This window comes from Dermacentor andersoni, chromosome 1 (assembly GCF_023375885.2).
Source record: "Dermacentor andersoni chromosome 1, qqDerAnde1_hic_scaffold, whole genome shotgun sequence".
In the NCBI taxonomy this organism is placed as follows: Eukaryota; Metazoa; Arthropoda; class Arachnida; order Ixodida; family Ixodidae; genus Dermacentor; species Dermacentor andersoni.
Genome location: NC_092814.1, coordinates 158,664,265 through 158,808,443, shown reverse-complemented (window position 1 = coordinate 158,808,443; position 144,179 = coordinate 158,664,265). Strand labels below are relative to the sequence as shown.

Sequence of the window (144,179 nt, the reverse complement as noted above, 5' to 3'; positions counted from 1 at the left end):
CCACTATATGCGGTCCTACACAGTGGCTGCTCTACGGCCGGCACACGGGACGTATATGAGCACGACCTCGTTCCGAGGCTTTCGCACGACAAAGCATAGCTAACGTTTCCTTTAACCCCATGGTAAATAAGTATGTTGTACAGATCGTGATTGGAGCATCGGCAGATTTCAGTTACTTCATCATCTCAGCGACACAGAATACCGCACTTAAGTTTCTCCTTACTGAATAACTACTTACTACACGACATAATTAGCCCTTGGTTCTAAAGTTTTGACAACCTGCGGAACTCAAGTTGTAACCCTCACATTGTCGATCACACTCCGACCAGTACGCATTCGATTAAAGTACGGCACATACGACCGGAACAACGATAAGACAGCATGTTCCCAGCCATAAAACTGCCATAGTCACCATGCACGATCCCACCCTGGTAATCATGACAAGCACTCGCGGAAAAAAAATTCATGCAAATTAAAACATTTTGGGCTGATACGTGATCCCACTGAACAAAAGCTAAAAGCGACGGCTCACAGCCCCTGGCGTGAGCGTAGATTACCCATGTGTCCAATTCGTACTGATCCTGCTTCACTAGACAGCAAACAAGAAAAGCCTCAGCCTGGAGCCCACGTTTCGATAAAGGGACTTGTCTTCGTCGAGGCGACAACTGATTTTCTTAGCAATGCTTATACATAGCGATATTGCTTCTATCTTGTGTTAATTCCAGTGTTAAGCTTTATATTTGACAGCTTGTTCGAGGTTGCCGAAGTAACTGCAGCCTTGTAGCCGCGATTGAACAGCTGCACGTTCCTGCAGCCCTGTTCTATCTCTCTTTATTTGAGGCGCTACCCAACCGTCGACATTTGAGACTCTATAGGTAGTGTAGTACAACATTTCCTTGTTCCACGCTACATTGTGAGAGCTGCACTATAAAAAAGAACATCGTTGCGGGACGCGCTGGCCACCGTGGCACCGACGGGCTCGCTCTGCTGCGCCCACCATGCATCGGCGCTCGCCCGCGGCCTGCCCAAGTTAGCAGGCCCGCGCGTGAACCGGCCTCTCCCATCCGCTTTTTTGCTCCTGCCTGGCGAGCCGTCAGTTCCGCGCCGATCTCTCCTGGAATAGTTGCTCCGAGGCCACGCGGCGGTGCGAACAGTGGAGGCCTCTCCTTAATTTAGTTAGCCACTTTGCCCCGTCTTTTGCTCGCGTATGTCGAACAACAAACATCCGGTGCCGGGCAAGCTTTCACACAGCCTCGATTCTCGTGGTCGACCAGCAGCGATGACGCAAGCCCAAGGCACAACGAAGCCACGCGGATGATGCCGCCCTAGATCTACATCCGACCTCCACATACGGGGAAGCCGCGATAATTACGAAACTAACACGAAACTAAAACTGCACTCTTTTCTCACGAGCGAGGGATCGAGCGAGGGTTTTTTTCTTGAGCAATGAACACACACACAGCAGCGGCGCTCCTGTGCAGTCTCGAGAAATATGAAAGGAGACACTCAACCAGTATTCTACCAACATTTAGTTCCCCGGCTTGAGCTCCAACCTCCCATTTCAATAGCCACCGATAATATTTCTGTTAAACAGCCGCCTTTGTGGAGCGTAATTATGTTGAACATAGACGCGTTCTTGAATGCAAGTGAACGGTCACTCGTCGTGTTGGAGTGATCGTACGTTCCTGCATTGCATTCTGCTCAATGTCGCTTCCAAAAATAACCTTTTATTTAATATATCAGCAGTGTAGCACTCCAATGTGAAATTAATGATGTGAACGCAAGAACACTGAACGTTCGATTTACAGCGTCAAGGGCAGCTTTAGAGCTTTCTTTAAACCTCCATCGCGGGGCACGCCCTAAACTACAATACCTTCTCGGAAAGTGGACAAGCGCTGCTTCTGTTATGGGCAATACGCATGCTAGCGACGAAGGGTAGACAGAATGTATAATCAAAAGAATATTTATAATATACATCCACAGTAAAATACTATGAAACAACGTTTTCAACTTCTTAAAAGCTTCCTGCAGTCAACGTTCATGTGGCCGGTATATCCTTAATGGCACCAGTAAAAGAATGTGATAATACCTGTGTCCTTATGTTCATGGTCATTATTTGATCTTGCCGTTGCGTGCGAGAGTTGGCCGACGTTGAGGAGGACATAGAGGAACGACAATTTATTTATATTATGTAGAGGAATAGATACAAAGCAATATAACAGTAAAAAGTAATCTACCACCAGCAGCAAATCGTAAGCTGCGGCGCGCGGCAAGAAGAACGTCTCTCTTTTTCCGATGGTCTCGGGCTTATAACCCCTTCAGTCCGTCGTGGCCACGTCATTTTCAGCCAATCGTCGAGTCCGTGCAGGTGTCGTCATTTTCATCCAATCGTAGGGCCCGTGCCAGTGGCATCATGTTCGGCCTGTGGGGACACTCCATAGGCTGTATTCTCCGATGGCTGCCGCCGTCCGGCGTTGCCCCCTTGCCTAGTAGGCGCTCAGCAGGAAGGGACTGGTCGTCCTTGAACGACCTTCCAGTCCTGCAAAGCAGCTTTTCTGGGGACTAGGGTCAGCTACCTCGAACCGTGCCGGCCTCCAGTTGCACTTTCGGGAAGCACCACACAGGGGGGAGACAAAAACTCTACGCGCGGCACACGATGGCGGAATAGCCAACTTGTCTGACGGCTGCGGTAGCATGGTTCACGCGCACCTTCGCACCACAATTGGAATGCGGCGGCGAGTGGTAGCGTTCTGAGAACTTTACTGATGGTCTGTTAATGGTCTGTATCTAACAACTCCTCGCGCCCAGAAGTTCAGAATGGCCGGTGAACTCAATTCGGTTGCCAAGAAGAACGCTGATGAAGCCTGTAGTGCACGCCGCGACTTCGCCCACCTAACTTACGATGACTTCCATGCCTCGGTCACTAGCATCGCACTGCACGATGAATTCTTTAGAATAATCGGGGGTCCGAAGCACTGATCCTGAGCTCACAAGCCTTTTCAGACCCTGAAATCCGCTTTCTTTTGCCTGATTCCATCGAACCTTTTCGGGCTCTCCAATCGGATGGTGTCTGTCAGGGGGCTTGCTACCTGTGAGAAACTTGAAATATACTACTGGTAATATCCCACGAGCCCCAGAAAGGCCCTAACATCCGCCTTAGTTCGCCGTTGAGGAAAGTTAGTGATAGGTCCTATCTTTAGTTCGGAGGGCCACCGCGTCCCTTGTCCTACGACGTACCCTAGATAGGTAACTTGCGAACACCCGAAATTGCACTTTTCGGCCTTTACCGTGAGACCCGCGTCGTGTAGACGGGCCAGCGCTTTCCTTAGGTGCTCCATTTGTTCGTTCCAGTTGTCGGAGAAGATGGCACATCATCTAAGTAGGGGATCGCAAAATCTTGTATGTCTTCCAAAACAATATCCATCAGCTTGGAAAAGCTAAACGACACGTTCTCTACCCCGAAACTCAACGTGAGCGGTCGAAATGCGCTAAATGGAGAAGAGAATGCTGCGTAGCGACTTCAGCTTTCCGAACTGGGCACCTGTCAATACCCCCTAATTCGAGTGTTGAAATATACTGGAGCAATAACAACTTGATTTTGGCGAGTTGGTTCATACTAAACAACGTAGGTACAGCGCAACAACTTTTGGGACAGAAAAACAAAGAGACAGGAAAGAACGCTGACTTTCAGCTGAGTTTATTGAAGAAATTCCGGCCGCTTTCATACGTGGAAGAAGCGAGCGCATGCGCAACAACACGTATGCGATTATACATGATAACAGTGTCTAACGAGGAATGAAAACTTCCTATCAGATAGGTGAAGTAAACCTGTACTAATGCATCAATCCACGGCCTTCCTAGTAAAAAAAGCTTTTAAATTTCTCTTTCTTTTTTTCGTTTTTGCTTTTTTCAGAAACCTTGCCTTGTGGAATAATGGCTTGCATATGCACTCTTTGCAATGCACAGCCATATGGCTGCCACACCCATTTGTTTACATTATAGGCATGCTGCCTGGCTCGGTCATCCATGCCGCCGGCTACTGAAAAGAGTTTGCAAACGTCGCTTACTTGATTGGCATCGAGAGCCAGTCGGTTTACAGACAGATTCAGGTTGTCCTCTATGGAGCGTTCCGCATCTGTCACTGTCGCTAAAACTGGAAGTTTGATCGCTACTTCTTCCGACGCGTTTACCACCTTGTTGACAACCTCTTCCCTTCCAAAATCAGCTTTTATTAAATTGCAGTCCTAATTGATTCCTTTATCCCTTTTTCCGGGATATTCTAGGGTGTAGTTGGTCTCCGATATCTTCTGGGTAACCTTTACGGGTCCGTCCCACTGTACCTCAAGTTTGCTTTTCTCGCGAAGGCCTTAGGATCATGACCTTGTCGCCTACGTTAAATGATCGCCTTCACGCATTTCTGTCATAGTACACCTTCGCGTTTTCCTAAGCCTCTTTTAGGTTTTCTTTCACTAGTTCTTGCGCAGCACTTGAGCGATGTAGCAATTTTAAAACGTAACTCACCACCGTCTGGCTTTCACCTGTTCCTTCCCACATTTCTCTTAACATTCTGAGGCGGTAACGGATTGTCCGACCATACACCAGCTCGGAAGGAGTGAACCCCGTTGCTTTTTGTGGGACCGTTCTCAACGCGAGCAGTGTTGCGTGTAAACAGTCCTCCCAGTCTGCTTTGTGTTCATAGCCCAATGGACGTAACACTGTCTTAAGCACCGAGTGCACCTTCTCAATGCTGTTTGACTGTGGATGATACACGGAGCTGTGTATCAGCCGCACCCCACACCTTTCTCGGAACGTCGTGGCTAAGGCTCTCGTAAATACCGTCCCCTGCTCAGCCTGAATCTCTGCAGGAAAACCGATACGAGCAAAAGTGGACAGCAGGGCGTCGACTATCTCGGTGGAGCTCATTTCCTTCAAAGGAATCGCCTCAGGAAACTTTGTCGCGGCACAGAGCATGGCCATAAGGTATTTGCATCCTGATCGGCTCGGCGGCAAAGGCCCCACTGTGTTGATTACCAGCCGATGAAATGGCTCCGTGATTAAAGGAACCAACTTTAAAGGTGCCTTGCGTTTATCTCCCGGCTTTCCAACTTGCTGACACGCGTCACAGGACCCTACATAATTTTCCACATCCTTAAAGCATCCTGGCCAGTAATATCCTAAAAAAAGCCCCTCCGTTTTGTTGATTCCTAGATGACCCGACCAGCAATTTACGTGACACAGAGTCAGGAGATCAGCCCGATACTTCTCCGGAAAGATTAACTTATCTAGGAGCCGGCCCGTACGATCTCGGTAGTGTTTATACAGCATTCCTCCCTTTTCGTGGATGGCCACGTTGCGCGTAGTTATGCCCTCCCACGCTTTGTAGTGTAAACGTGTCAGAGTAGGGTCCTTCTGCTGCTCCGCGCTGAGTGATTCTCGGTCTATCGGGAGAAGCCTGTCAAAGCTCGCAGATGTAGGTGAAAGTACAACGCCGTTCTCCCTTTCTCCTACTTCAACTAACGTCCTTTCCTCGCGCGCGAGTTTTCTACGGGGATTATTTTAGCTGGCCCCTCTGCTGTCACGCTGTTTTCTTTTTCCCGCGTTGTTTTGGGTTTTACTTGGGGATGCGTTTCCTCGCGTTTCGCCACCGCTGCGCTTGGGTCCTCTGTTAGCTGAGCGGCGATATCGCGTGCTCGCGAGCGGGTCTGCACCCTTCCCTCTTCGAACTCCTGACCGTGCCCCTGTAACAAACTCTCCGAATGGTTTGACAAGAGAGCCGTGTAGTTTATTGGTAGCGCCTTCGAAACGCCTGCTTCTGTCTCTAGTTCACTGAAAGGACCGGAAATTGTCACTCGTGCTATTGGCAGAAACACGCTGTGTTGTTCCAGCACTGACTTAATCTAAGTTACCTTCCATGTATAATGTTCGACGTTCACAATAAGTGTGAACTAGGTCCATGGTTCCTCCGCTGTCCCTGAAGACCCTAGCGATTTTTCCACTAATTTGTTACTCCAAGCTTTCTTCGCTTCCGCCCACGTAGGAAAGCATAACCGTTCTTTTTTTTTCTTTTTTTTTTTGCAATTCGCGGCAAAGGGATTTAGGCCCTGGCACTGCTAACATCGGATCAGTCGCCTCGTCTCGAACTCTCTCGTATTATCCTACTTTGTCCTTTCCCCCGGAGGGCTGCTAGCTCCCTTATCCTTGTTCCCTTCCTGGTTCTCTATCCTGCACCCTAAACCTCACTGACTGTAGAATGCTGCGGTAGGATTGTTCGAGACAGATACACTCTACAATCTTGTCTCTACTTTCGTAGATTTCGGCACCTTTAAGCCACTCCACAAGGTTTGCTTTCAAACTGTACGCGAACTCTGAGTAGCTCTCATCGCAATTTTTGCTCGCTTCTTTTAATCACTGCCTAAATGCTTCCGGGGAAATTCGGTACCTGCTCAAGAGTATTGCCTTTATTTTCCCGTAGTCTTCCCTGTCACTCGCCGCTAATCTTGCGTCTACGTTCGAGCCTCACAAGGCAACAAAGTCACCAACTGTTGTGGCCAGGTTACGGAGAGAAAATACACCTCTCACAAGTTCTCTCGAAATGCACCAAGAATAACGCAATGTCCTCTCCCACCTTGTATGGTTTCATCCACTGGTCCAAGCGACATGGCTCGACCTCACTTGGTCTCCTATAAGGTGATCCTCTTCGCTACCCACCGCTGGACGCGAATTCTGAAGTTCGACCTGTATCGCTCCCATCTCTTTATAATGTTTTTTCCGTTCTCGCTCACGCTAACTCTCGCGCTCTGGACGTTGTCACTCGCGCTTCTGTGTTTCCTGCAACACCTCCCTCGCAATCACAATGATTTCGTCGTTCTTGCCGCTATCTTAAATTGCCTTTTGAATAGCTGGCTTTCTCACTCTTTGCGTCCGCCTCAACTACCAACTCTTCGCACGACAAGTTTGACCTCGTCAACCTTCTAAGATCCATTGCAGCTACCCCAAATGGTGGTTAGAACTGTTCCCTGAAATAATTTGTGCAAACCCAAAATATGCTACAATTGCCCGATTCCCAGAACAATCATAATAAACACACATTTGAAGTCTGGCGAATCAAAAGGAAGAAACCACGCCCTCAACCACGGATGCAGCCCCACGCCATCCGGTTCATCAGTACGCTGCTCCCAGTTCTGCATGGCTCCCTGGGTCGAAGGCTCATTCTTCTTCGCTGTTCCCAGTTTATCCGGACTCTGATCGAAGGTTCATCCCTATCGCTGCCACCAATTATTTGATCTTGCCGTTGCGTGTGGTAGTTGGCCGACGTTGAGGAGGGCTTAGAGAAACGAAGATTTATTTACATTATGTACAGGAATAGATCCAATGCATGAAGAAGAAGTAGTTTAATGATTGGAAAATGTGGAGAGGTCGGCCGGAATATGGAGCATCTGGCCTGCTACTCTTCGTAAGGGACGGGGAAGAGGGGAAGAAAAAGGTTCACAATGGGGGATGATAATGGGAGGAACGAGGTGAAGGACACATAGCATAAATGTTATCACAAGCGTGAGTCCAGGCCCGTGTCGCCTAAGAAACGTGAAAGAGCGCGCATTTTCTCTATCGTCTGCCAACTCTGTGGCCATGCTCCTAGCAAGACGTCCTCCGACAGTGGTCTATTGTATAAATGTCTCAAGGTAGCCGCCATTGTCAGTCTTTCGCGCGCATACTCAGGGCACACCACAAGCACACGGTCTATAGTCTCTACAACGCCACGCACTGAACAGTCCGGGGAGTCTGTCCGTCCAATGATGTGCAAGTATTTGCGCGTGAAGGCGACGCCTAATCGCAGTCTGTGTATCAGGCATGTATGAGGGCGTGGAATTCCACGCAGAACAGGAAATTGCATATCGGGATCCAGCCTTTTAAGGCGGACGTGACGAGCGTCTGGCTGGGCCCAGTATCTTCTCGTCGCACTTTTCATTAAGTCCGACAGGAGGCATGTGATGTCCGGTCTGGTGAATGGCACTACAGTTCGCAGGCCATTGCTGAGGGCACGCCTTGCTGTGGCATCGGCCATCTCATTACCATCTAGCCCACAGTGTCCCGGGATCCATTGGAACACTATGCGGTGGTGTTTTTCTTGAGCGCATGAAAGTAGCTCGGTGATCTGCAGTGCCAGAACCTGATATGCGGTGTGGCGCAGGAAGCATCCCAAAATTTGCAGCGTGGGTTTTGAGCCCATGGAAATGCACCACTCTTGAGGTCTTTCCCCGCATATGTGGCGAATCGCTTCCAGAATAGCCACAAGCTCTGCAGCGGTTGATGTAGAATTATGATCTAGAATGAAACCTCTTGTCATCTGTTGGGCTGGTATCACCACAGCTGCTGTCGATGCCTTTGGTGACGTGGAGCCATCTGTGTAAACATGAACATATGTCTGGTATTCTGACCAGATGTATGCCTGAGCAAGTTGTTGTAGGCCGCTAACGGGAACCAATGATTTCTTTAGTATGCCGGGGACATGCACGCATATGGAAGGTTGAACCATCCCCCAAGGTGGTTTGACGGGGTGATATGGAAGGGCATAGCCAGATGTTATGTGGGGTAGATGGCAGCGGAGTGCACTTGTGAAACTGCTGTCCGGCCGCTCATGCAGAACCGACGTCAATGGATGGCAATGGTGTGTCAGTAAGCGTAAATATACACGAAGTGGTTCGTGGGACAGGTATACCGATAATGGGTATACGCGGGCTTCCTCAATTGTGCCTTTGTTGGAGGCACGCCGTGGCAAGCGGAGGCATATTTTCAGTGCCTGCGCTTGAACGCTCTCTAATGTCCGTAAGCAGGAAATGCTCAAGTTTGAGAGTATCGGGAGGCTGTATCGAATGTAGCCTACGAATAGGGACTGATAAAGTCGTAGTAATGAGCCTTCCGTGGGGCCCCATTTCATACCTGCTACGAAGCGAAGAACATGGCAAAACAGATTAAGTTTTTGCTTCAACATATCAACATGCCTCGACCATGACAAACTGCGGTCTATGATAATGCCCAAGCATCTGTGGTGGGAGACATAAGGTATTATAACACCGTTAATAGAGATCGGGTAGCGGCAGACGGATTTGCGCGTGAATGCAACCACAGCACATTTTTCAGCAGCTAAAAGCAAACCCTGACGCCGTATGTATCGTGAAGTAGATGACACAGCGCGTTGTAGTTTCGCACGTAGTTGTGGGCGTGTTCTACCAGAAGCCCAGATGCAGATGTCATCTGCATATGCACTGATGTGGATGTGAGCTGGAAGTTCGCTCACCAGGCCAATCAGTGCCACATTGAATAATGTTGGGCTGAGAACTTCTCCCTGAGGAACTCCATGGCATACCTGATGAGGATTAGTCTCTCCGTCAGGCGTGGACATGTAAACGAAACGGCCGCTGAGGTAGTTCACAATCCACAGGTAGAGCCGGCCACCAATACCCAAGTCACCTAGGGCATCGAAAATGGCTTCATGAAGGATGTTGTCGTAGGCCCCTTTGATGTCTAAGAAAACAGCGGCGACGAGTCGACGTCGACGTTTTTCATGTTCCACTGTCATAACGAGGTCAATGACGCTGTCAATCGAAGAACGACCCCGCCGAAAACCGGTCATCATGTTCCGATAACGATCATTTCTCTCCAGAAACCATTCGAGCCTCGTCAGGACCATTCGTTCCATAACTTTTCCAAACACAGCTGGCTAATGCAACAGGTCGGTATGAGGTAAGCTCATAAGAAGTCTTTCCAGGCTTCAAGAGAGCAATCAGACGGCTGATCTTCCACTGCTCCGGAACAATACCGGAGACCCATGTGTCATTGTAATAATTGAGAAGCGCAGTGCGACCAGCCCTGCCAAGGTGAGAGAGAGACGAGTACGAGATCCCGTCAGGGCCAGGGGCAGATGAATGCCGACACGACACAAGAGCAGCCTCTAATTCAGGCATCGTAAAGAGCAAGTCGTAGTGGTCACTTGGGGAAGGTGGCGCAAAAACTTCTAATTGGATTGAGGCTGGCTGAGTTGTGCCCACAATCATTTTGCAGAAGTCGTCCGCTACCTCTACATCAGTGCGGCGTTGGTAAATGGCCAGAGCACTGAAAGGGTACCTTTCTTGTGGGGGAAAAGGTAGGCTCCTGACTACATGCCCAACGTGACAGCGGCTTGCGAGGATCCAGAGATGAGCAGAACTTTCTCCGGCGCTTCCTTCCTAATTTCTCGAGATGGCGCTTTATTTTTCGTTGAGCTCGGCGACAAAGGGTGAGATCGTACATGGATTTCGTCCTTCTGTATTTTCTTTCAGCGCGCCGTCGGACTGCGCGTAACCTCTCGAATTCCACGTCGATTGGAGAGCCCGGTGTAGGTGCACATATGTTCCGCGTGGCCTCGCTGAGGGCGGACATGATCAATTCTTCTATTTGGGTTGGTGACTCGAGATCCGCACAGGAATTCTTCACGAATGTCCTAAAAGTGGACCAGTCTGTTCACCGCAAGTGAGACGAAGTGGTAGGTGCGAACCACTTCACGCAGATATACGTCGGTATGTGATCACTGCCATGTGTATCCACATCACTGAACCAGCTAATAGAAGATTGTAGTCGTGAGGAAACAAACGTCAGGTCCAAGCAGCTACTATACGACGTGCCACGCAGAAACGTGGGAGAGCCAGCGTTAATATTGACGAAATCCTGTGAGCGCATAAAGTCGGACAGAGCTTTGCCTCGGTTATCCAAAGCAAAATAACAGTAAAAAGTCATCGACAAATGACAGCAAATCGTACGCTGCGGCACGCGGCAAGAAGAACGTCTCTCTCTTTCCGATGGTCTCGGGCTTATAACCCCTTCAGTCCGTCGGGGTCACGTCATTTTCAGCCAATCGCCGAGCCCGTGCAGATGTCGTCCTTTTCATCCAATCGTAGGGCCCGTGCAAGTGGCATCATGTTCGGCCTGTGGGGACACTCCATAGGCTGTATTCTCCGATGGCTGCCGCCGTCCGGCGTTGCCCCCTCGCCTAGTAGGCGCTCAGCAGGAAGGGACTGGTCGTCCTTGAACGACCTTCCAGTCCTGCAAAGCAGCTTTTCTGGGGACTAGGGTCAGCTACCTCGAACCGTGCCGGCCTCCAGTTGCACTTTCGGGAAGCACCACACAGGGGGGAGACAAAAGCTCCACGCGCGGCACACGATGGCGGAATAGCCAACTTGTCTGACGGCTGCGGTAGCATGGTTCACGCGCACCTGCGCACCACAATTGGAATGCGGCGGCGAGTGGTTGCGTTCTGAGAACTTTCCTGATGGTCTGTTAATGGTCTGTAGCTAACATCATGCAGAAACCTGCCCTCTTAGTGTGCGATATGAACTTCAGAGCAAAAGAGTGCATTGTCTTGACATTTCGATAATGATAACTTTAGCCACTATGGGTGATTGGTAGGGACTCTATTGGGTGCATCACTCCGGCCCATGCTCTCACAGTCATCCTCATGCATAAACAAGAATACAACCCCACCTCCAGTAAGCTGAAATGAACACACATAAGACAGGACTTCAAAAACCGTTATGTGAAAAAGGCAACTTGTCGACGCTAAAATTTCATAAGCTCATGGCTGCCAGTGGCTACTGAAATTAATAAATTGACATGATTCAAGAAATTGGCAGGTGCAAGACAGGTGTAACACCACTGGGGGATGCCTTCATCCTGCAGTGGATATAAAGATAAGCAGATTATTATGATATATATATATATATATATATATATATATATATATATATATAAATAACGAAATTTTTCGCCACAACCGCAACGCGGTAGTTCAAGATATAACGAGTCCATGCAATTTGCGCGCATAATAATGAAGGCGATCGCATGGTTACGTGATTTGAATCGCAACGTCAAGGCAAGGTCTGGTCATTGTGAAGACACGAAAGCTTAGAAACCATAGTCTGCAATATTGCCATATAATGATAAACCTCATTTATTTGCCTTTTTATAGTTTCGTCTACGATAAAAACGATGTCTGTATATGTATCCTCACTTTCGTCTTGATTTTTTGTTCGCCAAGCTTACGCAATACTCCGCCGCTATACAAAACTACCAGTGTTATACTCCTTTAAATGCACCAGCCGAAACTTGATCATTTTATGGAACTCGTGAAGTCCAAGAATCGAAGACACAAACCGACAATAGAACGTCTCTTGGCTAGATCCAAAAACGAGGTTGCATGAACGCCGAGTGATTGATTTTAACTTCACATCAGCACAGTGGCAATGAGAGACGCTGTAGTAGAGGACTGCGGCTTAATTTTGGCCGCTTCGAATTGCCTAACGTGCTGCCAAAGCGCAGTTACATGAGCGTATTCGCTTTCCGCTTCCGTCGAAATGGGGCCACGACGGCCGGGGACTGAATTCGTGCTCAGCAGCACAACGCTATAGGCACTGATTAAAGGCACTGTTGCGGCAAGGAAATAATAATGATACAAGTAGTGCGTGTGTACGTGTGTGCGTGTGTGTGTGTGTGTGTGTGTGTGTGTGTGTGTGTGTGTGTGTGTGTGTGTGTGTGTGTGTGTGTGTGTGTGTGTGTGTGTGTGTGTGTGTGTGTGTGTGTGTGTGTGTGTGTGTGTGTGTGTGTGTGTGTGTGTGTGTGTGTGTGTGTGTGTGTGTGTGTGTGTGTGTGTGTACGTGTGTGTGTGTGCGTGCGTGTGTGTGTGTGCGTGTGTGTGTGTGTGTGTGTGTGTGTGTGTGTGTGTGTGTGTGCGTGTGTGTGTGTGTGCGCGCGCGTGCGTGCGCGTGCGTGCGTGCGTGTGTGTGTGTGTGTGTACTGGTTGTACGGTGTGCGTGGATGTGAATTATTCTTCGCATGAATAATTTTTTCATGTAAAGCCGCAATAACTTCACAGGTGTGGATCTACCTAGGTGGTGGTCTTATAAACCATGGCCACTTTACGTGCAAACAGAAGTGTTCTTCATAACAACAGAGAATCAACAGGACATTAACCGTATCCGCGGCATCTACCCGGAAACTGGGTGAACCAGTTGGAGTGCGAGTATGAGGGATGACCGCCTCATACTTGAAGGCCATCTCGTGCCGCAATGCCGCGCGCCCCCTGTCACACCGCTTGGTGTGCTCCCAGTACACTAGCGGCATCTCTACAAGATATTCAAGACGAATGTCAGCAAACGATGGCACGCGCTATTAAGCGGTATTTTTGAATGTCGTTCTACATTTGGTGGCGCGAATAATCATCGTGTTACGCTGTTCACCACTTGCTCAATAATACGTGCGCAGAGCTGCAGAGTAGTGCAGTTATGTACAGGGTGATCATTTTTTTTAAGTTTTACGGAATTTTTAAAAATCGCCTGTTACAGATAACATAATTCTAGTCCTTGATTCGGATTATTCAGGGAGGCAGACATTATGCCCAAGAAGTCGAAACAAACGCTCAAATAATTAACAAAGATTCACTATCTTTTGAATTAATTACTTTCCGGCACATATTGCAATTTACGAATTGTAGCCGGTGAGCTTTCAAGACTTGGAATTAATTTCCACAATGACACCTGTTTCGAGAGAGAAAGAAACAAAAGGGAAGGAAAGACAGGGAGGTTAGCCAGTGTAAGTACCGGCTGGCTGCCCTGTGCTGGATAAAGGGGTAAAGGAAATAAAAGGAGAAAGAAGAAGAAAAAACCTGAGAAATATTCACACAGTAGCGTGATGCTACGCGCAGCAACATTCAAGGACGGTCGCACGATTCGCAAGCCCTTAAAAACTTGCGCAGAGCCCCTAAGGCCTTGAGTGACGAAACCCGTCTGGCCCAGTATCTGTGAAGGGGCGATCGTCCAGTTTTTCGAGCGCGGTCGCGAGCACTTTTCTTGACACATTGTAACGGGGACAGTCACAAAGGAGGTGCTCGATCGTCTCTTCCCAGCGGCAGCTGTCGCAAGCAGGGCTGTCGGTCATTCCAATGCGGAAGAACGATGCGTCCGTGAATGCCCTGCCAAGCCACAGGCGGCACAGAAGTGTTGCTTCCGCTCGTGGTAACCCTGGTGGTAGACGGAGTTGCAGACGTGGATCCAATCTGTGGAGACGTGCGTTTGTGAATTCACTGGTGTTCCTCAAAGTCTGGGTAAGCTCCCGTGCGAGGGAGCAACGATTTGTGGCTGCATCTGTTCTCGGGCAGTGGTATTGGTTTAATATGGGCACCATCGTGGGCCGATCGGGCAGCGTCATCGGCACTGTGATTTCCCGAAATTGCGCAGTGACCCGATATCGACTGTTTGTGCCCTTTGTCGATTGCGTGACGGTGGAGTAGTCGGATGTCTGTTTTGAGAGATGGGCCACCAAACTTGCCGTAAAAATGCACTGTTGTTGCACTTACTTTTTTTAAGAAAAACACTCTTATGCATTGAAGCAGAAAAATAAGTGGAACGCCCATGTATTTAGTCCCGAATTTTGGGAAATAATATTTTGAAACTGGTGTCATCCTGGAAATTCCTTTCAAGTGGGTACGTTTTGCAAGCTCTCCGGCTACAATTCGCGAATTGCAATATGTGCCGTAAAGTAATTGAGAAGTTAATTATGCATTTGTGTTAATTATTTGAATATGTGTATCGATTTCTCATGCTAGTAATGTCCGCCTCTTCGAATAATTTAGCTCAAGGACAAAAATTGTACTGTCTGCAACGGGCGATTTTTAAAAATTCCGTAAAGCTTAAAAATTATCACCCTGTATATTTTATCAATAAGTGTTGGGGTGGCTTAGTTCAATGACTGATGTCGCTTTAAAAATACCGAAAACATATGTTCCAGTGCACATCCTTTATACTTATATTGTGACGCAGCAGTTATCACGACGTTTATTACGCGTCAGAGATGCGGCGAACCGACCACGCCCAAAGCACGGATCACACAAGAGCGAGCCCCACAAGCGATGAAGAAGAACCCCATATGAACCCCACATGATGATGATCATGTACAGATGACAAAGTATAAGAAGAAAACCCGGTGCACGATACGATTATAAGTCACGATTTCTGACGACCGAACACCCGTAGTGCTTGTAATGGTATCTTGTACTGCGCTGGGTTCTCTTTTTTTATTTTTTTTCTTGTGTGTGTTGTTTGTTCTCTCTCTCTCTCTCCTTGTCTTTTTTTTTTCTTTCTTTTTGACGGTAAGGCTAACTTTAGCTGGGACATCCTATTTAGTGCAACAAAAAGCATATCATTTATGGAATTATATTTCAGTGGCTACTTAGACATGCTGGCATTGCTGGTAATGACCTCGCCGAGGAAGCCGCCCGATCTGCCCATCTGAAAGCCCGACCAGTTCCAATCCCCTTATCCAGAACCGACGCTGCAAGAAAGCTTCATTTCGTGGCTAAAGCTATGACACAGAAATACTGGCCTTCTCCCTACCTCCCACAATGTCATCTTCATAGACTTGATCCATCTCTAAAGCTACAAGTGTCATCAAAAGCTTTCCGCTCTGAGGCGACAGTGTTGTGCCGCCTCTGGCTCTGGGTGGCCTACTCGTTGCGCATTGGAAGAAGGAACACGCCCTTGTGCGACTCTTGTGGAACCACATAAACGATTGAACGCATCCTATGTATCTGTCCCCAATACGACGTCGAGCGTGAAGCTCTCCAAACAGCATTGAATAGGCTGGACTGTAGACCATTTTCGGAAACGAAAATTCTTGGACCATGGCCGTATGCGTCGATGGCACAGAAAGCCACGAAAGCGTTGTTGCAGTACTTCAAGTTGACAGCTCTTGGCGACTGTGTGTAGACTCGCTGCGAACCTTCATCTGTGCGTGAAACTGTGTTTTCACTATTCACTATTTCCTCTATCTCTCTCTTTTTATCCTCCCTATACCTCTTCCCCCAGAGCAGTGTAGTGAACCGGACGTGCGTTTGGTTAACCTCCCTGCTCTCTCTCTCTCTGAACGGATATATATATATATGTGTGTGTGTGTGTGTGTGACCTTTCAGAGTGCCTAATCCGGCAACATATTACGTGGAAATCGCAATGAAAACATTAGATAAACATATGTCTATCTACGGTCCCGTTCGTTTAATGTAGTTCTGTGATAGTTATAGTGACAAGTGAGCGTGATAACGATATGCCCGCATAAGGGAGAAGCCAAAAGCAAGTGCGGCCCCGGCCGTAAGAAATTCTTATTTCGTTTATCGAGAAAACGATTGTAGCACGATTAACGCCTTCAGAACTGTTGCTTTATTTTTGCGATACTAAATCCACACTCATCTTAGGTCCTGTTGAACAGCCTTACGTTCTGATCATTTTACAATGCCAGATAAGTATTCGAAATCGAAACGGTGCTTTGACACGAAACTGCGCTGTTCCTCCTCTGGCAGTGCAGACACACCTGCACGGTGCAACGAGTAGACGGCATCTTGCAGGACGCCGGGAGACTCCGCACGCGTCCAAAACCAATGAGGCAAACACTGCGCAGTGACCCATCATGCGAACTACGTTAACGGCCGCAGCTCTTCTGCCATTCCACGGTGGCTAGCCGTTTCGCTTGACCTTCAAAGCGCCGACAACTGACCAAAGCATGTTATGCGGTTATGGTGCAGACAAAAATAAAAAACGTGCGTGATGCTGATAATCGACCATGAGACTAGTGGTTCAACAAGATATTCCAATTTTAAATCGAGGCCTAAAGTCGCGCAGAATCTCATGAAGCGACGACTTACTGTCGAACCTTGCCAGTAACGTAGCAACATGGAAATCACAGAATTTCCTGCAATAATTACTAGAGGGAACTTTCGCTCTGCAATCGTACAGCCACCATGGGAATGACGGGAAGCGCATGGATTTGTCTGATCTTCGTGCTTGTGGATTCAGACGTTCTTATGGCTTTGTTCATTGCGTTTTATATGCCTTCCCTGTCCTAAATTTTAGAGCTATATATATTCTTTTAAGTGCAGAAGACTGTGAAGTTGCACAATCGATATTAATTGTAGTGGTTCAGCATGTCCAGATGGCCAAATCGAAACGCCCCAAACGTCTCAACGCGCTCGCTTGCCCGCAAGAAATTCATAGAGCGTTCTATGCCGCTTGTCGATGCATGCGTACGTGTCGTAATGGTTTCAATATCGGGCTTCATTCTAGCGGTCCTGTGTTCGAATCCGGCCATCGTACAATCTTAATAACCTGTGTTTAATTATTTGTTAGACAGTACTGTGTTTACAAGTACCGTGTAACAAATAAAGAAACGAAAAGACGAGCTTACAAAGTCACGAAGCCGCTTGAACTGAGAAGGACGAAGATTAGACAAATCCATGTGCTACCCATCATTCTCATATCGGCCGAACCACTCCGTTTGCAGCGCCCGTAGACACTATAGTTCCAGAGTTCCCTCTAGTAATAAGTGTATGAAGCTCTACTGTCGAAACACCAATGTGATATCATCATTAAGTACATTTAACACAGCTGCGATTAAATACACCATGCTTTCTGTTTAAAAACTAGCGTTCGTTGTTCTATCAGTGCTTCGGCTGTTTTCAGTGCGTGTTACTACGCAAAGGAAATCGTTCATAATCTAGAATGGCTACGGTTGTGGCTAGTTCGTTGTACATGTTGAAATTAACGGCGCTACTGAGATACAAGAATGGACGACAAGAAATACAAGAACAATGATACGCAGGACGCTCGTACAAGCGTAAACGGACAGCTGTTTATTCTATACGGTCAGTAGGTATATAAATGTGCTGATATCAGCAAGTCAAGCAAGACACGTAGTACAACACAAAGCAAGCAGATTAAAAAAGCAAGCTATCGAGGGCCAATTTCAGAAGGCATCCATTCGGCTAACGCGATCACCGCTCAACGAAGTCCCTTATCCTCTTTATCCCAAAGAATAAATGTTACCTCATCTTCAGAGAGGGAAATCGATGGCGCACTGACGCACAAATCAGCACCAATCTTCCGCATGGTGATAGCTTCAATTATTTATCTTTCCTTTGTATCTTTGGGGGGCAATATCGTGCCCACGCTTACTAACTTCGGATGATACCTGCACCTGCTACAATGCGAACTCCCGCAGTGGCGTGTCTCTTTGCCATTGTCAATTCTCTGTGCATCATTTTCTTTCTTTCTCTCTCTCTATCTCTCTCTCTCTCTCTGGATGTGAAAGTGGAGCGGAGGTTACGAGCTGAAGTTTCTAAGAAAAAAAACAATTTCGGTTGTCGTTTTCACTATAATAGGAAACCTATGCCTACAACATGAATTAAAATTGGATTTTGGTAGAATACTCTTCTAACTGATTTCAAACGGATGGCAGGACAGAATGCACTTACGCGTGCTGCCATTTTGCCACCATTCCATATACGTCTAAGGGCACCCAGATGTATGACTCAGCTTTCTCCGTGGTAAAACGTGAAGTTGACCACTTAGTAGACCCACTGCATCCGCAATAACTGCTTGCAAGCCGCGCACCAGCCTTCTTTCCCTAAGAGAGGGAAACTGTAGCTTTCACGATGGCCAGACGAGAATAGCGAAAGCTATACCAAGAGTCTCTGAACGAAGAAAAAAAAACTGGTTCACTTGTTATATATTGTGTCAACATTTCGTCATAGGTTTCTGAAATCTCTCATTGCATGAATCATCGTCTGTAGAAGTCCTGTAGAAAGTCTCTACGCTGAAGCTAATGAGTGGTCCCTTCATCTTCAGAGGTCATACTCCAGTTTCATGTACTTCCTAAAAGTGAACGCAAACCGCGACCATCCTTCTTATGTAAGCATAAACGACGTGGCATCTGCAATGCTCTTTAATAATCGACCTGCAGCTACAGAACCATTCTCTCTGCGGATTAGAAAGCTTGCCGAGAATATGCAAGCCCCAATTCTACAGCAAAACCTGATGGCCCCAGCTAAGCCATTGCCGCCATGGCAGTGGAAGCCCATAGAATGCGATATATCATTCGTAGAGGTGACCAAACACGCCCCAGAGGCACATATCCGAATGCATTTCTTGGAACTTCAATCTAAGTACTCGTGCATAGAATTTCACACTGACGCTTCTAAGTCGCATGCCGGCGTGTTTTATGCTGCAATCGGACCATCCTTCTCCCAGTCCGACGGACTGCATCCGGAAACAAGCATATTCAGTGCGGAGGCTTATGCAATTCTATGTGCTGTTAAACAAATAAAGAAAGCAAAGTTGCACAAAGCCATTATATACACGGACTCTCTAAGTGTAGTAAAAGCCCTAATGTTCCTCCGCAATCATCGAAACCCTGTACTTACCGAGCTTTATTCAGTCATTTGCACATCGTACATGTCTCAACAGCAAGTCATAATATGTTGGGTACCTGGACATAGGGGCATTGAAGGTAATATGCTGGCTGACCAAATAGCCACATCAATTGCATCACAAAATATCCATGCCGCCACTGCACTACCTGCCTTAGATCTAAAGCCTTTCATCCGAAACAAACTCAGAAGCCATTGGCAGCGCTTATGGGATGCTGAGACAAATAATAAGCTTCACTTGATCAAACCGAAACTGGGTTATTGGCCCTCCGCAACAAAAACACGACGAACAGATGTCCTATTCTGTCGTCTTAGAATAGGACACACATATGCCACACACAGTTTTCTGCTAACTGGAAATGAACCACCATCCTGCGGTAGATGCGGTGAAAGGCTCACCGTCCTCCACGCCCTCCTGGAATGTCGGGAAGCCGAAACAGAGAGAAAGAAACACTTTCCGCTAGTATACCGGCAGCACATCTCCCTTCATCCTGTAATGTATTTTGGTAAAGAACCGTTGTTTGACACCAGAGCAGTCCTGAATTTCCTAAACGATGTTGTCTTACATGTTGTTAGCCCTACGAATTTGTAGCACATCATCTCTCCAAAGGATGCCGCTGCGATATATTTTTTTATAGCACATGCCTTCAGACCCTTTTGTTCCAAGGGCTCTCTTAGGCAGTAGTGCTTCTTGTAAACGTTTACCTTCATGTATTTTTAAATATCATCATTCTATCACAATGTTTCTTTTGTGCTCTTAGTTCTCCCTAGTCATAGCCATAATTTTTATTACATATAGCTTTTATGCGCCTTACCGAGATTGCTTTTAGGCCCTTTACAGCTACGTCACTATCACTCACGGAATCCATCTACCCACTGCAAACCCATCAACACTGACCTGCAGCTCTTTGGTCATAATTGGCCCTTGCGCCATAAAACAACAAATTCATCATCAAAGTTTCTGTCAGTCGCTTGATCCCCGAAAGTCGCTCTCACACATATGGAGAACGGTTAGGGGTCTTCGCTCATCTCCGCATCAAAGGAAGCCCTTCGCTGCTCTGGCCCTCTACCAACTCCGCTCGGAACTTCAAGTGGCTGAAGAGTTCTGTGCACGGGTTGCTGGGTCCGTGGCCATCATTACTGACGCAGCATTGAATGACATCCCTGAGGCACGTTTACCAGAAATGAACGTGCTATTTTCACTCGAAGAGCTCGACGCTGCGTTGGCGACCTGCAAGCGTTCTTCGTCACCAGGACCTGATGGCATCACGTATGCTGCCCTATGCCACCTTGGACATGACGCACGTGATGAGCTGCTCAACTACTACAATGAGTCTTGGCAGAACGGCGTCGTTCCTAAACAATGGAAATCGAGCCGCTTGATCCCCATTCTGAAACCTGGAAAGTCTCCGCTTGAGCTCTTATCATATCGTCCGATTGCGCTTTCGAACTGCGTTGGCAAAGTGATAGAAAGAATGATTCTTGCTCGCTTGGAATGGGCCTAGAACGATTCGACATCTATCCGGACGCCATGACAGGCTTTCGTCGAGGCCGCACGTCCATCGACGTCATTGACATCGTAACATGGGTCCAAAATCAAAAAAGCCTCAAGCGCCTACCTGCGGCACTTTTTCTAGATATAAAAGGAGCATACGACAACGTCGCCCATGAGGCCATACTGAACTCACTTGAGGCTGTTGGAGTTGGTGGCCGGATATATAAATGGATTCGGGACTATTTGACTGAGAGGCGTTTTTTCTTACAGACCGAAGACGGCCCAACTTCAGATCATTACATCTACCGTGGTGTGCCGCAGGGTGGGGTGTTGAGCCCTATTTTGTTCAACCTCGTCCTGGTAGGACTAGCGGATTACCTACCGCAGACAGTTCATGTCTCAATATACGCCGACGACATTTGCATCTGGACCTCTGCGGTGACGCGCCCTCAACTAAGAGCCAGGCTTCAGCGGGCGGCAACCATGACGGCGTCTTATCTCCGAGAACAAGGCCTGAGTGTGTCTACTGAAAAGTGCGCATTACTTGGTTTTACGCACAAACAAATGTCATTGTATCCTGTTTCCATCAATGGTCAAGCTGTATCCTATGTTAAGACGCATCGCTTTCTGGGCGTCATCATTGACTGCAACCTCTCGTGGAGCTCTCACTGCGTCTATCTGAAGAAGAAGTTAGTCGCCATTGCTCAGGTCTTCAAATTTCTCTGCGGGAAAAACTGGGGTACACCAGTCCATTCTATGTTGCAGCTGTACAGGGTTTTGTTTCTCGGATTCCTACGTTACAGCCTACCAGTGTTGTCAAATGCGTGCAAGACGAACTTTCGCGCCTTGGAGAGCATACAAGGTCAAGCCCTACGCACGTGTTTGGGGCTGCCTCGGTGCACCTCAACAGCAGCAACAATCGCCATCGCGGGAGATCATATAATCCAGACACATGTAGCTGTCGACTCTCTCAGAGCGCACATTCGCCATCTGTCAAGGATCCCCGACCATCATTTGGCCTTCCTACCAGCCTAGAGACCTCAAGCGACCTTTTCACGAGTGATTAGCGCTCATCAAGAGTGCATACCGGCATCTTTTACACCGGTGGCGAAGCCTTCCTCTCCCCTGTGGTGCCTGCGACAGCCTCAAGTGAATTTTGCTATTCCTAGAATTACAAAAAAGTCTAATCATCGAGCGCCGGCTCTGAAGCAATTTACGCTCCTATTACTGCACCAGACGTATCATGACCACATTCATATATATACCGATGGTTCGACCTCACCTACCAGCTCAACTGCCGCATTCGTCGTTCCAACCAAGAACGTTACAGTTAAATTCAAATTGTCGCACACGACTACATCTACATCGGCAGAATTTCAGCTCTCCATGTCGCTATGATGTACATCACCGAAGAGCCAACAGAGAAATGGGTCGTATATTGTGGCTCTAAGGCAGCCCTGCACAGCATCAAGTCTGCATTACGTCAAAGAACTTACGAGCAGATTATATCTGACATCAGGGAAGTGCACCACCATGCTCTGGAAAGAGGACACCAAATTATATTTCAATGGATCCCTGCTCACTGTGGCATCGTCGGCAACAACCTAGCTGACAAGGCTGCCCGGTGTGCCCACGAAGATACCAAGACGCGTCCAACACCTTTGGTGAGGTCGGACGCTGCCAGACAACTTCGCCTATTTGCACGCAAGAAGTCACAAGACCTCTGGATTTCAAGTGCCTTCTATTGCAGATTACGTAAACTGGACCCCACGCTACGGCTACAACTACCATCTAGCCTTTCCCGCGGCGAAACAACATTACTGTACCGCTTGTGGCTGGGAGTGGCGTTCACGAACGCATACTCCTACCGTATGGGAATGGCCGAGAGCCCGATGTGCGACTCCTGCTGGTGCGAGGAGACCATCGAGCACCTATTGTGTACCTGCCCTCGCTACGATGTCCAACGCCTCTCTCTGCGGGCAACTTTACGCCAACTGGACTTGAGACCGTTCACCGAGTCAAAGATACTCGGACCGTGGCCACACCCGTCACTGGCTCGAAAAGCGGTTCGTGCACTAGTGCAGTACTTGAAGTGCACCGGCTTAAGAGACCGTTTATAGTGTCCTTGTGTATGGTGTCCCTCCCACACGTACTCAGTGCTTACTCACTCCCTTTCTTCCTCTTTCTAGTCCCCGTTCCGCCACCCCCAGTGTAAGTAAGGTAGCAAACCGGATGCTGTTCTGGTTGACCTCCCTGCCTTTCCTATCCTTGTTTTCTCTCTCTCTCTCTCTTTCGTTACGACTTCGACGCGGCGACGTCACTAGCTTGCTTTTTTAAGGCTACCAGTCATCTACTATTCAACTATTGTCACATCTACCAATCAGCCCATTCTATCATTTTTTATACTCCTCAATGTCAAAGCACCAACTAACCCAACAACGTGTTTTACTTTACTCAAAGCAGGCTTCTTTGCATGCACAACAGTAATGCGGGAAGTAAGATTTCAAGGGGGCATGACGAGAATGGTTATCTTTTTTTATTTTAAATGCGTAAGCATTTCTACGCCTACACAACGAAGAAAAACGTCCCGCCGTCCGTCCGTCCGTGACGTAAGACGTCCGTAACGTAAGCGAACGAATTGACATTCGTGCTGTCTCTCGCTTCAACGCCAAATAAGCGGCGAGAACACAGGGCGCACGAAGCTATTAGCGCTCGCTGTACTGTGTCCCCATTGCAGATCGCTTTCAAGATAGAGGCCTGCGCGGCCATGACATGCACAGCCACCGGCGGAGCACTGTTTGTCGTGGTTGATAATGCTTCGACGCAGGTAGATGAGGTGCTAAAGGGCGATAACGGCTTATAATGATCGGAACGTCAGTAGCGCACCTGGCACCGCCACCTGCAGCAGTTTGCTTGCGTCATCAATTCACGTTGCGCCGCCGTCCTCAACAGTTCGTGTCTCCGCAGCGCTGTCGTTTAGACTGGTTGGATCACGTTTCATCACATTCATGACACCGGGCTGCGTGGAGATTCGGAAATGGCTCAATGCTTGCGCATACTTAGGTAAATTCAAGAAGAGTTTAAGCGTGCATTTTCTTTATTTTCATTTTGCACTCCTTCCTTATCGATTCTAAGGCTACCAATCATCTACATTTACACAATTATAACGATTAAATGTCGTAACTTCTCCAATTATGCATTTATTTTGCAGATACAGGGTGCGACGCTTTTCGCGTTACGTTTTGCGAAATGCAATAAACGCCCATGTACCATGCATTAGGTGCACTTTAAAGAACCCTAGGTGGTCAAAATTAATCCGGAGGAGTTCCCCTCATAATCATATCGTGGTTTTGGCACGTAAAACTGTGGAATTTCAAAATGTAACGATTCTACTCCAATTCTATTCTTTTATGTTGCTTCGTCAGCGATTCAAGAGGTGCTCCGTCTACGTTGCGACCACGATCGGCCATTCGTGAACGGTGGATGATAAGAAAGGAGTAGAATTAGGCGACAGAGTTCCTTGCACTACTATCCTGTACTGGCCCAGCTCCCAGTGTTGGTGGGTGTGTGTTTACCTAAAACACAAAGCGTATAATTGGGCCCATAAATGCATTCAGTAATCCCGCTTCTGAGATAAATCTGCGTTGTGATGCTGTTCTTGCGTAACAGTCAATCAAATGTTCCATTGGTAATGAATTGTCTTGTGTGTTAATACGGTGCGCTGCGAGCCACTGTGCGGTTATCGTGCAGCAGCACCATTTGCGGAAACATACTTTGCATTGAGGAGAAAAAAAAAACATCGTGAGAATAAGCGATATACTGGCGATAATTACTGTCACACACTTTGATCAATAATTTGGCCTATGATTTTTTTTTATATTTCTCCCCATCGTTTGGTTAAACATTACTTCTATTTTTCTTCTGTATTTCGACCGTGTTTCATGTTGATTTGTTTATTTTTCAGAAAATGACACGCCCTGGATCTCATCGAGCCGCAATCTCGCCATTGAGCGAGACGGGACACTCTCCTTTAGAGGTCGCCAAAGTTCTAAAATTTCACCGCAAGATTGTCCATTAGGCTCTCAAACGTGGCACTATTAAGGACATTACCCACACTGATCGTCTTGTTTCTGTGGCCACTTCTCACCTTTAAAAAATTGTGAGGGAGAGAATCGAATGCCAGCCACGGAGAAGCATCAGAAGGCTAGCCTTGTTGCTGAATGTGTTGGCTACAACAATGAAAAGAGCCGTGCGAAGGGACCTCGATTTCATATATAGACAAGTTCCAGAGAATACAACATGGACTTACTGACGGAGGTAGAGAGAAAGGAAAGATGGGGAAAATGCCGGCTGCTGTTGGCACGGGTGGCGAATGGGGAAGCCTTGGCGACTGTCTTCACCGATGAGAAAATATTCGTGGAGGAGGTCCGTCGCAACATTCAGAACTCTTGTGTGCCTGTTTCGACGTCAGAGAGTGCCGATGCAGCCAGTTGGACAGCTTTTCGAAACTCCCATGCGGTATCTGTCATGGTTTGATTTGGGGTAATCACCACTGGCCGCATTCCTCTTGTTTTTGTGACAAAAAGCGCAAATATCGACACCTACATGACGTACCTTAAAGATATGCTAGAGCTGCATTCGCTGCCCTCATCGATTTCCCACTTCGGCGAGTAGTATTGGACTTTGCAGCAGGGCGGCGTCCCAGCGCAACAGTCGAAGATCCAATCAACACAGAAGCAGTGGTGTCGCGCTGTCGCGCCCGACTTCATTCCAGCTGAAGAGTGGCCGGCGACCTACCCTGATCCAAACCCTCACATATTAAATGTTTTTTTTTTTTTTTTTTTTTTTTGTCATTGAAGAGCGGTACATAATAATTGGTGCATATTTACCCAAGCTCGCGTCAAAGAGGGTCATTTCATTTTCATTTTCAGTGTGATGAGCATTCTTAGCCTACTTCCACCAATTTACAGTTTGCATCGTATTTCTAGCCTATTTACTCTTAAGGTCTTTCTAACAAAAAAAACTTGAAAAACTTAAGTACCGGTTAGGTATTGGACCTGCGTTCCCGATCCCGCTATTCCGATGCTGCATCCGCTCGGCAACGATCACGGGCTGTACAACTAGGGCTTAATCTGCATCGTTAGCACGCACTGGCACTTCACTGGTGCAATCTCGAAGGCCACGCAGAAGGAGGAGGACTTCGCGCTCGCGCCGCTAGATGGCTGCTCAATTCTCTCTATTCACCTTTATACCGGTTCACGGGATAAGAAAACAATGGCGATACGTTAACAAGTGGCATTTCTGAAGACGCAACCGCACTTGCACTCATACAACATCCAACAACTTGCGCCACCTCTTACCACACACACCTCTCACCATTCTTACAATATACACAAGTTTCAACATTAAATAGCATTAAGGAAATCTTTACCAATCCATTAAATAATGAATTTTCCTCCAACAAATTACATGCGCGCCATCGCTTGAATGCTAATCGCATTAACGGCGATAAACATACCCGAAGGATGGGTTCTGAATGAATATTTTTACGTTTGCTGTTGCCAGCCTCTTGTGCGCTTTCGTTTTGACATAAGCAAGGACTGAGAAAATTTCCCTAGCGGAGACGTTCGAGTGTAGCGGTTAGCTCAAGTTGCGTTATTGTAGTAATGTTCCAGAGTTCTTGGTTGTTACCGGTTTTCACGACTTCAATACCGGCCCAGAATTTCGCAAATAATTTGTTTGTTAAAAGCACTGATAATACCGAAAATTAATTAGTACTTTTCGACTATCTGTGTTGTTATAAATATGAAGCGACCGAAAATTTTTTGTACATCATCACGAAACGACCGGATGTACGATTACACGAAACTTGCACGAAGCGTACACAAAGGCGAAAAATCCCTAGTTACAAATCCCTGTGACATAGTTCTGCCTGACATGCGAGCTGTCTGTTACATTGCCAGAGAACAGTTACGTGTGCTGATTTTGTCGTATGGGCTATGATAGAAGTCTTTGTTGAAAGTCCTCCTTTTTTTCTCTCTAATTCCCCGTCATTCCTCTTATAACACTCTCCTCTAGACTACGTCGCATTTTCTTAGCTGTGATGGCAAAGTCAATCGCCATATCTCACTAAAATAGCGACTTCTACACAGCCGCCGTTTCGGTCCTTCTGTACACTGCAGAAGCACACCCTGCTGTGCATCGTGCACGCCAGACTTTTGCGAATGGTACACGCGGCATCCCTCCTCTAAGCCGTCTTGAACGACACGTCAACAGCAAGAACTCCGCTTGTTTCAGCACTCCCGTCTGTAGGGCACATGAACGCGTCCTCGTCGCAACCGCGGTGCAGCTCCCAGCGCAAAGCAACGGGGAGCACGCTAGCTCTCCTGACGCCCCGGGCCGTCGCGAGCGCGGCGGCTCTAGACCTGCTGGAATGCCGGTTTAATTTTGGCCGCCCCGCCAACAGGCTCGCAGATAAGCGCGGGGACCACTGTGACGGTGCGCACCGATGGGACCCGCTGGCTGTAGCACTCGGCCGATTGCTCTCTACGATTTCACAAGTCAAAAACTTCTGCGCGCGAGCCCGACCTTTGCGCGACCTCGCGATCGGAAAGCTTGTTCTTGACACGCGAACACGCACGCACGCACATACGCACGTACAAGTACACGCACACACGCACAGGCACACACACACGCATATGCGCGCTCACGCTCGCAAGCGCACACGTGATCATACACATGCGCGCCTCGGCAGGCACGCACGCACGCACGAACATTCACACATGTGCTTGCGCATGCATGAGGGTGCGCAAGCGACATGCACCAAAGCGAATTTACGCACACGTTAAAGATGCAGTGTCGCATAATTGCGTGAAATTTTTGCATTATTTGCATTATATTTTCTTCATTCCATTCTCATACCTTATATTTCTTTTCCGAACCCTATGTTTCTTTTATTCACATCGAGTTCTTTTTTTTTTCATTTGCTTTCTTTTTACGCGCATGCACGTTGACATTGTCTTCTTTCACGTTAACGTTGGTTGACAAGCCTTTTTTTCTCCTTTTTTTTGACCAGGAGGCCAGGTGGGCGGACGCCGAATATGGTAAAGCTTATGGTGCAATGTGGTTAAATTACGACTATATTGGCGCTAATTACCTCTGTGCCACCAATTTATCAATTGTGGGACTCATTCTCACTTCTCATTTTGTTGAGACCTACATTTTGATACTTTTTGAAACTCGCTACAACGCTCTAGAGGGTCGCGAGGGCCATTTTTTTACCAAGAAGTCAAGTAGATAACCAGACCTCACGAACGTCAAACCTGTGTGAAGTTGCAAAAGAATACGTTGTCTTCGAAACATTGTTGTGCGGGTCGGATATTCGGTTGTACAAAACGCCTGTATAACAAAGTGCTGGGGAGCTACAAGATCCTTTGTTATAAAAGTCACTTCGTTGTAGATGTCGCGCCCCGTGCCTATCAGAATAAAGCAGGCTAAGCACCTTCAACAAAATAACATCTTTATTTAACCTGGATTCACCATAAACATAGTGAAATAAGTCGCTAAATTTTGCGTGCACACATTGTCTCTCAGAACGTGTGACTGTAGCAAATTATTGCACCGAAGTTCACAGCATGCGCCGCGGCGAAACGCAGAAAGTACGCGAGGTGAACCTGCATATCGACGAATGCCGCTACACCTCCGTTTCCGTCAAAGTTATTGATTAGTTTGCAGAATCTTAATGACTATTGCATTCGTTGACATTCTCGTCCTTTTCGCCCTAGGTGACATCAAAGACGTCGTCGGTCGCCAGTTTCGATTACATCATCACGTCATCAATTGCGACGTATTCATCAGCCATCGCACCCGCTGATGCGTTACAACAAGCACCGTGCGAGTTGAGCGATTCCTGAAGCAGTGCGGCAGGGCTGTCTACTTATGACACAGGCCCGCTCGACAAGTGCGTCTCTAGTGCTGCCGTTAGCGCTAGCGCAGAGCGCACCTCGGGGACGTCTGCGGAGGGCAGTGGCGGCACCGCTACCTGGCGTTTGTTGTAACGCAACAAATCGGCCACAGAGGACGCCTAAATTTAATCACTGTATTTATTTGCTATAAGATCTGTTGCACTGGTTTTTGTTGTAGAGGCGTTCACAGTACATATGAAAGGTAGAAATTCGGCCTGAGCATGATCAATCCTTCATTATACAAGTCAATTTGTAGTAGAGGCGTTCTTCCTCTCTTATAAGTTTGCTGTAGCGTATTTCTCTTTGTGGTTTTGTCTTCTTTTATGGTTCTACTCGATTTGTGAGTTACGTCTTATAATATTTCTTTTAAATATTGTAAATGTAGTAAAAAAGCTAATTTGTTATCTAAAACGATACTTAATGTTTTCATTTCCTGAACCAGACTGTACAACATAAGCGCACGCAAGCGCCCTGGTGCTATATATACACTGCCGTTGCAGTTAGCGAGGATAATAAAGTTTCCTTTCAGTGGGGGGTACCCAACGTTTTCTTAATTTAAAAAAAAAACTCACATGACGATTATGAATGTTTAAGCGTTAGCTGTGGCGCGGGCTAAGCGTTTTCACTAACGATCTACAGCACACCGAATCGCTAAGGGGTTTGAAGGTCCGGCTTCCTCCATGACAATTCAGTGTAATAAAGGCTGCTTTATAGCATTCTGGCTTAAACTACGAAGCTCTTCTCCAACGTTCGAGTGGTCATCGGCTTTCTAAGCATACACTGGCACAGCCGGGCGCGCAGCAAGGCGCCGAGAAGGCCACTGCCGCCGACGCTCCCGTAAACACCATCTCGTTAAGCGACGCGGTGGCAAGCCCACTCCGCTACCGACTCACAAAGGGAAATGCAAGGCGTCATCGCGCCTCGGCACGCGGGTTCCTCCGTTACGCGTAGGCTGCTTCGATGCCAAGCAGCGTCCTAGTGATGCGCGGAAGGCAACGCCATCTAGTGATGTTGCAGGCAACCGATCTTTGCATCACGTGACCAAACTGTCGTCTATTAATGGTCGAAGCGCGCGCTACCCCCAATGGAAACATCTTCTGGTGCTCTGTTAAGGTCTGCACTGCGGACGGCGATGGACAACACGAGAATGAGAAAACCCGCCGTGGTTGCTTAGTGGCTATGAGGTTGCGCTGCTAAGCACGAGGTCGCGGGGTCAAACCCAGCCGCGTCGGCCGCGTTTCGATGGGGGCGAAATGCAGAAACGCCCGTGTACTGTGTTTTGGACGCACGTTAAAGAACCCCAGGTGGTCAAAATCAATCCAGGGTCACCCACTGCGGCGTATCCCATAATCATGTTGTAGTTCTGGCACGTAAAACATAATATTTTCAATGATTCATTATAATGAGAAATGAGCTAAATATTTCTAACACTTTATAAATGGAAAGTGGCAGTAGAGACGACTTATGACAATCTCTCAAGAAGTCATTTGAGTAGTGCACAGGCGCACTGCTGAAACTTGGACTCGACAAAAAGAAAGAGATTCTTAATTCTTGAACGTTGACTTGGAAAACCAGGTCACTTTGCGCGCGTCGATTACACGCGCGCGTTCAGTGGTCCACCTGCACATTCAAACGATCATAATCACCAGACAAAATAAACAGAAATAAAGCGTGCTGCTTCCTCCAACGCGGATAACCCGGAATCCTATGAAGGTAGACTATTCATCCGAAGCCTTCAATGAAAGAAGGGTGATACTGAACACATGAGTGGATTTAGAGTGAAGGAGTGCACTAAGTAACCTGGAGTTGCTTTCCAACTTTTTTTATAGAGGAACGCCTGTCTATTATTTATTGAGAAAAGTAGATAGCATGCATATCATATTGACCGCAAATAAAGACGGGGACAGCGGAAGAGAACACATAAACGACACGGGCTGTCTGTTCCGCTGTCCCCGTCTCTATTTGCGGTCAACATGATATGCAGTAAACCCCAACTAGGCCAAACTGAAGTTCTCCAGATAGCATGCTGTACAGGATATATTAAATTTCTCATCTACTCAAATATTTTTCAACACGTCATGAGAAATACACGCACCGCATGCTCAGCGAAGAAAACAAAATGTCTTCGTAATTTGAATTGTACAACCTAAAACCAACAATTTCCTTGCGGAGCCCGCAGTGCCAATTTTGGAGTGTATTCTCATTTCCGGAGTACATATCTCGCAATTTTTTTTTGCCACCTTTTATCAACATGCTTTTGCTTTGGTTGTCCATAAAGTCAGAAATATTTGAACCTAGCAACTGACGAGCCACAAGAACGAGCATTTTGCATGATAGAGTGCAAAACGAAATAGAACAAGGTAAAAAAAGCACAATTCTATCGCATACTCTAGCCCATTCTTTTATTTTATTTTATTTCTTTTCCGAATACACTGACTCTACTAAATGTCCGGTTATATCGCTTTGGTGCTGCAAGCCAACGGAAAGTAAAAAGTTGTTGCTCTTGTGCAAAATAACACGCAAATTAAGTGAGCCAATAAGTCATTTCTTTCGCGTTTTGTGCGTTCTGGAGTAAAGCCTGCAGAGAGACTGCTGCCAGCTTTTAGCCGCAAATTGTCCCCTATTAAAGTGAAGCTTTCTTTGCGAACCCTCCCGGACTTTCCTGACCATATCTGCTGTCTTGCCGAATAGCTCACAACTTGGGTCACAAGGTAGTCCATGGCCGAATGGATAGAGCATTGTTCTGCTGTGCTGAGGGAGTCGGTTTCGAAACCAACTGCGGGACCAGCTTGGGTCACTGGGTGTATGAAACGAAAGAAACGGGAGAGAGAGAGAAGGAAGGAAGGAAGGAAAAAGTAGAGAAGGAAAGGCAGGGAGGTTAACCAGTTTAGCGTAACCGGCTTGCTACCCTACACATGGGAGAGGGATGGGGGCGATGAAAGATGGGGAAGGGGGAGAGAGAGAGAGAGAGCACATAGCACAGCACACAAACATCGTCCGGTAGAGTCCATCAATCTGGCATTGTACGTGATAACACTGTCAGAGCCGCTTGTCCAATCCCGTCTCTTTCAAAAACTGAAGTAGTCCCTTCGTCGCCTTCACCTGCGATGTCTTCTGTCGGCGGCATGTGAAAATCGTGTCGAGGGACAATGGTCTAGTGTCAAGGTGCGCGAGAACGGATGCCAGGGACTGTCGCTGAACATTATATTCAGGACAGTCGCACAGAATGTGTTGCAGCGTCTCCTCGCAAAGACAGGCATTGCAGAGAGCGTTGTCGGCCATTCCAATGCGGAATGAGTAAGATTTCGTGAAAGCCACCCCTAACCATAAGCGATAAAGCAGAGTCGCCTCGCTTCGGCGGAGTCCAGTTGGCATATAGAGATGCATCAAAGAGGGCAGGTGGTATTGACGGTTGCTCTGGTTGGTCTGGCTGTTTGGTGTGCACCATGAAGAGAGCGTCATCTCCTGTGCAAGCACTCGAAGTCTGCTAGCTGCGTCGGATCGTGAAAGCGGTATGGCCTCTTCTTGTGCGTCTTCAAGAGCTGCCCGAGCGGCATTATCGGCGTCTTCGTTTCCAGTGACGCCGCAGTGACTTGGCAGCCACTGAAACGTCACGTGGTGTCCTTTCTCCTGTGATGTATGGAGTAGGCATCTAATATCGAATACGAGCTGTTCGAATGGCCCGCGACGCAGAGCTGATAGTACAGATTGTAGGGCTGCCTTTGAGTCGCTGAAGATGGACCATTGTCGAGGTGGCTCCCGACTGACGAAACGGAGTGCAGCGCGAAGAGCAGCTAGTTCAGCAGATGTCGACGTTGTCGGGTGGTCAGTCCTGAAGCTGATGGTAATAGCTTTTGCTGGGACAACCACAGCACCGGACGAACACTGGGTGTTTGTGGAACCATCAGTATAAATGTGTTCACTGTCCGCGTACCTCTCGTGCAGAAGAAGCAGAGACAGTTGTTTGAGGACAGGCGACGACAGTTCAGACTTTTTTCCGATTCCTGGTACACTGAGATGTACTGTGGGGCTGATAAGACACCAAGGGGGTATCGATGGTTTAGATGCAGCGGTGAAGCCCGAGGGAAGTTTGTCGTTGTACTTGTTGATAGTTTTAGAGAATGATGATTGGTGCCTGTCCGAAGGTAGTGCTGCAAGGTGGTGATAGGGGGCACGTGCAAAATGTCTGATGTGCGTTCTCAGGGCTTCCACCGTAATGTGAGTTCGCATTGGATGGTCCCGAGCAATCGCAAGAGTCGCCTCTGTTGACGTACATCTGGGCAAACCAAGGCAGACTCTGAGTGCTTGAGCTTGTACTGCCTGCAGAACACGAATATTTGTCTTGCAGGTGTTGTTCAGTACAGGTAGACTGTATCTTAAAAAACCGAGAAAGAGAGCTCTGTAGAGTTTAAGCATTGCGTCTACTGACATCCCCCACGTTTTCCCTGTCAAGTATTTGAACAACTGGGAAGTAGCTGTCAGGCGCCGTTTCATGTAGGCGAGAGAGAGAAAATGATAAATTAAAGGTAGGGAGGTTAACCAGGACTGAGCCCAGTTGTACACTGGGGAAAGGGAAAGGGGGACGGAAAGATTAAAAGAAGAGAAAGTCCACTAGAGATATCAGTCGGTCACTCAGTCTGGATCACAGACGCTGACTCGATCTGGTCGCTTTCAAATATCGCAGCAGCGCTTTTGTGGCCTTTTGTAGCTGCGATATGCGAGGCCATGATCCCAAGATCTTGTTCAAGGTGAACGGCTTTCCATCTAGCTGATTGAGAGCTGTGCAGAGGTCTTGCCTTTCATTTTCAAAAGATGGGCAGTAGCACAGTAGGTGTTCTATGGTTTCCTCGACACCGCAGGCATTGCACTCGGCGCAATGCCTGCGGTGAATAAGCATTGGTGAAAGCGACGCCCAAACGTAAGCGGCACAGCACTGTTTCCTCATTTCGCGGAAGACCTGGTAACAGCCGCAGTTGCATAGAGGTATCGAGGGAATGCAAGCGATGTTGAGTGAATTCAGGTGTGTGCCACTTCTCCAATGTCAAAGAGTGCGCTAGCTTGCCTAAGTGTTGGGCTGCGTCGATCCGCGATAAAGGTGTTGAAACAAGGGTTGCTCCTTCGTGTGCTTTTCTAGCAGCTTCGTCAGCGAGGTCGTTGCCGGAGATACCGCAATGACCAGGCAGCCACTGAAACACGACGTCGTGTCCTTTCGCGATCATGTGATGGTGCATTTCTCGTATCTCCGACACGAGTTGTTCACATGAACCGCGACGAAGAGATGCCAGAAGACATTGTAAGGCCGCCTTCGAATCGCAGAATATAGCCCACCGATTAGCCGGTTGGTTAATAATATAATCAACAGCACCTCGGAGGGCAACAAGCTCCGAACCGGTCGATGTTGTCAAGTGAGAAATCTTGTATTGGATGCTTAGTGATCGTGATGGTATAACCACTGCGCTGGTGGAGCTGGTCTGAGTGGAAGAGCCATCCGTATATATGTGGACTCGATCAAAGTAGAAAGCGTGCAAACAATCCAGAGCTGCTTGCTTCAAGGCCAAGGTAGGCAGGTCGGTCTTCTTTCTTATCCCTGGAACCGTAAGACGCACTTGAGCTTGTTTTAAACACCACAAAGCTGTGGTTGAACGTGCAGAGGGTGTGAAACCCGATGGTAAGGAGGCACGATGGATGCTGACCTTGTTGGAGAAGGACGCCTGTGATCGTCGTTCTGGCAGGCACGCAAGAGAGCTTCACTGCATGCGTGAAACATGACGAACATGGGCTCTAAGCGTTTCGGTGCTAATGTAAGTCGTGATCGGATGGTCTTGAGCCATTATAGTGGTTCCAGCTGTTGAGGCGCTGCGCGAAAGGCCTAGGCAAACACGTAGTGCCTGCGCCTGCACGCTCTGAAGTTCTCGAAGATTTGACTTGCATGTTTTAGCAAGCACGGGGGAGCTATAGCGTAGGAATCCGATGAACAGTGTTCGATATAACTGTAGCATGGAGCCCACTGACGATCCCCATGTTTTGCCGGCGATTAACTTGAAGACGTGAACAATAGATGTGAGCTGCTTCTGTAAGTGGGCAAAATGTGGCTCCAAGTGAGGTCCTGGTCTACAATGACGCCCAAAAACCGGTGATTTCTCTTGTAGGAGATAGGCTGACCATTGATGCATACTGGATAAGGAGTTATCGGTTTTCGCGTAAAAGCGACTAACGCACATTTTTCTGTTGAGATGGTAAGGCCTTGTGTGTGAAGGTAGTCAGATGCTTGTGTTGCTGCTTTCTGTAGCCGTGCGCGAACCTGCAGGCGAGTGACCACTGATGTCCAGATGCAGATGTCGTCGGCGTAGATTGAAACACTCACTGTTTCCAATAGGGATTCGGCCAGCCCAAGAAGCGCGAGGTTGAAAAGAATAGGGCTTAGAACACCGCCTTGGGGAACGCCTCGGCATGTGTAGTGGTCGGTAGTCGCACCATCTTCCGTACGTACGAACACGGACCTTTGTGTCAAGTAGTTACTGACCCATCGATATACTCGCCCTCCTAGTTCAATTGTCAAAAGTGCGTCTAGAATGGTTTGATGGGAAACGTTGTCGTAAGCGCCTTTCACATCAAGAAAGAGTGCTACTGATAATCGCTTCCGAGATTTTTGTTGTTCCACAGATGATACTAGATCGATGACACTGTCAATCGATGAACGACCGCGTCGAAATCCCGCCATAGAGTCAGGGTAAATTTTGTGGTGTTCAAGGTACCATTCGAGACGCATGAGGATCATACGTTCCATGAGCTTCCCGACGCAGCTGGCAAGAGCTATAGCCCGATAGGATGCCAGTTCGAGCGGTGACTTTCCTGCTTTTAGAAGCGGTACCAGGCGGCTGCGTTTCCATTCCTGAGGGACGACACCATCTTGCCATGAACTATTAAAAAGGCTGAGGAGTTCTCTTCGTGCTTCTCTGCCTAGGTGGCGCAAAGCAGTATATGTTATGCCATCGGGCCCTGGTGAAGACGAACACCTGCATAGCGGCATAGCAGCTTCTAACTCTTCCATAGAGAATGGAGCGTCCATACTTGCATCTCGTGAGCCGGGGATGTTGCCTAGAGCCATGTCAGGGACTAAAACTGTGCCGCCGGCGACGTTCGCACAAAATGCCTCTGCAACGTCTATCTCACGGTGGTTTTGATAGAGAGCAAGGGCGTTGAATGGGTGTCGTTGCTGGGGACTTGAGCAAAGACCCCGTAGGGTACGCCACACACAGGACAATGGCTTGCGGGGGTTTAGTGAGTCGCAAAAACATTTCCATCTTTGATCCGCTAGCTTATCCATTCGGCGTTTGATCTTCTTTTGCATGCGCCGAGCTTCTCTGAGGTCAAGAATTGACTTCGTGCGCCTGTACCTCCTTTCAGCTCGGCGACGTAGTGCACGAAGCCTTTCCAATTCAATGTCATTCTCTGTACGCTTTGATGGATGTGTGAAGCAGCGTGTACAATCTTGCATAGCGTCTGCAATTATGTCTTCTAATCTGCGTGCAATATGTGTCTTGCATGTGTCTTCTACGCGATCTTGAAAGGCTGACCAGTCGATTTGGCGAGAGACAACCGGTAATGCGGCGTCTAGTCCATCGATTCTCACATAGGTCGGAATATGATCACTTCCATGGGTTTCAATATCAGTGAACCACTGCACGCTCGAAGTCAGGCAACGTGACACCAAAGTCAAGTCAAGGCAGCTGCTATACGTAGTTCCTCGCAGAAATGTCGGGCTTCCATCATTTGGAAGACACAGGTTGTGGCCTGATGCAAAGGATATTAGTGACCTTCCCCTCGAATTTATCCTGGAGCTTCCCCATATATGGTGGTGAGCGTTGAAGTCCCCTGTTATTATCCAAGGACCGGGAGTAGCAGCCATAATATCTTCCAGTATTTTTCTATCAAACTGACTTCTTGGGTAAAGGTAGACGCCAATAAGAGTAAAAGACAGCTTCTTCTTTTTCACAGTAACACAGACGTATTGGTTACCGTCGTGTGGCGCTACGTGTTGGGAAAAATACGTGGGTGGTAATATACGTGTGTGGCGTTCTGCAGAGGCTTTGGAGGCTCTTGGTCGACGTCGGCGACGTGATCGTCGTCGCTTAATAGATGCTGCTGCTTCTCGGTGAGACGAGTGGTCTCTAACCATTTTCTTCAATATTTGCATTTCCTTTCGAATCAAAGGGGCATTCCTTCGAAGATGCATCGTGAGGGCCGCTGCAGTTTGTGCACTTCAGCACACTAGCCTCGCACGTGTTTGTGGTGTGGGGCCCAGTGCAGCGAGAACAGACGATAGTGTTATTGCACACACTACTCACATGGCCAAGCTTCATTGACTTCCAGCACTGCAGTGGTTTTTGTATAAAGGGGCGAACTGCGTGTCGGAAGTGGCCCACTTTTACATGCGATGGGAGGGATTCGCCCTTAAATATGATCTTCACACACCGTGACGTGCCGAGACGAAACGCGTTTGTGATGATGGTGTTTTCCGTAGCTGGCTTGATTAAGATTGACAGATCGGAGTCGACAATGGTCTCAACATCGTAAATTACGCCAGTACGGACTTGTTTGCCCAGCGGAATATAAGGGCGGACTTTCATCCCGCCAAGTTCCGTGACCTTGCGCAAAGAATCCAACGCAGCCGCGTGTTCTACGTCAATCGCTAGCACGTTCTTACGGGTGTTCACTCTGATGTCTTTGATTTCGCCTCTAGATGTGCAGACACGGCTTGCCTGTTGAGGCGTCTCAGGTTGTCAGTGGCGAGAACTGGCGAGAACAGGATGGTGAGCTCCTCGGTATCCCGCAATGATCTCACAGCGGACTCACTCGAATTCGATGATGCGCTGAGAAATCTTCGCTTTGCTTTACGACTCCGCACCAGCTCGAAGGTGTCGTCACAAGAATCTTCACTGCTGACATAGTACTGCATCGTGTCGTCGCTGTCAGTGTCGCTCTCGGTGCCGTTGCACTTCCTGGAGGCAGCCGCCGTGGGCACTGCCGAGTCCGGCGGACGCTCGTGAGGCTCCATCTCCATCGCAGTTAAGGAGGAAATAGCAGTTCACTGGCAAAGTCTAAGAAATTCACAAAATGAGTAGAGCTGGAAGAGCCGGCGTTCTGCCTGAAAGACACTTCGTCTTCTTCTCAAACGAAAGAAATTAAACTATACGTGCCCGTTGCGGGGATGCAGCCTCGGCCACCCTAGCTCTATTACTCTAACCATTAGACCACAATCGCTTTTTATTTTTATTGTCCGATTTGCCAAGTTCACTTATTTTCAACACACAAGTTCTGGGAACAAGTACGTGAATATACGTGCATAACAAACAATATAGTGCGATTGCAATCACACCAAAGTTCTGTTAGTTTTGTCAAGGGTTCCAACCTCGACAACCATTCTGGAGGACATTCTTGCACTTTTTTGCACCTCCAAATAGGCGTTTATACTTTCTCAAAAATACATCCGCGCAAATTGTGTGTCTGGTCAAAATATCAACCGGTCATTCGGAAGCGCCAGAAGCTGTGAAGGCCAGCGAGTATCACTAGATCGAAAGGAACCCCATCTTCATGTTCGATCGCTAGATACATGATTCCATAGGGATTTAGCGGGAATTCTTTTTTTAAACTGTACTTTGTAAAATATCCGAAAAATGCACTCTTTCCAATAATACGAGAAAACCTGATCTATTGTCTCAGGTCGTTTACAGATTAAACAATGGGTTCCCCAAGGTACGAAAACAACCCTTTCTTTTAAAACTGCCTTTATTGAGAGCGTTCCTGTACGAACTTTGCAAAAAAAAAAGCTTTTGCGCCAAGTGAAACTTACATACCTTAAACCCTTTAAAGTACATTCTTGCCTAGGCTACCACTGCGAAGAGATCTATATAACGGCACAGAAAATTTAGCATCGCACACATCTCCATACAGCCTTTTCCTTTCTCCATTGTGCGCTCCCTAAGCGTACGTTTTTCAAAAGAATAGTTGAGCTCTGTCCATTAAGCCATAATCGCACGTATACCTCTATCGTTCTAACGTCAACTGGCTACTTGAGAAAATCGCTGCGTGTTGATAATGACGATAATTTCCATACTATATGCTCCATATCCACAAGAGAGATTGGCTAAAAAGTGGGCGGTATATTTAAGATACATAAGAACAACTCAAACTCACGAGGCAATATAAGATTTGCCACATTGCGCAGCATGGGTGCTCGAAATCGCAAGAACGAAATTCCCCGCTTCACATAGATTCCAAGATGTGCGTTGGACCTGCAGAATTGCTTTTTTTTTTTTGCTGAATTTGCTCTGAGAAAGATTGCGCCGATATGCTTCCCTAGAGTCGAACTATTCTCTGCGTGAAGTTGGCGAAAAATGTTTGTTGTGCCTTCGATTTATCATTCGATTTAAATCTCCCCGATATCAAGCGCAGCCACGCACTGTTCCTTCACCTCGAAACGAAGTCTCGCTTGTTGCTGCAAGCCGAGCTCAGCTTCTTTCACAGTGTATACCTGAGCATAAACGTGCATACTGCGCGAGGCACCGTGCATCCCGTGAAGCTTTCTTTCCGTTACTGACACCGTATCACCGCGGTTCCCTCACGAAGAACGCCCGTCCGCTACGTGCGAGCGCGATCGCCGGAAGGGTGCTCCCCTCAGCCTTGAATCTTCTCAGGACGCCGTGTTGGAAGCCCTTCGAGAACAAGCAAAGCAGAGTTGGCAAATTTTCTGTCTCTCGTCCACGGAATTTGAAGCAGTGAAGAGACACGGCAGCATGTGAGTGCTACGGTGTATCGTCTATACTGAGTCACTTGTCATGAACGCCGCGCGCACTGTGTGGGCGACGCCTGTAACCGCCTATCACTCCGAGACCTAAGGCCAGAAACCTACGACGCGGAGCGACATAGAGAAAAGTTTCCTTCTCTGAATTTGCAGAAAAGAAAGTTGTAGTCTCACGGAAAAGCCTCACTTATCTCTCTAATATCCAGAACCGTTCGCCTTTCATGCCAGTCTAAATGCACGACTCTAGCGTTGCACGGCTGGCTCGCACCAATATGGAGAATGGTAGGCCCATACGGGACGCCAGATATACTTGTGATTTCCTCAACTTTCTCGGAAAGAAAAAAAAAATCGTGGGCGCTTAGTAATGGCATCCCCCTTATTCAAACCAAGACTTATTTCAAATATCGAGAAGCGTTGGAAATGTGTGCTTTTATATATGTCTTTGAACTTCCGTTCAAGGATCGTAGATTTAAAGAATAACTATACTAGCGGGCAACTTTCTCTGGCACTGAAGGGAAAGCTACGGCGGCAAAGCGCGCACAAGCGAGAGCGCTTCTCAAAAAAGCTTCACATTTTCATACGCGTTAGTTTAAGCTGGGAAAGAGACAACATAAACACCTTATTTACAATAGAAAAGTAAGACAGCAAACACCACTCAGTTTAAATTTGACTTTTTTCTGCTTTTTTCCGCGTCTGGTCAAATGCGAAACCTTCGCACGTGGAAGCTGCACCGATTCAGCATCTGCTCCAAGAAACCAAAAGCGTTGTCGAGCGCTGCTGGAATACTTGGCGTGGTAACACACCTGCAGAAGCTACACACCCGTACATTTCCCTTTATTGGCACAGAAATTTTTAGCTTCAAGGAACTTTGATATCTGATTATGAAATATGTGTTCAAGTAATTTACAAGCAGTCGTCGTTAATAAAATTGGGCGGAAGTTCTTGATCAATCGCTTCTTTCCACTTTTGTGAAGCGATTTCCCTGGCAGTCCCCCAACCTCTCGGAATCTGACCTTCACATGGTGACCTTGTAAAAAATGCATGGCGCCGCAACATTCATATGGGACGGATTACCAGCAAAGCTGTTTGCGCTACATACATAGGCTGCATACATTATGAAATCATACTTTTTTTTCATACTGCACCACACCACGCCGACACAAGCGCTGCCGCCGTCACTGCACCTGCTCCCATGCATGTGCCGCAACCGCTGCTGCAGCCGCGCCGGCACCTCTGACGCGCGTGACGCCATAACCGCAGAAGTGCAGGCCACGTACACAGGCGCCGTCGCCACTCTTTCCCCTTCTCCCCTACCCGTCTCCATTCCTGTCCACGCGCCGTGTCCCCGATAAGGACGTAAACGGCCCAGGGTACCGCCCCCGCCCCCCCCCCCCCCCCCCCCTAGGAACGCATGCGGGAAATGAATACGGCGGCTGGAGGTAAACAGGTTCATTGTAAAAACGTTATCCGCGATTATAATACTAGTAGAGCGATGAAACTTCGGTGAAATATTGTTCACAATGAGGGCTTTTGACTGAACTAAACCCGTAACATTCACATTGCAACTTATTTAAAATAAATGTTTCGACATTGATAAACCAATATGAGTAGTTTGTCAATATAAATTATTTTTAGAAACACTTCTCGAGGTAACTAATTGTTTTAGTTCAGTAGATTTACAAGACGTATTGCAATAATTCAGCGAAGTCTCGCAGCATAAGTTGGCTAATTGCGGAGATAGTGTTCATTTTATGAACAAAAACACTGTTCTCGATAGAAATCGCGTTTGAATATTCAGTTGTGAACCATCGAGGCTAAAATGTATGAAGAGCTAAATTTCTAGTAACATTTACCCGGCTTCTTGCAAAATTCTTTCATGCAGTTACTGTAGCTTTTCTTTGACTTGCTTTTGAGGAATTAAGCGAGACACCACCGTTCTCACGTGAGCGAGGGATGAACACGTTATTTACGTAGTTTAGCGTGCCAATTTCCGCAGAATCGGCGCTTTTTATTCGCCTTTAATGAGAAACGGAGCGTCCCTGTCTTCCGGATGTAGCATGTGAACACGCCAACTCTGTTATTAGTCTTCAAAGGTTTTCAGAGTTTGAAGTATGCAATAAACGAAATTGCTGATGAGCAAACAAGCGCGCTTCCGCCAACGAACAGCAGTGTCGCTTAAGGTTACTATTAGAATCTCTGAAAGAATAAAATCATTTATAAAGCGACGTCCTAAACTAAAGCGAGAAAACAACTTTCTGTAAGTTTTCTAGCTCTTTTGAAGGAAGACTTGCATCAAATCGCTATAAAGCCATGCCGATATTTATAGGCGGTAGGTAATTGCGGCTCTACTTTTGAGCCACTTCTAGCGATCGTTTTGGCGTGCTAATAGGAGGATATAATCGTCGTAAAACGAAGTATATTTTGGAAGCGAAATAGAAAAATAGCTTTTTTTCTTATTACGATCATTTCAAGTCCCTCAAGGAGTCTGCGTGGAGGATGTTACAAAAAGATCGATGCAAAGAGTTTGGGTACTTGCTTTCGTGAACCGCAGCTGTGGCCGACTCGTTATAACGACTCGGCATATATGGCGTACTGCTGGGGAGCACGAGGTCACGGGTTCAATTACTGGCCTCGGTGGACATATTCAGATGGGGCGCTATGCAAAAACGCTCATGTGTTTAAATTTTGGTGAACATTAGGTAATTCTAGATTGTCAAAATTAATTATGAGCCTTACTCCCATGAATCAATTTCTCTCTTGCTTTCGAATAGCGCGAACTGTGAGGAGCACCAATGCTTCCTAAGCCTAATATGCTTAACGGTTAGACCGAGCGACAAACTAATACAACGGCCGCGGGGGGAAAATACTGGCACGAGCGGTGCCGCTAAAGAGATCCGTGCTCCGTCTTTTTTTTATATATAGTATTATTGAAATGAAATAAAAGAAAGAAATGTAGTTACTCTACAATGGCGACAGTTACGCCTTTTCACCATAGCAGAAACAACAATATAAAAATACATATGTAGTAAGAATAAAAACAACGTCGTAGGCCCGAAATTCCACAGAACGCAGTCCTATACACACACGAGCATATAAATATATAAAAGGCGAAGGGAAATCACACAACATTGAGTTCGTACACGTATACGCGTGTACAGTGTCGAAAACACACACACGAGGCTGCGATGAGCAGGTAGACCGATTAACAGGTGAGGAATACACACTGATGAAATAATACACGCACAGTCAGAAGTGAGCTTCAGCACAGAATACAAAAGAGCATGACACATAATATACAAGCGCACATAAATAGAAATAATGGAAGCAGGTTGTAGTCACCATGCGGTTACAATTCAGTGAGGTATCTATAGTACAGTCGAATGCGTCTACAACAAGCGCCTGTACAGCGAAATTACCTGTATAACGAAGGATTGATTATGTCCCGACCAGATTCGTACATATTATATGCATTGTGAACGCCTCTACAACTAAGACCACTACAATAAATTTGCCTGTAGAACAAAGGAATTTAGGTATCTCCTGTGGCTAATTTGTTACTTTACGACGAGCGCCACGTCAAACAGCGTAGGAGGCAGCGCTAACGATGCACTTGACGATCGCGCCGATGTCAACGAGTGTTCGAGCCTTGCTGCACTGCTCCAGCAATCGCTCAACTTGTATGCTTTTGTAGCACACCACAGTCTGACGGAGTCTTTTGCATATCAGTCGGAGTTGATGAAGACGGGATTACGTAACCCTACCTGACAACTGACGACGTCATCAAAGACAACTTAGGCGGAAAGGATGTGAATGTCAACGAAGGCATCACTGATGTAGAGCCGGTAAACGAACCGAAAATTCTAATAGCGAGTTAGACGACAGCGGCATTCGACGATCTCCATCTTTACCTTTCTTCGCTTTCGCGTTTCGGCGCCAAGCATGCCGTGAACATATGTGCAATAAGCTTAGCTGCAGTCGCATATTCCGTCAAACTAAGTCCCTTTTAAATAAATAAAGGATTTCTCTTGCTGAACGAGCTTAACCTGCTCTAACATTGTGCGATCTTTATAGCGAAGTCCCCTATATAACGAAGAATTTGAAGGTAAGACACTTTGTTACAAAGGCGTTTGACTGTACTCGTTGCGGATACCTGTGCCTCGAGGGCGTTTAACTTACGCTGTGTTGTTTTCGATGACCAAGGGCGTAGCAATATTGCGAGTGAAAACGCGCGGTGAGGATCAGTGCATCAAGCCCTTGCTCCAACTGCCGTCTATGCGTCGCGTGTCAGGCGCATTTGAGGAGTAGATAGCGAACATCCTAATAGACGTTGCCACCGGAGCAAGTCGGGCATGAAGCTCGACTTGCTCCTGTGGCGACGACGTCGTTCTTGCGAAACGGACGTCACGTGACTCGGCTTACTCCACGTCTTCCTACTGCGGGAGTACCCCGTACCCTGCCCGGCAGTCTTCGCAGCTGCTACTTTCTCACTGCTTTCTAACAATTTTACGGTGTATCATATTGCATAAAGATGACAAACACAAGCAATAAGTTGATCACCAAAACCTCCAGAACAGTTAATTCTGTACTGCTTAGTATCAGTGTCGATCGTATTGGAACGAACCCCGGAGTTAATTCTCAATCATTACCCGAGAATGGAGTGTGAGATTCCTGGATGACAAAAAGAAATACAGGAAAACAGACAATCATTCGTTGTCGAGTCCGCAAAATACACTTTAGCAAGTAAGTCTTTCGTCCACTATAGTGTACCAGAAATTTCCGGCGAGTAGTATGGTGTGCTTTACCTTACTTGCTTAGCTCGTCATATTAATGGTGAAGCCGCAGGCTAGAAAGGGTATAGGTTGTGTGACAAATGCTGTGCTGCCGCTGAACCATTCTGCGTGAACCACTGACCGCGATGATTTAGCAGCCATCCCGGAAGAAGAAATGTTAGCCCGAGCAAGCATTAACTCCGCTATGCACGCGGACAAAAGAGCAGAGCTAGGTGGAGGAGAAATGCTTCGCAGCCCTTGTCAGGTGATGGCACATAACACGTCACGGGAAGGTATTCTGCATATGGCGCCACGGTATGTCCTCACGCACAATAAGCTGTGAATAAAAGTACAATATCGAATGTTGCTTAAATACGTTAAGTGTCAGGAATAAACGACCCTTCCGGGTAAACGACGTACGCTACTTCGTTGGCGCTCAAGTTTCTCAAAGGGGTGGCGATCCTCAGCGAATCTTGTTTTAATAGCATGCTTGGATGCAGTGCATTCCGCCAGCTCTGTCCAGAATAAATCACTGCATGCACAGCATCCGCGGTGATGCGGGACCGTAAAAGTGATTCTCTCAGCACAATGGAAACACTGGTGGCATCTGTCAGCGTTACTGAGAAACACGCTGCACGCCGGGCCTTTGACCGTAACTGTAACTGAAGGCTGCCCAGAAAATGTCCCCTTTTCGTCCTGCATGGCCACAGACGACGTTCATTAGCACATCCTTGACAAAACAGTCAAGTGGTGCATACACTCAAACACCCATGGCATATGCACCGTGAAATGTCAAATCTGTGAGAAATTTGAGCACGAACGAGCCAGTGATTTTGGCGGAAGAACAATCTATAATTAGCTCCATTATTTGCGCAACGTTCGGTACAACAAAGAGTTACCATCCATTACGATAAACATCCACCGCCACACATTGCAGCCGCGCCGGAGCGCAGGCGATCGCTGAACTGGAAACCGAAAGAAACCATCAGTGCATTCGTGGAGCACAACCATCTGCATTTTGTATTTACGTGAATGCTATACGCGCCTCTTACTTGACAAGACGAGAGAAGACATATAAGAACCGATCTGGCTCAAGCGCTAAAAAAGATCGCGTCTTCGAATATCAGTGCAACGGGACACTGGAAACAAAAATACAATATATAGCAGCTTGGCTCTTCAGTGTCACTGACCCACCGCACAGCCTCATGCCGTCCATCCACATAGGATCATTCAGATTATGGAGGACCAGCGCTTAGACGAAGCACTCATGCAGAAAATAGCGACACAGGGATTGCGTTGTGTGTCGCTCTTTTTTTGTGTGTGTGCGCTTTGTCTAAGCGCTGGTCCTCAGTCATCTGAACGCTATACTATAACTATACGCCAACCGGCCCATATTTCTACCTTATTTTTGTCCACCTACGATTCTTGTGAGCAAATTAAGAAACAATCGCGAAAGCATCGAGCAGCCATGTTCTTCGAGAGTTGTGCAACAATGTAGCCCAAGACGGGCACTAATAAGCTCGCCATGCCACCCGTACAAATTGAGAAACTGCCATTACTCTGCTTATTGTCACGGCCAACTCGAGAAGGTTCTCGGAAATGGCGCAAATAAAAATGTGCAGGGCTATGCTTCGTCACCATGAGCAGGTCAGCGTGCAATGAGTTTCTTGTGAACGAATCTGCTGGAGTCAGGATCGGTTATTCACGAGGCAGAAAGGGTTGTTCATGAACTTCCTGAATTCCAATAGTCACGCACCGCAGAGCCAGCGCAGCAATATTGCAGTGAACTTCAGTCACTCGATCGCCGCCCCTCCGCCGCGACATACCCAAGTCTCGTACCAACTTCGATGTTTGGCCATTCTCTATGTTAGCGATCTAGAGTGTGAAGTCTCAAAGCACGCAGGAAGTTGTTCTCGCGGGACGTTTTGCGACGTCTACAACGATGGGCGCTTGGCCGTGGTCGCGAGGGCTCTTGCGCTGTGTCATGGAGGTCGGCCCTCTAGACGAGCAGGGTTATACTTCTTCATTTCCTTCCAGTGCATACTGAAATAACAACTGAAAAACGTGAAGAGGCCAGTGTGTATAGTATAGCTATTCCATACAATGCGAACTATTCGTTCTTATAACAGATTTTCCATGGAACATGAACATTTTTCTCCCTGGAACCCATCAGGCTATTTTTTAAATAACTTATATCGAGAGAATACTGTACGTGGCTGCAGTGTGAGAAGGACAATGTTTGTGCAGTGCGCAAGAAAACAAGGGGAACTAAAGCGTATGAGGCAACTTTTTGAAACGTTCTGGTTTATGGTTATAATACGGTCCGATATTAAGACCCCACAGCGAGAAGGTGGAGGAGGGGATTGAGGGGGGGGGGGTGTGTCCTGAAGTTAGGCGAGAGTACCATGTATAGAGTTATATTTAGTTCAGTTAAATGAGTACTGACAGAAAATTGTTGTCTCATTTTTATTTCTTTATTGGATCCGATATATTTGTCTACCCTGAAATTACTACATAGAGTGCAGGAGTGTCTGAATTGGCGCCCTGGTTGGTGCGGCATGCTTAAAAGGGAATCGAACAGCACAAAAGACGTGACAGAGTGAAGACGCTGGGTCTGTCGTCTTCGCTGCATCCCGTCTTTTTTCGTTGTTCGATTCATTCTACGGAGCTTCAATTTCTAGGAAGCGACACAAATAATTAATTTTGTTACCTTATAATGCGACCATATCAAAACACGTGCGAAGTGTAGCGCGGCTTCGGGCATGAAGGAGAAGAAGGCTATTCACGTCACCGAAACCTGATGCGGCGGCCTCGTGGTACCAGACATTGTCGAACAGTACATGCACACACTATGGCCGTGCTGCATCTGATGTAACAAGAGGGGGCGAGTGGGCAGTTCGGCAGCTTTCGGCGACACGGTCAGCGTATGCCCTTCAACCACTGCGCCGGGCTGACGACGCGCTCTTGATGGCCACTGTACTCATACGTTTCTTGTGAAACCACGGGGCCACCACCTCCGCTTGAGTGTGCTTTGCCTTCGTTGATGCGGCGCCAACAAGCCATCGTTATGGTGAGGTACTCACTGCTCGCGAAACTCATCTCCTCATTACAAGTTTGAATTGAAATCACTAAGCTGTTCTTTAAAGCGCCAGTTAGAGTGCCTAGTACTCGGTGCGCACTCCGTGCAGTAGAGCTGCGCTTGTGATGCTTTAAAGAAGAAAACTAATGTAACTTGGGCAGCACAATCTTGCGAACTATTTGGTTTAAGTGTAAATAAAACTATTCAATTCGTCGGTTGACAGAGCACCGCCACATAAAGAGGACACCGCAAGCATCCTATGAATATTGTGCTTGATTTTGAACAACTCGATGAATTATACTTATAATGTGTCCCACACTGCTAATGAGGCTTCGAATTCGGCTGGAACCATGCGGTCTCAGAGGCATGTCCAGCTCAAAAAGTTGGGCCGAGCAGCTATGCCAGCTTTGCGAAACGAGCCTGTCATAACTGTTCCTGAAGCAATATAAATCTATAAATCCCTCACCTAGGTTGAACGTGTATACCATTAAAAGGGAATAAGTACCGGCCACTGCCCTTCCGTATACTGACCAAAGTGACAGTCTCAACTCGTTTCAATTTAAGTTACTGCCTCTTATACCGGCATCAAACAACCTACTTTAGCTAAGCAGCTCACACATCAAACGGCGCCGGCAGAATCTCGATTTTAGTGTTAGCTTAGTCCTCATGCTACTTCCAGACTTCCCGTCGGCAAATTCGAAAATTTCTGTTTTAACACGAACTGCTAGTCGTGACAAAGCAATATTTAAAAGGGTAAAATCAAAATAAATGCTGTAGAAGTTGTGTGTAGCAAGCATTTGTTGCGGGCTTGTTGAGTATCCACTGAACTTCCGCTCAAGTGTTTAGAGCATCACATGGAAAGTTTGCAATGCGCGTGCGTGTGTGCGTGCGTGTGTGCGTGTGTGCGTGCGTGCGTGCGTGCGTGCGTGTGTGCGTGTGTGTGTGTGTGTGTGTGTGTGTGTGTGTGTGTGTGTGTGTGTGTGTGTGTGTGTGTGTGTGTGTGTGTGTGTGTGTGTGTGTGTGTGTGTGTGTGTGTGTGTGTGTGTGTGTGTGTGTGTGTGTGTGTGTGTGTGTGTGTGTGTGTGTGTGTGTGTGTGTGTGTGTGTGTGTGTGTGTGTGTGTGTGTGTGTGTGTGTGTGTGTGTGTGTGTGCTTTCGATGTATAAATATTAGTAATAAAGAGCAGCATGTTATACGAAGACTTCATTTTATTTGAAGTTACTTATAGACAGGCTGGATATTATTTACATGTAGCATATCACACATATATTGTTTGTTTCACTGGTGGATCCATTGCAGTTGTGGCGTTTCCGGCGAGTCGGTTTCTTCTGTAACTGCGGATCGAAACGCGCCAAGCGTCTCAACGCGCTGCGCGCGAGAAAGGGTGTTCTGAGCCGCTTGTCGAATCATGCGTCCGTGGCGTTCGGCGTTAGAGGCCAGATACGTACGAAAAAGTGCCTGGAACTCGGCAAGAATGCTTCGCTTTAAAAACTGCTTGAAAGGTGTTGTAAAATGTGGTATAAAACCACCGCGTCATGTGCGCGCTGTCAATGCGCAGGCGCCACGTTCTTTTTCTATCTTCACTCCTCCTTTTCCCTTTCCCCTTTTGCTTTATATATACGTGCATTAAACACTTGCGCGTTGTTCTCGGCTAACCACTGGGTCGTCAACGTCTCCCTTCTTACATGACGGCAGCTACGCTGCCGCTGCTATGTTACAAAAGGACCGTCAGAAGTGTGCTAGCAAAAGAACTAGAGAGAACACACGGAAACACTGCGGGAAGCACGCGTGCGCCGCTCGGACTGCAGCAGACGAGAGACGCGAGTATACTAGCCCTGACGCCACGCAAGCGGCGCTCATCTACCCTGTATATAGGTCGCGCTCCAGGTGAAGCCACGCTGCCATTGCGCGCATTTTGAACGGGTCGCATAAAGTTGCTGTAATGAACAATTTGTAACGCTTTCGAGGAATTGAGACTTCGCACTGTAAATAGTGCAGCTACCTAAAAAAAAGCGGGACACAGTGTTTTTGTGCCAGTACAATGTTCGCCAGTGTCGCTTTCTCTACAGGGAACAGAGACACGTCATGAATAAAGGCTTCCTAACACAATTAAAGCTGCCGGGCACACTGGATGTTCGGAACAATGAAGCTCACAGCTCGAGGACCACATATTAACGAACTGTGTTCGTATATGCGTGCGTAGATGTGTCGTATTTGTTTCTAATGTGGCATGATGCTAATTTGCAAAGTTACGTTTCATTTTCGAACATTCCTCACAGGACCAGCGACCGGCTGTGCGAGCCTGCTTTTTACCTTCCCCCGTCGTATGCAGTGTGGCGTCGATGCTTACTCGACGACTGCTTATTCGAGTACAAGTGATTCCATTTACCTCCATGACGATTAGCATGAAGATATTGTCTGTCGCTTTTCGGAATTCACTGAAAAGTGTAGTTGCATGCCCGAGCTTAATTGCGTTGATGACGAAGACTCCAATTTTCGGGCCTGAAGAGGTCATTAAGCCGGGATATCATGTTCATTGGGGCCACGCCCGTAAGAAGGATGTGTGTTACGCCCCTCTAACTTAGCTCTAAATGTATACGTACGTGTCCCGGCCGGCCACTGAGGTTGATCCCGCATAGCTATAGCCAGAATATAGGAAAAGGAATGCAGCGGCAAGCGCCCCTTGAAGGGAATATGCACACATGCACCAGTGAATCGCCCTGGTCTCCTACATCTTCGTTATCATCCGTATCCATGTACCCGACTTCGCTTTCCCCAGGCACTTCCTTGTCGCAAAACTCCTTGCCCTGGCAGGGGAAGGAGGTAGGGGCGGCACCAGGATGTTTCTGTTGGGGGGTGGCAGAACATGATTCCCCATTTTAGCTGGGGTTGCATGAGCGCACTCCATTATGGGCACTACATGGTAGAAGCTAGGCGTGCGTGCGTGCGTGCGTGCGTGCGTGCGTGCGTGCGTGCGTGCGTGCGTGCGTGCGTGCGTGCGTGCGTGCGTGCGTGTGTGCGTGCGTGCGCGTGCGTGTGTGTGTGTGTGTGTGTGTGTGTGACAGATCCCTCTCCTTATCCCCTTTTCAAACTACCCATTTGTGTTGTGAACTGTTACCTTCTTCCCTCCATATACTTGGCGATTTTGCCTGTTCATGCATGACATAACTATGACGCTTCCTCTTCGTATCATTGGCATCTATAAGGGGGTTATTTAGTGAATTGCTGGGGGCATGTACGCGCATCACGCTTTTTGGGGAGAGCGTCCTGTGAATTAGTGAAGATCGCTCCTTTTGTATATTTCCGAAAACGACAGGCGCCTATACAAGCACAAGTATGTCACTTACCTCTCTGCCTTTCTGTAAGTATTCTACTGCTATTATTACAACAAAGTTTAGTCAACAAACGGCATACTCCTGTCAGCCTGATCCTCGGACCGGTCTCTCTTAATTATCAAAGCTGCATGGCACCAGTAATAACTCCATAATGTTCTACTCCAAACAGCATGTCTAAAGCTCTGAATTTCTCGCCTTTACAATTTCTCCAATAACGCCTATCTTTTGCTGCCTTCTGAAAAAGGAAAAAAAAGGAAAAAAACATAGACGAGGAGGAGGAGGAGGAGGAAATAAAGATAGAAGGCAGGTATGTTAACCAGAAATGCTTCTGGTTGGCTACCCTACTCTGGGTGACGGGAGAGAGGGAATAGAAAGATGAGATAGAGGGAGGAAAGATGCGAGAGGGAGGAAAGCTGCGGTGAGCTCGCGCAAGCACACGGAGTGCCTGAGTGAGTCAAAGGCGTTCACATAGGCCAGTCGCCCTCAAGAAAGAAAAAAACGATGGATCGTTCAGTCGTCGCAATGCGATAGATAATGATTGTCTTTCCGACTGAAATCGATGACATTGGCCCAATAAATGTTCGAAGTTTTCATCGAAACCGCAGACGTCGCTTACAACACTGTCGGTCAGTCCAATTAAATTATTGTACGCCTTCATGAAAGCCACTCCCAGCTACAGCCGGAACAGAAGCGATGCCTCATGTCGGTGAAGCCCAGTGTTACGTTTCGCCTACGACGCGCGGTATAGCCGGCGCGGATGCAACGTACGCCGGGGCTTCATTCAAAGCAGCGGACATTTTGGCCCATTCAGCGCTGCCGTAACGCTTCCTGCCAAGCGCGTCCAGGCATGTTTCAATGCCACGTGTCTTCGTGTGTGTGTGTGAGTGTGTGTGCATGTTGGTGCCTACGCTTGTCAAAGCGCGGCAGCCGGGGAGAGGAGCTCCCCAACTGTGAAGCTAGGAGGTCTGACCGGCGCCGGCCCGGCGGATGCGTCACTTCTTGTCTCAACGTGTCTCAGCGTGTCCGTGCCCCGCCGTCACGGGCGCCTCTCGCAAGCCGTTCCTTCTTGCCCTCGACTCCGAGAGTATAAAAGCAGCTGCCCCGGACCCCGAGAGAGGCTCCGGTTTCTTCCGTCGAGTAACGTGCTCTCCCGTCTCTCCACTTCGGTCGACATGACCGGCCGCTCTTTTGCGATGTTAGAATAAACAAGTTATTCTGTTAGCAGTCGACTCATGCTTTGCCAGGACCTTCGGATGCTTCCAGTTGTGCCCCAGGCCGCCAGGCCAACGCTACCCTTGGGGCTTGCGACCCAGATGCAACACCAGGTGGAGTTGGAGCCAAGGGTTCAGTTCATGCAGCATGGTGCGCTTTATATTTGGGGTGTTCCACTCTGTTAATGAGAGCTCACGCGTCAGGAGACGAAGCTGCCTTGCAGCGTCTTTCCCGGAAAGAGGAATGCAAAACGCTGTGTTCTTGATGTGACTCTCGGGCAGCTTTATCTGCTTGATCATTTCCACTGATTCCGCTATGTCCAGGTCATCATCATCATCAGCCTGGCTACGCCCACTGCAGGACAAAGGCCTCTCCCATACTTCTCCAACTACCCTGATCATGTGCTAATTGTGGCCATGTTGTCCCTGCAAACTTCTTAATCTCATCCGCCCACCTAACTTTCTGCCGCCCCCTGCTACGCTTCCCTTCTCTTGTAATCCAGTCCGTAACCCTTAATGACCATCGGTTATCTTCCCTCCTCATTACATGCCCTGCCCATGCCCATTTATTTTTATTGATTTCAACTAGGATGTCATTAACTCGCGTTTGTTCCCTCACCCAATCTACTCTCTTCCTTATCCCCCCCCCCCACCCATCATTCTTCTTTCCATAGCGCGTTGCGTCGTTCTCAATTTGAGTAGAACCCTTTTCTTAAGCCTCCAGGTTTCTGCCCCATAGGTGAGTACTGGTAAGACACAGCTGTTATACACTTTTCTCTTGAGGGATAATGGCAACCTGATCTGAGAATGCCTGCCAAACGCACCCCAGCCCATTCTTATTCTTCTGATTATTTCAGTCTCATGATCCGGATCCGCGGTCACTATCTGCACTAAGTAGATGTATTCCCTTACCACTTCCAGTGCCTCGCTACCTATCGTGAACTGCTGTTCTCTTCCGAGATTGTTAAATATTATTTTAGTTTTCTGCAGATAAATTTTTAGACCCACCCTTCTGCTTTGCCTGTCCAGGTCAGTGAGCATGCATTTCAATTGGTCCCCTGAGTTACTAAGCAAGGCAATATCATCAGCAAATCGCAAGTTACTAAGGTATTCTCCATTAAGTCTTATCCCCAATTTTTCCCAATACAGGTATCTGAATACCTCCTGTAAACACGCTGTAAATAGCATTGGAGCGATCGTATCTCCCTGCCTGACGCCCTTCTTTATTGGGATTTTGTTGCTTTCTTTATAGAGGATTACAGTGGCTGTGGAGCTGCTATAGATATCTTTAAGTATTTTTACATATGGCTCGTCTACACCCTGATTCCGTAATGTCTGTATGAGTGCTGAGGTTTCGACTGAATCAAACGCTTTCTCGTAATCAATGAAAGCTATATATAAGGGTTGGTTATATTCCGCACATTTCTCTATCACCTGATTGATACTGTGAATATGGTCTATTGTTGAGCAGCCTTTACCAAATCCTGCCTGGTCCTTTGGTTGACAGAAGTCTAAGGTGTCCCTGATTCTATTTGCGATTACCTTAGTAAATACTTTGTAGGCAACGGGCAGTAAGCTGATCGGTCTTTAATTTTTCAAGTCTTTGGCATCCCCTTTCTTATGGATTAAGATTATGTTGGCGTTCTTCCAAGAATCCGGTATGCTTGAGGTCATGAGGCATTGCGTATACAGGGTGGCCAGTTTCTCTAGAACAATCTGCCCACCATCCTTCAACAAGTATACTGTTACCCGATCGTCCCCAGCTGCCTTCCCCCTTTGCATAGCTCCCAAGGCGTTCTTTACTTCTTCCGGCGTGACTTGTGGAATTTAAAATTCCTCTAGACTATTCTCTCTTCCATTATCGTCGTGGATGCCACCAGTACTGTATAAATCTCTATAGAACTCCTCAGCCACTTGAACTATCTTATCTATATTAGTAATGCTATTGCCGGCTTTGTCTCTTAGCGCATACATCTGATTCTTGCCTATTCCTAGTTTCTTCTTCACTGCTTTTAGGCTTCCTCCATTCCTGAGATCATATTCAATTTTGTCCATATTATACTGCCTTATGTCAGCTATCTTGCGCTTGTTGATTAACTTGGAAAGTTCTGCCAGTTCTATTCTAGTTGTAGTGTTAGAGGCTTTCATACATTAGCGTTTCTTGTCGTTCATAAGATTGTCGTTCATTGCTTCAACACGAAGGTCCTCTTCCTGAGTTAAAGCCGAATACCTGTTCTGCAGCTTGATCCGGAATTTCTCTATTTTCCCTCTTACAACACATTGATCGGCTTCTTATGTACCAGTTTCTGCCGTTCTCTCCTCAAGTCTAGGCTAATTCGAGATCTTACCATCCTATGGTCACTTCAGCGTACCTCACCGAGCACGTCCACATCTTGTATGATGCCAGGATTAGCGCAGAGTATGAAGTCTATTTCATTTCTAGTCTCGCCATTCGGGCTCATCCATGTCCACTTTCGGTTATCCCGCTTGCGGAAGAAGGTATTCATTATCCGCATATTATTCCGTTCTGCAAACTCTACTAATAACTCTCCCCTGCTCTTCCTAGAACCTAAGCCATATTCCCCCACTGACTTGTCTCCAGCCTGTTTCTTGCCTACCCTGGCATTGAAGTCGTCCATCAGTATATAGTGTATTTTGTTTTGACTTTACCCATCACCGATTCCACGTCTTCATAGAAGCTTTCGACTTGCTGGTCATCATGACCGGATGTAGGCGCGTAGGCCTGTACGACCTTCAATTTGTACCTCTTATTAAGTTTCACAACAGGACCTGCCACCCTCTCGTTAATGCTATAGAATTCCTTTATGTTACCAGCTATATCCTTATTAATCAGGAATCCGACTCCTAGTTCTCGTCTCTCCGCTAAGCCCCGGTAGCACAGGACGTGCCCGCTTTTGAGCTCTGTATTTGCTTCATTTGTCCTCCTAACCTCACTGAGCCCTATTATATCCCATTTAATGCCCGCTAATTCCTCCAACAGCACTGCTAGACTCGCCTCACTAGATTACGTTCTAGCGTTAAACGTTGCCAGGTTCAGATTCCAATGGCGGCCTGTTCGGATCCAGAGATTATTAGCAGCCTCTGCTGCGTCACAGGTCTGACCGCCGCCGTGGTCAGTTGCTTCGCAGCTGCTGGGGACTGAGACTGAGTCTAGGTAGTCACTGGAAAATAATTTTGTGGCCTTTCTGCTTGACATCATGAAGAAGTTGTACAATTTCGTATGTTAGCTGTTCGTGGGCTCCCCGTCGGAGAACTGACTGCATGCTGTGTAAAGCCGGTCTTCAGTCGGAAAACGCTGCCCACGTACCCGGACTCTCTCTGTCAATAAATTGAAGAGCACCGCGCAGAGCCGTGAGTTCTGCAGCCGTGGACGTCGGGACATGAGACATCTTGAATCAAAGTGTTACTTCTCTTGTCGGTATAAACACAGCACCCTCAGAACTGGTCGATGTGATCGATCCGTCAGTATATATCTGTACGTGGCTACTGTATCTCTCGTACAGCAGGAGTAAGCCCCATTGTTTTAGTGGAAGCGGTGGTAGAACTGACTTTTTCTGAAGTCCTGGAATTCTGAGGTGTACTTCAGCATGGCATGAACACCATGCAAGAAAAACCAGCCTGACCGCAAGTGTGTACCCCGATGTAAGCGACGCACGATGTGCACTGACAGTTGTGCTAGATGACGTGCCGGGTCTTTCCAAGGTGAGTGCGGCGAGGTGGTGGCAATGGGTCCAGGCAATGTGCCTGACATGTGCACGCATCGTCTCGACGGCAATGTGCGTCGCGATTGAATAATATTGAGCAATGGCAATAGTTTCAGCTCTTGACACACTGCGTGGTAATCCAAGGCATATCCTCAGAGCTTGGGCTTGAATGCTCTAATTGTACGCAAATTGGTTTTGCAGATGTTGGATGTAACAGGTAGGCTGTACCGGAGGAACCCAACAAACAACACCCTCTACAGCTGTAACATGGATTGTGTGGACACCCGCCAGTTCTTTCCTGCAAGGAGCCTGAACAGATGACAAATAGCGATCAGTCGCTTTTTCACGCGGTTCGCATGAGGAGTCCAGGACGTACAGGTCTCTCTCAATCACAACCCCCAAGAACCTGGACTTCTGCTGGACGATATCACTTGTCCGTTGATTGATATGCCGTATGCAGACATGCGCTTCTGGCTAAACGCCACCACTGCGCACTTGTCCCACGTCACGTCCAGACCATGTTTGCGAAGGTAGCATGATGTCGATGAGGCCGTCTTCTGAAGCCGAACGCGAAGCTGAAGCCGTGTTACCGCTGACATCCAGATACAGATGTCGTCGGCGTAGATAGAGAGTCGAACGGTACTTGAGTAGTCTAATAAAAGCTAGATTAAAAAGTGTTGGGCTTAGTACTCCGCCCTGAGGGACTCCGCGACTACTGTAATATTGGGGTATCGGGCCATCCCCGGTGACCACGTAAAATGATTGCATCTGTAGGTAGCTACGAACCCAGAGATAGATCTTGCCACCAAGTCCTATTGCTTCTAACACTTTAAGGATGGCTTCATTGGTAACATTATCGTAAGCCCCTTTAACGTCTAGAAACAAGGCAGCAGACAAGCGTTTACAGGCCTTCTGGAATTTGACGGACGTTACCAAGTAGACAACGTTGTCACTATATGTATATGTAAACGGCCGCGCCTGAATCCTGTCAACATGTCTGGTTAAATTTCATAGTGCTCTAGGTACCCCTCCAGACGCATAACCACCATCCGTTCCATTAATTTTCCTACACAAATAGCAAGCACGATCGGGCGGTATGGCGCAATGTCCAAAGGCGACTTGCCAGCTTTGAGAAGCGGAATCAGGCGACTTAATTTCCATTCCTGGGGAACCGTTCCAGTCTGCCACGAGTCGTAAAGGAGCAGGAGTGCATTTCGAGCTCGTTCACCAAGGTTACACAGAGGGCGGTATGTAATGACATCTGGCCTTGGTGCTGAGGAACGCCTGCATACAGCAAGCGCAGCCTCTAGTTCGTCCAGAGAAAAAGGGCACTCCATACGGGGATCACGTGAGAATGGTGAGTGGTCGGGAGTCTGCGTTGTAAGGAACTTGCTCCACCGGCAATCCACCTAAAGAAAGATTCTGCGACGTCAATCTCTTTGCATTGTAGGTAAAGAGCCAGGGAATTAAATGGGTGGCGCTCTCCAGGGGTTGCACAGAGGCCACGAACAGTTCTTCACATAAGAGACAAAGACTTTTGGGGATCCAGAGACTCGCAGAAAGGCATCCATAGTTGTGTAGCCAGCTTATTCATACGGCGTTTTATTTTCTTCTTTATGCATAGACGAAGCTCACAACTAAATACTAGAGGTGGGCGAATATTCGAAGTTTCGAATAGGAATGGCATCATACACACTAACACTTTGTATTCGTGCTCTAAAAGGAACTATTCGGCATTTTTGACGGCATTTTTGCCCCCCCCCCCCCCCCCCCAAGAGCTCCGGAAAGCTGACCCAGGTAGGCAGTATGAAACACAACGTCAATTTTGATGTCTTATAATTTTGAGGCAAATGCGTGAGAGCAGCGCCGCTTACAGAAGACGGCCTTGTTTAAGCATAACAATTTATTATAAAAAATTTATGTTCACAAGCAATTACCCTCGCGCTTGTGATAGAAAAGGCGCTTGAAATACAGCGCGAACTGCCACAATAAGATAAAAATGGTTCCAACGATTCTAAATAGATTTAAAAATGGGCTACACTTCTTCGCTGTTCGGTCTGCTTTTGTGAACCGGCAAGTTCGCGCCTCGAAAGTAGGGTCAGACGAATTGAGGGGTCATGACCTTTCTAAGCCGCAGATTTTCTCACAGAAAACCGTCGACACAACACTGCCTACTTTCAATAAGACCCGGTAAGCCGCCCACCCTTGCAGGTCGTCACTATTTACAGTCAACCACCCGCTACGCGAACCTCACTGCCTGTCTGTAAGGACACGCGCGCCGTATGCCGACGCACTCGCGTGTGTTGCGGCTCGAAGTGTCGTTTAGGCCTGGAAACTACCAAGCCCATAGAGAGTACGTCCGGTAGTAGGAATAAAGCAAAAATTATGTAAGCGAAGCTTTCTGCGCTGTTTGCTTTGATTGACGATAGTTAGCAGTGATGTGGACGACGAATATTTCATTTCTTCAACGTTCAGTCCGACGCGACGGTGCTGAGTTGACGTTAAACGTTACCTTGCGTGCACCCCTGCTGTTTCTCTGCGTAGTACACAGAACACACAGGGAGAGGTGTTTGCTTGAGGCGTTGTTGTGCACCATATTTTATAACCTCTGAGAGGGTTAAGTATTGTCATTGGCTCACATAGCACATCGCATCGTGGCAGAAGTATTAAACTTTAATTGAATTATGGGGCTGTACGTGCCAAAACCACAGTCGGATTATGAGGCACGCCGTAGTGCCGGACTCTGGATTAACTTTGACACCATGGTGTCCTTCAACGTGCTTCTAAATCTAAGTGCATGAGCGTTTTTTATTTCGCCCATAGAATCCATAGGGGACGCGGGTCCGAAACGTCAAATATTTCATCAGACTTGGTCAGTGACCGTGATTCTCCTCAAGAGGCTAATGTGGCGACGCCCAGGGGGCTCCAAAGGCTGCACATTCGACGGGGTGCAAAGGTCCAAGTGAGTTTCTCGCGTCGCCTTTATCTACCGCGCTCCTGTCATGTATACACACGCTCTGAACCACCCCCCAACGCGGTGTGCCAGAAAGTAGTAGTAGCATCAGCAGCAGCAGTGGGAAAGTAGAAGGAAGAGGCAAAGAAAGCTTCGCTTTAAAAGGGTTTACTTACATTATGTACGCTGGCTCCAGGTACGGAAACTCACTCCATGTAGGAGCGTATTAACGTCTGAATTCACATCAGGACACATCAGCCTCTCTGAACGAAAGGTCTCCGCTTTTTATCCCCTCGTCTTCCTTAGGCGACTAGACTAGGGAATCTGATGACTGTATAGCGGCCATTCACAAACGTAGAATCGTTCGCATTCCCCACCTAGGATTTCACACCGTTCCGCCGAACTCCGCCCCCGATGGCATGAAATATGTGACCCTATAGCAACCTGGCCTGGGAATCCAAGCTCGGCGCTGTTTTTCGGTAGCCGTCGACTTGGGCCCCTTTCATCCATTAGTTCAGCTTGCCATTTTCAGGCAGAGGGTCTTTTCTTGACCCGCCGTCAACGGTCGGCGTCAAAGCTGCGTTGTTTTCTGGATAGGCGGATGATGAATGGGGTGAGTTGCCCCTGGTAAACGTCTAAGAAATGCTCTTCGCCATATTGAGACGTAACAGGAGCTTTAGTAGCGAGCGACGACAGCCCCGCAGCTACGATCGCCCCTGGGCGCACCATTCGCGATGCGGCGCAGCCGTTCCGCTCATTGCACTGACCCCTTCTAGTTCACTGTGGCACCTGAGCCAGTTCGTTTGCTCGCTCACAAGCAGTGCTCGTGTCGCGGGAGGAAACACCAGCCCGTCTCGCCGCCGAAAGAGTCTCAAACGTGTTGTCGACGCCACAGGACCTTTGGGTTGCCTCAGGATGTCGCAGAAAAGGTCTATCGCCGACTTTCTTTCGACTACAAGCAAGCAGGCCAAGCAACAATGCGTCCCCACCGAATTTTCTACTTCAACAATGGGAGATTCGGAAACGCTCCATGAACAAGAAAATCCTGCTCAGCGCTCCGTTTTGATTCCGCTTGAAGAGACTGTGTACAGCATCACTTCTGACGACGCTTGTCACTTCTGCATCACTTCTGGCGCCCGCGAATTTACTCATTTCATCGCTTCACCTAGTCTTCTGTCGTCCTCGATTGCGTTTCCCTTCTCTTGGTACCCATTCTGTAACCCTAATGGTCCAACGGTTATCTAACCTGCGCATTACATGACCTGCCCAGCTCCATTTTTTTCTCTTGATGTCAATTAGAATATCGGCTATACTCGTTTGCTCTCTGATCCACACCGCTCTCTTCCTGTCTCTTAACGTTACGCTTAACATTTTTCGTTTCATCGCTCTTTGCGCGGTCCTTAACTTGTTCTCAAGCTTCTTTGTCAGTCTCCAATTATCTGCTCCATATGGTAGCACCGGTAGAATGCACTGATTGTATTCCTTCCTTTTCAATGATAATGGTAAGCTTCCAGTCAGGAGCTGACAATGTCTGCCGTATGCGATCCAACCCATTCTTATTCTTCTGTGAATTTCCTTCTCGTGATCAGTGTTCCCTGTGATTAGTTGACCTAGGTAAACGTACTCCTTCACACACTCTAGAGGCCGACTGGCGATTCTGAACTCTTGCTCCTTTGCCCGGCTATTTATCATTATATTTGTCTCCTGCATATTAATCTTCAAACCAATTCTTACACTCTCTCTGTTAAGGTACTCAATCATTTGTTTTAACTCGTCTGCATTGTTGCTGTTGCTGAATAGAACGATGTCATCGGCAAAGCGAAGGTTACTGAGATATTTGCCGTCGATCTGTACTCCTAAGCCTTCCCAGTTTAATAGCGTGAATACTTCTTCCAAGCACGCAGTGAATAGCATTGTAGAGATTGTGTGTCCCTCACTGACCCCTTTCTTTATAGGTATCTTCCTGCTTTTCTTGTGTAGATTTGAGGTAGCTGTAGAACCTCTGTAGATATTTTCCAAGGTATTTACGTAAGCTTTCTGTACTCCTTGATTACGTAATGCCGCTATGACTGTTGGTATATCTACTGAATCAAATGCTTTTTCGTAATCTATGAAAGCCATATAGAGAGGCGTATTATACTCAGCGGATTTCTCGATTACCTGATGAATAGCATGGATGTGATCCATTGTAGAGTATCCCTTCCTGAAGCCAGCCTGTTCCCTTGGTTGACTAAAGTCCAGTGTTGCCCTCATTCTGTTGGAGATTATTTTGGTAAATATTTTATATAATACCGGGAGTAAGCTAATGGACCTATAATTTTTCAATCCTTTAACGTCTCCCTTTTTGTGGATTAGTATAATGTTTGCATTCTTCCAGTTTTATGGGACCCTTGCAGTCGATAGACACTTCGTATAAAGCGCCGCCAGTTTTCCAAGCATGATGTCTCCTCCGTCTTTGATTAAATCGACCGTTGTTCCATCTTCTCCTGCCGCTTTTCCTCGTTTCATGTCTTGCAAGGCCCTCGACGCCGTAATTGCCAATTGCTTGTTCCCCAGCCCGCTTTTTCCCCACTTTTCCGTTGAAGTCGCCCATTAATATAGTATACTGAGTTTGCACTTTTCTCATCGCTAATTCAACATCTTCATAAAACTGATCTACTTCCTCATCATCGTGACTGGATGTTGGAGCGTAGGCTTGTGCTACCTTTAATTTATACTTCTTATTAAGCTTGATTACGACTACAGCTACCCTCTCATTATAGCTGTAGAATTCGTCAATGTTGCCCGTTATGTCCTTATGGATTAGGAATCCTACCCCGTATTGCTTCTTACCTATAGGAGACCTGAATAGCAGAGGACATGTCCGTTATTCAGCATTGTATAAGCTTCACCAGTTCTTCTAATCTCACTAAGGCTAATGATATCCCAAACAATGTCTGCAGGAAAATCGTCTCTATAAATATGTAGCAAGAGTGGCAGACATTTTGCGATTCACTGCCGTGCAGGGAATCGGGTGCAAGGGGCCATTGGGGGGGGGGGGGGGGGGGGGGGTCATATACGTCTGAAAACACCCCTCTTTCCGTCGGTTCGGCTACACCCGGGGGGGGGGGGGGGGGGGGGGGGGCAGGAGACCTATGGGCCGCGGGTGCCAGATGACCTAGCTACGCCACTGCGTATACGCCTGCACTAGTACGCCGGTATAATATGATGCCCCATCGTATCTCTGCGACGCTTTCGTGGGAAAATTGTGTAGCACGGGCGTAGGACCGATATATACCGGTATCAGAACACCCGCTTCACAATCGAATAAATCCTGACTGTGTTTTGTCTTGTACTGTACATCACAGTGCAGGCATTGGCATCTGTGGTTGTGACGAAACTTTCCTCTGTCCTTGCTGTACTGTAGGGCCAAATGTGACACTGACTGAAATGCCTATTGCGTACTCTATTTTTGCAGTTCTGTCCTTTCTTCTATTTGTTTTTGTTATTTTTCCCCCATTTCCAACGTTAATTAGAATCACCAGCCGGCGCCAAGGGTGTATTACTCTTTTATTTATTTATTTATTTATTTATTTATTTATTTATTTATTTGTAATGTGGCGCATCCTTAGCAAAGTTTGAATTGATATGCGCATTAATTGCTTGTGGTGTTAGTTCTCTCTCCTGTTGTGAATTACTCTTTTGAAGTTATATTTTGATCTAGTTAACTGATGTTATTTTCTTGTTGCTGGGTGCCTGTTTTTTTTATTTATTTAATACTGTTTTTTATGTATGTGCTGTACTATGTATTATATAAATTTTCATTTGCTTAGCAGAAGCACTGCTGCGTAAATATGCTAAAATTTAATTGATATCTTCCTGCGACTATTCACAGTGATGTGTTTAGAAGGCCTTCAGTCCAGTTAAACATAGTCAAAACACAACGCGAAAGTTCCCTGCCCCCCGAAGGAACTCACTTGTTGTGGGTGCCCCCCTCCCCAGTCAAAAAATCTTGGCGCCGCCCCTGATTTCACAGTTACCTTTTGGCAACTATGGGCAAGTAAGAGTCATCTTTAAAAATGGCCGCTTCGTTGCGCTACGTACCGTACGTACGGCTGTGCGAAGTCGTCCAATTAGAGTAGCTGTAGGAGCACACGAGTGATGTGATTTCTGGTACCGCAATGCGTGACATAACGCCAGAGGTTTGCAAGGGACGGTGGAAACTTTTTATTTTACTTCACAGGGGATCGGCAGCCGATCACCAAACATGGATCAGGTACTTTGGTCTCTACCACACTACCGACTTGCTGTATTCGGTGCTGTTTCTTTGGCTGTATGTAGTACTAACACAGTACAACTGTTACTTGCATTGTACCAACCTGTAGGAAGCACCCAGAAAGATTCTAGACTGCAAACACATCGGTTAAATCTTAGTGACCTAATATACGGCTTAATTTCAGTGTGGAAGAAGTGTGTTCTGTCGTTCTGCTGGTTAGTGCCAGTCGTGTTTACATAATTGTATTAAAGACCATGCGTTCACATTTTCTTTTTGTTCATTTTCAGTTCTCACAGTGCACGTGCCTGGATGGCGTTATTGCGGTAACTGAATATGCGTGTTGCCATTGAATTGAGCACTTGCAAAAAACGCCGTTTGCGTTCATCGCTGCGTCACCATGAAACTAAGGGCGCGCTGGAAGCGCAGGAGAAGTCCTCTTTTTCTCTCCTGGTTGCCCGTCCTCTGGTTATTATGCGCTCCGACCGGAGCCAGGAGCGGTTTGAAAGCTCAACTGACGGAGTCTGTGTGCAATACTAGCCATCCTGAGCAAAGAGTTTTGCTACAATACTCCACTTCAGTTGTGCGAAACGGTACGCATTTGTTCGTTCCCCGCCTCCTTGAAACGATTGCCTGCTAAGTCGCGCAGCTTGTCAAACACCAATCGAGGGAACAAGCTACATGTGGCAGAGGAAACTGGAAGAGAAAATATCGTAATGTGGATATTTTTATCGTTAATAGACTGGAGTGTTTTTCAACTGCAACATCATGTGTGATTTGATATTCTATCGTCACCTTTATTACGTTTTCCTTCTGAAAATCAAAATATCAAGCTTTCCTGCTAGTTGTAGAATGTTATAAAACGTCGATGAATGTGTATTGGGTTGAAACAGCTTTTGTTGTTTCCAAACAGTTTACAAAGTGCAGCTACCTTGAAAACTGTTTGGTGCCACAGTGAGAAAAGTTAATCGAATTCTTCAAATTTTCTACATGGGTTTATGCATGTAGAACTATAAAGAGTGTGAATGGTTCTATGTATTAAAATGTTTAGTTTTCAGCTATGTTAAACTCTACTACATATAGCATGTTGTATAGTTGTTTTTTTTTTTCTATGTGTAGAAACGCACGCAAAAAAATCACGAATTTGGATGCGAGTTGTTTTGTACATCTTGTAGTTACTCTGCCTTTGGGCTCTTCAAGTCTAGTCAGGGTGAAAAATATTGTGCCATGTATGTTGCGAATTCATGCACAGTTACTAAAGTAGTTTATGTAGTAGTTCTGATGTTCTTAAATGTCTCTTAGTTACTTTTATCACATTCAAAAGGCTCTGTACCAGCAATATTTTCATTCTAGTTGTGTTGAGAAAAGCACGTCCAATTCTTATTCATTAGTGAAAATCTTCCATATAGCACCGTAGAAAAGGTAGTCTTCAGTACACTTATTTTGTCATAGGGTTGCAGGAAATAAAAACTACAATGTTAAAATTAGTTAAAGGGACTGACAACCAATTTTTATGGTACCCATCTTTTTTAGTGCAATGGAATGCTTATCATGCAGTGGTAATGCAGAAAATGCCGTGGAACATTTTTTATCAGAAATTTTCTATCTGCAGTAAGGATGTTGTTGTTCACTAAAAGCATGCTGGAAACAGTGATAGATGAGCATGATAGTGATTATGCACCAGCATTCTTGGGAGACAGACAACAAGTGTTGTCGTAGCTATGAAAAGGTATGTTGTTTATCAAGCCGATGCTCCTGCAATTGATATTTTCCGACGTCTTAAATTATATCTATGTGTTAAAGTACTTTTACAATAATAGCTACATGCTTTCTTGACTTCCTGTCCTGTCCTGATTTCCTGTCCAACAGCTTCTGTCTAGTGGCTATGGTGTTGGGTGCTAAGCACGAGGTCGCGGGATCAAATCCCAGCCATGGCGGCCGCATTTTGATGGGGGCGAAATGCGAAAACACCCGTTTACTTAGATTTAGGTGCACATGAAAGAACGTCGGGTGGTCTAAATTTCCGAAGTCCCACACTATGGCGTGCCTCATAATCAGATCATGGTTTTGGCATGTAAAACTCCAGAATTTAATTTTAATGTAATATTTAACAGCTGTGGTCAATAACAAATCAAGGGTGTTTTTTAGCCAAGCCAAGTTCTCTAAAACAAAACGACGCTTTCACATGTGATACGTAGTTCAGTATGTTGCCATAGCCACGCGTGCACTTTTGATTTCTGAGGTATGCATGTCATCTCTCGAAAACCTGACCGAGCTGGAACAAAGGATTTTAGCTCACATGTATGCTCAGAATTTCATGCGCGATCAACAGCAATTATGTGCACCGCTATGCATTGAGGGACGCGAGTGCCACTTGTTAGCGTGGACTTTATGTACTTTGTAATATGCATAGAATAAAGCACAGAAACCAGATAATATACAAACTACAATTTTAAGAAATAAGTGTTCGGTACTTAATAACAGCCGACTTGCATAAGCAATGTCATATGCTACATACGAAGTACCAAGGCTTCACCGACAGTTTGCACCTCTTATTGGTTTTTGAGACTTTGTTTGCCAATTTAAAGTTGTAATTGCTACTTAAATCACAAACAGCGTGCTCTATTTTGTCACTATCATAGTCATTTCATTTCCATCAACTTCTCGCAATACACTCTGGTGACTTGTCACTCTCTTTAATGATGTGTTGATTGTCAATGTTGATTTGAAAATATTGGTCATCTCAAAGAAGCAATTTTATTTCTTAATGGAACTGTCTACTGTTCAGAACATATCTTCAGATTGTGGTAGAAATAAAAATATTGTGTGTCACATTGACAGAAACGAGAATGCTTTTGTTTTATGAACAAGGAATTATATATTTAATTTGGCTCTGAAAGTGGTACAAAACTTGCATGAGGCATCATTCAACGGTGAATCAGTATAAACCAAACTGTTTACTGTCACGCAAGCTATAAGATTGACATATTGCTTAAAATTTTATTTTATGTGTTCCTATTTTTTGTTTGCATCATAGAGTAATTTCTCTATTTCCTGTTAGTATGTGCTTAAAAGGGGTGCTGCCTTCGTGCAGACAAATGGAGTCGTGCATCAGTGGGTCCTCAAGTGTGCAGTTTTGACATGGGGACCAGTGCGAGTTGCATTGTGGGATGGGGGCAAAAATCACCCGTCATATTCAGGATGTCAAAAATGCTTTGCGCTTTTTAAGCTGTGCTGGCGTCATCACAACGCAAGTGTAGACATTCCGTACCACAATGTTCCTGCTAGACCATCGCACAAAAGACTTGGATTTCAGCAGAGCACCAACAGAATGACACAGGCTACACAGACTGTGCCTGCAGGAAACATGTGAGGTATTAGGTGACTTAAGAAGGAAAAAAGACATTCAATCAATTATGTACTGAGGATGGCTATTTGTGTCATAATTTCTGTGTTTAACACAAAGTAATCATTCCTGCAAGACCCTATGCGCTTCCAATTTCTCACATTTACTCGCATGACATTGTCATTGCATTCAGTAATCAGTGTTGCTAGCATCCATGCACAGTTCTAACAAAAGACTATGCAGATCCAAAAAGTCTATTTTAAAAGTTTTGACTTGCTTTTCAAAAAAAAAACCCCACTGCATGTCTAGACACTTCAAATGGTTTGCTGTCTATTGCACTATAATATAGGAGGTCCTTGAAAAACGGTAGACAGTCCTTTTAAGTGTTTCTGTGGAAAAAGAAAAGCAAACTAAGGAGGGTATCAGTTTTAGTGCTAAAGTAATTAACGGCATCTTGGGTAACATGCCAAACATCAACATGCTTAAATTATTTGGATAAAGATAAGATGTTTAAATATTTTGATGAGATAGAAGGGTAACTGAGGGGCTCAATCTTTATTATACACAACCACATGAAGGCAACAGACAATGAAGCCAAGGAAAGCATAAGAGAAGTAACCTGGGGTTTTAATTGTTGTGTAAAAACAATAATGTAAAGGGAAATGAAACTGGACAAAAAACATCTTGCTGCCAAACCCACATATTCCGTATTACACATACAATACTCTACCATTTGAGCTACAGCGACTGCTTCTCTCCCATCCACTTTCTCGGGTCTTTGCGCATGTGTACTAGGTCTAACCTTGGAAGTGTTAGCCAGTGATATAAAGTTTCTTAAGGGTAATATGGGCCTCTTTCATATATGTTTGCATTGTATTGGAGGAACAGTGGATTCATTTGCAGTGATCTCAGTGCAGCAATAGGTTTCTTAATTAGGCTCTCTAGTACAGCTGTGTATAGTCTGTATCATTGTTTCTATATCAGGCCTTTTATTACAGAGTATATAATCACATTCAAGCACTATTACCGGACAAATGCACGAGACAAATTCATCAAAGCAGCCCTCAGAGGCTCAGGAATCGATAACTGGGAGCGGTTGCCCCGCCAAAATGCAGCCACTGACTATCCCAGTGACTTCGAACTTATAAGGGTATGTGAGAGAGAAAAAAAGAAAAGATGGATGCATCTTTTTTTTTTATCCTTTTTTTACGCCTTGTGAAATGTGCTGTGAAGTAACTATAAATGAGGCACTTCCTTCACACTGTTAATGCAAAACTACTTTTACGTGCTGATGGAAAAGTGCATTGTTCATCCCATGCCTGAGCAGTTCCTTATGTCGAAAGGTTGCAAAACCATTGTAACTACTAAACTCCCAGTACATTTGGCTAATTCTTATTGGTATTAGTTTTGGTACTATTCCAGTAATTTTATCCTTACTGTCAGTGTGGCACCACAGTTTGGGTATTCTGGAGTAACAACTCTGCTGCTCTGACCTGCCCTTAGCTACTTGAAGGAACTGTTGAAGAGGGACTGACAGCTCTTCAGGACCACCCGCTGGTCAAATATGTTACTCCACAAAGAAGTGTGACTCGTACGCTAAAGTTTCTAAATGGTAAGTAACTCTTTTGCCCTGCCTCTACAAGCTGCGATGAAAATTCGCAGTGTGTTGTCAAGTTTCAGCTGCTGTGCGACTCTTTCCCTATTCTTGAACTTCCTTGACTTTCTTGTGGAGCTTTAATTATGATGTAATTGACTGCCCGGTCATAGGCAAATATTCCTATGCTCTGACATGCTGCTTTTTACTCCATAGCCTCTGATGAAGAACGATGCAGGGACGTTTCTTGTTGGCACTCGTCACGTTCATTCTCAAGACGAAACAGCCTTGCATGGGTATGTCGCGAGTGCTCCTTAATTTTAGAAGACTTGCATGAATAGAAAGTTACAAAAGCAGGGATTACAGGGATGCAGTTGTGATTGCTTCTAAAACCTGTGCATGTCAAGTATTCTGTTTTCAGGTGAACAGTGTACCATTTCAGTGTGTAGCTGTTACTACATAGTATACCACTGAGTAAACAAAAATTGAGATAAGAAACAACATTTTCGGTTTTTGTGTGACTTGAATAAATTGGAACAAAAAGGTGCAGTTGTCAAATTCACTAATGTTAAGTACCTGTAGTACCCTGGTCCATGTAGATGTGTGTTTCAGATTGTGTGTTTTTATTTTTATTTTTTCATAAATGTAGTATTAAAGCCAAGTTTGATAGCCTTCAAATACTCATTGTATTCTGGTACACACTTATCTGTGCTCTCAGTAGTGTATGTCTCTGCTGTCTGCTTAAACGAGCCTTCTAAGCTTGAAGTGAATGTGATGGATAGTAATTGCAATTCAACAGAAATGTGGTTGAGCACTGAGTTGTCTTGGACTATAGGCCTACTAGAACTAGGAAATCAAAAGGAAATGCAGTGTTTGATGCCTTTTTTTTTTGCAACATCTCCTTGAAAAATAAAAATGCAGCTTAATGCCAGTGTTCTCTCCATTAACGGATTTTATGTTACTCAACATTGTTTTAGTAAGGAAAAAAAATACATTTAAGCTTTTATGTCATAGTTTTGGTCCCTGGAATTGAAATGTAATTTGAATTGCACATGTTCTATTGGCACTTAATATTTGGCACTACTACTTTTCCTAGTCAGTCTGTTTAGTGTCTTGACTCGCATGCCAAAAAGAAACTTTTTCATGAGCACTCCTACAAATTAGGTGCAGAAACAATACAAATCACTGAAGAGTTGAATGGACAGAAATGGCTTTATTTGCTGTTTGTGACATCTCAGAAATTAGAGGTTAAAGTCACATGGTATCGCAAACAGCCTACATGTGAATGTATAGTGTGAAGTTTAAACATGGACGAGACAAGTTACAAGGACAAGTGCTGTCTTTGTCACTTGTCCACATATAACTGTCAGGCTGGACACTCACGATAATGGATCACCAACTTGCCCAATCAGCCACCCTGCTCACATGTACATCATTCAGCCTGGGGTAACATGACCGGAAGCTAGGCATCTGCTGCCATGTCGGCCACACTTTCCTCCTTCACTCTGAGCTTCTTAGCATTTGACATGGGATAAGCCTGATCCTCTTGTGTCGCTTCACTATGAAGAGACCTTATTTTCTGGAAGCACGAAGTGGCCCACTCTCTTTCTCGCCCCTGTTATTTCATCAAGTGTTCAGCTTTCGACACAGCCATGGTGTAGCCTGCAATTACTGCACGAGGCTGACTGAGGTGCGCATCTGCAGTTAGCAATACCACGTGATTACCACCTCTGATTTTTGTGAAGTCACAGAGAATACTGCCGGGTACTTACAGCTGATCGACATTCCACCTGAGCCAGTCTTTCGCGTGGGTTTGGATCTCCTTAGCCCTTTCCCCCGAGTCCAGCTCCAGCAACAGGTGGATCGCTGTCACTACTGATTACGCAACACGCTAGGCCATCACTTGGGCACCTCCCACGAGCTGCGCAACCGACGTCACAGATTTCCTACTCCAGGATGCCATTTTAGTACATGGCGCCCCGTGGCAGCTCCTTACCGACCGTGGTCACACTTTCCTCTCCCAAGTCATCGCTGATATCGTACACTCATGTCTACCAATCACAAACTGGCTACCTCCTATCATTCCCAAACCAACTGAGCGACTTAATTGGCCCATTAGTGACATGCTATCGGAATATGTTTCACCAGACCCTAAGGACTGGGATGTGGCACTGCCTTATGTCACGTTCGCCTATAATTCATCATGCCACGATCACGGCTGTAAGTGCTCTTCAAGCCTAGGGCATGCTCCACTTGGTTTGTGTATGGGAATGGTGGTCACTTAAAAAAAAAAATGATATAATTATTTGTTGTGCTCTCTAGGAATCAAAGCTTCATATTGCGAATAATTGGTTGACAGCTATCCTCTGAAGAAAAAAATGGAGACAAAAGTATCGAGTCAGTACTGCTTTGAGATTGAGCTGTTGCTGCCACACATTTTTCTGTAGGGGTCACACGTAGTTTCTTAAAATTTTAACTGGATATTTAGGCTGTGGCCTCTTAAGTAAATCAGCATCGGCTTTGAAAAGAGTTATGCATGCTGGTGTATGCAGTGACCATGAGGAGCCCTTCTGTTAGCTTCAATTGCTGTCTTATTTGACATTGCTGGCACATAAGGGGAGCACCGACAGCAGCTGTAGTTTAGTTTATTGTGATAGGGCACTGTTCAAAGGTGAAGTTATTTTTGGTTATGGGCTTAGACGTTGTGCCATGCGTAAAATTGTGCGATAAAAAATCTACTGAATTTCTCACATCATAAGTGAATGGAATACTTCAGGTGGCATAGGAGTGATGAAAGCTTACTGCACAAATGTACGCAGGAAGCATGAAATATTTGGGTGCATGGCATGCGCTATGGGATCTTACGGCAATATTGTAGCTACAGGCACCGTCTACAGAAAACGGTATGGGAGTCTTGCGCTGGAGTTTGAGGTATAGTAGCGGCGCCTGGTGGCGGCGCGGGAAACGACAACTGGGTCGTACCAGCTTGGGTCGTATTGAGCCCTGGCTGTGGCGAAGCACGTTTCTAGGCCCAGTTTTGCGTCGATTCGCACTTTTTTCTGCCCTGTTGCGAGTGCGAAAAGGCTCGTCACTTCTCACAGACCATGCCGACCACGCTGCGAGCTTGCCGCAGCCTATAGTTTAACGAAAACGGACTCTCCGTGTGCCGTGGGACGTAATGCTGGGAGCAGAAGGAATCGGTCCGGAGAGACCTAGCCCAGCCACGAAAAGGCGTCACCGTCATTACTTCTGCGTTGTGGGCTGCCATGAACAAGAAGGCCTGAATCCCAACATCATATTCTACCGTTTTCCTTCAAGGCCTCGCGAAGTGGAGTTTACGGGCGCGCTGCATAGCTGCAGTTCGTCGCGCTGAGTAAGCGAAACTTCGCGCCATGCTGACTGTTTCGCCTGTCTTGAAGCTTGCTTGATTATCTGCGTTCTAAATTTCGGTCTTTTGCACCTACAGTCCCGACAGCAGACCGACATAGCAGCAGGCATGGCTGGTAATTCACGATTCTAGACCCGGCCACAGCGACAATTAACAATTCGACCGATGCGAAGTGGTGAAGTGACCAGGTGTGTGCAAATGACCACAAATGGCCGGGCTGATTCGGTGACAATTCACTACCCCACTACGAGCAGCACAGGTTAGACAGTTAAATGTGCTCATACTTGACCTCAAGCCAGCATGTTGAGGCAGCGCAGCAATGTAGTATTGATTACAGCAGATCGATGTTCGAGCGCTGTCATTAAAAGTTGCATCAAGCGAGCAGCGCACGAGCTCGCGCTGCAGCGCGATTCGCACGTATACGTGCGAGCTCATATGCATTGCATCAGTTATTTATCAATTGCTAAAGGGACAGATGGCCGCTACCACAGTGCAGGTATAACTACTTGTCTGGCAGCATGCAGTCAACAAAGATTGCGGAAGGCCTGCCGTTTCGCGGCATGTCGAAAGACCGCTGCCGTCGCGGCGCGTACGATCGTGCGCTCGAGCAGTTCGTACATCGCAGCGCGTACCGTCGTGTGCTCGAGCAGTTCCGTACACGTGATGTCTGCTTATCGCTGCTGTGGATTCATTTATAGCAAGCAATTCCTCGCGTTTGTGCGCCTGAATCGGGCAGCGTGCAAACCTTACGTGAAGTTCCACTTCGTACGCGACTCGCTTCACTTGCGATTGACATCGCGCTAAAACTTCGCCGCTTAATTCTTAAACGGCGTACACGTATTCGGCACTGCATAATTTCTTGCCTTTACGCAGCGTGCCACCCCTGAAAAAAATCTTTGGCGCCCGATATTCGCTGCAGGCCGTGATAAAACACAACCGAAAGTGGCGGGTCCATATTGTAAACGTGCTTTCCGAAGCAGACGACAGAGCTTGGTACGACCCATTTTTGGACGGAGGGCGCTTTTTAGCACCTTTTCGCAGCGCCCTCTGGGCAATGCAAGAGCCCCATAGGCTTTCATGCTGCACACATATTCTCGGGTGCATCGTGCTAGGATAAGTCATGAGGCACCAGGATATCAACTTTGTGATGACACCCGTGCTTCAAGTCAGTCAGCTTCCCACTAACTAAATGTCAAATGTAAAAGCAATGAACAGAAAAGAGGAGGAGTTCGATGTACTGTATGATTTGCCTTCATGCATACACCAATGCTGCGCAAAGATGGTGATTGCGTGCCATGTGTCCTTGGCTGATGAGGAGCATACTTATAGAGGGTGGCGTGGCCAGTGCTTCAATAATTCTTGAAAGATTTTTTCATATGAAGTTTTTAGGCCAAACTTAAGGGATGCAGCCCTTACATGGGCGTTGCCCTTAGACAAGTATAGAGACAAGAGGTGTACACTTGAAATTAATCTCCAGGATGACACCAGTTTTGAGATATTTCCCAGAGTGTGGGACAAAATACATTAGCATACCAGTTACTTTTGTGCTTCAGTGCATAAATGAGCATTTTGTTAAAAAAGTAAATAGAACAACAGTGCATTTTTAGGGCACGTTTGATGGCACATATCTCCAAACTGGTGTCGTTCTCGAAACTCATTCTAAGTGAATACACCTTGCAAACAATTAGTGAACGTTTTTATTTAGTTTAATATGTGTTTTGATTTCTCATGCAAGTAATGTCTGCCTCTCTGAATAATCCAGCTCAAGGACTAGAGTTATGTTACCTTCAAACCGGCAATTATTAAATATTCCGCAAAACTTTAAAAGGATCACTCTGTATATATAGTATGCCATTAAATGAATTCCAGCTGTAGTGCACGCCATTGTTTTTATTGCCATATGTGCTGCAGCTCTAGAGGTCATAAAGTTAGTAATTGTTGCCCCCTACTTTCTCTTATTTTCCAAGTATGTGGACATGTACACTGGTACTTTTTGTTTACTTCATACGCAGGACAGTGCCTTTGCACATGAACCAGAGCGTAGCCCACAACGCAAGCTTATGCGTGTTATTCCTAGGCAAATCACAAAGGCACTACAAGCTGATGTACTCTGGAATCTTGGAATTAGAGGTATGTAGTTTGTGTACAAAAGCAGATCATACTTGCAGAATTTGCGTGTTGGACGTGTAGAAGTTTTCATCAACACTGCTTAGCTTAGTGATGTTCTGATAGGGGTCATTCAGCTTGCTTGTATACGATACAATACCATACAATACAATCTTTATTGTGCATAAAGGAAAACAAAATACAGATAGAAGGTCCTGCTGAAGCCTCAGAGGGCTTGACTAGCACTGCCTGAGAGTCAGGTCACAGAAAATCGCATGTGGTTATTAGCGGAGTTAGCTATTAGTGGGTCAGAATGTGATTTGAGGAAGCTATACGAAATGTTCTTCTAAACTTCAAAAATCATGAGTAATTTCTGAATACCACGTCTTGTGCTTGCTTCTAACACAGACATTGGCAATTTATTAAATATGGCTGGAACATAGTATTGGGGCATTCTACAAATTATACAAGTCATATGCTTGTCTATTTAACTTTAAAATATACTTAAGTTTACTGCTTTCAATTGTTATGCTATGGCTGTGAATGTGGATCACGGCAAGCATGTTCTGTTCTTGGCGTTGGCAGAGAACATAAGATCATGTCCTGTGTTTGCACACCCTTGTTTCAGAAATGTCAACATAACTGTAAGCTGTGCTTCTTTGCATTGTATACAGGCTTGCTTGCCTGTTTAGTAACTCATAAATTTAATTTAATTTAATTAAAACTGTTCCTTGTTTTTGTTCTCTTTCTTTTCTTGTGCCAAGGTGCCAAGGTCAAGGTGGCAGTGTTTGACACTGGGCTACCAAAAAACCATCCTCATTTTAAGAAAGTGAAAGAGCGAACAAATTGGACAAATGAAAAGATGCTTGATGATGGTATGTCTTCAGTGGTTGCAATCGCAAAGGTTGCAATCGCAAATCTTGCCAAGTAATTGTGCATGATTATATGCAAGTGCATGGAAGAAATTTTCTCATTGGTTTACTTGCAGGTTTAGGCCATGGTACTTTTGTGGCTGGTGTGATTGCAAGCAGCCGTGACTGTCTTGGCTTTGCGCCCGAGTCAGAGCTGCATGTGTACCGTGTCTTCAACAAGGATCAGGTCAGTGCACTTTGTTGTATAGCTGCTTGCAGAGCAGAAGTTGAAAAGTCAATCCTCTTGTTTTTCATTATCATGATAGATGGCTGCCTGTCGCACTTTTTTTTTTATTCCAACGACATTGACTTCTGATGTCAGTGGCTTAAAAATTTCAACTTTATACTTTTACAGAGAAGTCATTAACTGACTTGTTTGTTGAAAAGCCACCGATTGCACCTATTGAGTCAGTTTGTGAAAATACGTATTCAGACTGAGTACAGTTTTGGTGCAGGTCTGTTGTGTCATTTTGATCAGATTCATTTGCATTTTCTCATGCATTACCCACCTTTGATAATTTGCAGCTGTCCTACACATCCTGGTTTTTGGATGCATTCAATTATGCCATTCTGAAAAAAATCAATGTGCTTAATCTGAGCATTGGTGGGCCTGACTTCATGGATCATCCTTTTGTGGACAAGGTGATTGTTCTTTTCGTAGTTCCTGTTGTTGACCCTTACGTTTATTAACCTCAATTCATTCTGGCATGCTCACATTATTGTAAGATTATGTGCAAGCTCTGTTAACTTTCGCAGAAGTGTATTGTCACGGGTATAAAACTATTTATGCAGTGTATTTAAAAGAGATACATAAACAGCAGCTGAGAATCCCGAAAGGCTGCTACCGCTTCATCGTCTTCGCCGTCGTCCACATTGTCCTCTTTTCCCACCTTAACACGACCCCCGGCAGAAAAAGCACTGTCCCGGTGCTTCAGACGGGGCCATCGGTAAGGGCATAGTAAGGCTTAAGCTGAGAGACGTATAAGGTGATGTGGAACCGGGTGGCATGACGGAGGTCACAGGGATTATCTCGTGACATTGGTCACTTGACATAGAACATGGTAAGGGCCTTTGTAACACCGAAGGAGTTTCTAGGAGAGCCCCACTCTGCGGCAAGGGGACCAAACTAGTACGAGAGAGCGTGGTGAAAAGTGGGTGTCACGATGACGCTGATTGTAAGCGTGCCGTTGAGGTTCCTGTGATTTCAACAAACGAGTACGGGCAAGCTGGCGTGCATGGTCAGCGTGGACAATGGCATCACGGGCATGCTCGGTTCTCGAATCCTGCACTAAGGGGAGTGAAGCATCCAATGGTAATACAGGGTCACAATCGAAGAGCAAGTAAAAGGGGGAATACCCAGCAGTATCGTGACTTGATGAATTATAGGCGAACGTGACATAAGGCAGCGCCAGATCCCAGTCCTTGTGGTCGGGTGAAACGTATTTCGATAGCATGTCACTAATAGTCCAATTAAGTTGCTCAGTAAGGCCGTTGGTTTGGAAATGATAGGAGGTAGCCAGTTTGTGCTTGGTAGAACATGAGCGTAGGATATCGGCGATGACTTGGGAAACGGCGGCCACAGTCGGTAAGGAGCTGTCGCTGGGCGCCATTTACTAAAACAATACCCTGGAGTAGGAAATCTGTGACGTCGATTGCACAGGTCGTGGGAAGTGCCCGAGTGATGGCATAGCCCGTCGCATAATCAGTAGCAACAGCGATCGACCTGTAGCCGGAGCTGGACTCTAGGAAAGGGCCAAGGAGATCCAAACCCACGCAAAGGAATGGCTCAGGTGGAATGTCACTCAGCTGTAAGTACCCAGCAGGAAGCATTGCTGGCTTTTTCCAATGTTGACAGCGCTTGCCAGCAGCTACGTAGCACCGTACGAAGCATGTGAGGCTGGGCCAGTAGAAGCGGCGGCGCACGTGGTTGTATGTGCGAGCAACCCCAAGGTGTCCGGCAGTTGGGGCATCATGAAGCTCCTGAAGCACGGTTGAGCGGAGGTGTTGAGGAACAACAAAGCGAAGGGGAGGACCGTCAGTGTGAAAATTGCATCGGTACAATATCCTGTCGTTGAGGACGAACCACTGTAACGATGGATCAGTAGGAGCAGGTTCTATTCGGTCAACGAGGGTCCTCAAGGTAGCGTCATGGCGTTGCTCATTGGCCATGTCCAAAAGCTGGGAAATAGAAAGAACACATGCGGAAGCGTCTTTGTCGGCGTTGGCGGGCGTGGGTACAGGGTAACGGGAAAAGCAGTCGGCGTCCTTGTGTAGGCGACCAGACCTGTACACCACAGAATAGGAATACTCTTGTAGCCGCAAAGCCCATCGTCCCTTTTCAGGACGAAAGCCAACAGAGGGCCTGGTGTACCGTTACAATAGAAAAGGGCCTGCTGTAGAAATAGGGGCGGGATTTCGCTGCTACCCACGCAAGGGCCGAATATTCGCACTTGGTAATAGAGTAATTCCGCTCCGCAGGTGACAAAAGATGGCTAGCATTCACGGTGACACGTTCATGGCCATGTTGTACTTGTGCCAAGACGGCACCGATTCCGTGGCCAGTGGCATCGGTGTGCACCTCCGTAGGGGCTGAAGGAGCGAAGTGTCCCAGAATCAGTGGGGTGGTGAGCATGGTGGTAAGGCGAGAAAAGGCGGCAGTGGCCTGAGAGGCTCCCCATGAAAACAGCATACATTTCTTCAGGAGATCGGTTATAAGGCGTATGGTGGCAAAATCGTTAACAAAATGGCAGAAGTAAGAGCAAAGGCCCACGAAACTTTGGACATCTTTTGCAGACTGTGGAACAGGAAACTCCTTCATGGCACAAACTTTCTCCGGGTCCAGTAGGATGTCAGTCGCATTGACATATCCAAGGGCAGTAATCTCAGGGTAGCCGAAGTTACATTTCTTGGAGTTGAGCTGTAGACCGGCCTTGCAAAAAACAGCAAGTACAGCTGAAAGGCACTCAATGTGTATGCTGAATGTGGGCGAGAACACAATAACATCATCTAGGTAGCAGAGACAAGGCAACCACTTGAACCCTTGGAGTAGTGAGTCCATCATACGCTCAAAGGTAGCTGGAGTGTTGCATAGTCCAAAAAGCATAACCTTGAAGTGGTAAAGACCATCAGACATTATAAAGGCGGTCTTTTCACGATCGAGATCATCCACCGCATTTTGCCAATATTCAGACGGTAGGTCGATAGACGAAAAATACTGTGCCCCGTATAGGCAATCGAGGGCGTCATTGATACGAGGTAGTGGGTAGACGTCCTTCTTCGTCATGCGGTTGAGGTGGCGGTAATCGACGCAGAATCTCCATGCGCCCTCCTTCTCCTTGACCAGCACGACAGGTGACAACCAGGGACTTGAAGATGGCTCAGCGGTGTCTTTCTTGTTGATGTGATCTTGTCGACTTCTGTTTTGGTGATGTGGCACTCCGAAGCTGAAACTCGGTAGGGTCGCCGATAGATGGGTGGATTATTGCCTGTATGTATACAATGTTTGACAAGTGACGTCTGGCCTAAGGGTAGCTTGTTCAGGTCTAATATGTCTTTGCACAAAAGCAATAGACTGCACAGCTGTTCAGGTGTGAGATTCGGGGCGATCATTTTCGGAATGGTCGTTGTCGGTACAATTGGCAGACCGCTAAGGCCCACAGGAAGTGTTGACGGCAAAAGTCTCCACACAGCTAACATCTAAAGCAGTGATTGCAGCCAGGGTGATATCTTTAGACAGAATTTGCTTAGTGAGCCTGAAATTCACCACAGGAAGATACGTGCGCTTGTCCGTGACCCTCAGTATTGTATGCAAAACAGTAATGTTGTGGGGGAGAACGATGTCAGTTGTAGGAGCGGAGATGTAATCACCATTGGGAACTGGCGTAGAAGGCAACATTTCGATGTATGTTAACGCCTGTGGTGGAACGTGGACAAAATCAGTCTGTCTTAGGCGAATTTCTTGTGCTGTCGGAGGAACGTCCAGTAGAGGCAGGTTAAGACGCACAGTGCTTGAGGAACAATTGATGAGCACTGAATAGGCAGAGAGGAAGTCTAGGCCTAGTATGAGGTCATGGGGGCATTGGTCAAGCACAGTGAAAAGGACGACAGTATGGCGGCCGGGAGTGCTCACACATGCAGTACATATTCCGACCACGGTCACTGTGCTGCCGTCGGCGATTTGTACGAACCGAGTAACGCCAGGCATAACAATTTTCCTTAAATGGCGGCGAAGGCGGCTGGTCATAATTGATATGTGTGCTCTGGTATCTGTGAGTGCTGTGACGGGTGTGCCATCAACTTGAATGTCAAGAAGGTTATGTCTCATAAACAGTGTCAAAGGAGAATTTTGCAGTGAATCTGACATTGCAGCACCACTTCGAGGTGCCGCATTGTCTAGTTTTCCTGCTGGGACGGTCCTGGGTAGGTCGGCGTGGGCGAGCGGTGAAGCTGGGGCGGACATGACTGGCAATGTTGAGGCAAGGGCAAGCGAGCATAGCGGCGAGTCGAGGTAGTGGCATCAGAAGCGTCGGTAGAAGCGACAGGGTGAAGAACTTCGGGCTGAACTTGAATTTCAGAAGGTGTTTCGAGGATGGGACGGCCAACGGCTCTGGCAGTGATGGGAAACGTGACCGATTCGGCCGCAGCAGAAACAGATCGGTCTGTCGTCAGGTGTACGCCAGTCCGATGGATTCCTGGTGGTAGTGTAGGGATAACGGACACTGTGAGGTGGACTGCGATAGGACCGAGGCATAGGAGCAGGGCCAGTGTTAGGACGACTCAAGGAGCAGGTGCTGGGAAGGCCCATATTAGTGATTTCCTAGCGAACCAAGGACTGGATCAGCAATATCATCTCAGCAGTGGTGTTCCAAGATGTCTATTGAGAGGCAGGAAATGCTTCTTCGAGTTCGCAGCGTAGAATGCGGGTCACGTTTTCGCTTGGTGGTGGCAAGCTAGATTGGTCATTGGGGTTGGTACAAGAAGAGGTCCCTGTAGTATTTGGAAGCCGCGTAAACTGATTGTGTATACGGCGACACTTCACCTGCTCGAAACGGCGGCGTTCCTTCATGATGACCTCAACAGTCGATAGGTTTCTAAAGACCAGAAGGTTGAATGCGTCGTCCGCGATGCCTTTGATAATGTGTCCAACCTTGTCCGTCTCTGGCATGGATGTGTCGATCTTATGACAGAGGGCGAGGACGTCCTGAATGTAGGAGACATAAGACTCGGTAGCAGTTTGGGCACGCAAGGCAAGTTGTTGCTTGGTGGCCGGTTGTCGACCGGTCGGATTGCCAAAAATGTCGCACAGCTTCTCTTTAAACAACTCCCAGCTGGTTAGCTCTTCCTTGTATGTGTAAAACTACGTTCGCAGTGTTCCATCGAGGTAGAACACGACATTGGCCAACATTATGGTCGGATCTCACCTGCTCACCTTGCTGACGAGCTCGCACATCTTCAATCATTCTTCTGTGCCAACACCATTGAGACCGGTGAACTTGCCGTTGTCTTGCGGCTGAGGCAGAGCAACGTACTGGGTATGCATAGTCGGCAGTGCAGCTGCAGACTGGAAGCATGTTTCCCAGGCCGGGTGAGACGTCTGCTGCGGAGCTCTGTGGCGAAGACGTGTACCCCGCACGTCCACCAAAATGTCATGGGTATAAAACTATTTACACAATGTATTTAAAAGAGATACATAAACAACATCTTAGAATCCTGAGAGGCTGTTACCGCTTCGTCGTCTTCACCGTCGTCAACATTGTCCTCTTTTCCAACCGTAACAGTATTATTTGGCTTTTGCACAATTACATTTGTTTGTGGGGTGTTTTGTGTACAGTTTTCTAAGAAACTGTTCCAAACAAGTCTTTGCTAGTTAAATGCTGCTCACTGTGCCAGAGAGCTCAAACTCTTGTCACTGATATTTGGTGTGTTTTTCTTTTATAGGTGGAAATTGAGGGTTGGTGAATTGACAGTGGCTGTCAAAACTATGCATAAATCAAAATTTTGTGTATTATTTTGTGCCAGTATCTTTTATGACCTAAATTAAAAAGAAAGAACTGTCCCCTGGATTAAGGGTTATTGTGGAGGATTGTGTGTATAGTAATGAAGGTTATGCACTCAGCGGGGATGATAGCCCATGCCTCACACTTTGTAGGAATAAGATCTGTGAAGGGCTGGACAGATCTCCAGGAGGCTATCCAATATTGCCTCCATGGTCAGAACACAGCACAAGGGACAGGCTATAAAATCATTAGTTGAGGCAGAGAATGCTCTATGTGGTTAAGTTCGGTTATTAAGTCTACCAGGTGTCCATTATAGCCAATGAAGCATTTCAAAAGTACCAGTCGAAAAGATTGTTACTACTAGTTCATTTAGACACCCCTTTATCTTTAATTAAGTGACTTCGGCCTTCTTTGGCTTCATATTGTTAGTTCATTTTACCATTTATATGCTTCAGCCTTCTTTTCAAAACTTACTAACAACCACATTTACAGGCTTACAAAGAAAGCAAAACAAAAGTATACAAACAATTAGAGAGCCAATAAGTTTGATTCAGGGTTTTAAAAATGTTGCCAAAGTTTTAATAAAGGATAATGTCACAATTAGGGTTTGATGTGTTATGTATGTCTGTACTAGTTACATTGAATCAACACCTGCGGACCTTACATCCAAAGTTACAGTCCATTCTTTTGTCTTGTAAAACTATATTTCGGTTTCAGTCTAAAAAAAAAATGGTCCTTTGAAAAATCGACTGCATTTAAAGATCTTGTTGCTTTGAGCAAAATAATGTCTCTAATCAGGGCTTCCAGAATAGATTCTACAATAAGGAAAATGGGCAATGGTTTAGATGATCCGTTGCACATAATGTTGTGTATTGGATCATGGGAGACATCTTAACTGATGGCCTAGCTTGTGTTTGCTAATAAATCGGAATAAAGAGCAGTGCAATAAGAAAGTCAGTGTCTTAGGCATCCCTCAGTAACCATAAGCAAGACCCCATTTGCTGCATTTTTGTGAACATGAGCATATAAAACCAGCAGGCAATGAAGCGAAAGAAAGCATAGGGGTAATTAGTTGTGGTTCAAATAGAAATGTGGAAAATAATGAAGGAAAGGGGGAAATGGAAGTGGACGAAAAAGGAACTTGTTGCCAATGGGGACCGAACCCACAACCTTCACATTATGCGGGTGTACATGCCGTATGGTGTCTGCTTTCGTTTTGTTCATAATGATTAGTGCACCTTCCAAAGGACACCTGGAAATGTAAGCGTGTAAGGGAGTTGTAAATGGTTAAGAGAAAGCTCTAGCTCAGGGCCAGCTCTGATTTCCCTATTCAGATACATGTAAAATGCATAAATGCTTTTGAGACAACTGCTGCACTGGTTTGAATGAACTTTGCTGCATTTGAGAGGGAAAGTTAAATTCTAGTAACTCTAGGAAGCAGAATTTTGATTTAAGACCTCCAATATAATTTTACAAAAATTGCCAAAAAATGGTAAGTTCGAAAAAAAAAAAAAAAGGACTGCTAGGTTTACAAATTCAGGGAAACACGGGGAAGGCGGGAGATGGAAATTCAAGACAATGAGCAAAACGAGAACAAGGTAAAAGCAAGAGCCAATGCTTCAACAAGTGGACTTGTCTTCTTCAAGGCGACATATGCTGTCCTCGCCACAGTATATATAGGTGGGGTTCTTCTGAAGGGGAGAGGGTGTAAGGCGGGTGGGTGCGGCAACGAGCGAAGGTGTGTTAGCGTGTCGAATTGAAAATACAGGAATAATATGCACAAGGCCAGGGACCCGGCCGTCTGTCAATCGTGTCGACGCCCGCGTGTTAGCTGCCGTGTCAGCGGCATCTGACACGCCGGCTGGAAAAAAAAAAAAGGAAAGAAAAGGGGGGAAAATGCGAAGAAACCAAACTAAGTGTTGTTGCCTATAGCTTGAAATTTAGCATAGAGAATAGATTCTAAAACTCCCTTTGAAACGTTTATGCTTATCGGTTGCAATGTCTTGAACTTATGGATAAGGTATGATTCTCTGTATTTTCTTTCTTGTTTAGAACGGAAATTTGACTGTAAGATGTAGAGTTTAAGTTCATCAAAGTTATGACCTGGTTGGTTGAAATGCTCGGTGACGCCTTTGGGAAGCTTTTTAGCTGCGTCCGCGTGATGTCCGTTTAATCTGACGTTCATTGATTGTCCTGTTTCACCGCTATATTGTTTCTTACAGAAGGAACATTCCAGCATATAGGTTTACAAATTGACACAGGTTTACAAATTGTAACTCTGTGTCAAAAAGAGGTATTGCAGTTCTGTAAACTGCATCTTTTAGAGCATCTCAAGCGAACAAATTTGGTGTATTAAATTACAGCTCGTTTAAAATTGTTACAATTTTTATTAGGGTTTTGCGAAAGTCCTACTCGGAATTTGTGGTATATTTCAGTGGTATATATTATAGTGGTATATGCACCAATTTTGTCCACTTTAGCTGTACTATTACGTGCAACTTACAGAATTGTGATATCATTTTTATTGCTGAGGTAGAGGTTGCAAACTTGTTGCCTGAAGCTTTCTGAAATTTTAGTTTTCAACAATTTTTGTAAAACAATCGAAGGCCTAAATAAAAGTGTACTTCCTACAGTCACTAGATTTTTACTTCTTTTATATGTGACAAACCTCAGTGGTTGCATAGAAAAATGATTTCTCCATTTTCATGTACATGTATTTAGATGGTAGCCCCCAAGCTAAAGCTTCCTCTTAAAGCTTAGCTGCTAAAGTTAGTATCATATAATTTTTTCTGTATCCCCCTAAAGAGTAAAAACAGATAGGACAGAAACTCAGTTTAAGGAAATCTTGATTTATGATTTCCTTTAACATAGTGCTGTTTATGCAAGTGTGCTCAACTGAGGGCATGTTTATAATTAAACAAAAGATAAACGTTCACAATTCCTGTCATCAGGACAATGACTATAATAGAAGAAAATGTCATCACATCTTGAAGTCAAGATAGAATGTTAGGCTGGTTACAAATTCAGTGTAATGGTGATAAATGTGATTACTTATATATTAAATTTGTTTGCCTATATTTTTCAGAAAAAAGAATTAATGTAGATGCATTACCATGCAGCACATGAATAACTGTAATTGTTGAATTCTGCTACAAGAATAAAGCTTCACATAAATCACTATAAATATGTAAAGTCCTAAAAAAGAAGTATCCTTGTTCACGTTACCACAAGTTATGACGTAAAGAAAATGTGATGTTCCGCATACGTGCTCCACAACTGTTCTGATTGTGCAGCCATGATACCTACTGCATGGAATAGTAAACTATAGATTGAAATATTAGTGTCAGCAGCAAAACATTTTTGACCAGATTGGCTTAACAGCAGGCACTTGAAAATTTCCAGTAGATAGCTACCATGGCTTTTTTATTAGACAGGCAGGCATGCTGCATTGACTACTTACCTAGCATATTCTGGTATGACCAAATACAGTCAGCTTCCATTACTTTGGTGCTGAGGGGGCATGCAATGTCAGGGTGAATTTAGCAATGTCGAATTTTTACTTAAATTGTTTGAAATGAGTCAGCTGCTTTTGGGGCTTTTGAACAGAGATAAATGACAGGTCAAATTAATTGGTGTTGCATTAATCTAATTGAACCGTAGTTTCAGAAACTGGATATAAAATCTCAAAATCCAATAGTTTGAATTTAATTAAATGTATTGAATTCGAGCTTGGAATCATGAATATCTGCATTAAGTTATGTCAGCTAGACTGCTGCAAGTTATCCAGATAATTTATTTGCTTTCAGTTATACCTTCAGAGCCAAAGTTCTAGCTGGTGTTGCAGAAGTCATGGGGCATGGTAGTGGCGAACTTAGCGTCACAAGTTGGCGGCAGGAAATAATTATATTTATTCAATCGTGTATTTTACTAATTGAAACAATGTGTCATTATTTCGCATTATTGGTGGTGCCTCCAGGACACCAAAGCGGCAACGAAGACACCAAAGCTAGAACCCGGACTGGTACATTGGTGGTAATTGGCTGTCCGCGACAGCGGACAGCCAATTTTTATGCGAACAACCCCTGGCACACTTCGGTCTCCGCGGCCCCAACCCACAGGCCACCCTGATTCCAGCCATGAACCCCCCGCTCTCCCTTGGGTGTCCTGGAGATCTTGCACCGCCTGCTTTATTTTAACCTCAGGTGCTTTCCTGAGGCCTCCGTTTGCCAGTTACATGTGCCCTCCTGGAGCAGTGCTTTGTAAACAATCCAATCTATCGTCACGACAAAAGACAAAAAAAAAAAACCGACCCACAACCTATATAACACCAGTGAGAACCTTACCCCTTCAGATATAGCGATCACCAAATTGGGTGTCCGTGCCCACTGCCTCACAGTGCGGGCAGCCACTGGCAGGGCATAAACAAACTCGACCGCACTCCACAATGCCAACGTGTCTAGAGGACAAACACATACAACATACGCTAAGAAACCTCCTCCGTAGTGCCTAGGCAGAGTCATATATTCAAGGAGGAAAAGCCCACACATTTTCTCTGTCGCGCCTGCTCTTACTCGCACCTGCACACAATCGGCTGGCAATCCTTCAAGTGAATGTCTCGTGAGAAGCGGATTCGCCACTGCAGCTGTTTTTTGGTCAAGGGGCATAGACCGTTCGGGCATCCCGCAACATCACATGGAAGTTGAATTCTCTGCTACTTGCAGTTTGTGCGAGTTTCGCAAGCTGGCAAAACCAGCGCAGCACTACTCGATCAGGAAAGTACTGAAACACGAAAGCATGGGCGGCGCAGAGTCGAGTGAAAACGAAAGCTTTTGACCACCTGCATCATTGTCAACGTAATTTCAATGAGTTCTTTTTTCTGAGCATGAAATGGAACTGGACAAGTAGCATTTTATTTCATCTTATACAGTACGAGGATGTTTTTTGCAATGAGTAGTTGAGTACTAGTGACGGAATTTAACTCGGGAGTGCTTTCAACATTGGGCAAGTGCTTGAATGTCCCGGGGGAGTCTCTAATCATGCCTTACATTTACCTCAATTTCTCAATTATTAAAGCTCTGTTCGCTGTAATATTGACGCCTTAGAGATTCTCGAGCACTAATCTATCACTTTAGCTTGACTTTGAATTTCTCTTTAGTGGCCCTTTAACCTTATTAGTTTAGAATTATGATTTTATGTGTATTATGTGATTGTTTTGTGTCTGTAAACCTATTAATAATAATCATAATAATAATACAGGAGGTTACTTCAGCTAAAAAGCATTGACTTCAAGTTAAATTTGACATAAGCTTATTTTGTGAAGCAGTATTATCATACTTCTCTGTAAGAACTATAATAAGTAATACAAGTTATGTCAGAATAATGTGCTTGCGTTCAACTAGGCTTAGTTTCAATATGTTACTGTGCTTTGCTAGTAGCATGATAACATGATAATTTACTGAGCCCTTCCTTTTGAATTTAGGCAGCATAATTGTTGATTATAAATTTTTCTGCTCTTGTAACACAGGTATGGGAGCTAACAGCGAACAATGTCATCATGATTTCTGCTATTGGCAATGATGGCCCATTGTACGGGTAAAGCCTTTACGAAGCCTCAATTTTCAAGGAATTTTCTTTTCTCCATTTTTTTTTTTTTTTGTGCTTGTAAAATGCTTTTTCTTTGCATGCTTGTTGAAGTACTCTCAACAACCCTGCTGATCAGATGGATGTGATTGGTGTGGGTGGAATCAACTTTGAAGACCAAATTGCCCGTTTTTCATCCCGAGGAATGACAACCTGGGTGAGTGTTTTTAGCCCGGCTGTAACATTGTTGATAATCTGTTGGCTGTACTGCTGCAATTTAATTACTGTTATAACTATACTAGATTAGGTAGATGCATTCTATACAGGGCATATATGTGCTGGGTGCTTGTAAAAGGGGAACATGAAAAAATTATATTCACCTAAACTTTGCAAGAACACACACCCTATATTTGAAATGCTACTGCCATTCGATATATATGCCTGTGTGTGCCTGGTGGTGTGTCTCACGTCTTTGTAGACTTGCTGTACCTGATAAAGAGCCAGTGCAAACCAGGGCCTGTTCAATGTAGCAATTCCTTCCGCTCTATTTTATGCCACTCTTATGGCACATTCATTCGACGAAACTGTCGATCATGAGATTGTCGGTGACAAAATGGCCGCATTCAGTCTGGATCTCCTGTCACATTATACAAAATGCTCGTTGCCACCCAGTGACTCTCACGACATGCACTGAAACTCGCCAGGTTACTTCTCACAGGTCTTTTACGAATTCATGGTAAGTGCAAGAGTCTCTTGTATGTGCGATTTAGCATTGCGAATGCTCGCACTGAAGCTACAACAGCATGCTAGCCAGCAACGTGTTGATCGTCCTTACAGCTGTACTGTACTGCCACTCTGGACTATTCGCTATGTAAAGCAAGACGTCGTTCGTGCTCACCAGTTGCATTGCACCATACCTGCATATACACAGCGTATGATAAACCGTGTTCCTATTTGCAGACGAATGAATTTTGCAACAGGCTGGAATGATCACTTTAATTTTCTCCAATGCAACAGCACAGAGAAGAAAAATGCTACGTGCTCACTGTGAAAACCCGATTCGGCTCGTACCAGCATGGAAAAGGCACACTTAATCCGCAGTTAATGCACATAATGTCCATGTACTGCACAGTACACTTGTCCTGGGGGCTTTTCTTCACGTGAAGCATGGTACGACGTGTCAGGCCATGGCTGTGCCATTTGCAGACGAACTGGAAGCACATTGTATGAAGGAATGTTCTCAGAGTGCATGCCGCCGCAATAGGAAGTGGATGTTGAAGAAACGTTTGGTGCAGCCAGGGAGCGGCACTTGTCTTGGTGGCCTGCCACTTCGTTGGTTTGGTTGGAGTCCCCAGCAAAAACGACAGAGCGACAGGCTACCAACGCCTGTGCTGCCCATTATGGCAAGGCTTGACGTAATCAAACATTTGTTAGACAGGCTGCCCGCACTCGTCGGAGCATTTGTCTCTCTTACACCATGACCGTATCTGCCCCTATCCCCTATGTTCTCTCAACATCCCACATTCTGATTGGCTTTGCGACAAGCGATGCTTTTTTCCAGTGATGAACAACAGTGTCAGACTGATCGGCATAACGATGGCTTTTTTCTGTCACATGACGTCGATGAAGTAAATTACCACTTGGCGACAACATTGGGGACCAGGCATTTTCCACTGTGAATGGGGCATTATCGCCCACCGTTAACGACCAGCTGAACCCGTTCATAATGCAGACAGAGCGCAGCTCTAATGAAGCATGAAAAGAAATGGCTTTGGTATAGAATTGTCACATTATCCTGACTCAGTCTTTAACATAGCATTACTCAAACACACAATTTGATTGACTGCTGTTATCCCCAGAAACAAGAACTTTAACTGATTACTGATACTAGAGATGCCATGTGGTGGTAGAGCAGTCTCGATCAAGGCATGGCAGCATGTTTCCAAGAATGTTTGTATCATCCCTCAAATTCCTTGATGATGATGATTTATGGGGTTTTATGTGCCAAAACCACAGTTTGATTATGAGACAGACTGTAGTGGGGGACTCCGAATTAATTTTGACCACGAGGGGATCTTTAACTTGCACCCATGCACGGGACACGGATGTTTTTGCAGGAAATTCCTTATTGAGTATATGTGTGGAGTGTTATAAGGCAAAAATGCTTTGTTTCACGGTTACCATGTAGGAACTTCCTGGTGGCTATGGGCGCCTAAAGCCAGACATTGTCACGTACGGCTCTTCCGTCCGAGGTTCAGCTGTTTCGTGAGTATCTTATTAGCGCACAGTGTACATTTCTAATTCAGTAATGCTTAGGTAATAAAGTTCAATATAAATTTAAGTCATTGACTGCTGTGTTCTTTGGTTTCTCCTGAATAACTTGTGCTGGCTTTTTCTTCTTAATAAATGTTCAAATGAATACTTTCAAGCTAGGAATACACTGAATGGTTTACAATCTGTGTCAGTATTACATTATAATAGACATTTAAAAAATTGACTGATTCACATCAAACATAGCAGTTCAACAACGCTCAACACACTGAGGCAATCAGGAGAATCTCCTGGATTGGTATGCTTCAATAAAAGATATTCTTGTGTCACCAGGTATGATTGTGTCACCAGATGTGAAGCAGCATGGCAGATGACAGGCATCTCCATAATTGACACATAACATTGTTTTAGCTCAAATATAGCTGAAAATGATGGGGAGCGAGATGCAAAGTGAGTGCATGCTTTGGTGTGGAATTCTAATGATTAAGCACTCAATAAGTTATGAGAACATGACAAGCTCGAACTCAATTGGTCATTTGACAGAGCTGAATGAATAACAACAATGCAGAAAAACCGACTCAGCTCGGCTCTTGCTCTGCAGTTCAGGGGTGGCAGAACTGTCCCTCTTAATATATCTAATTTTGAAGCCTCCAAAATAGCATAGGGGCCCAAGCATGTGTTTCAGCAACAATTCTGGTTATCTGCAAAGTGGCTTTAGAAACTTAGGTAAAGGATATTTGCTCTTTGCTGCATTGGCGGTGCAGTGGTTCTCGATATACCAGCTGCTTTTGTGTTGATTTGCACATTAGCTTCTTTCCTGTTTCTTGTTCTTATTCACAATTTCTTTAAAATTTTGCCCATTTTGAGTATGTGTATTAGGCTTCCTGTACACTTTATAATGTTTTGCCTCATTCCTCATCAACATAGAGGATCGTGCCGGTCGTTGTCGGGAACCAGTGTTGCCTCACCGGTGGTTGCTGGAGCTGTGACACTTCTCATGAGGTGAGGCTAGTTCATTGTAACATAGTACTGTTAAGCTTGCGAGTTAAAGAGCTGAGGGAAGTGTATTGCAGCATACTCTTAAGCTTGCAAGTTAAATTACTTATTTTTTAGTTTGGGCTAAGGGCACTAGAAATTATTATTATTCAGTTACCTGACAATATATAGGTCAACAAGTTGAAATATTATTCACGCACTGGGCGGCATTTCACATGCAGTGAGGTAATCTTAATATTAGTGCTATGCAAGTGTAATCCACTCTATTTCTAATATTTGAGCTGGCTTCTACAAGTTCCTACGAGTGCTTGCTTTTTGTGCTAAATGTGTGCTGGTGTATGTTTCGCATTTCACAACAGCACTACTTAATGAATGCAAATCAAGTAATTGGGCTATGTACGAGGTGGTCATTCTTAAGTTTTACAGAATTTAAAAAGATCACCTGTGGCAGATAGCTTTTCTAGTCCTTCAGCTGGATTATTCAGAGGCAGTCATTGCATGCATCAAAATTCACAACACATAATAAACTAATTAACAAAAATTAATTGACATCTTAAAGAATTACCTTATGGCACATATTGCAGTATACTAATTGTAGCCAGGGAGCTTGCTAGGCATATCCACTTGTAACAACTTTTGAGGATGGCACGGCTTTTGAGAAATGCACCGTCAAACTTGCAGTAAAAATGCACTGTTGTCCCACTTATCTTTTTAACAAAATGCTCATTTATGGATTGAAGCACAAGAGTAACTGGAATGCCCTAGTGTTTCATTGTGCACTTTGGGAATGAATATCCCGAAACTGGCATGATCCTGAAAATTTATTTAAGTGGATACGACTTACAAACTCATCGGCTACAATTTGTTAATTGCAATATGTGCCATAAAGTAATTAAATAAGTTAATGAGTTATTTTTAGTAAATTAGTTCTATAAATGTCTCAATTTCTCATGCAAGTGATGTTCGCCTCCTTGAATAATACAGCTGAAGAACTAGAATTATGCTATCTGCCGCAGGTGATTTTTAAATATTCCATAAAGCCTAGAAATGATCACCCAGTAGAGCAGTAAGGGATAAATTGCTGGCAGTTTCTGTTAGCTTGCAGCATTAGGAAGGTACTGAAATGGCAAATGTACAATAGCCCTCTTTGTGTGCCCTGTTTATTGTAGTCATCACCAGTGCTTGCTAGGCTTCGGATCACTGAACGCACATAGGGGACATTGCTCTAACCAAATACATAGGGTTTATACCTGTTTGTTTGAGCATCTGTCCTTCAGATATACATTACATATAGTAATAGTACATAGCCGAGTTTCCAGAATTTAATTTTGCAAGAAAACTTATGTGCTATTGCATTATGCTTGTTGCAGTGGAGCATTGCATCTGGGATCAGCACTGAATCCTGCCAGTGTGAAGCAGGCTCTGATGGCATCAGCTGGCCGTCTGCAGGGCTACCCTATGTTTGAACAAGGCTGGGGCAAGCTGCAGCTGCTTGAAGCTTACCGAGCTTTGGTCAACTACCGTCCTCAGGCAACACTGAGTCCCAGCTATCTGGACCTCAGTGAGTGCCCCTACATGTGGCCCTACTGCACCCAGCCACTGTACCATGGTGCCTTGCCCATCATTGCCAATGTCACAATTCTCAATGGCATGGGTGTATCAGGTCGCATTGTGGGGAAGGTGAGTAATACATGTACGAGGGCTATCTTAACTGTGATTTCTATTCTTCTTTGTGTTAAAACTCAGTTGAACTCAGTCAGCTCTAGTTTAACTACAATATAGCAAATACAGTCAAGCCTTGCTGCAACGTGAAAATACTTTTATGTCCAATAGTTGTTATAGGCATGTATCCTGCATATGCTGATATTGATGAGAAATCATTTAGGTTTACTGTGGCCTTAGTGACTACTTTTGAAAGGGACAGCATTAATGTAGTGTTCAGGTTTGCATGGCTACAATGATTTATGCAGGTACGCTATATTTAGTTTTTTAACAGGTGCTCTGAAGATTTTTGCTTCAAGAAAACATTGCTGAAATGGGGCAGCACATAAGTGTTTGCCTAATAAGGAATTTCGGTGTGTTAACTCCTATGAGTCGCCAACTAGGAATGAAAAATTCATTACCATTATGTGTAGCACAGATTTTGCTCAAGTTGCTTTCATCTTTTTATTGTAGCTATTCCCCTTTGTGTCATTGTATCTAATGCTATGGATCTGTCTCACACTAGCAGTGCAGCTGGCAATGTTGTCCTGGCACATTGTGGTTGTTTCCTTTAAATCTGTGTATGACAAAAGTTGTTGGCTTAACGTCCACTGTTCCTTGCCCAGCCCGAGTGGCATCCCTATATTCCGGAACATGGCCACTACTTGGAGCTTGCATTTGGCTATCCTGAAGTGCTGTGGCCCTGGTCAGGCTTCCTTTCCATCCACTTCCTGGTGACTGCAGAAGCTGCACAGTGGGAAGGCATTGCCCAGGGACACGTGTCTCTCACTGTAGAATCCTCACCTGGGGTAAGGCACTTCAGACAGCGCTAATGCTCAGAGAACAGAATTTGCTTGTGGGTCTGGTAGCGCAGCAACCATTGGACACATGTACTGGTCAGATAGCACATATAGATATGTAAACTATTGTTTGTGCTTGGCAAGCAAGGCTGTGCAAGCTGGAGTGACAACTTGCACTGCTCTCATTTGTGACCACAACATAGTGTGTCACATATCTTGGAGGCAAAAATATATCAAAACAATGTGCAATTGAATGTCACATTTACTTTGTATGTTGTAATGGTAGTGTGATTGAACCCACTTATAACAAACGCAGACAATTCTGCGAAAAGTAGTGGTTATGTCGGTACTTCATCGTAGCAGGACTCCTATACAAAACAACCCACCGTGGTGGCTTAGTGGCTATGGTGTGCTGCTAAGCACAAGGTCACGGGGTGAAATCCCGGCTGTGGCAGCTGCATTTCAATGGGAGCAAAATGCAGAAACACCTATCATACTGTGCGTTGTGTGGTCAAAATTATTAGGATCTCCCACTATGGCGTGCCTCGTTATCAGATCATGGCTTTGGCGCAATTTTTACAATTAAGGCCTTTGAATTAAATTTTTTAAATAAATATAAATGATGACATAGTTAATTGGGCACAGTAGTTGAAGAAGCAGCTCATTACAAGAATGAGGTAATGGTTGCTTGTTCTCTCGCTAGGACCGTATTTTTCTACCTATTTCATTTTAAGTTCTTTTCACTCTAACTGACTCAAACATGGCTCGGATGGCACCATGCCATGCGCACCAAGTGGCCAATCCCAGGGATAACAACAGCCCAGCAGCATTGGAGATTGGCCACTCAATGCGCCATGCAGCGGCATCTGAGCCACATCCATGCTAGTGAGGAAAGGTGACAGAAATATTTTATATAAAGTGGTTATTTGACAAAAGCAGATGTGCAACAAAAACTAGGATGTAGCATCCCAACTGTTTGGCAGCACTGTGTAAGCATATGAAGAGATACCCCAGCAATCTCACCTTTATGATGACCAGCCTTGTATCTTGTAGCACTGAAAAAAAAATTGAGGTCCGTTTATCCTGCTGCAAGTTTCTGCCGAAGGTGGGCGAGGCCTTTTTCAAGGAGCATATGCTTGGGCATATTGGTGACCCATAGTACTTTATAGCGCACAAAAATGACACAGGACTGAAAGGAACGGCGCGGGTACAGCGCTTCAGCTTCTTCAGAAATTATATGAGGCCACTATTGTTGCTGCTGCTGCATTCAGTTGTGTTGCAAAGCAAATGCAGCCACTCCAGCATTTGTTTCATTGTTGATATCTCCTAAAATATCTTGTATCTTCTGCTTGAGAGTCAAACACTTACTTGAGGATCTCAAAGGCATCATGCGCATGAGCAAGAATAAATGTCCAAGTGAAACGACCACACATCTCTCGAAAGAGAGGTGAAGAACGATAAAGAATGTGAACATGAGGTACCCACCAGAGCAGACGAAGCTAAACCAGAGAAGCCTAATGTGTTTGGATGAGCACTGCATCTGTGCACAAGCATAGTAACTATCGGGGAACATGCTCCACATGAATACAGTATGACTGTGTTGGTGGGGCTCCCATGAGGAGGTTGCTTTCACCATTTGGCTACTCCGTTGATTCCCCATAGCTTGGCAGATTCGAGGCAAGCTTCATAGATTGGAGGCACACGCAGTTTTGGGCTTCCAAGCATGCATGGCCTGCCCTGTCTAGCTAATATTGCAGGCCGAAGCTCTAGTGCTGTCAGTGTGAGTGATAAGTTCTTTATCACGCGGAACTTAAATTTTATTTGTGCTTTGACACTTAAGAATTTTGTCCAGTCCTTCTTTGCCTCATTTTGCTGATCTTTATTTTTTGTTGTTACTAATTGAATGTTCTCTTTTTTTTTCAGTTATTGCTATATTGCTTTTTATTCTGATGGCAGCATACTGTTAAATTTATTTCATTGCATTCACTTAGTAGCCATCTGGCATTTGCTTTCATGTTATTTTCTTTTGTCTTCTTTCAGAGACTTACCTTTCTTATTGCAAAAGTTGACATTCTTCTTGTCTTCCTTTTAGGAAGGGGAGACAGAACCACGGAAATCAAATCTAAAGTTGCCTATTAAGGCAAAGATTATTCCGACCCCACCTCGCAGGTAACCTTCTTTATTCTTTTAGTGCAGTCATATTGCTGGGGTGAAACTAATAAGTTTATGAAAAGAACATATGATGCATCTTCTTTTTGTGTTTGTTTGTTTCAGCAAGCGCATATTGTGGGATCAGTATCACAACTTGCGTTATCCTCCAGGCTATTTTCCAAGGGACAACTTGAAAATAAAAACAGATCCTTTAGATTGGTAAGACCAGATAAGTCTTAACCGGTATTATATAAATCAGTGTCCTGACATGCTGACCTATTCTAACAAAATTTGCTTTGTATATATGCAAGAGCAAAGGTGTATTCTTTGTCATACGAACAGCATGTGCAACACTTGTTTAACTCTTTTCCTGTATTTCAGTTTACTGTAGTTGAGGAAGTATTGGGTAAGGCACATGTTTTGTATATGCAGTCAACGTCAGATTTTTCCGACTCCCTAGGGGCCACGAAAACGTTCGAAAAATCAAGCAGTCCGAAAAGTTGAATGCATGTCTTTTACAGCCCCCAAGGGCTCAAATCGCCGCAGGCACGTCCGAAATAGCTCCTAAATCCTGCCAGTACACATACTAGGCGTATCGGTGCTCGTACTGGGACAGGAGACAGCGGGTACTCGCGTGTATAATGAAGGAATACATACTGTGCCCCGTGACAATTGCCCCTTCACACTTTTGTTATGCTTCACTGCAGTACTTCGCTTAGTCAGCTTCGCTTATTGAGGCGAAGCTGACTTTAGGGAACCAGCATTATGCAATGCATCATGCTTTCCCAGCTTCGAAGCCATTGGTGAGGATTACAAGGCAGAGTCAGCGCCATTACTGACAGCGCGTTTCAATGACAAATGCGGCACCAAGCAGCAAGAAGCTTGGTAGCGGACGTCAAAGTGGCGTTGCTAGTAGCCTAGCTGGTGGTGGCTACGGCTTCTAGTGGATCTGCGAACAAGAGAGCCGGTTTGAGGTGGCGAAACAATCAATGTGGCGGCGGTGGTGGCTTCGATTAATTGAGTTTCGGACCTGCGGTCGCGGCAGAAAGTCTGCAAAATTAAACAGCGAAAGGTTTCTGCATCCGAAATTTTAGATGTTCTTATACATTGACTCTCTGGGGTACGTGACTGTGCTGCGAAGGCGTCCGAATTATCGGGCATGTCCGGAAAATCGGTTGTTGACTACGTTAGGTTTACAGTATACAGCTACTGCACTATATCATGTAGCTGCCTCACCTCCAGGGTGGCACGGCCATGTCAGGCATTTCCTGAGCCTTTATCCATGTCTTCTAAGGCAGTATTGTCCGGAAGTCGTCGTGAATAAACTGAAAGAAAGAAAAGATCATATAAAATCAAAGCATAGCTTAATTTTGTTGGTGTTCCGTGTCATTCAGGGCTTTTTTATTTTACAGGGTTTCAAAATTTTAAAACTGTTCCCAAGGGATTTCAACTCCTTTAACAGTTCCTTACAAACAAGCTAATAAGCTATTACTTTGCTTTTTCCACAATACATTTCACCGAGCAGTTCTTTCATTGAACAACTGTACTAAGAACCCACTTAATAAGAACAGCATGTTTCCCTATGATAACTAGCACAGTAGTAATGTTTCTGTGCAAGTGGACATTTGAAAGTTTTGTCCACTTTTGCCATATTTATTATTTTTCAATCTGAATTAGTCAAAAAGATAAGAGCATCTTGAGCAAATAACATTTTATATTGATAAAAGCCAAATGTATTCAATTAATTAAATTCAACCCTTAATTTAGCCATGTTAAAAAGTTCAGAAGGGTATCAATCAAGGGTATCAGTCATAGTCTGTTTCGGAAAGTATGGTGTTACAGTACATTGTAGTGGCAAAGTGGGAGGCCGAGTTGTTGGGTTGACTTCACATGGCAAATTGATAGCTTGCACTGCAGTTTTTGATGAATTCGGCAGGCTGCTTATTGCTGTCACAATTGGTCTTGTGCTCAGGCTAACCATGAGGCTAGCTGCTAGCCGTAATTTCTTGACCATAACGACATGAACACACTGTCAGGTCGACGCAACTGGCAGGCTAGGCACGGAGCGTGTTTAGTTCATTGGCAGTGTGATTGGCAGCATCACTGCTGTGGCGTGCAAGGCAGAGGCTGCCATGACGTTCTTGAAATTTCTTGGGCTTTGTTTTAAACTTGAAAACGAGAGCTGCGCAATCAGTAGCATGCCGCAAACAACTGAGACTGATATTTTTGTATTTGTTCTAAAACATGGTAATCGCATATTTTATGTAAATGTAGCAATTACAAAGTTAGTTAATCATTTCAAACTAATTTTTAAAAAAAACATACTGGAGGTATCTCTGGTTGCTGCTATCAACATACACTTGGTTTCATCCACACAGAAGGCTTTGCTTTTGTTTAAACAAATGGCACATGGGTTGCGTTCAGGACTTACACTGCCCATTCAGTGCACTGCTCATTTTTCAGAGTCTGTGTTATCCATATTGTTAGATTTAGGTGCACGTTAAAAAACCCCAGGTAGTCAAAATTTCGGGAGCCCCCCACTATGGCGTGCCTCGTAATCAGATCGTGGTTTTGGCACATAAAACACCATAATTTAATTTGTTTTAAATGTAAATTGTGCTGTCAACATGTCATGAATTAACCAGCCCATCTTTTCACTTTTACAGCTCTATTCTCTCAATGAAATGAATTCTTCCTGGTGTAATTGGTAGTTTGCTTTCCCTTGCAGGAGTGGAGACCACATCCACACTAACTTTAAGGACATGTACCAGCATTTACGAAATCATGGTTATTATATTGAAGTTCTTGGTAAGCACAACACATTGTCATGCTGCTTAGAATCTAAGTGCAGCTCTGTGTTTTGTGAAGTGTGTTTTGGTATTAATGAGTATTGAAACATTCTCTTATGTCTGCAGGTTTCCCATTCACCTGCTTTGATGCACAAAACTATGGTATGCGTTCTGAATTATGCTTTCTTCAAATTATTTTTGTTTTCCTATTTGTTGTGGTGCACTATGTTCTCTGGAATGTTGCCACTCCTCCCCTCTGTTTTCCTTATGATACTACTATCTGGTTTTTGCATTGAGAAATGATGGTAGCAGGAATTAATTACGTCTCCACTGCTTTTGACCAAGCATTCATTATGCATCACAGAACCAAGCAGCAGAAAAAGGAGTAATTGCAAATTTTGCAAACTATCATTCATTAACAAGTCAGAGGAAAATGTGCATTATTTCTTTTGCTACTGTGCGCAGGGCTACATAATTGTTGTTTGTCTAGAAGTGACTTAATTGGCTTTTATGCTATGGTAAGGTGTCATAGCCATATTTCTTTCCCATCCTAAAGAGGCCCTGCAACAGTTTTTGAACACAAGTAAACCCACTTAGCAGCTACAAAATACTGTCGCATACATCTGACCTAAATGTTCCTACACTAGAAGCAGGAAGCCTGCAGTTTTGTTGAAAAGACTGCTTGCTCTTCAACTTCCTGAAATACCTGGCCCTTGTCGTGTGTGCAGTTAAGCCTCATTATGGCAAAGTTTAAGGGTCACTGCAATTCGTTCCTATTGCTTCGTTATAGACATTCATGACCTTCACCACAAATATACATTATGGTCCTCTGTAGGCGATATTACTGCCATTTCATTAAAATGAGATGCAGCTACTTTTACTAACTTATTTACCCAATGGGCATTGTCCAAAGCTGTGCCTCTGGCAGAACCAAACATAGAGAAACATCATTAACTGTTAAAGGACGGCAAAGAAATGAAAAAGCTTGTAAGAATGACGCAAATTTTTTTTACGTGCAAGTGATTCTGATAATCATATAAAACAAGGCAATGGGGAAAATTTCAGTTAGAAATGTAAATTTTACTTGCAAGAAGCTTTCTTTTACACTAGCAAAAGTGGGGTTCACTGCACACAAGTGTGCCTATACTCCAAATCTTCAACAGCTCACTGAGCCATCTGACCTTATTTACAACAAGCACAAAATAAATGTGCGCCATCTGGAAGAAGCGTGGAGCAACACAGGAGCTCAAATTGTCTTCAGGCCTGCATGAAAAACAAAGAAGTGCTGGACAAGCTGGTCTCGTTCGTCTGCTAATAAGTTTGCGCTTGACAAGCCGAGCTCGTCTTCCATCCTTAAGGGGTTAATGATAGGCAGGGGTAGCATTTGGTGGTGGGAAACGATACCACTGTGCCAATACTGGTGTCTCCAATGTCAGGCAGTAGTCCAAGTCTTTCTTGTTCAGTATTGATGCAGATCAGCGTTCAGTGTGCGAAAACAGTGGAGCAACTGTGAAGTTATTGAAGCTTATTCCTAGGTTGCAGTTGACCAAAGAGTGAAAATTTAGATAGTTTCCATATTCATATTTGTAACTGGTGTCCATGCTTTTCTGGCACTTTGTGATGTAGTCAGTTTAGATACCTAATTTCTACGGCTTGCAGCCGCAACAAACAGCACCTTTTACGCATTAGCATTAGAGTGCTCATGCGAACAGAAACCCGTTTGAGAAATGGAGATGAGAGGAAGCACTTAACGTCACGAGAGAGGAAGGGCATCATGGAGAGGGAGCACAGGTGCAGCGAGGCTGGAGGGGAGAGGACAAAGCGTGCATCATACGTCATCCGCTCCGGACCTAGGGAAGCACCGCGCTGCCTGGTGCGGAGCAAATGAAATAAAAGTAGTGGCGGCGGTGCAACACACTGGAATGCAGCTGAGAGAGTTGGCGCTCAGCCATCAGTAGATGCACTTACTCCTGGACAAGTCTAGACACGTTGTACTTTCAGATAGTCACGTTAGTGGCTGCATTTGTGTTCTTTGGGCTGTATAGCTAAAGGTAATGATGGACTTGCACCTTCTACGAGTGCTACAAGTGACCCGGTATAAGTGCATCGACTGAACAATGCCGAGGCTATGCAATCAGGAGTGTAGTACGTCTCATCATTCTGCACAAAATTGAAATGTGCAAAAGGGGCGAAACAGGGGAAAGCTGATACTAACGCCTTGCTGTAGCTAGAATCCCATTGATTGCCCTCAAGCTTTTCTATCTATGCAGGCTGTGACAAAACTTAAGAAGAGTATTCTTGCACTTTAAGTACTGTTAGTATAGAAGCCATAATTTGCTACTTTTATGTTTCCAGGAACTTTGTTGCTTGTTGATCTTGAAGAAGAATACTTTCCTGAGGAGCTGGCCAAGCTGCGTCGTGACGTAGAGAATGGGTTGTCATTGGTGGTGTTTGCCGACTGGTACAATGTTTCTGTCATGCGCAAGATCAAGTTTTTTGATGAGAATACACGCCAGTGGTGGATGCCTGACACTGGAGGCTCAAATGTTCCAGCGTTCAATGACTTGTTGTCATCCTGGAACATTGGCCTAGGTGACTATGTCTATGAAGGGGAGTTCACCATTGGAGACCATAAAAGTAAGCCAACCTTAAGCGTGACTCGATATGCAGTTGCTTACAGTAGGCACCTGAATGCCAGTCCTGGGTCATGAACAAGAAAAATAAGGGAATCCGAGGGGCTCGATTTTTTTTTAGTTACAACCATACAAATAACCATACAAACAATGAAGCGTGGGGCACCAGACCGTTGAATTACACCATATTCTTTCATTCTTATAGAAGCTATGTTTGTTTATTCTAGTTTATTTACAACCTGTTCATGAGTAAATATTGCCATGTTAATGTCATAATTGCTGTGGTGTAAAAAAAGCATATACAGTCGAATCAAAGATTATAACGAAGTCGCATCAGATGCAAGAATATGTTCATTATATATTATATCCATCGTAAGCATACACACAGATATTGGTGAAAAGATGAAATCATGATGAGGTCTATGCAAAGGAAATGCAGACGACGAGCCAACAGTTGGTTTCCTGCAGATTTTGATGGCCTGTCAGCATCTTGCCGTGCTGATAAGAGGCCTGAGAATAACAATTACATGCACGTATTATGCACCACCACAAATGCACAATCGTGTTATCAGTTCTTATTATTATGTAATTATTTTATTACTTCGACTCAGTCTCTAACAATATTTGGTGAGCTTATTAAAGCCCATTCATGCCAAATCCAAGATGGTTATGATGAGTGCATATTGTATATGCCCACTAGTTAGCCATTTGAACCTTTTCTACAGGGCAGGCTCATTGTCTTTTATGGATTACTGTAAACATATTGAGTAAGTCTAATTAAGATAATTTTTAATATAACAGAATGGCAAAGAAATTGTTGCAAGAACAGAATATGTTCCAATATTGTGCCAACTAAGTGTGTAGTGATTTAAGTGCCTTGTCTTTTGTAGGTCTCTGTGTTTCTTTTTTTTTTTTCCTCTCTTGTTTATGGGCTCTTTGTTTTGCAGTGTACTATGCCTCTGGTACAAGCATTATCAAGTTTCCAGAGAATGGTCTTCTGATTCGGAGATCACTCACCAATCAAGGTTTGAATTGTATTCTGGCTGTGGATCTGAATTCTACTCTGTTCTTGATTGTGGTGGACTAGGACAAAATGCCCAAGACAGGCTGGCCAACGATCTGTTGGAGAGGCCTATCTTTGTCAAGGAGGCCTCATCATCTGTGGCCTGTTAGTTCTGTAGTTAATTTAGGTGTGGCAACAAGGTGCTGTTGAGGACGACAGAAATCTACGGAGACTTAAACAGAGGAAAGGCATGAAAACTACCACATTGTGTTTCCAGACAATGTAGTCACTCGTGATGAAAAATGCGCACATTCTTCGTGAAGTAAGAAAGGCAAGAAACAGAAAACTATTTGGAATGTGGGGACAAAATAGAAAAATGTAGAGAGAGGTAGTGATGTGGGGGTGGGCCACTGGTGAAATCGTGTTCACAACATAGTTTTCTTTCTCTCTCTCTTTTTTAAGTACATTCTTTCAGGCTTACCAGGGCAGAGACTGAACTAGCTCCACAAAGCCGAATGCAGTGTTCTTGCTACACCGAGTTGGATACCTCAGAATTCTTATAAAGCAAGGCCTATAGTAGCATTTTTTATTTCTCCAGAGCGAGTTTTCAGTTATGGATAGCTGAGTAAACCATTTATTAATTAATTCATTGCTATACTAATATATCTTCACTCACGTAACATTTCATTGTTTTTTGTATGAATAAACTCTCCATTGCAAGGAATAAATTGGAACTGCCTGTAATTATATGTTTCAGTATCATTTTGTACTTGGGTGAAGTGAACCGAAGGTGACTAAACAGCACCCTTTGTTACATTTCAGGCCAAGAAGTGTTGGAGAAGAAGGCAGATCATGTGGAAGGGGTTCCTATCCTTGGTTTACTGCAAACTGGCAGTTCCAAGACTTCTGGGCGCATTGCTGTCTATGGAGACTCTAATTGCATTGACACTACCCACATCCAGAAAGGTTCTTGTTTTTTTTTTTTCTGTTGTCTTTTAAATGGCTGCTCGTTAAACGATGCTTGTCACTGAGGGCTTGTGGTTTCATTGCAAAGTGAGATGTGTCATTCTTCATTCCTGTGCCATGGCATCGTATCGCCATGTTTACTCTGTTTGCATGCATACATTTGCAGGGACATGGAATGCATAATGCACCTGTCTAAGTATCTGTGTCAAAAGATTATTGTTTCCCTATTTCTTTACAGATTGCTATTGGCTGTTGCATGCACTGGTTCAGTACTCAACAACAGGCCTGATTGCACCTTTCTTTGAAACCACCAATGCGGCTGTGCTTCCCAGTGATCCAGTGCTGCCAAAACGAATGGAAGGTATATACATCATATTCTTATTTTACTTATACTAAATAAGGAGCGCGTCTAAGTTCTAAGGTCCACTTACTCTTTTTCTCAAGAGTGGAATGATCTACCAGCAGCTGGTATGGTTTATGCGGATACAAAACACATTATGTTCAATGGCCGCTGAGTCGGGAATTTGACTTTACTACTTTTAAAACGAAACTACTGTTTAAGCGGGTATGGTTTAACGAGGTTTTACTGCACCAAAAAAGCTGCCATTACCATGAGAAGAGCTTTCTCAATTATGCAATTGAGCTTTCTCCTCCCCAGCAGGTTTTAGGGAGTGGTTGTCAGGTGATTTGTACAGAGGTCAAGAGACATTATTTGTGTTTTATAGGAAACCGTCTGTACCGGTACTCCAAGGTCTTCCAGAACCACCCTGGGGTACCAGAGCTGCGGGCATTGCCTCCGTGCCAAACGCTGAATTGGGCGGTGCCACAGCCACTCAATGAATCAGCACCCAGGTGACCATCTTTTAACCACATTGTGAAAATGACAGGAAAAATGGAAGTCCAAATGAACAAAGCACTGACTCATAACTAATTTATTCAAACAACCTTGATCCTTATGTGCTGCTTTCAAAGGTAGGAAACACTTAAAAAGAAAAGTCCACAATAACGTAAAAGCTACCGTGAGCAGTAGTGCACAAACCTTTTGGCATGGTACTAATTGAGTATGTTTTAGTTGCGAGTCAGTTCTTGTGTTTCTCTAGTCATTTCCTTTTTTTTCACAATACTTATCATTGTTTTCTTCATACTGTATAACCATCAACCTGCCCAGCTGTCAGTTTTGTTGTAGTTTGAAAGTAAACCTAACCTAACCTAGCCTATCCCAGCCCTGCCCAAACTAATGGTGTGCTCTAATAGGGGATCAGTAAAAGGATTTTGAACGGTCAAGAAGTGCTGGCATACGAGATTGTGCCAACCTTAAAAGCCTTAGAATTCAAAACGGGTTTGTTTGGAATGCAAGCAAAACCTTTTGAAATTCATAGTAAATTCATTGGCTACTAAGAGAACTCATTGTTTTATTCATTTTTCATTTCATTTTATTTGGGCCCATTTACAAGCAAATGGTAAAAGCTGCTTATTGGCAGCTTGAGTCGTCCCTGACCCCCTTTACCTATTGGCAGACCAGTGGCAAAGAACACTTTCAGAAATGAAAAAAAAAATAACAGTGGGTTACATCGATTAAAGGGAGTAATTACATTTCTTTCACTGTGATTGCACGTGGTTTCACTGTACCATCGTGATTTAAATCATAGTTTTCGCCAGACAGACGAGCTCCGATGGTGTCAGGGCATGGATGTCAATGCCGGCTTCTAGATAAGAATTTAGTAGCCGTGGCAAGGTGTTTACGACCATTTGATGGCCGTAATTTGTTCTTGAAAAAGGTATGAGCCAATTTTCATGGCTGCGCGTGTCATATGTGGGTGTATTCTCTTTTAAGTTTGCTATATTTTTTATTAAGTTGCTTCTATCTTTTACCTGAAAGTAGTAGGTGCGTAGGAGAATTTGTTTGTAGAGATGATGACTTTTTGTTATGTTGTACTTGGTGAAAAGACCTTCAGTGTTCGAGTTGTACAGCACATTTGGAATAGCGCGTATGATTATTATTTTTTTTTTTTTTTGCATGAGTAGTATTTTAGAGAGATTGGAGGCTGATGTTGTGCCTCATACAAGGTGGCAATAATTTACATACGAGGCAAACAGTGCATTATAAAGGATTAATTTAGCTGACGTTGGTAAAAGGTACCAATTTCGATGTAGTATACCTGTTATGCGGCTCAGTTTCTGGAGTATAAAATCCACGTGAGCGTCCCATTGCAATGTGTCGGTAAAGTTTACGCCAAGTACGTTTACCACATCAAAAACCTCTATACATGTATTCTCAGAGTTGTAAAATATCTTGTGGGTCAATGGAGTACACGCACCTCTTGTTTTAAAGATGACTACGTGTGTTTTATTGGAGTTTGCTTTTAAAAAGTTGTCCTGGCTCCATTTGAGAGATGGGTTAAGAGATTGTTCGTTGCACCAATGAGGCCTGTATAAGAGTTGTTTGATAAAAAGACACTTGTATCATCTGCGTAGTTTATGAATTTTTCTTCTCGGTGGATAACAGCTATGTCATTTATGTAGATGTTAAATATAGATGGACTAAGGATACTTCCCTGAGGGACACCTGTTTGTATTTGTCGTGTAGATGATATGCTAGTGTTTATAGACACATATTGCTGCCGATTTTTAAGGTAGGATGTCAGTAACTGAAGAGGAAGGCCCCTGATGCCATATCTTTCAAGCTTAAGTATTAGGAGGTCATGATTTATGCAGTCGAACGCTTTTGTGAAGTCTATGAATAGACCAATTACAAGTAACTTATTTTCGACGTTTTGCAGTATATATTCTTTCTGTGCTACAAGTGCTAGTTCTGTTGATTTACCATGTTGAAAACCGTATTGAGCATCTGTCATTAGTTTATGTTTCTTGCTGAAAGATGTTAATTGGTTAAGAATGATTTTTTTCAAGACCTTTAGAAAACTGCGGGAGAATAGATATCGGGCGGTAATTTTTTATATTGAGCTTGTCACCTTTCTTATATAACACAATTACTTTTGCGATTTTCATTTTTTCAGGAAAAGTACCTGATGTTATGCATAAGTTATAGATATAAGCTAACAAAGGTGCAATGTCACAAATGACATGTTTGATAGGTCTTATTTGGAGGCCATCAGCATCGCAGCTACATGAATTTTTCAGTTTGAGAAAAACTGAACAAACCTCGGTAGGGGTTGTCGCTTGAAAAAAAATAGTGTGCATAGTTGCAGGGAACTGAAATGTATATGGCGGGCTTTGTGATGAATAGGAATCAGTGTCTGTAAAGTAATCATTAAATGCGTTAACTAAGTGATCTCCGGTTAAAAGGCATCCGTTTACAGAAACTTTCTCTATAGGTTCAGTGTTTTGTTTGCGTCCCATTAGCTCATTTAACTTGTTCCACATCTTCTCTGTATGTCCCTCGCATGAAGAAAATGTACTTGAATAATAGCGATTTCTTGTATTTCTTAGCTCTTTATTTTACTTATTTCTAAATATTTTGAAGCATTTTAGATCCTCGCCGTTCCGAGATTTTATAAACCTGGCATAAAGCTTATCTCTTTATTTTTTTTTTAGAAGCTCTTTGGTGATCCAAGGTCTCCGATATGCTTTGTGGTTTCTTTTCTTGTGTATGAAATGTTGTGCATAAACAGCTGAAAATTTCTTTAAGAAAATGTTGTATGCTGGCTCAGCTTCGTTTTGTTGAAAAACCTCGTTCCAAGATACTTGTCTCAAGACATCTTGAAAGGCAGTTAATGTGTACTTGTTTATTGTCTGAAATGTTTTTACAGTGTTATCTTTTTCGGTTTCGTTTGCTCTTGTGTGGATAAACATGACTATTGGCATGTGGTCACTAAGAGGACAGTTTAAGACTCCACTAGTTACTAAGAATGGATTATAGTTTGTTATAAAAAGATCAAGAGTAGTTTTCGTAGTTTGTTATCCTCGTGAAGGTTTCAACTGCATTTATACATCCGCTTGACACGAAAATTCCTTGAAATATCGTTTTCCTAGCACCATCGGAACTCATATCAATATTGAAGTCTTCTCCTAAGACCACTTTATATTTGTTTTCTGACGCAAATTCTAGCATGCTCTCTAAAAAAATGAAAAAAGGTTCCAAAAAACCATCCGGCGGCGGTAACATACTGCAAAGAGTACACCCGGTGTTTGGACACACAACATTTCACAGTTTTCTGTCATACAAGAATACTCGGCTAACAGTTAGCGTGATAGAAAATTATCTATCAAAACAGATACTCCTCGACCATAACGTGAGGTTCGGTTTTTATGAAATACTTTTTTGCGAGGCACGCGAAAGACATCAGAGCAATACCATGTTTCGCTTAGCATGACTACATTGCACTGACTATTTATATCAGAAAAAAAAGTTTCTAATTCAGGTAGCTTGCTGGAGACTGATCGAATGTTCATATGTATAAAAGACAGGCCCTTCTTTTGAGTGGCCAAGGACGTGAACCAATCCTCCTTGCCAATATATCTCAAATGATTCATTTCGCCAAAGAGTCAAATGATAGCAACAAGAAGTTGGCGTTCATTCCAATAGAGCACAAAGATCATTTTCATCCTTGACATTTGCCGATTCACCGTTTGCCCTACGCACGAGAACTTTTCCGTTTGAGTGCCACACGAACTTGTATCCCACCTCCTTTGCCCATACTTTGGCAGTGGCAAGGAGCTTCCTCAAGGGAGAGGCTAGGTTTTCGTTAATGAAGATGTTGCCCTGGCTGTCCCTCAAGGCTCGCCTTTTGGCAATGCATGCATCCCTCAGTTCCTGCCGTGCAAGGCGGACAATAATTCCGCGCATTTTTCCTTGCTTTGCCTGGAGCCTATGAACTGCCACATCTTCCTCAGATAGAAGTTGAAGTTCAAGCTTCTGTGCAAGGTCATTTACTTTTTCGCGTAGGTTTTCACCGTCAGCCTCAGGTACACTGTGTATTTCAATGTTAAGATGTCTATGCCACTCAAGTGTGTCTATGTCAGCCTGAATCTGACCGAGCTCCCTAGGGGAAGTGTACTTCTCTGTTTTTTCTAGTTTCTGTTGGACAGTGTTTAATTACTTTTCGTGGCTCTCAAGGCCTTCTTTGAATTTCATGAAAGTGATCGGAAAGTGTTTGGATGGACTGTTCAATCCCGTCTACCTTGTTTGGTAGACTAACAAGTAAGTTTAGTTTCTGGTCCATTTCAGCAAGTTTTTTTATTATTTCATTTTCATTCTTACACGCTTTGGCAGAGGAAGAGCTTTTACTTCCTGTAGGTTTGCAAGAGTCACACTTCCAAGACTTTTGAATTGATCTCTTTTACCCTTAATGGCACTTTCGGCAACGCTGGAGCAGGTACCACTATGATACGAAAATTCACATTGTGAACAAGTCAGAAACAATTCGCCTTCATCTAGCGACATTCACAGCAATGCGACATAGTTTGCAACTGTACAGGTCTATGGCTTTCCAAAATAGGGCAATGAAAACAACAAATGAACACAAATTTGTAGATTGGGTGTAGCGGAAAGAGCGTGTTGCAAGATGAGTAACGTAGAGAAAGAAGCCAATCTGGGAAACACACAAAGAGCGATAAGTGCCATGTCCTTTGCACTACACCGCCACAGCCAGTATGATAGGAAATGCCCCTGGCTCTTTTAAGAGCTGCGCTTCGTCGACGACGATGGCAACACACGTGGTCCGGCTTGCGAACAGATGGCGCGAAGTTCAAGTGTCCAGGTTAGCAGAGGCGATGAAAATACTTTTGGCAAGTAGCATAGTACTGAGGATGGAAGCAGCTGGGCAGGTCCAAGAAAAGTTGTGCAACAGGCCTGTTGTAGTAGCGTTGGGTCCCCAGCCAACCTGGGAAACACAGGAAGAGCGATAAGTGCCGTGTCCTTTGCACTCCACTGCCACGGCAACATAGTGAGGATAAAAAAGAAAAAGTTTCTTTTTAGTGGCAGTGGCGTTTGAGCTGTGTCAGCTGTGCCCAGATACACCAGACAGCACAATGTGCTGACCAGTGGGTTATCATCCATGCACGTGTAGTGATCTTTAATGCACAATCTGGACAAGCAGGCTTGGAGAGTTACCATATTTACGCTCTTATAATGAGTTTTTTTTCCTAAATAATAATGTAATAGTAACTTTTAACGGCTACTTTCTCCACTATCGTGTCCATGTCTAGAAAAAGAACTCTCATTGTCAGCATTGCCTCCAGCGTCGTCGTCGTCTTCCACAGCTGGCTCATTGGCGCCCCTCGGTGCTACCGCGCGAACATGCTCGTGCCACTGCTGCTGTGTTCGGCGTCATCATTAATTAATTAATTGAGAAAAACAATGACATAGCCAATAATTGCAAAAGACTTTAATGAACCGCCGATATTTACCGAGTTATAAACACCAGGGGCTGCACATTTCAGCTTCGCTGGTTAACCATCTGTACGGAGTGCTTGCAGAGACAGTTTCTTGCCCCCTCGACTACAGCTGCCCTTAATTAAAAGTCCCGAGCTCGCGTTATAATTGTAATACTAATTGTTTTTTTCTTAAGGGCGCAAACCCCTCCCTCGCATTATTTTCATGGTTGCATTATACTCATGTAAATACTTTACATCACACATGTTGCTCTTGGAGATAAGAGAAAATAGTCCGCTTCAGTAGAAACAGGTACCATTAGTAACATCTTTCTGGGCCTTCAAATAGTACTACCTAGTGGCATTGACAGAAGGAAAAGATCAACGGTGTTTCAACAGTGTGTCTCAGGCTATAGCTGACATTTCAACAAGAACCTTTGCTGGGGCACATCGTGACAAGTACAAAAGCTTGTCAAAATGTTGGCCTGAGAGATCCCTTGTTTCACCACTGCTGATCACTTTGCCCTGAATCTTTCTGTGAACCTGTATAGTGAAGAAAAAAAAAGTATTTTAAACCCTTAAGACTGGACACAGGGATCAAATCACAAAATTCTCATGAAAAATCATATTTTAGAAAAGGGCAGATTCAGATTCTGCATGACCTTTTCTATCACATCAAAAATATTTTCTGCCAAAAACGGTCTCAAAGTATGCCTAAAAAATTGTTTTTCTGACCTTGGGTAGCAAAAATCTGGCTGAAATCTGTGCGAAAGTGGCCAATTTCCGAGCGTGATACCTCTGCACCTTCATCGCCGCTCGGAAAAATTTGGTATCACTGGAACGCTTGTTTCATCCAAGTACTTCTTCCAATGGAACCACATGTTTACAATAAAAAATAAACACACAAATGTGAAAAATGCAGCGGCCTCCACGAAGCCACAACTAGGTGCCGATTAGTCGCTCCAGTCACGTGGTACTCAGCACGCCCTGACATTGGCTGCTAAAAGGCATGCCGTTTCTCTGGTCGTCTGCTCCGTGCAAGCTTTGAGAAAACTCTGTAGTTTGCGAATCCACTGCTGCTGTAAGTTCTGCATTTTCGTCAACATTTCTGTTACTTGAGGTTTTGTATGTGTGCCAGCGAAGGAGAGTCACATGGGCCAGAAGTACGGGATGAAGTATGCATACAGGAAGTGTAAACGCAAGCCTCCTCTTCCAAAAAGAAGCGGTCAGCAGCAACTGAATTGGACAAACCGAGGGCCGCGTCGCTGTCCAGTCACACCAATGTGTCGTCGGTCGGAAGCCAACCTGCACTCGGAATCGATGCCCGGCAGTGCATCTGAAGACCCGGCACCGTCAACTAGTTGCGACGTAGCGGTGCAGCTCTGATGCAGGAGAAATTCCATTTTCAAGGCAGCAGGTGATGATGCGATGCCAGCTTTCCAGGACGATGGCGAACGTTTGCCAAACCGCAGTTGCGTCATTCAGAGGCCCCTGCACTCGGGATCAATGCCCAGCAATCAGTCTGAAGACCCGGCGCCATCAACTAGCTGTGACATTGCAGTGCAGTTCCGACGTGGGCATAGTTCCATATTTGCAATGATGAGTGATGATGGGGTGCGAGCTATTCAGGCGATGGCGAACTTTTGCCTAAGTGGTGTGGGGTTCTCACCCGTGCTCTTGGGACAAAGCAATGACAACGCAGTAGTGCAAACAATCACAAGGGCATTTATTGCACCTTTCATAGACTAATGCCTGCTAGCCGAGTTGCTATCCACAAAACATGCCGATGGGCGCGCGACAAATCGCAGAAGTCCGACTCACCGCGACCGGATAGCGAGCGAATATGTTCGCCCCATGCTGGACACCAACGCCTGGTCATTCGCACGTACGGTCACGCGAACGGGGGTGCGTTCGAACGTGCTCATCCATTCTGGGGTAGGCTTCGCGATACGGTCTCGCAGAAGCTTGGATCAGCTGGACCAAGCCACACGGCGAAGCCGGATTGCAGGAGACGGGAGCGATGCGAGAAAACAACATATCAGGAGACGCATGAGAGTCATGCATCCCCACATCTCCCCAACCTTAAATCACTACATATTCCGGAGAAACATGTCGCACGGTTTAACATCAACGCATGCTTCGCGAACAAGGTAGTACATGCAACAGTGGCCGCACCGAGGAAACGTCCACATGTTGTCCATAACATGCGAGCCGACATTGTCCCTGCAGCAACTCTGCAGACACGATGGCACGATTCCAGGCCAGGACTCCGGAAACGGCGATGCAGTAGTCCGTACGAGCAAGCGTCGCTCGCGCTGACGCGCCCTGCTGGCGAGAGCCGCTGTAGCTGTTGGTGACTGCCGGCTCTTTTCTCCGCCGCCGAGAGTTGCAAGCTGGATACAGGCGGCCACCGAAGTCGCTGCGCCGAACTGGCCACAGCATCACCATTGCTCGGGGTGGCGTAATCGTAGTCTGGGGCAGCAGCATAGATGATGTGCAGGTGACAGCAAACCAGGGGTGACTCCACTCACGCTGCGTACACTCAATGCACTCGGCAAACACTAGTGCAAGGGAGAGGAATTTTGCATGCGCATCGTCCACGTGGTATGATTTTCAACTCGGCTAGCAAAAGATCGGGCGGCTAGTCAGATGCTAAGTTCAGGCGAACGAAGCTCGCTTCCTTGAGTCGAACGAGTAATTTCAATTCGTGCGAAGTTAACAAGAATGAGGGAAGCAAAGTTCAACACCTCAATGCCACGGTCCACCAGGTTGTGTCCCTCCACGTGAGACTGGCAGCTTCGTAAAGCCTTAGGCCTAAAGCTTCGCTACCCTGACAGCAACCGGCAACCAAAAAAACAACACCCAAAATGAGCACAAAACAGGCAGCTGCTAGGAGACGTCAGCTCTGTTAAGTGGTCCTACCCCGCTCGGTGCACACAGCATCCGAGTTGACGGTGTCGGAGCGCCCAGTCAGTGCCAGGCCGCAATACCAACCAGCCCATAGCGGCACCCGTGGCCCACGGCCACCCGGCTTCCAGAGCCGCAACTTCATCAGAGTCAAAGAGATAGAAGAAGCTATTTACAGAAGAAATTCGGACCACCCACGAGGCTTCCGTACTCACTTGCTTCAGGCTTGCCAATGCTCCGTGGACGCTAAGCCTCTCTCTCACAGGATGTAGACCACATGGATCTCGTACCGACGAATGTCATAAAAACAATCATTCGCGAAAAGGCTTAGCATGTTGAAAAGTTCAAACACACTATAGCCACCGTCGCCTCACTCAAGAAAGCACGCCGCCGACGCTAGCAATCAAAATCCACGCTAGCCCTATGCTTCGGTTCAAACTAAGGTCTCGAACGAAGCAAAACTGTTAAAACTATCGTCCGATGCCCCAAGAGACCCCACGTCGGGTGCCAGATGTGGGGTTCTCACCCGTGTTCTTCAGACAATGGAACGACAACACAGTAGTGCAAACAATCACAAAGGCATTTATTGCATTTATCGCTGAGTACGTGCAGAGGTACTCAGCGACAGCGAATTTCATCAACATCCGTTGACATCGAAAAATCGCTGGAGTTGCCCTTTAACCAGCGTGCCTTGAAAACTCATGAAACATGACATTTATTCACAAATCATCAGCTTTCTAGATTTCAACAATTTCCTTCATCCACCTCAGCACGGATTTTGTAGAGGACTCTCCTGCAAAACAATTGGCAAACTTCACCTCCGACCTACATTCTAACCTTGACCGTAAGCTGCTGCTGATGCATTGTTTTTAGATTTAGCGAAGGCATTTGACAAGGTACCACACCAACACCTATTACTAAAACTTGCTGTTTTAAATTTCCACCCTAGTATTCTAGCATGGATTAAAGATTTCCTAACTAACCACACTCAGTTCGTTTCTATCAACAATCACAGCTCCAGCACTCTCCCTGTAACATCGGGTGTAACGCAAGGATCTGTGCTCGGCCTGCTTCTGTTCCTCATATATATTAATGATCTGGCACTCCAAGTATCGTGTAAAATCCGTATCTTTGCCGACGACTGTAATTTATCGTACTATTACTAACACTTCGGATCAACCTACTCTTCAAGACGACCTTGACCGCGTCCATGAATGGTGTGGCCTCTGGTTAATGACGCTAAACGCTAACAGATGCACACTGGTCTCATTTCATCGTCAGCAGACAACCCCTTTATTTTTTCCTATGCAGTTGCTAACTCACCTATAGAAAGCATCCAGTCATTCAAGTATCTTGGTGTCACCCTCCGCAGTGACCTTTCTTGGTGAACACACATTACCGTAATCTTATCATCCGCCAGCAGATCTCTAGTATTCATAAAACGTCATCTTTGTCATGCACCATAACATGTGAAACTATTGGCATACAAAACCCTCATCAGACCTAAACTTGAGTATGCCAGTCTGATCTGGAACCCGCACCAAATATACCTAAAAAATGCACTCAAGTCTGTTCAGAACCGTGCCATTCGCTTCATCCATTCCTCATATTCGTATAACATCAGCGTTTCATCCCAGAAGACAAACTCCAGTCTCGTAAGCCTCGAAGCTCGCCGCCGCATTGCTAGCCCCTGTTTACTCCACAAGATTTACCATAGCACTCTAAATCAAACACCTTACATTACTCACCCGACCCGCATATCTCACCGCACTGCACATCCATCTCAGATTGCCTGGCCTCTTTCTCGAACTACGACTTTTTCAGGTTTCTTTTTTCCCCGCACTGTTGTGGACTGGAATGCCCTCCCTGCTGATGTAGTCACCATTAGGTGGCCATTGTCACACACAAATGCTGTAACCGCTTATATTATAAGGCCGTGACATGTATTTATTTGTTGAATATATTAACCACCCCTTATCTAATACCCCCCAGGGGGTCTTTAAGGTGAATAAAGTGAAGTGAAGTGTGTTTTGACCAAACTGTCCTGCTTGCACAAAGCGTAGCATGACTATGGCTTGGTGGATTTTCATGAGGTCTCAAATTACTACTTCATTTTTTTACTCTAATTTGGCATGACGATAATGACTACCTTATACAAACATGGACATAATGTTCTGTGTAAAAAAAAAATCAGGTTGATAAAAATACTTGGAGAATGTCACTGCATGAACCATTCCTACTGCTAAAATATAAGAAGAACTGTGGGTTTCTACCATGTTTTTTGTCACGCCAGGCTTTCTGCAAGTTCGGTACAACAATGATGCAAATAAAAATTTATGAAGTCAAAACTACTGGAGGTATCTTAATGAAACGTTGTAATTAGTCATTCAGCACACTTCCCAATAAGCATGCCAAATTTCATTGCTCTACTACAAAAAATAAAGAATTTCACCTCTGATCCCCACTTCCCCCCTTAAGTGTTTTAGACAAGCTCAGCTCATCAATGGCAATAATCCCATTTTCAAAGGGATTCGACGAACTCACCACGTCCATTTTGTTTTGCTTCTACATAGACAGCTGCAGTAGCAGCATTTAAAATCTGCAGTTAGTCATTCTTTTTTGTTTTACTACATAGATGTCAGCACTATTTTCAGCACCTCAAAAGCCGTATTGTTTCAGTCTTCGTGTTCTGCGACATAGATGGCAGTTATTTTGTCAGCACTGGAGGGGCACGCTTGCGGCAGTCTTTGTTTTCTATTACATAGATGGCAGCACTTTGACAGCACTCAAAGACCGCGTTCTTGGAATCGTGCGCTTTTTATGCCTTTTGGCAGATTTGGAACAATGGTATCTGCCACTGACAGCTCGCACGTGAGTCATCCGTGCAAAAGAAAGCTGCTGCTCGACTGTGACCTGCCTTAGAAGTGCAAGAAGGCAACGAAAAACTTTCTTCGGTGAAGAATTTTGCTTTGCGGAATATTTCATTTTGAAACAGGGTAAAATAAATCGTTTTTTCTTGTTTCTAACTGTAACTGTACTGTTTGTGGCAGTGACAAGTATATATATATATATATATATATATATATATATATATATATATATATATATATATATTGCACAGTGAAGAGGTAGCATAAGTTCTTACGCTTAAAATATAAAGCAAATTCCTTGAAAATAAACTTAGAAAGGATTTTAGATGAAGTGAAGTTTGAAAATAAGGCATAAAAGAAAAATGCGTCTCTTTTGGTCAAAATAATAAAACACTTAAAACGGATTAAAGAGATTGTGTCACTCATTTTACCACATCAACTGGAAAGAAGTTTGTTGTAATGTAAGCAGGACAACTGGGACAATTGCCTAGACAGGTCTCCCATGCTATTGTAGCATCATAAGAAGTTGGAGACAGCACCCCATAATTCGTAGCGTTCGTATGCTTTACCGCATAACACAGATGTAGTGAGGCGAAGCTGACTTTAGCAAAGCGATGGCCATTATGAGACACATATTGCCCATTTGCTAAAAGCATCGGATACGCATTAGATTTGTACTTTGCTTAGAGCTTTAATGTCATTTATATGTTAGTTTTCTACTTTGTACATATAAAAAGTTGGTCCAAGTTTGATTCGGGAAGTGTGTTATAATCTGGTAAATACTGCTAAATTAATGAGTAGGTTTTGAATTTTATGTGCATCTTGTTTAATTTGACCCGCTGGATAATTCAGTCAGTTTTGTTGGTCCCGTCAGGTTCGAAATAATGCAAGTCGACTGTAATGCAATCTCAGCTTTTTCATTGCCACTTTATTATGCTGAAATCCTTATGTGCATCAGTATAAGAGGTACTCATGTATAGTGAAATAAGATTTTCTTTAGTATTCACTTTTTGATACAGAATGGGCCAACTTCTTTTTATTTGTCATGCATGCTTACGGGGCAAGGACTAGAGCATTTCTCAGTACTACTTGGAAGCAGATGGTGCTGCCTAAAACAAAACAGTTTTGGAACATCTGGTTTACATTGTGTTCACACAGAAAATAAGAAAACATTACAGCAAGAGAAAGGAAGAAAGTCAGGGTTGTTTATGACAGATATCTCTAGAGCTTGACTACATGCTGAAGAGTGCTTCTTTATAGCACATGTGTAATGGTTGGTGGCATGGGATGAAGAATGTTAGGCGAAACGTTAAAGGACAGGAAGGGAGCTCTCTGGATCAGAGAGCAAATGACGATAGCCAATATTCTAATTGACATTAATAGAAAAAAATGGAGCTGGGAAAGCCATGTAATGCGTAGGTTAGATAACCGATGGACCATTAGAGTTACAGAATGGGTGCCAAGAGAATGGAAGTACAGTCGAGGACGGCAGAAGACTAGGTGGGGTGTTGAAGTTAGAAAATTTGCAGGCGCTAATTGGAATTGTTGGCACAGGACTGAGGCGATTGGAGATCGCAGGGAGAGGCCTTCGTCCTGCAGTGGACATAAAATAGGCTGCTGCTGCTGCTGATGATGATGAATGCTTAGTAGCAACTGATTGATCAAGCTACTTTTCTTGCCATCGGGTGCACATTAGATTTGTACTTTGCTTAGAGCTTTAATGTCATTTCTGTGTTAGTTTTTTACTTTGTACACATAGAAAGTAGGTGCAAGTTTGATTCGGGAAGTGTTTGAGAATGGATGCAGCATGGCACCTCGGTGGTCTTGCCCATATTATTACTCTAAGGAAATGGAACACATCGGAGTTCACCAACCAGCACCTATATGCCATGGACCTGCATATGACATTAGAACTTTTACCTGGTTATAACGTACAGTGAAACCTCGTTAAACCATAGTTGGCCGGAGCTCGGAAAAAGTATGTACTAAACAATAGTACTGTTTAAGTGAAATAGCATGAGATCACCCACTTACCTGTCAAAAGCGTAACTCAGAGAGAGTGCGATGAAAGGGCAAAAACATGCAGTATTTATTCAATTCCCCTGACAAAAGTCTGTTATTTTCATTTGATGCCGCTGCGGCCTAGCAGCGACAACAGCAGCCTCAAACTTACTGAAGCTGCGATCCAGCTTTTCAGCCAGCCCCCTCTTGTCGGCAAACACTCACATGGCGGATTCCTCATTGGCGTTGCATATTTTCCGTGCACAGGCGCAGTAGCGCCGCATAAGTCGCGGGGCGCCTTTTTCATTGCAGGGTGCTGTTCTCTTTGCGAGGATTGCATTCATGAGGCTGATGTAACACACAACTTCTGCCACTGTTGGGCCTGAATCACCTGTGCTGTTGCTTTCCATGTCGTCCTTATCACTGTCATTAGGTGACCCTTTGGCAAGAACATAGGCAACGATGGCGCAAAGTCGAACCTCATAGCCGACACCTGTTTGCGGTCCCAGCAGCGCTGCCGAGCAACTTCTTCACATTCCCAATGCCACACACCGTAGTCAGCGGTGGATCCTTGTCGTGTGCCAGCGCCGACTTCTCTGTGCCACATTCGATAGCATCAACAATGTCCAATTTTTCTTCTACGCTGAGCACTCAGTCTTTCTTATGCGAGCTTTGGCATTATGCAAGTCCTAGATTACACAACCCCACAACGCTCTGGCAAGGCACTGAAATGATATTGATGTGACTTCATGCGCATACACACAGGGCTCTTGGAGGCCCTTGTTCTGATTATTGGGGACGACGCACCGCCGTGATTGCACAATGAAAAGTAGAAACACTACTTTTGCGTATTCTTATTGCATACGTGTCGGTTAACACCGACACATACGCAATAAGCTGGTATGGTTTATGTGGATACAAAATGCTTTATGTTCAATGGCCGCCGAGTCGGGGATTTGACTTTACTACTTTTAAAATGAAACTACTGTTTAAGTGGGTATGGTTTAATGAGATTTTACTGTATGGGAATAAACGCTACTGTGCCGCCTGCGGCTAGGAGTTTCTTTCACAGACGCCTACTCATTCCTAATTGGAATGGCGGACAGTCCCAACTGTAGCACATGTGGTGTCGAAGAAATGACCAAACATCTCTTGTGTGACTTCCCCACATATACAAAGACAAGAGGAGTTCTCTCCGGACAGCTTTGGGGTCACTTAGATGACCGTCCTTTCACAGAGCAGGCGATTTTGGGCCCGTGGCCTCGTGTGTCTGCTATGTGCAAGGCCACAAGGGTGCTGGTTTGTTTCTTGAAATGCACCAGCCTGTATGACCGCCTGTGAGTGACTCAGCGATGAATGCTTGAGTGTGCAACAGTGCAAAATGTGAACTTTTTTCTTCCTTCTCCTTTTTCAATCCCTGTTCCCTAGTGTAGGGTAGCCCACTGGGCTCAGCCTGGTTAACCTCCCTGCATTTCCCTTATGACTTCTCTCTCTCTCTTGCCATGCATGCAGTATCCTGTGGAAGTCCCAGAAACTGCTCTCTGTTGAGCCCCTACCACTCGGAGCTGGCGCAGGAGGGGTGGTTGATGTGGCCGACGACCTGGCGTTTCCATCCTTGAAGCAGCGTTGGGGTGGCTGGGCCTTGCAGCCAGATGAAGACGACAGCAGGCAGGCTGTGAGCGCCTCTGAATATTTCTCTCCCTTGCGGCTGGCGCTGGAGCAGCGTCGCACGATGCTGTGCTTTGGGGTGCTGACAGCTGCCATCTGTGGCTGGCTGCTGTACCGCCGATGCTGCTGCTGCCGTGCAGCCACTCGCAGAGCGCAGGGCCGCAAGGGTCGTGCACGTCGGCGCATCCTATCGCTACCCATTAGCAAGCTTCTGCGAGGCGTGTGATATAATTCTGTGAACAGTTTCCAGCCTGTCTTGTGCACTGCAGTCAACCTGTTTGTTCTATATATATATATATATATATATTTTTTTTTTTTCAATCACTTCTAAATTTTTCATGCCGTTTATACTGTGGTGAATGTTAAGACCGGTGCTTGAAGCTACTGCAAGTGATGATTTCAAATGATAATTGCATCTGTTTTAGCATTAATAAGTTAAACTGCTACTTATTAGCCAAGCCCAAAATAGTCCACTCGGCAGTAGGTTAAAGTTCTTATTTGCAGTTTCTGTTTATGTCATTGCAATTTATGTGTTCACTGCAGTAAGCACTAAGTGAAATTTAAGTTATCTTGAAGGTTACTTGCATGTACGTCATTACAAATCATTTAATCTCACCTGTATGAATCAAATCACTATGACGAAAGCTTTGATGAATTCGTTTTGTCAAACGAAGTGGTGTTCATCTATATATATAAAGGCTGACTTAGTAGCAGTAATCCTTACAGCTATCGCTGCTTACCTGTATTAAAGTTTCTTATCTCAGTTTACTGTTTAGAACTTTATTGGGAGCACTGTGGCTACTTGCATGTCCAGGTTTTACACATTTGTGTCTTATGAAGACCTAGTGGTACCCTTTCCAAAGTTACACAGATATAGGGCACGTTGAAGTTCCCTCTTGCATCCTCTTTTTCTTTATTGTAGTATTTGGACAGAACTTCAGTCCGAAATATTACTTTATAAATTACTTGATCACTTTTGTGCACGTAACACAACTTGCTCAAGGTCCAGCTTACAACAAACAAGCCTGAATTTCAAGCTGGCCTAGCTCTTAGGTATTGTCCTGTCTTTACAATGGACAAAAATACTTTTGATTATGTGTGTAGAGCAAGGCATTTGTCAAATTAGTCATTTAAGAAAGAGGATGGTCCCTTATGATTATCTGCCCGTTTGTTGGGTTTCTGGCACAGAAAATGTATGACAGCTTGGAATAATCTCATTATTGCCTCTAATTTAATACTGGCCTGTTTTGCAAAAGGGAACCTAGACGTTGTGTTCCAAATTGCTTAAAGTAGTACTGCCTTTACACTAAGTAACTTGCAGGCAGTTAAACTTCTGGCATCTTTGTAGCAAGAGGTTGCATATTTATTTATATTCTGCATTCAAAAGGTCCGTGCCATTGCATAAGGATTAATGTACAGATGGCAATAAGACGCAGTTCGAGGAATGTGAGGCACAATTGTTGCAAAGGCAGATATAACAGAAGAAAGTGCAAAAATGGTCGTTAATACAAAGCTGGGTGGTTGACATTGTGGTGCAGGAAAGTAGTGATGCTTTGGAGTAGTATTGCTTGCTCAGTAGCTCATGAGCTCTGTCAATTCTAGAAATGAAGTGCGACCTCACTACTCCCGCTAAAGCAGGCAGCTCTTTGCATTAGTCCGGGACGTAAGATATTTCAGTGAAATTGAAGACATCTGCATGTTTTTAAGCTACGCAAGACTTGATATCAAGGCCCTTATCGTTGGCCTGCAAGCATCTAGTGCCTTTGCAACGCAAGTGTTTTTGTGCTCATTCTGGTGTGCATAGGAACTTTGAAGGCAGGTCTGTCAAGCATATCAAGGGGTTGCAAGGATGCTGCATATGCATTACACTTGTCTAAGGACTTAATAAAATGGCCATGAAAATAAACAGCAGTGAACTTAATTCCATTCAGAACTGCTTACAGCTTTTTGCTCTGGATAAACACTTTGATATCTGTCAAAGGTCTACGGAATGGGCAGAACAGTGGCACCAGTATTTTAGGGCAGTCAGCTTGTTGAATCGTGGTGATCACTGAGCATTTTTAACTTGAAGCAGTGCACCGAGAAATGTGGACATGCGTAAAATAACATCTACAAAGCAGTTGCAACTGTTGGTTTTTTTACTCACACTTTAAGCGAGTTGGCTGGTAAATGCTTGCACTATGAAGGCCACCATTAAAAAAACACCAAAACTGACGATAACCATCATTGTGTGTGTGTGACCATGAAGCAATCAAAATACCCAGGAAGCGTCATGCTTTTTCTGAAGATGCAACTGAGGGGCAGCCAATGCACATGTCCTTTCACTTTTCAATTTCTTATTGCTTCCATTTCCCTTTCCTTTAAGATTTGTTTATTGTATTCCCTATTCAGCTCGGCTTTTGTCAGTGTAGGTGAGCAACTGCAACTAGCTCTACAGTGCAAAGCCAGATGTCCTGAACCTTTTCTTGTGCAGTTGTTATCGTGCGCCATCAGTCTTGTGTTAAGGCATGTTGTATTTTCTCAGCGCACTTGTGTTTCTCAAGTGCACCACAACAGCTCGCCCACTACTACCTGTTGAACAAGTAAAATTTTTAATTTGTTAACATTGCCTCTTCAGGCTGGTTTATATTAAAATGTGGCTTCTGTTTTGCTTTGCGAACTGGGCTCATGATTTTATATCTGAGATCCATAAGAGCTATGGTATTAAGGGGAAAAGTAGCAAGAATCCACCTAGGCTTTTCTTATTGGGCTGTTGTATGCATACTAGATTACTTTATTCTGCTGTAAATGTCTTGAAATATGAGCTGCTAATGTGCTGCTACTTACATTTTTCTGTCAACATACCTGAGTACTGATTAAAACAGTTGGCTTTCTTGTGCAGCTATATTGATCTACTGCCTGAAAGTAATATATTTCAGTATTACCTGCACATCGCAATCTTAGTAGGAGCAAAATGCACTTTTAATGTCAAACGCTACACTTATAAAATCTATCTGGCTTTACAAAAAGGTATCCTTTGCCTCATATGATACTGCGTGCTTCACTAAGAGAGTTTAGTAACTGGACAGAATGCAGTGAAATTATACTAGTAGACGGATTTCTGTCTTGTGTACACTTTAAGCACACAAAGGTTTTTCTTATATATTGGCTCAATTTAGCATTGCATTCTGTAGTAGGGATATAAAGTAAAATAGTTAGTTTCATCAGTTTACCCAAAAGCAAACATTCATCCATTGCTTTGAGGATCAAGCAGAACATACTTCTTTATTGGAATGGGCGTATTTCTGTTTTCTTTCTTTCCTCTGGCTTTTAGATGGTGTAAAAAAGCATCATATTTGAAACCAGCCTCCTTTTTTGTGGAGAGATGTATCACATCTGAAGTTTTCGGATATCACATTCTGTGATGGTATTTATTGTATTAGTGTTTTATAACGAGGAAAAATCTTGCACATTTGTGCAGCACGAACCCACACTAAGTGCAGGGTCCATATTCCAACACAGCTTGTGGCATTACTGTTCGAGACATTACTGCTCAAGAGCGATGGAAGGAATGTCCAACGGGGCTTCCCCAAAGATTTAAGGCGATTATTGATGCCACTAGCCCTTGAAAAATTAGTTGTGAAGCCTTGCACTGAATTTTGTGGTACTTATCCTTTTCCACTCTTGGTAGTAGATTCCTATTTACAGAACCTGACAAAACGAGCAGTGATGTCAAATGTGGTGTCACACTAACCACAACAAAAAATGTTTCTGAGCAAGATTTAGGAGAAAACAAGAAAGTACCATTTAAAAAATGCGTGGAACACTTCTTTCAGTGGGAACTGAGATGTCACATTTTATGATTACATTGTTGAAAAATCTCAACTTTTTGTCCTCTTTCAATCCCCTTTCCTGGCTCCCCAGTGCTGGGTAGCCTACCGGGCCCAGCCTGGTTAACCTCCCTGTCTTTCCCTTATGACTTTCTCTTTCTCTCTCTCTCTCAACTTTTTGCCTGTACTGCGAAAATATTTGATCCCCACCACACTGTTGTGGAGGCTTTCCTTTTAAAACTATAGTCTCCAAGCTGCCCATCTTTCCATCCATTAGATTTCATCATTTTCATCATTTCATTGGATGAAATGTGGTTGTAGATTTCGGCTTATGGCAGAAATTTAAAAATCTTTTGGAACTGGTTTCACAGTGCCAGCAGTTTAGCATGCTCACTTTTATCTCACTTTATCTTAAGAATTCTTATCTTTTGAAATTGCAGATATTTTTGTTTTGCTTCATATACTACATATTCATTAGAGCAGCAAAGGATAACAATGTGTAGTGCATTGTCATTTAACAAACATATAGTGCTTTCAGTCTCGCGTACTTGTTTCAGGAGCCTAATTGAAGTGTTCAGGTGATATCTTATGTTTCATTTCATCGAATTTCCCTTGCCTACACTATTATCCCAACCATATGCTTCTTTGAAATGGTTGACATGAACCAAGAAGCTGCTTCAACACATAAGCAACAGATAAAACTGTTATACATATGGTAACATTGTAACGTTTGTTGCCTAGCTGTTGGATTTCCATATTATTGCCTTTAGCATGTGTCATTGAAAGGTCTAGCCTGGAGAACCTTACAACTTTGAATCACTGTAGAATTGTTCATTGTCTTGTAGTAGTCTGGTCTTTTGGTGCTATGTAATTACTGTAGTCCTGCTCTGTGGTGTGTTTTGGCTTTGAATGAAAGTTAATGTGGAGATTCTGTGAGCGTTATAGGTGTACCAGTGAATAAGGTTTTTTGTAATCATGTAAAGGCAAATAGTTTGAATTCGTATAATTACAGCTGTTTGCTGGTGTCTTTTTTCACTTTCTACCTCTGTGTTGGCTTGAATTTGACTAGCAGCTTTGATGTGGAGATTGAGCTTTTGTGATTTTATTTGTTCAGAATTGCATGTGATATTTATTGAGAGCCAATGTTGTTTCATTTCTCACTGTAGAAATCTGTACAGTGCAACCATCCATGCAGTACTCTACTATGTATATATATGGTAGGGTTTGCAAGTTATCACTGTTAATAGTATTGCAACAAAGTACACTGAAGTGCCTTGCTCATTGTTGTCCAACTTGAAGTCATGGATTTTGTTTGCTTCACACATGTGCAGTACGACTGCAATTTCTAGCACTTCATAAAGTTGTACCGTAAGAGTGTGAGAGTGGTGGTGGAGACTGTTAGCCTCTGTGTTTCCTGGTGAGGGCAGCTGCCTGTTGCCTTCATCTAGGTGGCTGGAGTACTTGCTGACTAACCCACTGTGGAGGACTAACAAGACTCTGAGTAAGGGGATGACCTTAATGCCAACTGGGCCCGACAACTCTATCATGTCTTCTGCAGGTGGTTTCAGAGGACAGTGTGGCAAAAGACAGTGAGCCATTTTTGAGGACAGATGGCGGTGTGGTGCGTGACCTGGTTGAACATGCTGGAAATGGCCATCACCCTATTGACTGGTCTGCTGTGCCTCAAACTTTCCGCCGCATCTCTGATCAACATGAAGCAGGACACGTGGCACCTGGTGTGGCCATTGATGACTCTGTCAATCATGTTCATGTTGAGGTTCATGTCAGTGTGAACTTGCACCAACATGTTGAACTATGACATTGTTATTTAAAAACACTGGTGTATTTATATTAACAGTACATTATGTGCATCCTTTGAAATCTTGTGCATCTGGGAGAGGCCCACTCAGAAAGAAAATAAAAAGCTATTTCTTTTTTATACAGTGTTCATTCCCGGCTTCTTCCCCGCACCCCCGCCCCCTTATGATTTCAATCACATGTGTAGTATCGCAGGCCTTTCGCGTACATATTAGTATGTCACCGAGAAGATGATGGTCACACAAGATAATAATGCTGTCATGTTCTGTGAATATAATTCTACAACGCAGCATACTTTTGCAATAGAAAATTGGTTTGTTGCAGTTTTATGGAGTTTAACATATCACTAATACGTTGGTACTGCACTTTTCATGAGACCTGCATGGAAGGTACAGAAGAGAAGACAGCTGTGTCTGTGCACTTATTTTGCAACTGTCTCGTGCCATAAATGTGCCTCTCATGGTGGAAGCGTGCATAATGCCAAAATACTTGTATATATATCAAAGTAGAGCGCTAATGACATGATGCATAGAAACCTCCTAGGCCTCCAACCCTTTTCAAAAACAGCATATTATAGCTGTTGTTTCCAGCTGCACATTCCACTATATGGCAGTGCAACGCGTCCTTGAATTGCTGAGTGTGTGCATGCCTTTAAGCCCATTGAAAGTACAAGCGCAATACCTCTGCATGCATCATTCCTGTTCAAACACATGCTTTCTGCATGTCATTGTTTGTTAGTCATTATGTTTAGGTACCTAAAAGTACTACTCGTAAAGTAATTGTCACAGTGGCTTACTGGTCGTGACATTATGTTACTGAGCACATAAACATGGGATTGAGTCCTGACGGCAGCATTTGGCATTCTGTTTCAATTGGAATGCAGAAATGCTTGTTTGCTCGAATTTACGAGCCTGTTTTTATGAAGTCCGCTACGGCATCTCTCCAAGCCTGCAGTGTAGCTTTGAGAAATGAAACTTCAACAGTAAAGGAGGATACGAGGCTAAAATTTTTATGTTCACCATAATAACTTATTTTTAGATTTTGGTGTTCTTATTGCTCTATAATAACGAACCTTCTCACCAAGTTTTGATATCTGCTCTGTAGAAAAGAGAAAGATCATTTAATTTTTTTGACGGTGGCACACATTTGCCATTGGAAGCTCTTGTGAACGGTGGTTTTAAGATAGCTGCAGAGCGGGAGAAAAGATGAACACAGAGTCAGTGCCTTCATTAGAAGGTTTGTGTTTCATGCTTGCTATCAACAAGGGACCTTTTGGTGAGGGTTTGGTCAATGCTGTGGATTTTTAAAATCCGTCGATTAATTTTAAGTGTGGCAGCCAAAATCATTTCTTGCTTAGACTGGTAGGGGGGCCAATAGCTAAGGAAGATAACAGGAAAATGCACGAGCTTTCCAGTTGTAGGCTATTGGCAACTGCTACTTGAGATTAGTTTTCAAGTGATGTGATTTGTATAAAGGAAAGCATAAAAAGTGCTAGTGGTTGCCCTTATTCTGTATTATACGCTGCCCTGAAGGTATTAAGAAAAAATGAATATATCTAATATTTTTTAAATGATCGTTTCCCTAAGCTGACACAGTTGCTGAATGTGATGAGCATAGCTTCTTTTTTACACTTGCTTAATGAAATTTGGAATATATTTTAGTGCCAATAAGATTAAATTGTCGTGGAAAATTTTATCAAAATTGGCACACTGATTCAAGAGTTGACTATTTAGCAGCCCCGCCCCTTAATTTTTTAACTATGAAAATTTCAGCTTTTACGATTTTTTCCTACTGCGATTGTGGATATTATGGAACATAACGTATAATTTACAGCCACAGCAAGACACTAGCCTACCATCCTCGGGTGAATGCCTACTAAGACGATCGTTGGCATGCTGTCAGTTAAAGTGTGTTGACCTCGAGCACAAAAGGTGAGACTGTATTCTTCCTGCTATGTGTGACTTTCACTTACCATTGTGCAACATAATTATGTGGATGACACTCACCGTAGTCTAGGGAAAAGATCCCATACGACATGACGCTGTCCATTTCCGGCGCACAGAAGCCCAACAGCTCGCCCGCCTGCGCATCAAGAATCAACAAAGGATTAGCACCTGACACAACAGTCAAGGATTGACGCTACGTGGAATACTAGCCTGATGACATGTTTAGCTTTGAACACAAAAATGGACTGCAATGTTGTGCAACAAAGTTATGCAATCATGGCAGTGCTTAAAAGATTGCACTGAATTGTGTTGTTATTATGTTATTGATTGCTGCAAGACATGCTTGCTGTATCTGAAATTTCGTGAAAACTAACAATTTGATAGCGCTAGAGCTATCTCCATGGAGTAGGGTTGCCAATTGGGTGGTTTCTCGAATGTTGCAACCTCACGGTGTTGGCTGCCAGTTCGACCCCAACGCTGACATGTCATTTGCCAGTTCTCTTGTTCTCCCTAAATTGGCACATCATAAGCTGCCTCGCAATTAACGCTCTCTCAGGTGTTCATAAGTAGCAGACAACTGAATTGTCATGAGTCGACTCATTTTTAATTCCTCAAGCTTCCCCCCGTCATGTTATCTGAAGTTGCGAGACAACCGTTCGTCCTTTTCCGAGCCTACATGCTAAACGAGCTCGAGTCCAAGTACCGAGATAATATACAATGCTAGTGCACGGTGGCAGTGTCTGCGAGCCTTTCAGATTTTTATGCTAAGCATCGAGTATACCAAGGTTTCATAGAATTGCTGTAATTTTCATGAAGCATGTATGTGATAATGGCTCATGGCAGCCGAAAGGTGAGATTTACAGTAAACAGCACTTTGTATGGCAAACAATCTTTAGCTGTATACTGTTTGAATGTGAAAGGCCAATGTGATCGAGATGCATGCTGCGAGGAAATGCATGAGTTAATGCATTGCACCCTGCACCGTGTACTGATGAGCTAATAATTCATCTGCGTTCGACTGGGAGCGACTGAGCGCACTTATCCTAAGCTAGATGGTTTTGATTTCCATGAACCACCTTTTCTGGCATTGCAGCCATAAGTAATCTGGCGTTCAGTGGCAGAAATTTTGTAAATTATCAGAAAACTGTGATGTTACTTTGCAATATTGTGCGATGCGGCGAACAGTGCAAATGAGAATGACAGCACAGTCGTCTGCTCTTCTTGGCTGTGTTACTAGGGCTACTTTTTTTTCGTACCTACACTTTGTGCAGGACCGTGTAGACAAGTGTAGTGCCGGGCCGAGGCTATTACATAGTGTGCTGTACTTGGTTCACCGGGATGTAGCCACTCTGAACAGACAGCACGTCGTCTTCTGCATCAGCAGACAAAAAGTGCCCGATTCCACACTTCGCCCGACTTTGCACTTACTGGCTGTCCTTGCCTGAAACTAAATGCTAGTGTACAAGTTTCCTTTAATCACCAAGACGATAAACCGCAGCTAAACACATCGCCAAAGTGCAGTGCACGAAGACAACTTCTGAATGCATATAATGGAGTGCGGAGTCAAACAGCCCACACCATCCGTGACTAAGATAATTTTATCTTCTTGGAAGATTGGCTCACCTTCCTCAGCGACACATGGTCATGCCAGCACATTGTTACCGCCGTTGCAGCAAATAATCATGGTAGCTATATCGGTGCCAACAGTATCAGACAAAATGGCACCACACATTTGCAATGCGCCAGCCTGCTTGTTTGCAGGCTGCCTATGTTCATCAAAACTGCAGTGTAGAAAGTGTAATTTTCACGCTACACTTCAGCTGTAAAAAACGGTTTTGTATAGGTGGGCGGATCTACACTTTTCTATAGACCTTTCTTGTCCATGCTGTGGCAGCAGTGCATTCATGACCCCAAAAAACTTCTGGTCATGCATTTCTTACAGTCAAGTTAGCGAAGAAAACGGAAGTACTTTGCGCATAGTTTACTGTAGGCACATATTCTTGATGTGTTCAGATATGAAGAAAGCGCCATGTGTCGATCTCATGTATGGGCTTTTTTTGTTGTGCTGAACGTCAAGAAATTCACTTGTAGTACGTTCAAACTTCACAGCAAAACTGATGCCAGCTGGAGGGTTCTGTAAATTTATAGGCTATTGTAACTTGTGTTGTTCCAGAGGGCTTAAATGGAAGTCTTCTGGGAATCCTGTTTGTAAGCATGAAAAGGGTAAAAAGATTGGAGACTTCCTACACTAGCTACACTCGTATAGCCAGTGTAGGTAGAAAGAAATAGTCGTACTATTAATCATGCGTATAAACATCATATACGCACAGAGAGAGAAAATATGTGCGCTCTCTGATTGACTCAATAGCGTAAACATGGCACGCAGCTAGCTAGTAGGCGTCTACATCCAGCTTGATCTAGCCAAGGCCACAGCTAGTAGCCATCTTTTGTAATCTGTACTCTAGACCTAGACCTCTACGAGCCAGCTGGTAGATGAGCTCATGCTCCCTCCACTGGCTAGTAGCCACCTTGGGAAGCACTGCTGTAACTGCGGCGTAGACATTCGATATCCAGGCTTGTTTCAGCTTTGCAGGTGCATAGTTAGCTCTACCTACCATGTTCACAATCCTGAAAGCTTGAATTCTTATTTTACGTGACATCTCAGAAATACAAGAAAGGCACCAACCACATAAAGTTTTCAGTTTGTCTGTGGTCGGTGTCTTTCTTGTGCCAAGTTAATTCCCAACCAGATGAGCTGTTGTCCAGCCCTTGATTTCATGCCACTGTAATATTGCACAAATACCGAATTGATAATCATTTAAAAAAGTAATAAACACTGTGCAACAAAATACTTTTTGTCAATACATAGCACCAGTACCGAAATAGTAATTCCAGTGTTCACGAATAAATGTATTTGTGCTTTATGTATTGCTCTCCCCCTCCTTGTAAACTACAAGACATGTTTTCGCCTAAGCTCGTGCAAGTGTATGCATTTGTAGTGATCAAATGGCGTCAGCACTAACCAATTTTAATGTGTACCAAAGATGCTAATGAAACTTTATTGGAGGTCTTGATAGAAAGTATGACATCTGCCGCTACGCATGTACAGCAGAACAAGCGACTTTACATTATGCCCTCTTATTTTTAGGAATTTAAAATACAGCTTGAACAGGTGTAGCAGTTCAGCCTAAGCACACACTGAGTACGCATAATGCATTGCACTCAGCTCATTTTGTTCAGTTATTCTCCCTTGCGCTCTATACGGAACTTCACAGCGACGGCAGAAATGCGCATGGAGTGTCCGTATAACTGAATAAAGAGTGCAAATCTGCCTGCGCTTATGGGGATGTGAGCTGCTGCCACGACGACGCAGCATAAACTTGTGTCGCTGCCTGCCGGCAACTCCAGAATGCAGCGTTTAAGGGAGGGCAGTGGCATGTTCCAAGCATAGAGTTTCGTAGAAACTCTGGTTCCAGGAGCGAGCAACACGCGGCAGCCCTCCCTCAAACGCTGCTGTTTACACCTGCCGGCAGGCGGCGACACACCATGGAGCAAGCTGCTGTCGATTTAGGCACCAATGGCCTCCTTGAAGCCCTTGGATTCAGCGGGAGCAGTGGTAAAGTAAACATGTCCGCAATAGGCGATTGGATAAGAGGCGATGATTGGAGGATTGGTGGAAGAAAAGTAGGGAAACAACAAAAGGAGACGTACAAAAGCACAGTTCGCAATAGGGGATCAGAAAATTTGGGTGTGGTAGTCCATAGTGTTTTCTTTTTTTTTTATTGTTTAATCTAGGTAGGACATTAGGCAGTATAATAGCAAGAGTTTAATGGCGCAACCCACCGCCCTGTTTCAAGGGGGACGCTCATAACATCCATCCATCCATCCAGCTTACGAGGAAGCTTTAACCATAGAGTTAGTATACTAACTCTATGGCTTTAGCTCGGGCCCAACTCGGACGCGGCCTATTCAAATAGATGTAAAAGGCAAAAACGTTTTTCCGAGATAACTCCTGGACCGATTTTAATGAAATTTGTTGCATTTGAGAGAGAAAGTTAACTTCTAGTGACTGTTGGAAGCGGAATTTCGATTTAGGGCCTGAATTTTCTTAGAAAGGTTATCAAAAATTTGGAGGTTTGAAGAAAATAGAAGCACGAAGTTTACGATTAAATTGCTCTGCATTAAGAACAGATATCGCGGTTCTGTAAACGGTGTCCGTTAGATCGTTGAAAGTGGACAAATTCAATATGTCAATTCATACCTTACATGAATTTGTTATGTTGTTTACAAGGGTTCTGCAAAAGCTGTGTTTCCATATTACTCACTTTTTTAATATTCCTCTAAAATATAAATTTCGTCCACTTTATATGTACTATTAGATGCAATTCACAGAATTGTGTTATATTTTTTTGTTGCTGAGTTAGAGTTGTTAACTTGATAATTCCGTTTTCTGAAAATTTTCGATTTTTGCCAATATTTAATAAAAAAATTGATGACTTAAATCAAAAATTCGAAACCAACACTCACTAGATTTTACGTTTTTCTTTTAAAGCAAGAAACCTCGTCAAATTTGGTGCAGTGGTTGCTGAAAAACGAATTATCCTTTTACATGTATTTACATGTATTTTACATGTAGACTATAGACCTTTTCATCGGGCGAGGAGGAAAGGGCCCGTGGCGAGCCTTTCCTCCTCTCTGGTTTGTGCGATCCAGCGCGGCGCTGCTGTCGCATGTTGCGGAACGATTTCGAGATGATCGCACTTTGTGAAACTTACGCAATGTCCGTTCATATAAGGTCGCCAGGGAAGCCTTTCGGTGTATCGGTAACTACAGTACGCGGAAATATCTCTTAAGGGAGCAAACATGCAACGCGCATTATCAGCTAGCCGCGCTGTGTGTATGTGTTGTGAACTTTGTTGCATATATTGGTTTTAATTCAACGAACAGAACCGACCTCTCTGTATTACCAGCATGAAATGGTAAATCTGCTCACTATCTGATCGCTTGGCGTAGGGACTAAAACAAGAGCACATGCTCGTGTACGGCCAACCTATAAGGCAACCACGAAACAGACACTATCAAATATTTGTGGTACACCTGTGTCGTTCTCACGCATTTCAAGTCTAGTAGGCTTGAAATCACTATATGTCTACGCTAGCCTCCTGCATGAGGCCGATGGCGCTGCTCAATTGACAAAGCGATCACTGCGGTTGGTGGACCAGCATGATACATATGAATAAGCTATGTGCTTCAGTATTGCCTTTTTGCCCTGTAAAGCCATAATATCTGAGTTGGATCGCATAAAATATTGCGATGGCTATTTTGAGGACAAAATTTCCGTAATACGTGTGAGTGCGTCGTCGAGAACGGAACGAACACAACCGAAAAAAAAAAAATTCGGTTATCATACTGTTTCTCGAAAAAGAAAGAGAACGGGCTAACGCCGCAGTACGACCTCGCATAGTCACGCCGCACGTTTATAGATATATAAACGCTGATGCCGCATGCTTGGACTATGCGCTATATAAAACAAACATCTGTAATCCAGCACATACCACTGCTTAGGATACTCGCGCAGTTCGTAAACGGTCGCTTTGTTAGACAAGTATAGTTCACACTCTAAGGAATGCTGTTATTACTAACCAAAACTATTTTATTCATAGGTGGAAACCTCGTCTACCGAACCAAGTAGTCACGCAATGTAACCTGCAGCGAACAGTTTGAACACTTGTCAAAGTATAACAGCACAGCTTAATTCTATCGTAGTAGAACGGTACCCACGCTGTTACGATCATCGCGTATGTTTCAATGTTAAACCGCTGCTTAGAACTAGAGGATAATACTGCAATAAGGTCACATTAGTGAATGGAACTTTCAGAAATACACAGTTGATCTCCGAGGCTGATTGTAGGCTCTAACACGCGCGCACACATCGCGCTGCGTGCTCCGTCCGCCTCAACGCCAGCAGAAAGTCCGGTCATACCAACTTATACCACTTCAGCACGTCTCACAGTACCGTTTTCCACGTAGAAGACGCCCTGTCATACTAAACAGACCGCACGAGCGCGAAAACAAACGCCAGAAACTACCGCCGAGCGTACGTCATGCAAAACGGAGCGCTCGGCCAAGCCAGTGTTGGGGACTCGGTGCTGACGCCCGTTATTGCAAATGGGTCGCAAGCCCCAAGGGTAGCGTTGGCCTGGCGGCCTGGGGCACTGGAAGCATCCGAAGGTCCCGGCAAAGCAAGAGTAGACTGGTAACAGAACAACTTGTTTATTCTAACATCGCAAAAGAGCGGCCGGTCAGGTCGACCGAAGTGGAGAGACGGGAGAGCACGTAACTCAACAGAAGAAATCGGAGCCTCTCTCTTGGCGTCCGGGGGCAGCTGCTCTTATACTCTCGGCGTCGCGGGCCAGAAGGAAGGTCACGGGATGAGCCCACGCGACGGCGGAGCATGAGCCCACGCGACGGCGGAGCACGGTCGAGCTGAGAGACATGTTGAGACGAGTGTAGTGACGCATCGCCAACCCGCCGACGGACAGACCTCCTGGCTCCTCACTTGGGGAGCTCCGCTCCCCGGCTGCCGCGCTTTGACAAGCGTGGGCACACACACACACACGCACACACGAAGACACGTGGCACTAAAACACGCCTGGACACGCCTGGGCACGCTTGGCGGGGAGGCGTTGCGGCGGCGTCGAACGGGCCAAAATGTCCGCCGCTTTGAACGAAGCCCCGGCGCCCGTTGCATCCGCGCCGGCATTACCGCGCGTTGTAGGCGAAACGTAACAGACCGCCCCGCCGGGGGAAGGAGATCCCGATGGTCAGGGGACTGCATCCGCTGTCCGGAGGGATGTCGCTCGATGATGCTCATAACCGAAGTCGGGCGTCCTTTGGCGTTTCTTGAGCGCAGCGCACAGAGAAGGCCTCGTTCTCACGTTCAGGTGCACACAGGACACTGCAAAGTGACTTCGGGAGAGTTGACATTTTTGTTCTCGTTTCCGGCAAGCGTTAGAACTACGCCGAAAGTCAACCGCTCAGTCAGCAAGCACGGCACAACCCTCACTAAGCCCTGCCAGGCTCTTTCCCCTTTTATACTGCTGCCTAGTTCCTTACAGTAGTTTAGCAGCACTCAGAACGCGTCCACAAATCGGAAAATTGCACTAGAAAGCACATCATCACTTTGAAACACTACACAAAAGCAATAGGTTAAAAATCCTGCCTCAGGAAGAAAAACATCCGTAACAAGCAATTTTGAGGCTGATTCCCACGTTAGGGGCTTCGACTTAAGCCATCGGCGTTACCGTTGAGACTCCCCTTTTTGTAACGCACCTCAAAGGAATATTGTTGCAAAGCGAGGCTCCAGCGCAGGAGGCGGCCATTTTTGGGAGAGATGGTCTGCAGCCATTGGAGAGGGCAGTGATCCGTCTCAATGATAAACCTCGAGCCAGCTAGGTAACATGACAATTTCTGAACGGCCCACACGATACACGCACACTCTTTCTCGGTGGTGCTATACGCCTGCTCACGACTCGTCAGCTTACGACTAGCATACAGGACGGGGTGTTCTACTTCTCCATTTTCCCGTTGGCACAGTACAACGCCCATGCCTCGCTCACTAGCATCACACTGAACAACGAACCCTTTTGTGTAGTCGGGCGATCGTAGCACAGGCTGGCTGGTTAGGGCGCTCTTTAGGGCGCTAAAAGCTCTTTCCTTTGTCTCGTCCCAGACGACTGTTTGCGGCTCTGTCTTTCTTAGAGCATCCGTTAGGGGAGCCGCGATATCAGAGTACCTGGGGATGTACCTCTGATAGTAGCCGGCGACACCTAAGAACGACCGAATATCGGTCTTCGTGCGCGGTTGCGGGAAGTCTCGCACAGCGGCCACCTTTATTTCAGAGGGGCGGCGACGACCCCGACCAATCACGTGTCCGAGGTAGACAACTTCGGCCTGTGCTAACTGGCACTTGGGAGCCTTGACTGTCAAGCCCGCATCGCGCAGGCGGGTTAGCACTGCCCGCAAGTGCGCCATATGCTCAGGCCAGGATGCGGAGAATATCGCTACGTCGTCTAGATACGGTAAAGCGAATTCTTGCTGTACCCGCAACACTTTATCCATGAGGCTTGAAAAGCAGTATGGCGCGTTCTTCAAACCAAAACTCTAAACTTTAGGACGGAATGTCCCCATTGGTGAAATGAACGCCGCATACCTACTAGCCTCTTCTGTAAGTGGAACCTGCCAATAACCCCTGACAAGATCTAGGGTGGAAATAAACTGAGCGCTACTCACTCTCTCAAGGCGCTCCTCGATGTTAGGGATCGGATAAATTTGATCCTTAGTGATGGAATTAAGCCTGCGGTAGTCGACGCAAGGACGAGGTTCCTTGCCCGGTACCTCAACTAAAATCAAAGGGGAGGTATAATCACTCTCACCCGCCTCAATAACACCGAGCTGTAGCATTTTCTTTACCTCAGCCTCCATAATATCGCTCTGGCGGGGTGACACCCGGTACGCCTTGGATCGTACTGGCTCTGGGGAGGTAAGTTCTATGTCATGAGTAAGGACAGAAGTCCTACCAGGCCTCTCAGAGAACAGACCTTGAAACTCTTGTAAGAGCTGGTGTAGTTCGGTTTTCTGCTCAGGCGACAGCGATGCTTTACTTATTAAGTCACTAATGACTTGATCGGTGTCTTTCCTGTTCGTCACTGAGCCTAGTCCCGGAAGCTCGACCGGAAGCTCTTCGGGAACGTTTACCATCATGCACACCACTGCTTCCCGTTGCTTATAGGGTTTGAGCAGATTACAGTGGTAAACTTGCTGTGCTTTCCGCTTTCCTGGCAGACTCACCACGTAGTTAACGTCCGACAGTTTTTGAACAATCCGTGCTGGGCCCTCCCACTGCACGTCGAGTTTGTTCTTTAGCGATGTGCGCAATATCATGACCTCATCGCCCACCTCAAAACGACGGGCCCTGGCTGTCCGATCATAATAAACCTTGGCCCTCTGCTGGGCCTTTGCCATTGCTTCACCTGACAACTCCTGTGCCCTTCTTAAGCGTTCGAGGAGCTTAAGCACGTACTCTACCACGACTGGGTCGTCGCCCCTGCCTTCCCATGAATCTCGAAGCATGCGAAGCGGAGATCGTAGCGAGCGACCGTACACCAGCTCAGCTGGCGAAAACCCCGTAGCCGCATGCGGCGCGGTCCTTAATGCAAACATCACTCCAGGCAGACACAGCTCCCAGTCAGTTTGATGTTCAAAACACAATGCTCTCAACACGCGCTTCATGACGGAGTGGAGCTTCTCAACGGAATTCGACTGGGGGTGGTGCACTGAGCTGTGTAACAGCCTTACCCCGCACCTTTCGAGAAAGGCTGTCGTCAAAGCGCTAGTAAACACTGTACCCTGATCTGACTGGATTTCTGCAGGAAAACCAACTCGCGCAAATATGGACAGTAGTGCATTGACTATCTCAACTGAGCTGAGTTCTTTAAGCGGCACTGCTTCAGGGAACTTTGTCGCTGGGCAGATCACAGTCAAAATGTGTCGGTACCCCGTGGCTGTTACCGGCATAGGTCCCACTGTATCAATAACGAGCCGTCTAAAAGGCTCCGTAATGATAGGTACCAACTTCAACGGCGCCCTCGATTTGTCCCCTGGCTTGCCCACCCGCTGACAGGTGTCGCATGTCTTCACAAAGTGGTCTGCGTCCCGAAAACACCCTGGCCAATAGTACTCTTGCAAGAGACGGTCCTTAGTTTTCTTAACTCCTAGGTGTCCGGACCACGAACCCCCATGCGATAAGCGCAACAGATCCTGACGATAGCATTGAGGCACGATCAGCTGATCGAACTCCACTCCCCTGCGGTCTAGATACTTCCGGTACAGGACCCCACCTCTTTCCACAAAGCGAGCATTTTTCTTGGCGATACCTTCCTTGACAATGCAGCGTATGTTTTCTAGGCTGCCATCCTTCTTTTGCTCGGCTATCAAAGCCGACCGGCTGACTTTTAGCAACCTGTTAAGTCCGTCTGACGTAGGCGCGATGAGCAAATCTGGAGACAGCTCTTCTAACTTTCCCGTGTCGTGATTTTCCTCTCCAGTATCTGGTGCCTTTAACGCTACAGGCTCAATTTTATTCAGTTCGGGCGTGCTCTGAATACCAGCTTGCTGCGCCTCTGACCCTTTCTCATCGTTCAACAACGTCGGCCCCGCAACTACCGCCTTTGCAGCGAGCTCCCGAACCTTCGATCTGGTTAAGGCCTGAACGCTAGCCTCACCAAACAAAAGCCCCTTCTCGCGCAGGAGGTGATCGGACCTGTTCGAAAATAGGTACGGGTACTGGGGGGGCAGCATAGATGACACTGCGGCCTCCGTCTCAAGTGCTCCGAAAGGTCCTTCAATAAGCACTTTTGCTACCGGCAGACACACGCTATGAGCTTCCACTGCTTGCTTGATCCATGCGCACTCGCCCGTGAACATATCGGGTTCTACGTAAGAGGGGTGAACTACATCCATTGTAGCTGCGGAATCGCGAAGCACTCGGCACTCTTTCCCGTTCACGAGGAGGTCTCGCATGTAAGGCTCGAGAAGCTTCATGTTCTCGTCAGTGCTGCATAAAGACAAAAACACGACTTTTGTTTTTGTTTCTGGACACTGCGCCGAAAAGTGACCCGGCTTCTGGCACGTATAACAAACGCGCGCTTGCCTCGTCTCGAACCGCTTTCTGCGTTCGGCTTCGGTTGCCGCCGTCTCCTTACGTTCGGTCGGACTGCTTTCACTCGCATCCGAACTACGTGTGTCCCCCTTTGCTCTCATGGGCGTGAACTTTGGCCTCTCAAACTTGGAGCCAAATTCACCCTTTTGACCGTCCTTAGCTCCACGAGCCCGACGCGTCACAAACTCCTCGGCTAGCTCAGCGGCTCGAGCCACCGTACTAACGTCTGGCCTATCCAAGACCCAGTACCGCACGTTCTCAGGTAACCGACTATAAAACTGTTCTAGCCCGAAACACTGCCGAACTTTCTCGTGGTCACCAAACGCTTTCTCTTCTTTGAGCCACTCCTGCATGTTTGACATAAGCCTGTAGGCAAACTCTGTATATGACTCACTTTTGCCTTTCTCATTTTCCCGAAACTTCCGACGGAACGCCTCCGCTGACAGCCTGTACTTTTTTAGCAGACTCGATTTCACTTTGTCGAAATCCTCTGCCTCCTCTCTCTCCAAGCGAGCGACTACGTCGGCCGCCTCGCCGGGTAGCAAAGTGAGCAAGCGCTGTGGCCACGTTTCCCGAGAGAACCCCTGCTTCTCGCACGTTCGCTCAAAGTTAACCAGGAACAAACCAATGTCCTCTCCAAGCTTAAACGGCCGCATCAGGTCAGTCATTTTGAACAATACTCGTTCTCCTGCACCGTGTGCCTGACTTCCATTACGAGCGCGTTCCATCTCTAACTCGAGACGCTTCATTTCCAAAGCGTGTTGACGGTCGCGCTCTTCTTTTTCTTTCTCTTTTTGCTCTTTAAGTTCGCGCTCCTGTCTTTTTGCCGTCTCCCTCTCCTCAATGGTCTCAAGGCATTCCGACAGCTCGTCATCCTCAGCTTCTAACTCAAGAATAGCCCTTAGCAGTTCTGGTTTTCTGAGTTTGTCTGAGACATCCAGACCCAACTCTCTTGCAAGCTCCAGCAATTTCGGTTTGCGCAACGACTTCAAATCCATGGCTGCTCTGAATGCTGCTTTCTCTACTGCCTACTATTGTCTTGCCGCAAACTAACCCGGCAGCAACGACAACCACAATTACCAGCTCTGTTTCTGACACTAACAAAAGCCTGGCAAAACTCAGAAGAAGAAAGTCCCGCACTCACCAAACCTCGCAGCCAAGAATTCAGCGCAGTCGTTCCGCTGCAGGCAACCAGTCATCACACAGGGCTCGTTGCACTGCTCCCGGATGGTCGTTGTGCTGCTCAGCATACATTCAACCGCATCTCTTCGCTGCTGGCCTCCGTTGTCGCGATCTCACCGCTGGCAACCAGCTGTTGGGGACTCGGTGCTGACGCCCGTTATTGCAAATGGGTCGCAAGCCCCAAGGGTAGCGTTGGCCTGGCGGCCTGGGGCACTGGAAGCATCCGAAGGTCCCGGCAAAGCAAGAGTAGACTGGTAACAGAACAACTTGTTTATTCTAACATCGCAAAAGAGCGGCCGGTCAGGTCGACCGAAGTGGAGAGACGGGAGAGCACGTAACTCAACAGAAGAAATCGGAGCCTCTCTCTTGGCGTCCGGGGGCAGCTATACTCTCGGCGTCGCGGGCCAGAAGGAAGGTCACGGGATGAGCCCACGCGACGGCGGAGCATGAGCCCACGCGACGGCGGAGCATGAGCCCACGCGACGGCGGAGCACGGTCGAGCTGAGAGACATGTTGAGACGAGTGTAGTGACGCATCGCCAACCCGCCGACGGACAGACCTCCTGGCTCCTCACTTGGGGAGCTCCGCTCCCCGGCTGCCGCGCTTTGACAAGCGTGGGCACACACACACACACGCACACACGAAGACACGTGGCACTGAAACACGCCTGGACACGCTTGGCGGGGAGGCGTTGCGGCGGCGTCGAACGGGCCAAAATGTCCGCCGCTTTGAACGAAGCCCCGGCGTCCGTTGCATCCGCGCCGGCATTACCGCGCGTTGTAGGCGAAACGTAACACCAGCATGCCCATATGCCACTGCGTAGCAGTATGGTGGCGCTCATGAAAACCATAGGCAATATATAGGCGGACCCAAGCTACAGTGCCTAGAATTCTAGACACTGTACCCGAGCTAAAGCTTCCTCTTAGTTTTTTTTTTTTTTTGTCACGTGCGCAGCTCAATGACGCACGCAGCGAGATGGCTGCGTCGTGACGTGTGTGTCGCGCACTAGGCACGCAACTCTGGAGCACCCGTGGTTTCAGTGAAGCGGGCTCGTCTTGCACCCCCGAGGCCCGGGTTCGATTCCCACCCAGACTAAAATGTACGAAATGTTATTTTAACGCGACAGCGTTAAAAGCTCGTGTCGCAGAAATGCCGGCGTCAGCGGCGTTGGCCGTGAGCGATAAATCCCAGAAGGCACTGGGATTCGAACCAGGGTCTCCGGAGTGAGAGACGGAGACGATACCACTCAGCCACGAACTCGTTCCTTCAAAACGGGACAAAATCGCCTCTAGTGAATGCGGTGTTGCCTTAGAAACGTGCCGTAGAAAGTTATACTGCGGTGTATATCGGTGATTATGTAACTGACCATGTATATGACCATGTAACTTAAAGAAGTCGCCGTTTCACGAGTAGCGAAGTACGTTTCCGCTACATTTCTTCTGCGCTCTGCGCACACGCAGAGCCATCTTGCGGCAAACACAGAAGACACACTCCTCGCAATGTACGGCGCTGCCCCGACACGTGGCGCGCCACTCGCCCCATGATCGCGTCCGCGTTCATGGCGCGTCGGGGCCCGGCTATCTGTGCCGATCGCGACGTTTGGCTGGCGTAGCGCGTTTGAGTAGGCGGTGCGAACGGGGTTAGGGTGGCTAGCACACCCTAACGGGGTCGATAACGCTATCGCGTTCCACTCTTGAAGGCGAAGCTTAAGCGTCCTCCAATTTTTTAAAGCCATTAATTTACTTTGTTTGCAGTAATGCCCCTTAGAAATGTGACGTTAATTCGAGCAATTTTTTGTCACAGCGCACCACAATAACATAGCAGAATGAAAGCCGGCACTGCGGCCGCAGTCAGTCACCGCACGTCATAAAACGAAGGAAATGATTTTCTTCTTAAGACGTAAATACACGTCATATGTAGTTAGGAACACAATTCGAGCGGTCTGATCGCAAACAGCAGCGCGCGAAGAATCTATGAACGACCCCGCCGAGCATTAAGAGTAGCCAGCAGTTTCCAAAGGTGCGACCCTGGTGCGGCCAAATCCACTTCGACATCAGCGCCGGCACAGTATTTTTCGTCGTCGGGCGCCTAACTGCAATGCATAGATTTTCATGTAGTAATGGTAACTCTATAGATGCTGCAAAGCATGCGCTGCCCCGGCCGCTCGTCCCACTCAACCGTTATTCTAGTACACTCTACGAATATACTCTCAGTCCACTAAAGACGTGGCACAGCATACGCACCGGTTTGGAGCATGCATTTGATTTTGACATAGCGATGGAGTTCATGTCGATCCCAGCATCTATTCTCGCTTGCTGGTTGTGTGGCCATTCAAAGAATGTTTCATGGTTTCACCCGATTAACGTTCCTTCGCTCTCTAGAACAGAGCATGTGGCTTAGAACCCCAAATTAGTAATTTTCTATTCTCCTGTGCATATTGCAATTTCTTTTAGTTGGACTTCACCTTTGACTTTTGCCATTTTTCTTATTTTTTGTTTAACTGTACTGTACAGGGATTCACTAGTGTCATTTATCTTGTTTAATGCTTCTTATGTGTTACTTTATAATGTATATCCTTTATATTAATTTTCAAAGGCCACAAGTGCCAACTCTATTTAGTCTTTAACAAATTGAAGACTATTCTTTAAAAAACTTTATACACTTCCATTTCTAACTTGGTTACACCTCTCAAACATTGAAATAGTGTCCTACAAAAGTAGATAAATGTGTTTAAATCTTCAAAATGCGCGGTAAAAATTCCTATTAATCAATTAATCGATGAAAATCTCTGCATTGAAAGCGACTAATCGATTAAAGGCTAAAATGATGAACGCTTAATCGTTAAACGAGTAAAAAAATTAATCGACCATCCCTATTTCGCTTTGATCGCAGATGTTCTAAAACAATTTAAATAGCCAAAATGCTCCGGTTTCGGCAGGTTTGGGAAGCGTTGGTTTGGGTTTTGTGTTGTCCGCGCGAAGCGCCAAGCCGAGACAAGACAAGTAGTAACAAAGAATTGACAGAAGGGTTGAAATCTGGGCCAGTTGGTACATACTTGAACGAAAAAACCAGTCAAAAACACAAAGGACAAGAGGAGAGGTTCACACCACAACGACTGGACTGTCAACTGAGGTTTATTAGAATCGGTGTAGTCCCAGCAAGGCCAGCAGAGCATGCGCAACTGCATCATCGCTAATCACATAGCATGAAAAAACAAGAAACGCTTCTATCGTGACCGACCTAGAAATTCAAATTCTTTTTCAAGCAAGCGCACCGAGGTTGTACTAACGCAGTCATCACCTAATAAACTGATGTAGTACGCTTCCAAGATTTCTCGCTCTTCTTTGCCCTTGCCCCTACCAAGAATCGTCACATTGCTGAACAAAGGGTAACAACCACACTCATTGCAATGGCGAGGCAAGTTTGCACCGTTATCTGACCCCAGGGAGGAGTGGTGCTCACGCAGGCGGTCATTAATACATCGACCGGTTTGGCCTATGTGCTGCTTCTTTTTTGTAATACAGTGTATTAACTTGTATAGGTGAGGGACGCCGGTTCGAGGCGATAAGACGCGCGACGGAACGGCTCCGTTGAAATCACCTGAAACACCAGAAATATCAACAGCATTGGTGCCATTTTCGGCACAAAGCAACGCGTAGTGGACCGGCACCTCAGGATGCAATTTGGGGTGAGTTGAATGGTTTTTCGAAGCTCTACGGCTGCTCCTCCGAAGACTACGTGTAAAGGAGTCGCTAACCCTAACCGCCGGAGCCTCGCCAGCGGCTGGGCACGTCGACGCCTGAAGCGTCATGGACGAAGAGGCAGCCATGGAACCGCACGATCAAAACGGTGAGGAAGAATTTATTACTATTCCAACCGTGATACGCCACGCCAAGCCCAAGATCGTCATTCTGCGGCTGGGGACTAAAATCAACTTAAGAGAAGCCATGCCCTACCATGTGAGCGCTGCCATCACGGCAGCAGCTGGACTTACCACAACCGAATCTCGGGACGTCACTACCCAAGTTAGACAGCTGCAGAACCTTGTAGTTGCGGAAAGCCGGCGGGAATCTGCGACGCAGAAGCTCGCCGCACTCAAGACGTTGCAGTTCGGAGGGGAACACCACGAAATAACAGCATACGTGGCGCATGAGCCGGACAACGCAAGGGGTGTAGTTAAAGGGCTCCCACTTGACGTCCCGGACGACGAACTGACAAAAGTCATAACTCTTGAAGATCGGGAACTTCTAGCAGCGAGAACACTGGGCCGATCAACAGCTATACTCATCACTGTCAAGGGACCAGAGCTACCCAAGAGAGCCCTTCTTGGAAGATCAGTCACCAAAATACAACCATTCCGTCCGAAGGCGGTCCAGTGTACAACATGCTTCACCATTGGGCATCGAGCCGACGTCTGCCCCAACGCGCGGAATTTTGTGCGGTGTGAACAATGCGGGCTTCAATTCCCACCGGACCAAAGACCGGACAGAACACTGCACGAGTGCGAAATGAAGTGCGTGAACTGTGGCGGGCCTCATGGGGCAAGAGATCCCGATTGTCCAAAGAAACAACAAGCAGACCGCATGGCCAGATTGGCGACCGAAAAACGCAAGCAACACACATCAAGGAAAGAAAACACGAGCAATCGACACCCGAAAGCATACCGCAATAAGCCACCACCTAAAAATGACACCAACTACCCACCGCTGAAGACACAGAATCGCTTCGACTGCCTAAGAGAACCATCACCTGAGAACGTCCTGAGGCGCTCCGAAAACTACGGCAGCCTACCTGACCTCAGTAGGCGACAACCACACAAGGGCACTACACCACCAACGAACAACGCCAAGAACAAGGCAAACAAGAAACCTCAACAAGGCAGTGCAGAAGTCAAAGGAGCATGGACGTCACGGGCAGAGGTAAGTCCGCCAGCTCCCACTTCTCAGAGCCGTACTGACGACAAAAACAAAACTAATCCTCCCCACAACCCCACTCAGTCACATGCAAGACAAGAATCATGGTCAGGAAAGCTGCATACAAGAACACAGCGAAACGCAACCCACGAAACAACCAATGACAGCACGCTTGCCTACATTCTCAATGAGATAGCAGAAATTCGAAAAGAACAAGTAGATTTCAAAAAAGAAGATGCAGAACGCGACAGAATAGTTGCGGAAATGCAAAAACAACTCGTTGCTATTACACAACAACTTGCCGCGCTAACGCAAAGCGTGGAAACTTTACAACGAACCTTTAGAAAACGACTTCCCGCCAGGGAGGAAGCGCACCCCTATAAACAAGGTCATTCTAGCAATTATGGAGATTAATGACAGCAAACGTAACTCACTACACGAAATGGCTGTTACTGTATGGCAATGGAATTGTAGAGGAATACGCCGTAAAAAGAACTCTCTAATACAATACCTCACACACACTGCGCATAAGCCGGACGTAAATTGACCGTTGAATTTAATTTGATGTTATTCACAGAAACGTGGTTAAGAGTTGAAGAACAACCCCCATTCTTTCAAAACTATGCTTATCAAGGTGCTGTTAGGTCGCATGGAAGGGGCGGTGGCGTAGCCGCGTACATCAAACGACCTATGTCTCATGAAGTTTTGCGTGATTTTTCGGTCGTTAACAATGATGTTGAGTGCCTTACCATACATGTGGAAAACAATGTAGCTGCCGTTATCTATAGGCCACCCGCAGGTAACAAAACAAATTTCTTCGAGTTCCTAGACAATCTACTGCGACACCTTACTTGTACTGGTCTGTCTTTCGTGATAATGGGTGACGTCAACATAGATATGCTATCGCATGATGCCCCTTCAAGACAACTGACAGAATTAGTCACATCTTACGCATGCGTAAACACTATCGTCGAAGCAACAAGAGTGACACCCAATATTGCAACTTTGCTTGATGTATGTATTACGAACATACACCCACCGAATTGTGCTGCTGGATTGCTGACGCTAGGAATTAGTGATCACCTTCCAGTTTTTTGTCTTATCCCCTCTTTGTGTGGTAAACGTAGTCATGTACCAAAGAAGATCATCCGCAGGATAAATGATCAGTCATTGAAACTCTTTTACGTTCTGGTTGCTACCGTTGATTGGGCATGCGTATTAAAAGAAGACGACCCTAGTAAGGCGTACAATATTTTTCTTGATAAACTTATTGCATGCTACAATCAAGCATTTCCAACGGAACTGAGTAGGCCAAGATGTAAAAGAATACGGAAGCCCTGGATTAACAACTCCTTATTAAAGAAAATAACAAAAAAGAACCGTTTGTTCCATATGTTTTTAAAAACGCGAGGAGAAGATGCCCTAATCACTTTCAAACAGTATAGAAATAAACTGAGCAGTGAAATTAAAAATGCTAAGGTAGAATATTATGAACAGGTTTTTGCCAAAATAGGTAAGGATCCTAGGAAAATATGGAATGAAGTAAAAAATCTAACTGGGAAGAAAGAACAATGTACCGTACTAAAAATAGTCACACCTACAGGCACACTAACCGGTCTTGAAGCGGCCACCGCCCTTAACGCCTATTTTGCCACGAGCGCAGTGTACGAGCAGGAAAATGATGAAGAGCATAACTTGGTTGATAACAGCGTTACGATAGTGAACTCTATGGTTCTCGCACCAGTAACTCCTCACGAAATCAACAAACTTATCAATGGGATTAGAAATGATGTTGCTTCTGGTTCTGATGAAATTAAAGCAATGCCAATTAAACATGTGTCTGAAATCCTATCCCCCATCCTAGCAGACATAATAAATAAAATGTTTGAGACTGGAATCTTCCCTGACTCGCTCAGGATAGCCCGCATCTGTCCTATTCACAAGGGTGGTGCTGAAGGAGACATAAGCAACTATAGGCCAATCTCGGTCCTGCCTGTTCTATCGAAAGTATTTGAAGGGGCCATAAATATAAGACTAGAAAAATTCTTTGCGAAATATGGGGTAATAAGTGACATGCAGTTCGGATTTCAAAAAGGAAAATCTACCGAGGACGCACTTCTCAGTATCAAGCATGATATTATACATAACTTTGAGCACAGGCTTTACACGCTAGGACTGTTTGTGGATCTACGAAAGGCTTTTGACTCAGTGTGTCATGATGTGCTATTAATTAAACTAAAAAGATACGGTGTTCGCGGCGTCGTCCTTAAACTGATAGAGAGTTACTTAAGCAATAGGCTTCAATATGTAAGTGTCCACCAAGGAACGACTACAAAAATAGTAATTAAACAAGGTGTTCCTCAAGGCTCTATTCTTGGACCGCTATTATTCTTAGTCTATATTAATGATCTCTGTAGCATCTATAATTCCCCTAAACTAATAATGTACGCAGATGACACGAATATTTTCTTCACTGCACGTACCCTTACAGAGCTTCAGGAGATTGTTAATAAGTATATGGAGTCACTTTCTGACTGGTTACATGCCAACAGGTTACAGTTGAATACTAATAAAACCAAATATATTATATTCGCTCCGATTAACAAACCAATGAAGAATGATATACATATTACCTTTCGGGGCACTCCGTTAAAACAAGAGGTTAAGCAAAAATTTCTGGGAGTATGGTTCCAAGAAAATTTGTCTTGGAACACCCACATTGATAATCTTGCTTTGGAGCTCAGTAGATCGCTCGGCTGCTTGTATAGAATAAGCTCACTTATACCTTTGTGGCTTAAAGTTTCTCTTTATTATACTCTCTTTTATTCCAGACTTTCCTACTGTATTTTGGTTTGGGGTACAACCTCTAGTAGAAACTACCTCCGAATACTAAAGTTTCAGAAGCGTGTACTTCGCCTA

General features: G+C 45.3%; 1 protein-coding gene across 2 annotated transcripts; it reads left to right on the top strand.

Annotated features, from left to right (window-relative positions):
• The first annotated feature begins 62,650 nt into the window (after nucleotides 1-62,650).
• On the top strand, nucleotides 62,651-122,620 carry S1P (membrane-bound transcription factor site-1 protease). 2 transcript variants are annotated; one of them, XM_050195341.3, is made up of 26 exons: nucleotides 62,661-62,865; nucleotides 63,153-63,455; nucleotides 67,207-67,358; nucleotides 67,712-67,820; nucleotides 68,019-68,098; nucleotides 73,203-73,320; nucleotides 74,061-74,171; nucleotides 74,285-74,394; nucleotides 74,733-74,849; nucleotides 85,728-85,795; nucleotides 85,898-86,000; nucleotides 87,972-88,048; nucleotides 88,982-89,056; nucleotides 90,421-90,730; nucleotides 91,378-91,560; nucleotides 93,644-93,720; nucleotides 93,826-93,921; nucleotides 96,431-96,510; nucleotides 96,618-96,653; nucleotides 98,847-99,128; nucleotides 100,072-100,149; nucleotides 100,950-101,093; nucleotides 101,332-101,454; nucleotides 101,819-101,945; nucleotides 116,717-116,879; nucleotides 122,240-122,620. In XM_050195341.3, the coding sequence occupies exons 2-26, from the start codon at nucleotides 63,263-63,265 to the stop codon at nucleotides 122,498-122,500; spliced, it is 3,273 nt and encodes a 1,090-aa protein (XP_050051298.2). In that variant the 5' UTR covers nucleotides 62,661-62,865; nucleotides 63,153-63,262; the 3' UTR covers nucleotides 122,501-122,620. The 2 variants fall into 2 exon arrangements, with proteins under 2 accessions (XP_054918643.2, XP_050051298.2); XM_055062668.2 differs by lacking the exons at nucleotides 116,717-116,879; nucleotides 122,240-122,620 and adding an exon at nucleotides 113,168-113,359 and having other exon boundaries at nucleotides 62,651-62,865.
• Nucleotides 122,621-144,179: the final 21,559 nt, after the last annotated feature.

What these genes read in the sequence shown, in the direction of transcription:
- S1P (XM_050195341.3), top strand. Translation starts at nt 63,263, where the DNA reads ATGAAACTAAGGGCGCGCTGGAAGCGCAGGAGAAGTCCTCTTTTTCTC. An exon ending in GCTGTGACACTTCTCATGAG is followed by an intron (nt 89,057 to 90,420) that starts GTGAGGCTAGTT and finishes TGCTTGTTGCAG; the next exon opens with TGGAGCATTGCATCTGGGAT. An exon ending in CACTACCCACATCCAGAAAG is followed by an intron (nt 101,094 to 101,331) that starts GTTCTTGTTTTT and finishes ATTTCTTTACAG; the next exon opens with ATTGCTATTGGCTGTTGCAT.